At 38.9% G+C, this 144,179-nt stretch overlaps 1 protein-coding gene across 1 annotated transcript; it reads left to right on the top strand.

The window, feature by feature from the left end:
- The first annotated feature begins 44,848 nt into the window (after window positions 1-44,848).
- On the top strand, window positions 44,849-132,635 carry KLHDC8A (kelch domain containing 8A). Its single transcript, XM_053704672.1, has 6 exons — window positions 44,849-44,945; window positions 64,974-65,400; window positions 79,212-79,376; window positions 101,917-102,132; window positions 119,894-119,995; window positions 131,404-132,635. Exons 2-6 carry the CDS (start codon window positions 65,025-65,027, stop codon window positions 131,598-131,600), a joined length of 1,056 nt encoding a protein of 351 aa, XP_053560647.1. The 5' UTR covers window positions 44,849-44,945; window positions 64,974-65,024; the 3' UTR covers window positions 131,601-132,635.
- Window positions 132,636-144,179: the final 11,544 nt, after the last annotated feature.

Here is a 144,179-nt window from a genome sequence, read left to right as displayed (position 1 = left end):
ATATTAATCTCTTTTCTTGGAACGTTTTGTTTCTTCTTGCTATTTCTTCTGTTCGTAGAGTCTCAGAGCCTTCGGCTCTGAAGTGTGATCCGCCTTACCTTATTTTTCATGCGGATAAAGCAGTCCTTCATACCAGACTGGGATTTATTTCTAAGGTGGTATCGGACTGCAATATTAATCAAGAAATTGTTCCTTCATTATATCCTAATCCTTTCAGAAGGAAAGGATTAATCTAATGCATTTTTTGTTGTATTCTTTGGTAATCGGAAAGGGCCAGAAGGCCACTTCTTCTACTCTTCCTTTTGGCTGAGATGTGTTATTCGGTTGGCTTATGAGACAGCTGGACAATAGCCTCCTGAGAGACTAACAGTTCCTTCCACTAGGGCTTTCTCTTCTTCCTGGGCCTTTAAAATTGAGGCCTCTGTGGAACAGATCTGCAAGGCGGCCACTTGGTCCTCATTGCATAATCTTTGCAAAATCATTGTTTTTGTCTCAGCTGAGGATTTTTTGGGGAGGAAAGTTCTTTAAGCGGTGGTGCCTTCTGTTTAGGTACTCCTGTCTTGTTCTCCCTCCCTTCAATTCTGTGTCCTCTAGCTTGGGTATTGGTTCCCACTAGTAATTGAATGGATTCATGGACTCTCTGTGCCATTGGAAAGAAAACAGAATTTATGCTTTCCTGATAAATTATTTTCTTTCCTGGCATGGAGAGTCCACGACCCGCCCTTCATTTAATTTTAAGACGTCTTTTTGACTATTTTTCAAAGCTCAGGCACCTCTATGCCCTTGTTTCATCTCTTTCCATATTCCTTCGGCTGAATGACTGGGGGTTTATGGGAAGTGGCAGTGATACTTAACAGCTCTGTTGGGGTGTTCTTTGCCTCCACCTGGTGCCTCCACCTGGTGGCCAGGAGTTGAATTCCCACTAGTAATTGAATGGATTCATGGACTCTCCATGTCAGGAAAGAAAATAATTTATCAGGTAAGCATACATTTTGTGTTCTGCATCACTCTCTTCAGGTGCATATTTTGGGAGTGATTAATCATAAGTCTTTCACACAAGCCACAAACTGAAGCAACTACACGGTTGGTGCTGAAAATACTAGAAATAATTTGCATAATAAATTAATTAAAGATTTCTCTTGTTTTCAAGTATGTCCTTATTATATAAATAAGTGTGTGTGTGTATGTGTATATATATATGTATATATGTATATATATATATATATATATATATATGTGTGTGTATGTATATATGTGTGTGTATGTATGTGTGTATGTATATATGTGTGTATGTATGTATATATATAGATATACATACATACATACATACATACATACATACCAAAGATGTGAAAATGTCCATCTATCACAATAATGCCAAGAAACCCATTCCTTCAGGCTATACAAAATACGATCATTTTGGAAAATCTGAGGAAATATACTGTCTCCATGGTAAATAACACACTTAAAGGGATAGTCTAGTCAAAATTAAACTTTCATGATTCAGATAGGGCATGCAATTGTAAACAATTTTCCAATGTACTTTTTATCATTACATTTGCTTTGTTCCCTTGGTGGTATTTTCTTCTTAAAACTGGTAGAGTCCACAGCTGCATTCATTACTTTTGGAAAATACAGAACCAGGAGGAGGCAAAGACACCCCAGCCAATGGCTTAAATACCTCCCCCACTTTCCTCATCCCCCAGTCATTCTTTGCCTTTCGTCACAGGAGGTTGGCAGAGAAGTGTTATAAGATAAAGGATTAGTTTCTTATGGAGGGTAGTACTCTTCGAGATGGGACTGGAGTTTTAAGTAGACCTATCAGACTCTCAGTGAGAGCTTGGATGAAAGTTGGAATCAGGAGATGTAGGGAGAGGGAGAGATGCAGGGAGAGTCTTTCTGCAAAACCATCCCGACTCATATCAACAGCTCCATAAGCAATCAGTGTTGACGAGTTTTGCTGCCTGTTTTCTTCACTCAAGTCCGTGTCAGAGGCGACGCTACTATCTGTCACACTTGAAGGACCATGTTACTGTTCCACGGCATAGATTCCGGTAAGATCGTTTCATTTTCCTTTCACTGTGGGAGTATAATGTAATGATAGAACACAGGGTCTCAGTGGGACTCCTTTATCTTTATGGAATCAAGCGTTAATATCTCCTGAGGGGGGTTATTGAACAGTGGGGGACTTTAATCATATTTGTTATGTGATTCTGTCTGCTTATGTGTAGTGATGTTGGGGCTCATGGTTTTTACGGAACGTACAGGGTTTTTTGAGCTACGCAGTTTCTTGATGGGACTGGCGCTTTTTTCCTTGACCTGTGGGTTGCACCTCGTGACCGGGCGTGGTCATGTTTTCGTTCTCCATTTTCCTGTGTTCTTGACCGAGTGTCAGTAGAGAGGGTCTATTCTCTACTTATCTGGGTCATAGGAGGTGGTGAGTGCCCCAGCCATTGGGGGTGTGAGGTGCCAGTTGTTTTTGTACAAAATTTGTCCGGTCAAGTTATGAAAGATTCTGAATTTTCTGAGGATTTTTTCGGTATCAGATTTCCTGCTTAGATTGTATGGAGGCCCAGGTAATCCAGCCCAATCAATTATGTTCCGTATGCCATAATAGAGTGCTCTTTTCTTCCTCTAGGGAGAGATTAGAGACCGCTGAGCCATCTGCCTCTGAGAATTCTGTGTCCCGTGAGGTGCGTTCCCTGGAATTTTGGCAGTTGTGCCAAATGCCATTATCCCTTCTCCGGAAGGAGGTTTAGTTCCACCAGAGGTTGTGTCTTAGTTGCGCATGGCCATCTTCTTGGCGTTGGCACATTTACAGCTTCCTGAGGGCTTATCTGTGTCCTTTTAACCTGGGGGTGCCAGGTGAGCCGGGTTTTTCCTCTGGGGGAGCGGTTCCCTCTGAGGCTTCAGGGGTACTGCCGACAGGGTCGGGCCTTCAAATGCCCTGTTGGAGATGGATTTTGCCTTTAGATTCAGACTGATGCGCCTGCGTGTACTGCTGGAGGCTTTGGAGGATTTCAGTCTTTATTGTTTTAAAGAGACCATGTTTAAGCCTTAGAGCTTATTTGTCTGTTTAGTCTAGCCCTGCTAGGGGTTAGAACTTTCAGTTAGCCCTTGAACAGTTCGATTGTACCCTGGTCAGCAGGCTAGTCCTGATTGGGTACTAGTTCACTCTGTTCTTTTGAGGTTATATCAGACATTTTGTATACATGACAACAGGCTGGTCCTGTTTGGGTACTAGGTTTGATTACCTCTTGTTATGAGGTTGTTTTTCTTGTTTCTACAAGTTATAGGAGGCCCTTATATCCTAGATATCAGGCTGGTCCTACATTATTTCATCTTGGTGGGGCGTCTGATTGTTGGTCATATTCGATACTAAGTGTTTTGTCCCTGCATAGCTTACATGTTTCGCTGGGATTACGAATTCTGCTATGGCAGTATATTTATAGTTCCTGAGGTCCTTGGACAGGAGCTAGAGTCCTCCCTTCTGAGGGGAGAGGATCAGATAACTGCATGGAGATCTCAAGTACCTGGTCTAAGGGGCGATTCTTCCCCCCCTATTGGTACTCCTTGTGGATTGAATTGTACAATCTCTTTCGCCAGTGTTTCTCTTCTCTTTTTTGAGGATTGCTATGCTTTTCGCATTCCCTTGCCTTGGGTAGGACTTTCGGTCATCTGGTTGCGGGACTAAGTTCTTAGGGATCATTTTTTGTCCTTGCAGTATCCCCTTCTTGATCCTATATACTTGGGGACCTGGGGGATTGTTATGCAGTCTCTTTTGCCATCAACTGATAGGAATTTTAGGATGTTCATTTATTCATTAATTCCTTGAGCTGTAGGTTCCTGAGGGTTGATCCAGTTTGGATCTTTAGAGACTTTCATACTCTTTAAATCATGGAGTTCTGATCTCTTTTGGGTCCTTCCTTTGTCTTAGTACTTTGTGGGTATTATCTTAAAGGCCTTTTTTGGGCTGTGTGGACAGCCACTGGGATCATCACGAGAGATCAGAGTTCAAGACCCCATGCGGGTATGGCATGCATCAACTTTGGTGCAGATTTAATTTCCAGGTAACTTTGTGGTTGTTGCGCAAGGGTTTTGGTCTTGATCTGGCACCTGGTTTTGGTTTTAGTTTTTTTAACCTAGTCCTTGTCTTTGACTTGGCATTTTGGTTACTCTGTTTTCAAGATATTAATAGTCTTGGATCTGTACGGCGTTCAGTAGCAGGCTTGTTTTCCCGCTCCTGGGGAAATCTTCTTGTTCCTACTGGGGCAGTTCTTTTTTCTCTCTTTTTGTTATGTATCTGGCTTCTCCTTTAAGGTAACCATCTTGGTTATTTTAGACTCCACCTCTCTCATTTTTACCCTATTTAACATAACCATTTGCACTGATTCCTTGCTTGATTATTTGCTCATTGCCTAAGGGTAAGATTTACTCCTATCAAGCCAGTATGAAGAACATATCTTATACTCTGATATTTGACACTCATAGGATCTCTATTTTCAAGTTTATTTTCACTTACCTGAACTCTGCTCAAGTACATCATTCTCAGGTGTCTAGCTACTCCTCCTCCTCACACATCTAACCAGATTCTTTCTGCTACTCCTGGAACTCAATTCGGCATCAAACAACTGTCAGCTCTCCCTGGAATCACACGCAGACTATCTGCTTCAGGAACCGGTACCGGTAAGACTTAAGGTGTGTACACGAATACCTATATCTATATTCTTATTTTAAAAACCGTATATGTGAAGGATTTTCTTATTTTTATTCTATTTCCATTTTGCATGTAATTTTTTTGAGTTTGATTTAGCATTTTCAAAAGGTACCTTTTTTATTTTTTCTGCTCAGTTTTATATGCATACTATCTGCCTGTTTAAATATAATCTAGGAGTTAAACTTTACTGCCATTCCAACTGAACTCCAATTAAATATTATACTTAGACATTTTTAGTCAATTCTTTAGATTTGTTTCAAACTGTTACAAATTTAAAACAACATCAACGCTTTGTTTAGTACAACATTAATTCTCAATATTTCTGTTGTCCAACACTCAGTCACAAAACTTTAATATAGGGCAATAAGTTAGTCTGTCTAGCTGAATATTGCACTTTTAGAGAGATGGAGGAAGTTTTTCCTGGGAATTTCTTTACTGGAATATTCCTGGGTTTCTTCATTTTCCTTCTATTGGGAAGGATCTGATCTACTTCGCCTGTCCAGTTAACTCCTCTTGAGGTAGTTTTCCTCTTCTGACTCTAGGAGTTCAGTGGGTCGAGGTTTTCTCTTCGGGTTTCTGAAGGGTAATGAGGATAGGTATCCTGGATCCCGAGTTAGTCTCTCTGGGTGTCTGTGCCTCCTTAATGCTCCTTTTCTTAGAAACTCGTGGTTAGAGATTCATTATCTGATCTCTGGGCCTTGTCGATACTGGGATTTTATTTTTTAATCTCTCTAGTCCTTGGGTCATTAACAGTTGCTTCTGTGATAGGACTGTTCAATCGGAGTAGGGGTCAAGTATTGTGACTGCTCTGCTAAGGATCCTTACTGGGAGGCCTTGCAGTTTGTTGGGGAACCTTCCCTATGCGGATAGTTGGTTCTTCCTTATTGGTCTGGGTGTTGTCCTCCCCTTACCCCGTTTTTTAGTAAGGGGGTGGAGTTGGTCCACCCTGCTTTCGGAGTTTCTCTTGTTCCTTTCCAGGAATGTCCTGGTGCAAGTTTTCTAGCTACTCGGTTGGCTAGTTACTATGGTTTGACATTTAGTCTGACTGCCTGTCCGATGGAAGCCTGCAGCTTTCGTTTGTGGCATACACAGATATTAATATTCCGTTCCTGTTCTGCTCCCGGGTTTTTTTCTGACCTATGGGTGATCAGTTTCCTTGTGCTAGTTAGCTGTCTATGGTAAGGTAGTCTAATTCTACCTTTTTGTCCTTCTGGGACTTTGGTTTCGGTTAAGGATTTACATTGGTTCCTTTTGGATCCATGTGGAGGTGATGTGGATTTTTCCTTTCTTTGCTCTCCTCCATCGGTAGAGTATTTTCTACTGGATTTTGTCCTCTTGCAGCCTGGTAGCCACTCTTTTTTGAGTTATGCTAGGGGCTTCTCTCTCTGTTTTGTCCTTGAATCTTCGAGGATTGTTTCTGGAGGTTCTTTCGTACCTTTTTATCTGTTTCGTCCCTTCTTTCAGTTAGGGAGAATGTGGTGTGGTTTGTTGTTTCCCTTGCCATTGTTCATGGAGAGGTGTTTATTGTGTGCTTCTAGAGAGTGGGACTTTCGTCTCCTCAGAGGCTTTTGTGCTCAGTGTGGTCCAGGATTTAGAGTTATCTCTAACTGGGATCCTTATGGTTCAAATTGATGGGCAGTTACCTTGTCCTCTTTCCATATTTTTGTTCTTTCTGCTTCTATTGAAGTAGTTTTTTATCAGGAATCCGGGTTGTGTCGGGCTGTGGTGCCATCAGAATGGGCCGCCTTTTTGTTCCCGCCCGTTTGCATTCAGTGTCCTCTATAAACTTGGGTATTGATTTCCTAAAAGTAATGAATGCAGCTGTGGACTCTCCCCATTTTAAGAAGAAAAACGTAAATTATGCTTACCTGATCATTTTCTTTTCTTCCGGCACCTTTTTTCACCCTGATATTTCTCCTACTGTTTCTTGTACCCTTGGTAGAATGACTGGGGGATGAGGGAAGTGGGGGAGGTATTTAAGCCTTTGGCTGGGGTGTCTTTACCTCCTCCTGGTGGCCAGGTTCTGTATTTCCCAAAAGTAATGAATGCAGCTGTGGACTCTCCTAGTACAGAAGAAAAGAAAATTATCAGGTAAGCATAATTTAAGTTTCTTGAAAAGCTAGACCTAGGTAAACTGATTTTTAAACCGTTGAAAATCGCCTCCTAGCTCAGAGCATTTTGAACGTTTTTCACAGTTAGACAGGACTAGTTCATGTGTGTCATATAGATAACATTGTGCTCACTCCTGTGGAGTTATTTAGCAGTCTGCACTAGTTGGCAGTGTCAAAAGAACTGAAATAAGGGGACAGTCTGCAGAGGTTTAGATACAAGGTAATCACAGAGGTAATAAGTATATTAATATAACCGTGTTGGTTATGCAAAACTGGAGAATGGTAAATAAAGGGATTATTTCTCTTTTTAAACAATAACAATTCTGGTGTAGACTGTCCCTTTAAGATATAATATATGCTAAACAGAGCCTTTTACAAGAGTAGTACCCCAAATATCCACAAGATTTGATACCCTACTCTGGACCTAATATATCTTTGATATTCAAATGTATGTTCTATAGGGAATAAGACAGTCTAATCCTTCCATCCCAGTCTGCTTATTAATATCTTATCCTTATTATTTGTAACTCCTGCATAGTGATGCGTAATGTGTTGGTATGTTATTAAAACGATAATAGTAAAACACTGTTATGAAAAGATTCTTGGTGTTGAAACCTTTCATTATGAGATATATAATTTGATTACATTATGTATCTAATCATAATCAATTATGCATGCATTTACAGACTCATTAGTCTTTATATCAATCAATATAGTGCTTTTATACATTTGCCTATTTCTGCATACTGTGGTTCATTTTGTTATGCATGCTGACCCAGATATGATCTTCCTTTCAAAGTTCCTGAAATAGTTGAAGGTTATGTATATTCTTTCATTGGCTCAGTAACTCTTTGTGCTAAAACTGATTACATACAACATAAACACACCATATAACTCATTATAACATACAAATACTGCTAAAGCTGATTGGTTAATCTACCTAGCATCTTATCTGATGACATTTTCTGTCTATTCTATTCTGATAGCTAACAGATGAACCCGATTTTATTTTCTTCCCTTTAGCATATTATAGTTTATCTACTATCTAGTTTATCATACTCACTGCACCTTAAAGGGACATGAAACCCAAATTTTTTCTTTCATGATTCAGATAGAGAATACAATTTTAAACAACTTTCTAATTTACTTCTATTATCTAATTTGTTTCATTCTCTTGGTATCATTTGTTGAAGTAGCAGTAATGCACTAATGATTTCTAACTGAACTCATGGGTGAGCCAATCACAATCAATATATATATGCAGCTACCAATCAACAGCTAGAACCTAGATTCTCCGCTGCTCCTGAACCTTCCTAGATAAAGCTTTCCGCAAAGAATAACAAGAGAAGGAAGCAAATTAAATAATAGAAGTAAATGGTAAAGTTGTTTAAAATTATATTCTCTATCTGAATCATGAAAGAAACATTTTGGGTTTCATGTCCCTTTAATTTAAGTTTTTCATAATTTCTTTGTGTTCCATTTTAGTAGCAAACAAACTTTTGGGCTATATTTCCCTTTTGTGCTAAACACAAACTAGCTGCTGACTGTCCTGTGTTTTTCAGGGTAGTGCCACTTTGGGGACTCTTCCAAAAATCCCATGCAATAAACTAATTTCTCTATAAATACATTAGGTTTGCTTTGAGAAACTTAAGAATGCCTAACAATACTACTTGAATCCCCACCCCACAGAATGTTATAAGCTCAGAATTGTCCTTTTGGTAAATGAATAGCTCTGACCTATATAATGTCATTAAGTGCAGCAGTAGGAAAACTGTGTCCTAGAAAAAATAATGTGGTTGCAAAACATGCACTCAAATATGTACATTACTTTACATTAGTCTGTGATTCTCCTTTGTGTATCACAGCAGCTAAGTGTGTGTGGAAGTAATTCTTTGCAACTCTAACTCCCAGATTTGGATTATGGATATGTATTATTGTGAGGCCCTTAAATGTATGGGGATCTAAATGGTCACATTGTCTGCTTTATGTAAGCACCTAAGATCATTGGTTAATATATCTGGATCTGTCCACCTGCTAGATGTCAGTCAAATATGATTGCATATAAAAGTTTAATTGAAAATTGTGGTTTAATTATCTTGGCTTACCAAGTAGTACTCTCCAGCATAAGGTGAGCTGACAGTAACCCAAAGCATCATATAAATTGTTATATAATGTGTATATTTCCTTCCTGATATATGTTTTTGTTTTGTCCTCTTGTCATGTAAGAGGGTTACCCATAGGTTCTGCTGTGTCCTCTGGTTTCCTAAACTCATGCACTTTGGCTACCAAGCCCTTTTTTTTTTCTTTTTCAAATGCACTTTGGGTAAAGCATGTTTGTAATTTAGTTGATGTCATAAATTATATCTTATGCATTGTTCTATGTTTATTATGTATTCTTGTTGGAACTAATGTTTTGAATGTCACTTTCCATCAGGAGGAAGCTAATAATTATGGGAGGAATTTTGAGTTGCAGTTTTTGTTTTTTATACCACATCATATATTGCGCACTAGCGTACACTGTGCATAGGGTATGCCACCCATGCACACATCATTTTCTCTTGCCAGTGTTATTTATTTTAAATCTAGTGTGCTTTTTCATTTGTTTTTTTTTCAAAGTGGTGACAAGATTTATTTTTTTCACAGAGATAGCAGGCCGCATCTACCATGTCTTTTTTTTTTTTCCTCTTCTGATAAGGTTATTACTTTTGTTTTTCAGCTGCCAGTATTTTTGCAATTTCACTTATGTTCATATCCTGGGTTGTTTGCCAAAGCCCTGTACGATGAATGATACTGCTCTTTAGTACCTCACAGCACTTTCCACATATGTATATCTTTGTTGGGAAAGTTTATTTATAGCATATGTTGTCTGTCTTGCCTGATATCCTCAATGAGAACCAAAGTGCCTTAAGCATTAAACATACTGCTTCCGTATGTTTATTACACTCTGGAAAAACTTGTAGAGACAGATGTTTCTGCGGTTTGTATATAGCACTACTTTTTGAGATTAATGTGCATACGTCTGTTAACGTTTGTGTAGAGTCTGATACAGAAGATGAAGTGCTCCTTAATTATCTTATCTGTCTCATAAGCCTGACCCTGCAGCTGCAGTAAGAGACCATTTTATTTTGTCATATCCCTGCTTCTGCATAATATAAAAATGGTTTAGATTCCCTCATATTCATGAGCATGATATTTTTACAGCATCTGCTAATAATATGAATGACTCTCAAGATCACAAGATGCACTTTTAACAAAAAAAATTAAGATCAAAATCAAGAAAGCCATCCTATTTCAAGGTGCTATATCTCTCTCTCTCTCTCTCTCTCTCTCTCTCTCTCTCTATATATATATATATATATATATATATATATATATATATATATACACACGCACACACACACAGTATCTCACATTTTTGTAACTATTTTATTATATCTTTTCATGTGACAACACTGAAGAAATTACACTTTGCTACAATGTAAAGTAGTGAGTGTATAGCCTGTATAACAGTGTAAATTCACACACAGCCATTAATGTCTAAACCGTTGGCAACAAAAGTGAGTACACTCCTAAGTGGAAATGTTCAAATTGGGCCCAATTAGTCATTTTCCCTCACTCATTAGTGTTACAAGGTCTCAGGTGTGAATGGGGAGCAGGTGTGTTAAATTTGATGTTATCGCTCTCACTCTCTCTCATACTGGTCACTGGAAGTTCAACATGGCACCTCATGGCAAAGAACGCTAAGGATCTGAAAAAAACATAAAGATGGCCTAGGCTATAAGAAGATTGCCAAGACCCTGAAACTGAGCTGCAGCACAGTGGGCAAGACTATACAGGGGTTTCACACGACAGGTTCAACTTGGAACAGGCCTCGCCATAGTTGACCAAAGAAGTTGAGTGCACGTGCTCAGCGTCATATCCAGCGGTTGTCTTTGGGAAATAGATGTATGAGTGCTGCCAGCATTGCTGCAGAGGTTGAAGAGGTGGGGGGTCAGCCTGTCAGTGCTCAGACCATACGCCGCACACTGCATCAATTGGTCTGCATGGCTGTCGTCCCAGAAAGAAGCCTCTTCTAAAGATGATGCACAAGAAAACCTGCAAGCAGTTTGCTGAAGACAAGCAGATTAAGGACATGGATTACTGGAACCATGTCCTGTGGTCCGATGAGACCAAGATAAACCTATTTGGTTCAGATGGTGTCAAGCGTGTGTGGCGGCAACCATGTGAGGAGTACAAAGACAAGTGTGTCTTGCCTACAGTCAAGCATGGTAGTGGGAGTGTCATCGTCTGGGCCTGCATGAGTGCTGCCAGCACTGGGGAGCTACAGTTCATTGAGGGAACCGTGAATGCCAACATGTACTGTGACATACTGAAGCAGAGCATGATCCCCCTCCCTTCGGATACTGGGCCGCAGGGAAGTATTCCAACATAATGACCCCAAACACACCTCCAAGATGACCACTGCCTTGCTAAAGAAGCTGAGGCTAAAGGTGGTGATGGACTGGCCAAGCATGTCTCCAGACCTAAACCCTATTGAGCATCTGTGGGGCATCCTCAAACGGAAGGTGGGGGAGCACAAGGTCATTAGCAAAGTGTCATTTCTTCAGTGTTGTCACATGAAAATATCTAATAAAATATTTACAAAAATGTGAGGGATGTACTCACTTTTGTGAGATAATAAATATATATATATATATATATATATATATATATATATAGTGTATATATATATATATATATATAGTGTGTGTGTATATATATATATATATATATATATATATATATATAGTGTATGTGTATATATACAGTTGTGCTCATAAGTTTACATACCCTGGCAGAATTTATGATTTCTTGGCCATTTTTCAGAGAATATGAAAGATAACACAATAACTTTTCATTCACTCATGGTTAGTGTTTGGCTGAAGCCATTTATTATCAGTCAACTGTGTTTACTCTTTTTAAATCATAATGACAACAGAAACTACCCAAAGGACCCTGATCAAAAGTTTACATACCCCAGTTCTTAATACCATGTATTGCCCCCTTTAACATCAATGACAGCTTGAAGTCTTTTGTTGTATTTGTGGATGAGGCTCTTTATCTTCTCAGATGGTAAATCTGCCTATTCTTCCTGGCAAAAAACCTCCAGTTCCTGTAAATTTTTGGGCTGTCTTGCATGACTTGCACGTTTGAGATCTCCCCAGAGTGGCTCAATGATATTAAGGTCAGGAGACTGAGATGGCCACTCCAGAACCTTCACTTTATTCTGCTGTATGACAGGTCAACTTGGCCTTGTGTTTAGGATCATTATCATGTTGGAAAGTACGTCCCATGCACAGCTTCCGGGCTGATGAATGCAAATTTTCCTCCAGGATTTTTTGATAACATACTGCATTCATCTTGCCATCAATTCTGACCAAATTTCCTGTGCCTTTGTAGCTCACACATCCCCAAAACATCAGCGATCCACATCTGTGTTTCACAGTAGGAATGGTGTACCTTTCATCATAGGCCTTGTTCACTCCTCTCCAAATGTAGCGTTTGTGGTTGTGGCCAAAAAGCTTAATTTTGGTCTTATCACTCCAAATGACTTTGTGCCAGAAGGTTTGAGGCTTGTCTCTGTGCTGTTTGGCGTATTGTAAGCGGGATACTTTGTGGCATTTACGTAGTAATGGCTCTCTTCTGGTGACTCGACCATGCAGCCCATCTTTCTTCAAGTGCCTCCTTATTGTGCATGTTGAAACAGCCACACCACATGTTTTCAGAGAGTCCTGTATTTCACCTGAAGTTATTTGTGGGTTTTTACTTTACATCCCAAACAATTTTCCTGGCAATTGTGGCTGAAATTTTAGTTGGTCTACCTAACCGTGGTTTGGTTTCAACAGAACCCCTCATTTTTCACTTCTTGATTAGCGTTTGAACACTGCTGATTGGCATTCTCAATTCCTTGGATATCTTTTTATATTCCTTTCCTGTTTTATACAGTTAAACTATATTTTCCCGCAGATCCTTTGACAATTCTTTTGCTTTCCCCAGGCTCAGAATCCAGAAACGTCAGTGCAGCACTGGATGAAAGATTCAAGGGTCTGTCAGGAGTCCAGAAACTCATTCACCTTTTATACACACACACACTAATTACAAGCAAACAGATCACAGATGAGGATGGCTACCTTTAATAGCCATTCAAACCCCTTTGTGTCAACTTGTGTGCATGTTATCAGGCCAAAATCACCAGGTTATGTAAACTTTTGATCAGGGTCATTTGGGTAGTTTCTGTTGTCATTATGATTTAAAAAGAGTAAACACAGTTGATTGATAATAAATGGCTGCAGCCAAACACTAACTATGAGTAAAAGAAAAGTTTTTGTGTTATCATTCATATTCTCTGAAAAATGGACAAGAAATCATAAATTCTGCCAGGGTATGTAAACTTATGAGCACAACTGTGTGTGTGTGTATATGTTTATATGTGTATATATGTTTGTATGCATATCTGTGTGTGTATATATAATTTTACTAAAGGAGCACCGTTTCATACCCCTTTAAATATCCAATATAAAAAAATATTAATAAAAACAATAATTAAACAGAGCCGTATAGTACCAGATTAGAGAATAAGGAAACATTTCCAGTTCAGTTATGTTAGGCACCATGTTATATTGTTATCATTTTCTGAGGGAAATTAAATAGTAAGAGCTGTTGAATAAAATAATACTGAGCTAGCATAGAAAAGAGAGGCATGAGAAGAATATATCAGTTCCCTCCTGAGTTAAATAGTGATTCCATAAAGATTTTATGTATTAATTCTTTATATTACCCAATTTTAATGTATGATATCTAGGGTTGCACCAATACCATTTTTTTAAGACTGAGTACAAGTACCGATACTTTTTTTTAAATACTCGCCGATACCAATTACCGATACTTTTTTAAGTCATGTGACGGTGTCCCAAGCACAATACCGACTAATGAGTTAAGATAGCTTCTTTATAATTACGAAGAACTGTAACTCAAAAGACATTATGAAATAATAAAACAGTTTTATTTGCTTGTTGTCACAAAGTTGTAAAAACTCGTAGAAATTTCACAGAACATGTTTATAAATAAAAATATTACATTAAAATATATTCATAATAACAACAATAAATAAATGTAATATCACAACCAACCAAAAGTGCAATACAGTAAAAAAATATACCAGTGCACTGTTTAAACATGGGGAACACTATGGGCTAGCTTTACCAATGCTCTCATTGCATGTCCAACTCCATTAAAGTCTATTGAGTTGGAAATGTGAACAGAGCATTGGTAAAGCTTATATATCAAATGTAATCTAAATTTAGTCCTATTATTGTAAGATGTGTGTTCATAGGAATTAACTTAATTTTTCCTATGAACACTCTTCCTGCAATTATATAAGCTAAGGATGTTCCTCAGAGTACAGTATGTTTTAAGCATAATTGTGCAAGATACGAACTAGCAGTATAACAGGCAATCTAGCAATTATAATCATTTTTCAAAAGTTAGTGGCAAGTTCTTTTTAAGGAACAGAAGCATCTCTGTATGTTCAGCTATACGTCTGTTTCTACTATTAGTAATGTCGTTTGATGCTAAGCTGAACAGTCTTTCACTTTCAGCACTACTGCATGGGGCAAAAAGATAATTTTGGGCCATTTTAGCCAGAGCTGGAAATCTCAGTTTATTATCTGCCCAGTACTTCAGGGGTTTGTCTGAACGAGGTACAGTGATCTCTCTTACAATAATACAATACAACAGCAATGTGTATTGGCCGAACAGAAGTGAACCATTTTTAGTTGAGTCTCCACTACAGCTTAAAATTAAATGGGAACTTGCAGTTTGAAAAAACTCCACAAGATAGCGTATGGGTAGGAAATGGAGGTATCGGTATAAGTATTGGTGCATTTGCATGAGTACAAGTACTCGTGCAAATACTTGGTATCGGCACCGATATTAGTATCGGTATTGGTGCAACCCTAATGATGTCCTTCTGATATCAGTTAATCATAAACTCTATGGATTCATATCTCTAAAAGTGATGCACAAAAAATCTCATATTTATACAGCAATAAGCATTAGTAGGAAATGTGCAACTGATGTGTTACTTTACATTTAACCCCTTAAAGGGACATAAAACCCTTTCCAATTGCAACATCAAATATGCTGCATTCTCTTTGTATCCTTTGCTGAAAAAGCAGCAATGCATTACTGGTAGCTAGTTAAGCACATCAAGTGAGCCAATGACAAGAAGCATATACAGTTTGTGCAGCCACCAATTCAAACCCCTCAGTCTCAGGGATATGAAACCAAAAATTGTTCTGTCTTGTTTTAGACAGAACATACAATTTAAGAGAAAAAAAAACATTCCAGTTTACTTCTGTTATCAAATTTGCTTTGTTCTCATTGTATTCTTTGTTGAAGAGATATCTAGATAGGTAGTGTGCACATGTCGGGAACACTACATTTCAGGAAATAGTGCTGTTATCTACTGCTTTTACAAATGGATAACATTCTTGCTAAACTGCTGCCAGATAGTGCTACAAACATATGTATGTTTCTGGGTATATCTCCCTTCTTTTCAACAATGGATACTAAAGAGCAAAAAAACATTGATGAAATAAATACATTGGAAAGTTGTTTATAATGATATGCTTTATCTGAATCATGAAATAAAATTTTGGGATTATTTGCATTATAAAGTAACACTGTTCAACAACAAAAAAAACGTAATATGTTTCCTTAAAGGGAAACTAAACCCAATTTTTTTCTTTCATGATTCAGATAGAGCATGAGATTTTAAGCACCTTTCTAATTTACTCCTATTTTCAATTTTTCTTTGTTCTCATGCTATCTTGATTTGAAAAAGCAGTACTGTAAGCTTTAGATCCAGACCATTTTTTGTTCAGCACATGGGTAGCACTTGCTGATTTGTGGCTAAATGTAGCAAACCAATCAGCAGCTCTACCAAGGTGCTGAACTAAAAAATGGGCCGGCTCCTAACCTTTTATTACTGCTTTTTCAAATCAAGATAACATGAGAACAAAGAAAAATTGATAATAGGAGTAAATTAGAAAGTTGCTTAAAATTGCATGCTCTATCTGAATCATGAAAGAAAAAACGTGGGGTTAGTATCCCTTTAATAAAGATAGTCACACTTTACTAACTGTGGTTTAAGAAAAATGTGTATGACTTCGAAATGTTATTAGCCATGATAGCTTTGTTGCTGAAATGTCTTGGTGGAACTCTCACAGTGCTCATCATTCACTGCACTTGTCAGGGAACAAGTCCAGATGAGAGTCGAGAAAGTGGATTTTAAGTGGCATGTTGCAGCCTAATTGATGATACTTTTCTAGAAGGTTGTTCGCAAGCTCAACATAGTTTCCATGCACAACACCTTTAAAAGCTTCCTAAGTCGCTTTCTCGTTACCGTCGAGGACTCAACCAAAGTTTTCATCTGTAATAAGTTCACTTGTTTGTGGACCAACAAATATTCCTTTCTTAAAGGGATAGTAAAGTCCAAATTAAACTTTCATTATTCCAATAGGGCATGCCATTTTAAACAACTTTATAATTTACTTTGTTCTATTGGTATTCTTAGATGAAAGCTAAACCTAGGTAGGCTCATGTGCTAATTTCTAAGCCCTTGGAGGCCGCCTCTTATCTGAATGCATTTGACAGTTTTCACAGCTAGAGGGTGTTGGTTCATGTGTTTCATATAAATAACATTGTGCTCACGCATGTGGGGTTATTTAAGAGTCTGCACTAATTGCCAGAAATGCAAGTCTGTCAAAAGATCTGAGATAAGGAGGCAGTCTGCAGATGCTTAGATACAAGGTAATTACAGAGGTAAAAAGTATATTTCTATAACAGTGTTGGTTATGCAAAACTGGGGAATGTTAAATGAAGGGATTATCTATCTTTTTAAACAATAACAATTTTGGTGTTTACTATCCCTTTAACTTGAACCTCATTCAGCAGTGGACATTTTCCTCTCAGGTACTTGAAAGCTTCTTTATCCTTGTTCTTCCCTTTTACAAAGTACCTCATGAACACATTTACATAGCATCCTTGCACTTAATGTAAAACATAACCACAAAAGTGAAAACAATTAAAGGAAAACCACTCTAACCTTCACGTCATGCAAGCTATACACTGATAATAAACAAAACAAGGCCTACAGTGACTCATTCCTGCACTCAGGTTTACCAAGTTCCTTACTAGGCTGCTAGGAGCACCATGCCCTTTACTCTATACCCCTACCCTACATAATTATAAATAAAAAATACCTAGATACCATCAAGCCCAGAATCCTCTCTTTAAAATAAAGCCCCTATATAAGTTTTTATAGCCAGATGATCACTATGGTAATACTGATCACCTGGCATGAATCATGTCCATTAATTTGAATAAAGGCTTATGGGATCCGTCATCTAAGTATCATTATTGTAGTTGGATGTCTATGTGTATGGTGTGTGTATATATATATATATATATATATATATATATATATATATATATATATATCAGTCTTCTACTGTTGGACAATAGCAATTAGCCTAAAATTTTCTTTCCCCGCTGTGCATACACAGCCATTCACAGGCTTGTATACAGTCTGTTATAGGTCAGCAGCAATCATGTGACACTATAGGACAGGGAACAAATAAATTTTCAAATCGCTATAACGGATTCTCGGTTTACAATTGAGGATTGATTGCAGGCAATGTAGTATGTACAGCTGTATTAAAACAGAGTATATTCTGTGGTCCTTTAAGGAAACTCATTATTTGTAAAGCACTGCCAAATTCCATAGCGTTGGGTACATAAGTAGAGTTACAATGTGAGAAAAAAGGGTACGGTTGGGGTTTGTCACTGGGGCAGTATCCAAATTTGCACCATTTTTAAGGGTACATTATGGTACCATAACATTGAAGTCCAGTTTAGTCACCAAAGTTACATATTTGCTTTGAAAGGTAGAATCTGCAAGGGTACCAATATGTACCCATGTTAAAGGGTACAGTGGGTGTACCTTTGAGAGTAATGCCCCAGTGACAAGCTGTTGTACCCCTAAAGGTACAATTTTTGCACATTTTTTTGACAGTGAATACAATGATGATATTTTATGTTAAAAGAATACAGACATAAAACAAGATTAAACAAAGCACATTAATACAAGAGGGGAAGGGACCTGCTCCAAAGAGCTCCCAATCTAAAGGTTGATGGGTGGGAGAAATAAGATTGGGGTAGCTTGTCACGTGGACTTACACTATGATTAGCAACATTAGAATATTACATTTATATATATTAAATCAAATAGTTTGAAGCACATAACACGTTGCAAAAGAGAATGGGTGGGTGCAACACAGTACAGGGCACATACCCTTTGAAGACCCCTGCTCTATAGGGTTCAGATGCACATAACACAGAGCAGAGAGGAGCACACAGATGCAGCTTTTGAAGCCTGAAGCCCCTCACAAGCCGGCGCTAGCTCATTTTCTACTAGATTTTCCTGGGGGAGGATTTCATTTGAATTTAAATAAGGTCTTTTTTTTTTTCCTTCCTTCGGAATCATTCGAAAAGAAAAGAGAACATTCTTAATTACTGCACACATCATTCCATAAATTTTTTTTTTTTTAAACTTATTTTGTGTGGGTCTTAGTGAACTACAACTTTGTGACGTCTAATGTCTAAGTAAAGGTTTTAAAAGAATGCTCATTTAATGGATACAAAATTATGGGTGTTTCTATAGCTTTTGTAATTATAGTAAATTTATTAATTTAAAATATTTAAGTATTTGATGTCCGACAGCCTTATATGCTACATTTTCATTATCTCCAGCAGGTTAAGAGTTAATTGGAACAAAAACCTTTAGCAAAACAAATTACAAGTCTGTGTTCTCTGCACAGATGGCCATTAATGGTTTTATTTTAATTAAATGGGCAGAGTGTCTGGCAGGGCACAAAAGCTGGTGGTAATCCCCAAATGAAATTGCTGAAGATGGGAGGGAGAGTACCTCCAGATTAACCTATGAAATACCAGTGGTCTTTGGGAAGATTTCAAGTTATTTAGGAACTCTGAACCAAAGGTAGCCCAGAGATCACATGTTACAGCTTCACCTGTACTATTCCCTTGAGTATAAGAGCAGGCAAATATCTGTGCATGTTTTATTGGTTAAATATATTGTTCAGCAAAATGTAAAGACTTTTGAAAATATATTTATCTGTTACTGCTCTAAAATATAGTACAGTTGTGTAAGTTTTTGTTCTGCCCTAGGCACTGGGAAATCGGCTGTCCCGATGACCCCACCACCTCCAAAATTTAAAGGGACACTGTACCCAAATTTTTTCTTTCATGATTCAGATAGAGCATGCAATTTTAAACATCTTTCTAATTTACTCCTATTGTCAAATTTTCTTTATTCTCTTGGTATCTTTATTTGAAAAGCAAGAATTTAAGTTTAGATGCCAGCCCATTTTTGGTGAACAACCTGGGTTGTCCTTGCTGATTGGACTGCACCAATAAACAAGTGCTGTCCATGGTTCTGAACCACAAATTGGCTGGCTCCTTAGCTTAGATGTATTCTTTTTCAAATGAAGAAAGCAAGAGAACGAAGAAAAATTGATAATAGGAGTAAATTAGAAAGTTGCTTAAAATTGCTGGCTCTATATGAATCCCAAAATAAAAAATGTGGGTTCGGTGTCCCTTTAAGTTCTTGTTTGTCTCATATATTTCTCAGGTCATGCCTTAACTAGACAACCAGGAATCAATTATTTGTAATAACATTAAAGTGACACTGAACCCAATTTTTTTTTTTTTCGTGATTCAGATAGAGCATGCAATTTTAAGCAACTTTCCAATTTACTCCTATTATCACATTTTCTTCTTTCTCTTGGTATCTTTATTTGAAATGCAAGAATGTACGTTTAGATGCCGGCCCATTTTTGGTGCACAACCTGGGTTGTTCTTGCTGATTGGTGGATAAACGTATATGCATTTGTGATTGGCTGATGGCTGTCTCATGGTACGTGTATGCATTTGTGATAGGCTGATGGCTGTCACATGGTACAGGGGGAGTGGAAATAGATATAACTTTTAAAATTGTAAAAAAAAAATAATCTAATAATCAATTGAAGTTCAGACTAAGTGCTATTGCTATCTTGCTTTTTTTGATTATGCAAATCTATTGTGTTTACTGGTCCTTTAACCATCCTAGGAGAAAGACAACTCTGCAGCTGTGCTTTCACCGTTTGTAGACATTTGTTCTCTTTGTGTCTTTTGTTGGAAAGCATAACTACGTAGCCTCAGGAGCAGCAAATCACTACTGGGAGCTAGCTGGTGATTAGTGGCTATACACACATATATCTCTTGTCCATGGCTCACCAGATGTGTTCATCTAGGTCCAAGTAGTGCATTGCTGCTGCTCTGTAGCTGACTTTGTTGTGTTTAACCCCTGCAAACCGTGCATAAATAAAATGCTCTAACAAATTATAGCCTTTTTTTGCACTTTCATGTCTTAGATAATGTTGTTTTCCATAACAAATAGCTTGATTGGCAATGCGAGGGTTATAATTTAACCACCTGAAGACACAAACATTAACGCGGCGTGGGTTGTGTGACGGTAGGAGATGAACTGCGTGTGCAATGTGACCTACATTTCTCTTACCCTCTTAAATCTGCTTCCAGTCTGATAGAGATTTGAATACAGACATATTGGCATGCCCTTTTATCGATTCAGTGAACTTGTTTGTGCATCTACTGTTAAAAATATAGTAGCTTTGTTTATCATCCAAGAAGTAGCTGTATTGATCTTTATTTGCTGTAAGCAAGATATTTATATATTTGTTTGCAGCTACATTGAACTGTCAAAGCAATAACAAATTATACAACAGCAATTAATCAAAGCAATAAATCGTGTATATTTATGCCTATAAATAAGGTTCTAACAAACTTCTATTACTGGACAGACTATATATTAATAACTAGTCAATGAAGATTTAATATACACAGTAGAATTCCCTTTTTTTCAAGATTAAAATTGCAAATTCATTAAAACCTGTAAATGCAGGCAAATTAAATAGACACCATAAAGAAATATACACATTATCTACTATATGATTTATGCACATATATTCACTGTATGCTAGTAAACACATGGATAAGGTTGTCCACAAGACTATTTTTATCTAGGGTCAAGAAGATGAGGGTTATTTCTCTTGTGATCTAGCCTTTTATAAGTGTCAAAGAACTGCCCTTTCCCTTGGTAAAATGTGACAGATATCATGGATGAGATTATTGTTTGCCAGAAGAGCACAAATAAACAGCTTTTCTCTGCCTCTACCTATTCCTTAGATTATTGTAAATAGGCTTGCTATTTCCCTATATATGTCAAAAGATTTTCCAAGGTGCTTGAGTCCTCCTATGTTTTTCAGATAGTTTGTGTTTCCAATCCAGAATCTCCTTCTAATCTAGTTAATTTATATCTCAGGTCACAGATATTGCTGAACTAGGAGTTTCTAAACTGTTTCAAAATGGTACAGTAGATGAGGTACATCTTGTCTATTATGTAAATAAAACCTTCTTTCATACAGGTGGTGAGAGTCCACGATCCATTACTCATGGGAATTACCTTCCCTACTACTTGGAGGAGGCAAAGATTCCCAAAGAGCTCTATATAACCCCTCCCATCTCACACATACCTCAGTCTTTTCTTTGCCTCCACTGGAGGTGGTTAAAAAATGAAGATGTGCATGATTTTCTTCAGAGAGAGGGGTTTTTAGTGTATTTTGAGGCCCAATTTTCCCTCAGTGTGCAGTACTTGTCAGAGGAATGTATTTGGGGAATTTATAATTATTTTATTCACCTCATGGGAATTTCTTCATAAACTTTCCATAATCGGTTGCAAGACTTGTCTGTTGCCTCCCTTAATGGATCTACACTATACTCCTATTCCATAACCTCTACTGATATGTTTCAGTACTGGTTTGGCTGTCTGCTACTAAGATGGTGGATGCATGTCTACTGGTAAGTATTATTTTTTATTGTTATATAAGACACTCTATGACTATGTTATGGGCACTATGTGTTAGATATATATATATATAAATATATATATGTATGGCCCTGGAACTCAGAATCTTTCTTTGCTATTCCCCTTATAGTTAGCAGTTTATTTTTGGGGCACCTAGTTTTGTTTTTTCATGCATCAGGTTTTTACAGGTTTGGTGAGTATCTGTCGAGTTAGGGAACGCTCCATAATTTTCAATAAGGGGTATTTTTGCTGTCATTCGTCAGGTTAGCGCACGCTGGTCAGTTATTCTCACGTCGGGTTAGCATACACTCCATTGTTGTCTATTAGGGGTATTTTTTGCTGTTAGTCGTCGGGTTAGAGCATGCTAGTTGGTTATGCGCACGTCAGGTTTTTGACGCATGTTTTTTCCTTATAGAAGTCAACTGTTTTTCATGCCTGTGCCTCTAAGCTGCATGTTGAATTCTTCTGTCACTTTTTTTGACATTTTGGTTTTGCACACATTATTAATTAAGCTACATAGGAGGGGGTAGGTTTTCCCATTCCTTTTATGGGGTTATAGTGCTTTATGCATTATTTAATGCTATAATGGTGCCTTCTGATTCTATAGTACCTTCCTCTGCTCATTTATGTGAATCATGTTTAAATTTGTTGTTACAATCAGACTAATCTAATGCTGTTTCTGTGGGTAATAATGATCCTTCTGTTTCTTCATTACGGGAGAATGCTGAGGAACTTTCACCTAAATTGAGAAAGTTAATAACTGCAGCAATATCTGAAGCTATGGCTGCTCTCCCGCCTGCAAACAAGCGTTTAACGTCAGTACAGGTTTCTCATTCTGCCAGTACTATGTGCCCTGGGGCCAGACGGTGAAGTTTCTTCTGCTGACGACAACTCTTCATCTGATGCTGAGCCTGTTATTTCCTCTTGTTTGTTTAAATTTGAACGTATTCCTTCTCTTTTAAATGAGGTCTTGATTACTTTAGAGGTTAAAAATCCTAAAGCTTCTGATGACAAACCTTGTAATCATTTAAATTCAGTTTTTAAGACCGTTGTTAAACTTTCTGAAGTTTTTCCTATTCATGATGCTGTCTCTGACATGATTTCTAAGGAATGGTCTAAGCCTGGAAATTAAATTAACCCTTCTGCAAGGTTTAAGAAACTATATCCTTTACCAGCTCCTAATATTGAGTTATGGTAAACAGTTCATAAGGTTGCTGGGGCTATTTCCACTTTGGCTAACCGTAATACTATTCCTTTGGAAGATAGTACTTCTTTTAAAGATCCTCTAGACAGAAAGTTGGCCTTTTACAGAAGGGCTTTTTTTACAAGCAGGTTACATACTTAGGCCAGCCATTTCTATAGCTGATGTGACTGCTGCATAAACTTATTGGTTGTCCAGTCTTTCAGAACAGTGTTTTGAGGATCCTGTTTGTGACAATCTTTTACATTTTCTTAAGAATGCTAATTCCTTTATTTGTGATGCTGTTTTTTATATTATGAAAATGATCCACTGTCCAAAGCTTATGGATCTTTTATAATTAACATTTTTGCCAAGGATCAATCAGGATGCTTATATATTTGTTATACATGTGCAATTGGGCGATCTGACTTTATATATAACAGTTTTTAATTAGTTTAATTAGTTTATGCTGCATTTGATGAAAGATCTATATCAACTTTGGAATATCAGATCTTAATTAATTTACAATATATTCTAGTATTTTCCAGCGTTTATTGGTTGTCCAGGAATTGGAGGAAATTTAGCAACAGAAGCAGCACAGGTCTGTATTCTTTCATCTTATCAAGTTATGGGGACCAATAAATAGACCTCTTTGTAGCAACTTTCAACTATCTGTTATATTAAGTCTTACTACAGAACCTTTCTTGCAAGAATGATACCCAATGGTTGCTTACTATTTTGCCCTTTCTTGGTGATGCCTTAAACTCTTTTACAGATTTCTCTTTACAGTTTAGAATTGACTCTAACTTCTCCTCTGTAGGCATCTTAGCCTTGATTCCGGTTCTTAAATTGTTGCTTTGGTACGTATTACCCTTCCTTCATTTGGAAACAACCATAAAATGATCTTGCAAAACCAGTGCCTTTTGGTGGAGTGGTGGACTGGTCACCCAATGAATTTTTGGATAAAAATGCAATTTCCTTAGAGATGATTGGGATATGGGTATACACTCTGCTTATTTTTCTGCCTAGTCTTTGCAATTACATTGGTGCATAGAAAGATCTGCTAATGTGGTGCATCAAGTGCCTGTTCGAGGTACTTTGGTCACTGTCCTTTAATTTGTAGTATTTTAAGAGGCATTAGATTATATAACACTCATCTTTCATGCTGTGGGATTATCATCTTGACTTATTCCTAAAAGTATGATTCATTGATGCTTAAACGGCCATTAAATACGGTAGAATTACATAATCAATTAGTGAATAATAAAAAGACAATGCAAGAGCAATTACTCTGATTTTTAAATGAACAGCAGATTTTATTTTCTTACAGTTTCAAAATGTATTTTAATTTACCAATTCCTGTATCATGTGACAGCCATCAACCAATGACAAACTCAGACATGTACACTGTGAATTCTAGCACATTGCTCAGTAGTAGCTAGTGCCTCACAAAGTGTGCATATAAAGACTGAGCACAATTTGATAATAGGAGTAAACTGGAAAATCCCTTAAAACAGCAAGCTCTATCTGAATCCTGAACATTTTAATTTGATTTTCGTGACCCTCTAAGCAAAAATGACTTATTTTATTTAGTTTATTTTCAGTGTGTTTCGGATGTCAAGTCTTTGGGGTTGGATTTGTTGTGCTTTACTCCAGATTGAGCCAAACATTTTTTGTGACAAAGAGGGGTTTTAATGTTAGTTACTCAGTCTTCCCAACAAAACCATTACTCTGAGTGGTAGTGAGTGTTCAAATTGTAAAACACAAAGCCTTCTGTCTTGTAATAAAACTGAGATCATTCTGGTTTTAATTTTTAAAAAGAATATATATTTTTTTTATTTTGGTTGTGTTTGTTTTTATCGGGTTTTCTTTCTATTTTTCTAAAGATAGCAATTTGTGCAAAGATAGAGGAAGAGGGCCTTAGAAGAATTGTATTCATTGTGTACAAAATAAAAAAAGGGTATAGAAATTACTATGCACTAAAACATGCACCTTTCAAAAGATAAAAACGTATTAATGCAATTCCAAGGATATTCACAATTGCGAGAATAAAATATTAGAATAAAAAAAACCTATATCAAGTGAGTGGCATTCTGAGAGCAAGTCCTGTATACTTATGTACTAGTCCCACAAAGAAACAATTAGAGCCAAATTTCCCAGGCACTTAGTGCGTATAGCAAGCACCAAGACTCCTAGTATCAGAAAGCTTTACCTCTATTGACAAGCCAAACCCTTGCAGCCCTGGTTATGGTTTAGTGCATAGCCATTTCTATACACTCTTTTTTTTGTATACTTTTGTATACATATATTCTTATGAAAACTGTACTTTCATTGTATCAATAACTATTATTATTTCTGAAGTACGGAGTGCACTCCAAATCTTAAGTGTTGCTAACTAGTTGATCTTTCTGTCATTCTTTGCTGATGTTCTGGAGCAGGTAAACAAAGTTAAAGGGACATGAAAAACAAATTTTTTCTTTCACGATTCAGATAGAACATACAATTTCAAAAAACTTTCCAATGTATTTCTATAATCAAATTTGCTTCATTCTCATGTTATTCTTTGTTAAAGAGATATCTGGATCGATAGCGTGTACATGTCTGAAGCACTACATTACAGGAAATAGTGCTGCAATCTAGTGTTACTGCTAATGTATAACATTGTTGTAAACTGTTGCCATATAGCACTGCAGACACGTGCACACTCCTGAATTTACCTTTCTGCTTTTCAAAAAAGGATAACAAAAAAACTAATAAAATTTGATAATAGAAGTAAATTGGAAAGTTGTTATAAATTGTATAGTTTATCTAAATTGTGAAAAATGTTGGGTTTTATGTCTCTTTAAACTACAACTACAGTAGGATGGTTACTACTCTCAATGCTGTTGTTTTCCCTTCTCTACTTGCAGTTCTCTTTAAAGTTGTTCTCTTATTTTAAACCCATTACAGAAGCCAGTTGGCAAACTTTATACTGGGTGTGGCCATCTTGGTACACAAACATTGTGGCATCATGTGACAGAAGCAGTGCACTTTCACAGATCAGTGACGTTGGCGGCTTTTTAACTGCTGTACCTTACACTATGGATTAGCTCACACAGATGAAGAACGTCACTAACCAGCACTTTTGAAGGGTTAAAATAAGACTAGTTTTGAAGAGAGAAAATATAGCATGGTGATTAGAAACCATGCTTCTGTAGTTGTACCCTGCAGTTTAATGTCCCTTTTAAAGTGAATGTAAAGTCACCCGTATTTCTAATCGTCATATTAACAATCTTCCAAAATCAGGGTAACTTTAATTCATCTTTTTTTTAATTCTTATTTATAAAATCACATATTTACCTTTTATAAAATCACATATTTACTTTTTTAGATGTAATTTTGTTGCTCGATTCCTCCACCCGCCCTTTTTGTCCCACTTTGTAAGCTTGATTGACAACCGGGATTTCCAATAAACTTTCCCCCCCGGGGGGGTTCAACCACTTTTTTCTACGTCATGCGCTTCTCCTGCGCATTTGTTAGGGGATAATATCCATCCTAAGAAGCGATGCGCGTCTACGTGACATGCATGCTCTAAACAACTGATTTACTGCTTCCGGGAGAAAACGATAGATTGAGTGTTGCCGGCTTTTACGCGTGCGCATAATATGATCATATTTTTTTGAACGCATGTGCAGATTTATTGGATCGGATTCTAATCGTTGTAATATCCCCACGGGTGCGCGCTTTAGGTATACGTATAGAGCGGGTGGGACCGCTCTATACATCAGTGTTCAAATACAGGAAGTAGCAGGTAGGAGGAGTCTGGCTTCGAACGGATAGATTTGTGGTAAATAAATTATAACCAAAGTATTAATTTAAAAAATAAAAATAAAATAAATTAGCGGTTGAGCTTGGTACATGTTGATACATCATTACTCTAATTACATTTAGCTAAAGTTGACATTCACTTTAAGAAAAACATTTGCTTCCTGTCCTACTAAAATCTTGAGTCACTTAATCTAAAAACTCATAATTTCTGTTCCATAATTTGAATGGTATAAAAACCATAGAAGCCAGGTAGCATGAACATTTCAGAAGCAGTACATGACCGGAACAACTGCTGCCACCTAGTGTTCTTGCAAATGTATAACAGTTATAAAACTGTGCTATATATATATATATATATATATATATATATACACACACCTTCCTACCTGCTTTTCAACAAAGGGTACCAAGAAAATTAAGTAAATTTGATAATAGTTAATTGGAAATTGTTTTAAAACTTTACACTCTGTCTAAATCATGATAATATTTGAGTTCTATGTCCCTTTAAAATTTGTGAATATCTAGAAGGCTTATAGTAACTTCTGAATTCAAAGTAATAACTATCTGTGCAGGATTTTTAAAGGGCATAAAAGTGATATAATGTTGTTGTTTTTTTTTGGGGGGGGGGGGGGGTTTGACCAATAGTGTTAATCTCTTATACTCAAGGGAAAAACACTTTACAGTTTTACTTTCTTCTAAAAAAAAAATCCTTAAAAAAATTCTCACTTTCCATGCCTGTGGTGTCTTAATATGGCACGTCAATCAAACTGCCTGTGTTAAATTAGAGGCTGTGCACTGTGCATGACTTTCCATTGAGAGAGGAAAAACATAATTTATGTAAGAACTTACCTGATAAATTCATTTCTTTCATATTAGCAAGAGTCCATGAGCTAGTGACGTATGGGATATACATTCCTACCAGGAGGGGCAAAGTTTCCCAAACCTCAAAATGCCTATAAATATACCCCTCACCACACCCACAATTCAGTTTAACGAATAGCCAAGAAGTGGGGTGATAAAAAAGTGCGAAAGCATATAAAATAAGGAATTGGAATAATTGTGCTTTATACAAAAAAATCATAACCACCACAAAAAAGGGCGGGCCTCATGGACTCTTGCTAATATGAAAGAAATGAATTTATCAGGTAAGTTTTTACATAAATTATGTTTTCTTTCATGTAATTAGCAAGAGTCCATGAGCTAGTGACGTATGGGATAATGATTACCCAAGATGTGGATCTTTCCACACAAGAGTCACTAGAGAGGGAGGGATAAAATAAAGACAGCCAATTCCTGCTGAAAATAATCCACACCCAAAATAAAGTTTAATGAAAAACATAAGCAGAAGATTCAAACTGAAACCACTGCCTGAAGTACTTTTCTACCAAAAACTGCTTCAGAAGAAGAAAATACATCAAAATGGTAGAATTTAGTAAAAGTATGCAAAGAGGACCAAGTTGCTGCTTTGCAAATCTGATCAACCGAAGCTTCATTCCTTAAACGCCCAGGAAGTAGAAACTGACCTAGTAGAATGAGCTGTAATCCTTTGAGGCGGAGTTTTACCCGACTCAACATAGGCAAGATGAATTAAAGATTTCAACCAAGATGCCAAAGAAATGGCAGAAGCTTTCTGGCCTTTTCTAGAACCGGAAAAGATGACAAATAGACTAGAAGTCTTTCGGAAAGATTTAGTAGCTTCAACATAATATTTCAAAGCTCTAACAACATCCAAAGAATGCAACGATTTCTCCTTAGAATTCTTAGGATTAGGACATAATGAAGGAACCACAATTTCTCTACTAATGTTGTTGGAATTCACAACTTTAGGTAAAAATTCAAAAGAAGTTCGCAACACCGCCTTATCCTGATGAAAAATCAGAAAAGGAGACTCACAAGAAAGAGCAGATAATTCAGAAACTCTTCTGGCAGAAGAGATGGCCAAAAGGAACAAAACTTTCCAAGAAAGTAATTTAATGTCCAATGAATGCATAGGTTCAAATGGAGGAGCTTGAAGAGCCCCCAGAACCAAATTCAAACTCCAAGGAGGAGAAATTGACTTAATGACAGGTTTTATACGAACCAAAGCTTGTACAAAACAATGAATATCAGGAAGAATAGCAATCTTTCTGTGAAAAAGAACAGAAAGAGTAGAGATTTGTCCTTTCAAGGAACTCGCGGACAAACTCTTATCTAAACCATCCTGAAGAAACTGTAATATTCTCGGTATTCTAAAAGAATGCCAAGAAAAATGATGAGAAAGACACCAAGAAATATAAGTCTTCCAGACTCTATAATATATCTCTCTAGATACAGATTTACGAGCCTGTAACAAAGTATTAATCACAGAGTCAGAGAAACCTCTTTGACCAAGAATCAAGCGTTCAATCTCCATACCTTTAAATTTAAGGATTTGAGATCCTGATGGAAAAAACATAATTTATGCTTACCTGATAAATTCCTTTCTTCTGTTGTGTGATCAGTCCACGGGTCATCATTACTTCTGGGATATAACTCCTCCCCAACAGGAAATGCAAGAGGATTCACCCAGCAGAGCTGCATATAGCTCCTCCCCTCTACGTCACTCCCAGTCATTCGACCAAGAATCAACGAGAAAGGAGAAACCAAGGGTGAAGTGGTGACTGGAGTATAATTTAAAAGATATTTACCTGCCTTAAAAAACAGGGCGGGCCGTGGACTGATCACACAACAGAAGAAAGGAATTTATAAGGTAAGCATAAATTATGTTTTCTTCTGTTATGTGTGATCAGTCCACGGGTCATCATTACTTCTGGGATACCAATACCAAAGCAAAAGTACACGGATGACGGGAGGGATAGGCAGGCTCATTATACAGAAGGAACCACTGCCTGAAGAACCTTTCTCCCAAAAATAGCCTCCGAAGAAGCAAAAGTGTCAAATTTGTAAAATTTGGAAAAAGTATGAAGCGAAGACCAAGTTGCAGCCTTGCAAATCTGTTCAACAGAGGCCTCATTCTTAAAGGCCCAAGTGGAAGCCACAGCTCTAGTAGAATGAGCTGTAATTCTTTCAGGAGGCTGCTGTCCAGCAGTCTCATAGGCTAAACGAATTATGCTACGAAGCCAGAAGGAGAGAGAGGTAGCCGAAGCCTTATGACCTCTCCTCTGACCAGAGTACACGACAAACAGGGAAGACGTTTGTCGAAAATCCTTAGTTGCCTGCAAGTAGAACTTGAGGGCACGAACTACATCCAGATTGTGTAGAAGACGTTCCTTCTTTGAAGAAGGATTCGGGCACAGGGAAGGCACCACGATCTCTTGATTGATGTTCCTGTTAGTGACTACCTTAGGTAAGAACCCAGGTTTTGTACGCAGAACTACCTTATCTGAATGAAAAATCAAATAAGGAGAATCACAATGTAAAGCTGATAACTCAGAGACTCTCCGAGCCGAAGAAATAGCCATTAAAAATAACACTTTCCAAGATAACAACTTTATATCAATGGAATGAAGGGGTTCAAACGGAACTCCTTGTAGAACGTTAAGAACAAGGTTTAAACTCCATGGCGGAGCAACAGTTTTAAACACAGGCTTGATCCTAGCTAAAGCCTGACAAAAGGCCTGGACGTCTGGATTTTCTGACAGACGCCTGTGTAACAAGATGGACAGAGCTGAGATCTGTCCCTTTAATGAGCTAGCCGATAAACCCTTTTCTAAACCTTCTTGTAGAAAGGACAATATCCTAGGAATCCTAACCTTACTCCAGGAGTAACCTTTGGATTCGCACCAGTATAGGTATTTACGCCATATCTTATGGTAAATCCTTCTGGTAACAGGCTTCCTAGCCTGTATCAGGGTATCAATAACCGACTCAGAAAAACCACGTTTTGATAAAATCAAGCGTTCAATTTCCAAGCAGTCAGCTTCAGAGAAGTTAGATTTTGATGTTTGAATGGACCCTGTATCAGAAGGTCCTGTCTTAGAGGTAGAGACCAAGGCGGACAGGATGACATGTCCACTAGATCTGCATACCAAGTCCTGCGTGGCCATGCAGGCGCTATTAGAATCACTGATGCTCTCTCCTGTTTGATTTTGGCAATCAATCGAGGAAGCAGCGGGAAGGGTGGAAACACATAAGCCATCCCGAAGTTCCAAGGTGCTGTCAAAGCATCTATCAGAACCGCTCCCGGATCCCTGGATCTGGACCCGTAGCGAGGAAGTTTGGCGTTCTGGCGAGACGCCATGAGATCTATCTCTGGTTTGCCCCAACGTCGAAGTATTTGGGCAAAGACCTCCGGATGAAGTTCCCACTCCCCCGGATGAAAAGTCTGGCGACTCAAGAAATCCGCCTCCCAGTTCTCCACTCCCGGGATGTGGATTGCTGACAGGTGGCAAGAGTGAGACTCTGCCCAGCGAATTATCTTTGATACTTCCATCATTGCTAGGGAGCTTCTTGTCCCTCCTTGATGGTTGATGTAAGCTACAGTCGTGATGTTGTCCGACTGAAACCTGATGAACCCCCGAGTTTTTAACTGGGGCCAAGCCAGAAGGGCATTGAGAACTGCTCTCAATTCCAGAATGTTTATTGGCAGGAGACTTTCCTCCTGATTCCATTGTCCCTGAGCCTTCAGAGAATTCCAGACAGCGCCCCAACCTAGTAGGCTGGCGTCTGTTGTTACAATTGTCCAGTCCGGCCTGCTGAATGGCATCCCCCTGGACAGATGTGGCCGAGAAAGCCACCATAGAAGAGAGTTTCTGGTCTCTTGATCCAGATTCAGAGTAGGGGACAAGTCTGAGTAATCCCCATTCCACTGACTCAGCATGCACAATTGCAGCGGTCTGAGATGTAGACGTGCAAAGGGTACTATGTCCATTGCTGCTACCATTAAGCCGATCACCTCCATGCATTGAGCTACTGACGGGAGTTGAATGGAATGAAGGACACGGCATGCATTTAGAAGCTTTGTTAATCTGTCTTCTGTCAGATAAATCTTCATTTCTACAGAATCTATAAGAGTCCCCAAGAATGGAACTCTTGTGAGAGGAAAGAGAGAACTCTTCTTTTCGTTCACTTTCCATCCATGCGACCTTAGAAATGCCAGAACTAACTCTGTATGAGACTTGGCAGTTTGAAAGCTTGAAGCTTGTATCAGAATGTCGTCTAGGTACGGAGCTACCGAAATTCCTCGCGGTCTTAGTACCGCCAGAAGGGCACCCAGAACCTTTGTGAAGATTCTTGGAGCCGTAGCCAATCCGAATGGAAGAGCTACAAACTGGTAATGCCTGTCTAAGAAGGCAAACCTTAGATACCGGTAATGATCTTTGTGAATCGGTATGTGAAGGTAAGCATCCTTTAAATCCACTGTGGTCATGTACTGACCCTTTTGGATCATGGGTAAGATTGTCCGAATAGTTTCCATTTTGAACGATGGAACTCTTAGGAATTTGTTTAGGATCTTTAAATCCAAGATTGGCCTGAAAGTTCCCTCTTTTTTGGGAACCACAAACAGGTTTGAGTAAAACCCTTGTCCTTGTTCCGACCGCGGAACCGGATGGATCACTCCCATTAATAACAGATCTTGTACACAGCGTAGAAACGCTTCTTTCTTTATCTGGTTTGTTGACAACCTTGACAGATGAAATCTCCCTCTTGGGGGAGAGAATTTGAAGTCTAGAAGGTATCCCTGAGATATGATCTCTAGCGCCCAGGGATCCTGAACATCTCTTGCCCAAGCCTGGGCGAAGAGAGAGAGTCTGCCCCCCACTAGATCCGGTCCCGGATCGGGGGCCCTCGATTCATGCTGTCTTTGGGGCAGCAGCAGGTTTCCTGGCCTGCTTGCCCTTGTTCCAGGACTGGTTAGGTTTCCAGCCTTGTCTGTAACGAGCAACAGCTCCTTCCTGTTTTGGTGCAGTGGAAGTTGGTGCTGCTCCTGCTTTGAAATTCCGAAAGGGACGAAAATTAGACTGTCTAGCCTTAGCTTTGGCTTTGTCTTGAGGCAGGGCGTGGCCCTTACCTCCTGTAATGTCAGCGATAATTTCTTTCAAACCGGGCCCAAATAAAGTTTGCCCCTTGAAAGGTATATTAAGTAATTTGGACTTAGAAGTTACATCAGCTGACCAGGATTTTAGCCACAGCGCCCTACGTGCCTGAATGGCGAATCCTGAGTTCTTAGCCGTAAGTTTGGTTAAATGTACTACGGCCTCCGAAATGAATGAATTAGCTAGTTTAAGGACTCTAAGCCTGTCCGTAATGTCGTCCAGCGTAGCTGAACTAAGGTTCTCTTCCAGAGACTCAATCCAAAATGCTGCCGCAGCCGTAATCGGCGCGATGCATGCAAGGGGTTGCAATATAAAACCTTGTTGAACAAACATTTTCTTAAGGTAACCCTCTAATTTTTTATCCATTGGATCTGAAAAAGCACAGCTATCCTCCACCGGGATAGTGGTACGCTTAGCTAAAGTAGAAACTGCTCCCTCCACCTTAGGGACCGTTTGCCATAAGTCCCGTGTGGTGGCGTCTATTGGAAACATCTTTCTAAATATTGGAGGGGGTGAGAACGGCACACCGGGTCTATCCCACTCCTTAGTAACAATTTCAGTTAGTCTCTTAGGTATAGGAAAAACGTCAGTACTCGCCGGTACCGCAAAGTATTTATCCAACCTACACAATTTCTCTGGTATTGCAACAGTGTTACAATCATTAAGAGCCGCTAAAACCTCCCCTAGTAATACACGGAGGTTCTCCAATTTAAATTTAAAATTTGAAATATCTGAATCCAATCTGTTTGGATCAGAACCGTCACCCACAGAATGAAGCTCTCCGTCCTCATGCTCTGCAAGCTGTGACGCAGTATCAGACATGGCCCTAGTATTATCAGCGCACTCTGTTCTCACCCCAGAGTGATCACGCTTGCCTCTTAGTTCTGGTAATTTAGCCAAAACTTCAGTCATAACAGTAGCCATATCTTGTAATGTTATCTGTAATGGCCGCCCAGATGTACTAGGCGCCACAATATCACGCACCTCCCGGGCGGGAGATGCAGGTACTGACACGTGAGGCGAGTTAGTCGGCATAACTCTCCCCTCGCTGTTTGGTGAAATTTGTTCAATTTGTACAGATTGGCTTTTATTTAAAGTAGCATCAATACAGTTAGTGCATAAATTTCTATTGGGCTCCACCTTGGCATTGGAACAAATGACACAGGTATCTTCCTCTGAATCAGACATGTTTAACACACTAGCAATAAACTTGCAACTTGGTTACAATCTTATTTAACAAAAACGTACTGTGCCTCAAAGAAGCACTAAACGATTAAATGACAGTTGAAATAATGAACTGAAAAACAGTTATAGCATCAATCCTTGAAAACAACACAACTTTTAGCAAAGGTTTGTTCCCATTAGTAAAGTAACAATAATTAAAATTGAAAATAAAAATTACAGAGCAACGTTTTTAATCACAGTCAATATATAAGTCTCACAGCTCTGCTGAGAGAATCTACCTCCCTCCAAAGAAGTTTGAAGACCCCTGAGTTCTGTTAGAGATGAACCGGATCATGCAGGAAATACAAGAGTAACTGACTGGAAATTTTTGATGCGTAGCCAAGAGCGCCAAAAAAACGGCCCCTCCCCCTCACACACAGCAGTGAGAGAGAAACGAAACTGTCACAATTAAAACAAGCAACTGCCAAGTGGAAAAATAATGCCCAAACATTTATTCACTCAGTACCTCAGAAAATGCAAACGATTCTACATTCCAGCAAAAACGTTTAACATAATAAATACCTATTAAAAGGTTTAATGTACTTTTAACAGAGTAATTCCAGTGAAATACCATCCCCAGAATACTGAAGTGTAGAGTATACATACATGTCATTATAACGGTATGGCAGGATTTTCTCATCAATTCCATTCAGAAAATAAAAACTGCTACATACCTCAATGCAGATTCATCTGCCCGCTGTCCCCTGATCTGAAGCTTTTACCTCCCTCAGATGGCCGAGAAACAGCAATATGATCTTAACTACTCCGGTTAAAATCATAGTAAAAACTCTGGTAGATTCTTCTTCAAACTCTGCCAGAGAGGTAATAACACGCTCCGGTGCTATTGTAAAATAACAAACTTTTGATTGAAGTTATAAAAACTAAGTATAATCACCATAGTCCTCTCACACATCCTATCTAGTCGTTGGGTGCAAGAGAATGACTGGGAGTGACGTAGAGGGGAGGAGCTATATGCAGCTCTGCTGGGTGAATCCTCTTGCATTTCCTGTTGGGGAGGAGTTATATCCCAGAAGTAATGATGACCCGTGGACTGATCACACATAACAGAAGAAAAGGACCTTGAGACAGAAGGTCTGGTCTTAACGGAAGAGTCCACGGTTGGCAAGAGGCCATCCGGACAAGATCCGCATACCAAAACCTGTGAGGCCATGCCGGAGCTACCAGCAGAACAAACGAGCATTCCTTCAGAATCTTGGAGATTACTCTTGGAAGAAGAACTAGAGGCGGAAAGATATAGGCAGGATGATACTTCCAAGGAAGTGATAATGCATCCACTGCCTCCGCCTGAGGATCCCGGGATCTGGACAGATACCTGGGAAGTCTCTTGTTTAGATGAGACGCCATCAGATCTATTTCTGGAAGTTCCCACATTTGAACAATTTGAAGAAATACCTCTGGGTGAAGAGACCATTCGCCCGGATGCAACGTTTGGCGACTGAGATAATCCGCTTCCCAATTGTCTATACCTGGGATATGAACCGCAGAGATTAGACAGGAGCTGGATTCCGCCCAAACCAAAATTTGAGATACTTCTTTCATAGCCAGAGGACTGTGAGCCCCTCCTTGATTATTGATGTATGCCACAGTTGTGACATTGTCTGTCTGAAAACAAATGAACGATTCTCTCTTCAGAAGAGGCCAAAACTGAAGAGCTCTGAAAATTGCACGGAGTTCCAAAATATTGATCGGTAATCTCACCTCCTGAGATTCCCAAACTCCTTGTGCCGTCAGAGATCCCCACACAGCTCCCCAACCTGTGAGACTTGCATCTGTTGAAATTACAGTCCAGGTCGGAAGCACAAAAGAAGCCCCCTGAATTAAACGATCGTGATCTGTCCACCACGTTAGAGAGTGTCGAACAATCGGTTTTAAAGATATTAATTGAGATATCTTTGTGTAATCCTTGCACCATTGATTCAGCATACAGAGCTGAAGAGGCCGCATGTGAAAACGAGCAAAGGGGATCGCGTCCGATGCAGCAGTCATAAGACCTAGAATTTCCATGCATAAGGCTACCGAAGGGAATGATTGTGACTGAAGGTTTCGACAAGCTGCAATCAATTTTAGACGTCTCTTGTCTGTTAAAGACAGAGTCATGGACACTGAATCTATCTGGAAACCCAGAAAGGTTACCCTTGTCTGAGGAATCAAAGAACTTTTTGGTAAATTGATCCTCCAACCATGATCTTGAAGAAACAACACAAGTCGATTCGTATGAGATTCTGCTAAATGTAAAGACTGAGCAAGTACCAAGATATCGTCCAAATAAGGAAATACCACAATACCCTGTTTTCTGATTACAGACAGAAGGGCACCGAGAACCTTTGAAAAAATTCTTGGAGCTGTAGCTAGGCCAAACGGTAGAGCCACAAACTGGTAATGCTTATCCAGAAAAGAGAATCTCAGGAACTGATAGTGATCTGGATGAATCGGAATATGCAGATATGCATCCTGTAAATCTATTGTGGACATATAATTCCCTTGCTGAACAAAGGGCAAGATAGTCCTTACAGTTACCATCTTGAACGTTGGTATCCTTACATAATGATTCAATATTTTTAGATCCAGAACTGGTCTGAAGGAATTCTCCTTCTTTGGTACAATGAAGAGATTTGAATAAAACCCCATCCCCTGTTTCGGAACTGGAACTGGCATAATTACTCCAGCCAACTCTAGATCTGAAACACAATTCAGAAATGCTTGAGCTTTCACTGGATTTACTGGGACACGGGAAAGAAAAAATCTCTTTGCAGGAGGTCTCATCTTGAAACCAATTCTGTACCCTTCTGAAACAATGTTCTGAATCCAAAGATTGTGAACAGAATTGATCCAAATTTCTTTGAAAAAACGTAACCTGCCCCCTACCAGCTGAGCTGGAATGAGGGCCGCACCTTCATGTGGATTTAGAAGCAGGTTTTGCCTTTCTAGCAGGCTTGGATTTATTCCAGACTGGAGATGGTTTCCAAACTGAAACTGCTCCTGAGGACGAAGGATCAGGCTTTTGTTCTTTGTTGAAACGAAAAGAACGAAAACTATTATTAGCCCTGTTTTTACCTTTAGATTTTTTATCCTGTGGTAAAAAAGTTCCTTTCCCACCAGTAACAGTTGAGATAATAGAATCCAACTGAGAACCAAATAATTTGTTACCCTGGAAAGAAATGGAAAGTAGAGTTGATTTAGAAGCCATATCAGCATTCCAAGTCTTAAGCCATAAAGCTCTTCTAGCTAAAATAGCTAGAGACATAAACCTGACATCAACTCTAATAATATCAAAAATGGCATCACAAATAAAATTATTAGCATGCTGAAGAAGAATAATAATATCATGAGAATCATGATTTGCTACTTGTTGCGCTAAAGTTTCCAACCAAAAAGTTGAAGCTGCAGCAACATCAGCTAATGATATAGCAGGCCTAAGAAGATTACCTGAACACAGATAAGCTTTTCTTAGAAAGGATTCAATTTTCCTATCTAAAGGATCTTTAAACGAAGTACCATCTGACGTAGGAATGGTAGTACGTTTAGCAAGGGTAGAAATAGCCCCATCAACTTTAGGGATTTTGTCCCAAAATTCTAACCTGTCAGACGGTACAGGATATAATTGCTTAAAACGTTTAGGAGTAGTAAATGAATTACCCAATTTATCCCATTCTTTGGAAATTACTGCAGAAATAGCATTAGGAACAGGAAAAACTTCTGGAATAACCACAGGAGATTTAAATACCTTATCTAAACGTTTAGAATTAGTATCAAGAGGACCAGAATCCTCTATTTCTAAAGCAATTAATACTTCTTTAAGTAAAGAACGAATAAATTCCATTTTAAATAAATATGAGGATTTATCAGCATCAATCTCTGAAACAGAATCCTCTGAACCAGAAGAGTCATCAGAATCAGAATGATGATGTTCATTTAAAAATTAATCTGTAGGGAGAGAAGTTTTAAAAGATTTTTTACGTTTACTAGAAGGAGAAATAACAGACATAGCCTTCTTGATGGATTCAGAAACAAAATCTCTTATGTTATCAGGAACATTCTGCACCTTAGATGTTGAAGGAACTGCAACAGACAATGATACATTACTAAAGGAAATATTATCTGCATTAACAAGTTTGTCATGACAATTAATACAAACAACAGCCGGAGGAATAGCTACCAAAAGTTTACGGCAGATACACTTAGCTTTGGTAGATCCAGCACTAGACAGCGATTTTCCTGTAGTATCTTCTGACTCAGATGCAACGTGAGGCATCTTGCAATATGTAAGAGAAAAAACAACATATAAAGCAAAATAGATCAAATTCCTTATATGACAGTTTCAGGAATGGGAAAAAATGCCAAAGAACAAGCTTCTAGCAACCAGAAGCAATGAAAAATGAGACTTAAATAATGTGGAGACAAAAGCGACGCCCATATTTTTTGGCGCCAAAATGACGCCACATCCGGAACGCCGACATTTTTGGCGCAAAATAACGTCAAAAAATGACGCAACTTCCGGCGACACGTATGACGCCGGAAACGGAAAAGAATTTTTGCGCCAAAAAAATCCGCGCCAAGAATGACGCAATAAAATGAAGCATTTTCAGCCCCCGCGAGCCTAACAGCCCACAGGGAAAAAAGAGTCAAATTTTTGAAGGTAAGAAAAAATGAATAATTCAAATGCATAATCCCAAATATGAAACTGACTGTCTGCCTTGACTCAGAATGTTCAACTTTCCTTATTTTTCAAATAAATGTTTGAATACATATATTTAGAACTTTATAAACAAAGTGCCCAACCATAGCTTAGAGTGTCACAGAAAATAAGATTTACTTACCCCAGGACACTCATCTACATGTTTGTAGAAAGCCAAACCAGTACTGAAACGAGAATCAGTAGAGGTAATGGTATATATGAGAGTATATCGTCGATCTGAAAAGGGAGGTAAGAGATGAATCTCTACGACCGATAACAGAGAACCTATGAAATAGACCCCGTAGAAGGATATCACTGCATTCAAATAGGCAATACTCTCCTCACATCCCTCTGACATTCACTGCACGCTGAGAGGAAAACCGGGCTCCAACTTGCTGCGGAGCGCATATCAACGTAGAATCTAGCACAAACTTACTTCACCACCTCCATCGGAGGCAAAGTTTGTAAAACTGAATTGTGGGTGTGGTGAGGGGTGTATTTATAGGCATTTTGAGGTTTGGGAAACTTTGCCCCCTCCTGGTAGGAATGTATATCCCATACGTCACTAGCTCATGGACTCTTGCTAATTACATGAAAGAAACAGTCCTCTTAAATGCAGCTATATTGTGTGTATTTCTTGAAAAATACAAAATCACTTTTAGATCCCATTAAAGGTGAAAGTTATTTCTTCCTATATGTAGCCAAACATATAGTGAATAATCGCTCCTTCCATAGTGATTATATAATATTCAACAAAATTTATTAGTATTTTACCTCTGCTTGCTCCCATATCCGTATATATTTTTTTACTGCGGCCAAAACTGTTTGGTTGCTATAGAAAATTAATTTGCACAGGTTTTAGCAGTGTATCAACGGCCTGATCAAAAAGCAAATAAAAAAGGAAAGGCCATTGTGGGCGAACAGTGGACCAGTCCAACACGGAAATTCAAATGTAAAATTCTAATCTATTCTGGTGAATATAATCACTAAGGTTTTGATGATTAAAAACTTGCCTGTGTTTTTGCAACCACATTAGATTACCGGACTTTTTATTGAGCATTATATTATAATGACTGTCTATCTCACTATTCAGGGTACTGCATGGGAAGGAGAGACAAACAGTGAGATAAAATTTTGCCTTTCTAAAATTCTTTTGAGAGATCTGAGTGCTGACAAGACTTCTTAGATAATCTTGTAATCGTGCCAAAGAGGAGAGCTTTAAACATCGAGCACTAAGGATCACATGTCTTTTTATATATATATATATATATATATATATATATATATATATATATATATATATATATATATATATATATATATAATCTTTATTGTTTTTTACAGATGTACAGAAATAATTAAAGTAATGGACAATCCCCAGGGAAAAAAAAGAAGAGGAATTGATACATAAGAGATTATAAAAACCAACATCTCCAAAAATAACACGTTGAGTTCCTATATCACATTCTCAAAATTCAGATATATTTAAGCTTCGACAAAAATATCAAATGACCGGAGGTAAAAGTTGTACCACTGATTTATCAAACTTATACATAGATATCCATTATTTTAACATCTTAGATATAATAATAATGCTAAAGAAGAAATTGTTTCATTGTAATACATCTTTGTTATTGTTTTCCAATAGGCAATCTACGTTTTAACTGTTTATATAAAATACCATTCAGACAAAAACAAAAAAGAACAAAAGCAAAAAAAACAACAACAAGGGGAGGGAGAGTAAAAAGAAAAAAAAAATCAGTATCTTAAAATCTCAAAATAGATGCTGTCTCCAATACATAGGATAATCATCGGTTAATACCAGTTGAAGAAAAAAATGTGAAGTACGAAAATAGTCTATCTCCTGCCAGAGAGGAAAGCTTTAAGCATCAAGCACTAAGGATCACATGTCTATAGTAAAAATCATTTTCACCTTTACTGTCCTTCAAAAAAAAACAAAAAAACATTTAGGAGTAGGAAAAATAATGTTTGAAAATACTGATATTCAAAGTTAAAGGGACAGCCAACTCCAGATTTGTATTATTTAAAAAGATAGATACTCTCTATATTCCCCATTCCCCAGTTTTGCATAACCAACACATATTTATACACGTTTTACCATGTTTCTAAGCCTCTGTAGACTGCCCCCGTATCTTAGTTCTTTTAACAGACATGCATTTTAGCCAATCAGTACTGATTGTTAAATAACTCCATGGGAGTGAGCATTATGTTATCTATATGACACATGAACTAGCAGTGTCCAACTGTCAAAAAGCACTGAGATAAGAGGCAGTTCAACGGCTTAGAAATTAGCATATTAGCTTACCTAGGTTTAGCTTTCCACAAAGAATACCAAGAGAGCAAAGCAATTGGGATGATAAAAGTTAAAGGGACAGTCTACACCAGAATTTTTATTGTTTAAAAAGATAGATAATCCCTTTATTACCCATTCACTAGTTTTGCATAACCAACACTGTTATAGTAATATACTTTTTACCTCTGTAATTTCCTTGCATCTAAGCCTCTGCAAACTGCCCTTTATTTCAGTTCTTTTGACAGACATCCATTTAAGCCAATCAGAGCTGGCTCACTGGAACTCCACGTGCAAGAGTACAGTGTTATCTATATGACACACATGAACTAACACCCTCTAGTGGTGAAAAACTGTCAAAATGCCCTGAGAGAAGAGGCGGCCTTCAAGGGCTTAGAAATTAGCATATGAACCTCCTAGGTTTAGCTTTCAACTAAGAACATCAAGAGAACAAAGCAAAATTGGTGATAAAAGTAAATTGAAAAATGGTTTAAAATTACATTCTCTATCTGAATCATGAAAGTTTATTTTGGACTAGACTGTCCCTTTAATTATAAAGCGGTTTAAAATTGCATGCCCTATTGGAATCATTACTAGACTGTCCTTTTAACCCCTTAACGACCGAGGACGTGCAGGGTACGTCCTCAAAAAAAAAAGGCAGTTAATGCCTGAGAACGTACCCTGCACGTCCTCGGTTTGGAAAGCAGCTGGAAGCGATCCTGCTCGCTTCCAGCTGCTTTCCGGTTATTGCAGTGATGCCTCGATATGGAGGCATCCTGCAATAACTTTTTTAAGCCATCCGGTGCAGAGAGAGCCACTCTGTGGCCCTCTCTGCACCGGAGATCGGTGGCTCCCTGCGTTGGTGGGTGGGAGCCGGACCGGGAGGCGGGTGGCGGCCATCGATGGCCCTGGTTATCTGCAGGGGGGGCGGGATCGTGGGCGGGGATGAGCGGGGACGCGCACGGGAGGGCGGGGGCGAGCGCGTGCACGGGGAGGGAGCGGGTGGGAACCGCTACACTACAGAAAATGTGTTAAAAAAAATTTGTAAATGCCTTAATATTTTTTAAAAAAAAAAGATCAGCAAGGTGGTGGGGGTTTGTCTGTGTGGGGGGGGAAGCTACACTACAGAAAAAATCCAAATAAATATAAAAAAAAACACTTTTTTTTTGCAAACTGGGTACTGGCAGACAGCTGCCAGTACCCAAGATGGCCCCCAATGAGGCAGAGGGGATGGTCAGAGAGCGGTTTTGGGGGGGATCAGGGAGGTTGGGGGCTAAGGGGGGGATCCTACACCCTAGCATATGTAAATATGCTAAAAAATTTTTTAAAAAAAACCTTTTATTTTAGTACTGGCAGACTTTCTGCCAGTACTTAAGATGGCGGGGACAATTGTGGGGTGGGGGAGGGAAGGGAGCTGTTTGGGAGGGATCAGGGGGTGGGATGTGTCAGGTGGGAGGCTGATCTCTACACTAAAGCTAAAATTAACCCTGCAAGCTCCCTACAAACTCCCTAATTAACCCCTTCACTGCTAGCCATAATACACGTGTGAGGCGCAGCAGGATTTAGCGGCCTTCTAATTACCAGAAAGCAACGCCAAAGTCATATATGTCTGCTATTTCTGAACAAAGGGGATCCCAGACAAGTATTTCCAACCATTTGTGCCATAATTGCACAAGCTGTTTGTAAATTATTTCAGTGAGAAACCTAAAATTGTGAAAAATTTAACTTTTTTTTCAATTTGATCGCATTTGCGGGTGAAATGGTGGCATGAAATATACCAAAATGTGCCTAGATCAATACTTGGGGTTGTCTACTATACTACACTAAAGCTAAAATTAACCCTACAAGCTCCCTAAAAGCTCCCTAATTAACCCCTTAACTGCTGGGCATAATACACTTGTGGTGGCAGTGGCATTTAGCGGCCTTCTAATTACCAAAAAGCAACGCCAAAGCCATATATGTCTGCTATTTCTGAACAAAGGGGATCCCAGAGAAGAATTTACAACCATTTATGCCATAATTGCACAAGTTGTTTGTAAATAATTTCAGTGAGAAACCAAAAGTTTGTGAAAAAATTTGTGAAAAAGTGAACGATTTTTTGTATTTGATCGCATTTGGCGGTGAAATGGTGGTATGAAATATACCAAAATTGTCCTAGATCAATACTTTGGGATGTCTACTAAAAAAAAATATATACATGTCAAGGGATATTCAGGGATTCCTGAAAGATATTAGTGTTCTAATGTAACTAGCGCTAATTTTGGAAAAAAGTGGTTTGGAAATAGCAAAGTGCTACTTGTATTTATGGCCCTATAACTTGCAAAAAAAGCAAGGAACATGTAAACATTGGGTATTTCTAAACTCAGGACAAAATTTTGAAACTATTTAGCATGGGTGTTTTTTGGTGGTTGTAGATATGTAACAGATTTTGGGGGTCAAAGTTAGAAAAAGTGTGTTTTTTTCAATTTTTCCTCATATTTTATATTTTTTTTTATAGTAAATTATAAGATATGATGAAAATAATGGTATCTTTAGAAAGTCCATTTAGTGGCGAGAAAAACGGTATATAATATGTGTGGGTACAGTAAATGAGTAAGAAGAAAATTACAGCTAAACACAAACACCGCAAAAATGTAAAAATAGCCTTGGTCCCAAACGGACAGAAAATGGAAAAGTGCTGTGGTCATTAAGGGGTTAAAGGGACACTGTACCCAAATTTTTTCTTTTGTGATTCAGATAGAGCATGCAATTTTAAGCAACTTTCTAATGTACTCCTATTATCAAATTTTCTTCATTCTCTTGGTATGTTTATTTGAAAAGCAAGAATTTAAGTTTAGATGCCGGACCATTTTTGGTGAACAACCTGGATTGTCCTTGCTGATTGGACAGCACCAATAAACAAATGCTGTCCATGGTTGTGAACCACAAATTTGCTGGCTCCTTAGCTTAGATGGCTTCTTTTTCAAATAAAGATAGAAAAATTGATAACAGAAGTAAATTAGAAAGTTGCTTAAAATTGCATGCTCTATCCGAATCATGAAATAACTTTTTTTGTTTTAATGTCCCTTTAAGCTGTTAATGCTTTTTTTTTTCTTTTTCTTTCAGGCATTCATTATAGCTAAACAAGCATTCCCAATGAAAATCAATATTTTCGATTTCTTTGCTTTCATTTATCATACGTCTGTCGCAAAGACAAACATGTATTTTGTTCCACTTCCTTTTTCCAATTTATCTTTGCTCCTGTCAGTGTCTGATGTGTTATAGGAACACGTGGAAAGGCAGGAATTTCACCCAACGCCCTCTCTGACATCACACGTTATGTATGTGTGAATAAAGATATATATATATTGCATTGAAATATGGTTACTGTACAACATAATAAGCTTCAGAAGCTTCCCATAATCACACTTGTAAATCTCTCCCCTCCCTTTACAATCAATCAGCTTCACATCACCAGATGGGGCTTTTCAGGATTCAGTAAAACCTTTCATTACTTGTCAAAGTAGAAGACCAGAAGCTTTAATTTGTCTCCTGCTCAATACATCCCGTTATTTTACCTTTACAGATTTTCTTTTTCAGGCTTGGCTCTGTCACAGTTTTTTTCCTCTCTCTCTCTCTCTCTACAGCCCGTAGGGAATGAGACAAACACTTTACAATTCATGCATGTGAGGAAATAAGAGGTTAGGAATGATGAGGCTGGAGCATGCTGTGTGCAAGAGCAGGCATCTTCACTGTGAATATAGGACAGACACGTTGAGAAACAGACACTTCCTGCTATACGGTTCATTTGGATTTTCGCAGGCTAAAATTTGAGGGAGAGTGAAAAAAAAAATCTGGGATAGGTAAGTAAAGAAAATGCTTATTTTAGATGATTCAGTGCTAGAGGCCTGCAGCATATTTCTTTGCCAAGCTATGTAAATGATTCTTAGAAAAGAATACTCCATGAAAAGGCGTGGAGTAATTCATGATATTATATTGTAATAGATGATAGGAAATGTACACTTTACAGAGGACAAATGAATCCTTGGCTCACAATTCACAAAGCAAAATAGAAATTAATTTTTACTTAAGATGCAACCAGCCCAAACGTTTGTTTTTAAGAAAAAGAAAAAAAAGCCTCTTGAGGTAACACTAGGGTTTAATAAACTCTGTTACGCTTTGCTTAGCAGCACCTGATTAGATTGGTCCAAAATCATTTGGGAAATACAAATTAATACAATTATCAATTTTTCTTTATTCAAGAAATATTTTTTTTATTTTTTTATCAATTTAGTTAATTCATAAATGTGTAAGGGAAAAGTAGATACCAATGATTAATGCAATGCTTTCAAATAGCTTCAAAGTGATGAGGTACAAACATAAAATGGCAGATTCCTTGACCTGCAAAACTTGCAATCAATATCATATACTGAGATGCAGATAAGATAAGCTATAACAATGGTAAACTAAGGAGTTCTGGTTCAAAATTGTATCAGATGTTGTTTATGTTTTTATGTACATTGCTTTTCTAATCTGTTCTAAAATTACAATAATAGAAAAAGGACAGTTAGATGTTTTATTTGTCCTCTGTCTTTAGATTTCTGGAAGTCACTTGTCTTAAAGAGATGGAATATTACAATACTTTAACCTTTAGGTTAAAACTTAGACTGAGATACTCAGTGTACTTTAAACAATTGCATACAATGCACATACATCCTGTGCTTTTCAGATTGGAAGTCTCCTGGCAGTGAAAGGGTTCTCATCTGTGCCAGTGTGTTTGAGAAGTATTAGCAGACCTTTCTGTTCAGCTTCTCTGAGTTTCTGTTCTGCAGATAAGCTGCCCTGATTTTCTTCATGTGTGCACCTGTTGCCTGTATGTGCACTGCTGTTCACCTGAAAGACACTTGAAATGCATCTTCCTTCATGTCAGCCAAACATCAGATGAGTTAGCAGTGACAATAGTCCTTTGATCTTTTTCTAAAGATGACATTTATAAGCATCTCACTGGCATATCTTACCTGAATAGCTTGCAATCAAATCTGGTGGATTGAAGCACATTTAAAATGTTTCAAAATGTAAAAAAAAAAAAGAAAAAAATCATAATGAGCCACTTCCATTGCTTGGTGACTTTAAATTGGCACTTTATTTTTTAAGGCTGGTTAAACTGCAGTGTTCTAGCTTTATGTTTAGAATGTATTTTGGAAGATTAAAGGAACCTAAAAAAAAAACTTTTGTGGCCAGAATTCAGAGATATTTTTGTAAAAAAATGTGTCGGTGATCTCATTATGGGAGTACAACATTGTTAAATGGTCTGTAAAATTAAACTTTCATAATTCGAATAGAGCATGCAATTTTAAACAACTTTCTAATTTACTTCTGTTATCAAATTTGCTTTGTTCTCTAGGTATCTTTTATTGAAGAATAAAACTAGGTAGGCTCATAAGAGCTCAGGAGTGTGCACATGTCATTAGTACTCTATGGCAGCAGTGTTTAGCAATATTGTATAACAAAGCTACAAATATTGTTGCAAAACACTGTTGCCATAGAGTACTAAGACACATGCACACTCCTGAGCTCTTATGAGCCTACCTAGTTTTACTCTTCAATAAAATATACCAAGAGAACAAAGCAAATTTGATAACAGAAGTAAATTAGAAAGTTGTTTAAAATTGAATGCTCTATCTGAATCATGAAAGTTTAATCTTAACTTTACTGTCCCTTAAACAAAGTATATGTGTGACCATGGTTAGCTTAGGAACTAGGGATGCTAATTCAAATTAACATTTACCTTAATGTTGGTGTTGGCGGGACATGGGAGTCATCATTTTCCTTGCTGTTTGGTCTTGGGATTTCCCACAATTCACCTCATCATACACTTAAAGGGACACTAAACCCAAAAATTTTCTTTCATGATTCAGGTAGAGAATACAGTTTTAAACAACATTCCAAATTACTTCAATTATCTAATTTGCTTCATTTTTTAGATATCCTTTGTTGAAGAAATAGCAATGCACATGGGTGAGCCAATCACACAAGGCATCTATGTGCAGTCACCAATCAGCATCTATCTAGATATGATTTTTAGCAAAGAATATCAAGAGAATTAAGCAAATTAGATAAAAGAAGTAAATAAGAAAGTTGTTTAAAATTGCATATTCTTTCTAAATCATGAAAGAAAAAATTTGGGTTTCATGTTCCTTTAAGTACAGCATAGGGCATGTAAAGTTAGACAACCTAGCAGATGTATAGCTACTGACACCTTTTTAGAATTGGGGTTTAACTTCCCCTTTAAAACTTGCACTGCTTTGCTGCTTTCTACTTGATGCCACATTATCATTACAAGCTGAGGGCAAACAAACACAAAACGTGATATTGTGATCTACTTTTCTGCAATTTGTCTTAAAGTGAAAGTAAATTTGTCCATACCCCAAGATATTTATATTTTGTACAACAGGCATACATTACAGTCGCTAACCTCATATTTTTACAACTTGTCTCGAAAATAAGAATTTAGCGCACCGTTTCATCCTTTTCTCCGCCCCCTGCTGTCTTCCTGGTTTCTTACTGTTAGACATAATAGCAGTCCCACCCGCTCAATACGTCATTAGCTGTGCTCGTTCTCGATATCCCATTTTTTTGCACATGCGCAATGATACGAGCTACGCTACGATACTAAACATTGTATCACTGGATTCATTAATTAATATCATAGCGGAGATTGTCTGAGCAGTTTCCACGCAGTGAATTCCCCTACGATTCTAACGAGCCATCTATAATCAGCAAGAAAAAAATACATTTATTTTAGATGTTTTGCCAAATATTGCTACGGACACCTTGCCTATCCCTGAGTATTATATTTGTGTTAAAAAATTTAGTTAAAACTGCATAAAATTGTATTTTTATTAAAATATATATTATACTTTTTAAACATTTGGAGTATGATTGATATACTATAAAGTATGATGTTATATAAATTGGTAACATTGTAGAAAATCTAATTCCAGGAGAATAATGACATTTTATATGATCTATGTTTCAAATAAATGTAACTATAAATGTATCAAATTATTTCTATGTTTAAACATTACATTTTATTTCTAATATTAATCCTCCCTTTTAAAACTTTGTATTAGAAAATGATATATAGTTTTTAAAACAGAATAGTGAATGTTAGACCCATAGAATGAAACGCATACAAAAGTACATATTCATCCCTAATGTTTACAAATAATAAGCCCCGTAAAATTACAGATACAATAGAAGAAAAGACCCTCATTTACAATGTAACAAAAATTATATCCTAATTAATGCATTTTATTTTGAAATGTTTTATAAATTTTGATTACTGTTTTAAAATAAATAATAAATATCATCTTGTTTAGAGGTATCTAATTCGCTACTTTGGCGATTTGTTGGCATACTAACTGATTACGATTAAAGCTGTATTGTCACTTCGCCCGATCGTTTTTTGCTAATGAATGGATTTCCTTCAGTGGTTTAAATGCGCATGCGGCTATTGTGAACGTGCATCCGATAATAGATTAAAATTCTAGGTTAGCCGCATGCGCATAGGAACGTGGGCAAGAAAATAACACTTTGAGACGCCCATGGGGGACCAATTAGATGTATAGAATGCTTGTCCGTCACGAATACCAAAAAAAAAAAATTAGAATGCGGGCGGAGAGTCTGCTAACCAGACGGACGGCTTTCATGATCAAAAATATGTCTATTATTCAATTTGCCAAAATTTCATGAATGAAAGTGATATTGATTTTAGAGGATTTAGGTAAACATAGATTGCGGGATACTCAACTTTACTTTCACTTTAAGCTTGAGGGGCAATTTTAGAATAGACAGACAGACAGATAGATAGATAGATAGATAGATGGATAGATAGATCTTGCATTATTCTTGACTTCAATTACTTTGAAGCTTAGCAGTAAACATGTTTAAAGAGACTAGACAAACACCTAAACTTTTATTAGATAACGTATTGCTCTATTAATCAGTATTCATCCCCCCTTTTATTCACTGTATTACCCATCATTCTGTCGTACAGAATCCTAACTGCTCAATTTGCTCTAATGAGTATTTTAGTGTTGCTTTTTCACAGTCACTCTGAGTCAAGACAGATGTTAAAGATTAATGTTAATACAAGTCTGTTCTCTTCCGGCTCCCACATACCCAATCATAAGATTGCATTATCCTAAAAATACAATAAGGCAAATTCTCTGTTGGTTCTAGCTATTGTTGTGATAACAGTGCATTTTTAACAAAAAGTAGATTATTTTGTTTTTCATAAACTAGCCATGATAATATCCTCCCAAACTTGGTTAAAACTAGCAGTGAATATACTCTGGTCTATGTCTCTTATTTGCCAAGCTATATATTGTTTTGCAATGTCACTATTTATGTTTAGCATACTCATTTCTCTACTCCAAAAACAATTTTCTGTGATCAGAAAAGGGCATTGCTGTCTATACTGAAGCTTCTTTATAGGGTCATTGTACCATTCTCTATAATGAATCTGAATCAGTTGTGAGCTTAAAATGACAGGAAATCCCCACATTTGATTTCATTATTTGGATAGAACATGCCATTTTAAACAACTTTCCAATTTACTTCCATTATCAAATTTGCTTTGTTCTCTTGTTATCCTTTGCTGAAGGAACAGCATTGCACTACTGGCAGAAAGATGAACACATCTAGTTAGCCAATCACAAGAGACAAATGTGTGCAGGCACCAATGAGCAGCAGCTCCCACTAGTGTAGGATATGTGCGTATTCTTTTTAAACAATGAATACCAAGAGAACAAAGCATATTTGAAATTAGAAGTGAATTTAAAAGTGTCTTAAAATTGCAAGCTCTATCGGAATCATGCAAGTTTAATTTTGACTTTCCTATCCCTTTAAGTTTATAGGAAACATTCTCGTGGTACCCCTTAAAGCATTAAACCAGGGGTCGACAAATCTGTTTAGAATTTAGAAACCAGTAAGAATATTTAGGAGCCAGACATACTTTTAGAAATTGGTATTTGTATTTAGATGGCGAATAACCCAAAAAGTTAAAGGGATACTAAACTCAAATGTTTTCTTTTAGGATTCAGATAGAGCATGCAATTTTAAGCAACTTTCTAATTTACTCCACTTATCAATTTTTCTTCATTCTCTTGCTATCTTTATTTAAAAAGCAGGAATGTAAAGTTTAGGAGCCGGACCATTTTTGGTTAAGAACCTGGGTTACGCTTGTTTGTTGGTGGCTGAATGTAGCCACCAATAAGCAAGTACTATCCAGGGTGCTGAACCTAAAATGGGTCGGCTCCTAAGCTTTACATTCCTGCTTTTAAAATAATGATAGCAAAAGAACGAAGAAAATTTGATAATAGGAGTAAATTAGAAAGTTGCTTAAAATTACATGCTCTATCTGAATCCTTAAACACAAAATTTGGGTTTAGTATCAATGTAAGAGCAAAGTTTAAAATGTTAGGAGCCAGTGGTTTCCTGGCTCCTGTGTTTGTCGAGCCCTGCCTTAAACCATAACAATTTAAAAAAGAGGAGGTTATGTTTTGGTATGAACCTCCATCTATCTACTATCAGGGCTCAAAAAAGTGATATTGAGCAGTGTGGGGGCAAGTTATTCACTTCTGTTTATCACATCTGTTTTGCTGAACTATATTGGTTCACAAAATGTCTGTTTCATTGTACCTCTACGTGTGGTCAAAATATATTGCCTGAATGCTTGTGCATTGCTTTCATGATGCCATAAAAGAGCCCTAACCAACATAAATGAAAACATTTATTGGATAAACATAAATATATATGTTGTGGGGATATCCCTAACCCTTTTCATATTTTTAAGGTACTTATATAGGGATTGAAAAATATAGGAAGTTACCAGTCAAGATAATATTTACTAGTCAGGACTGAAAAGTTACTAGTCCGCCCCTTGCTAAGAAAGGGCCTAAAGTATGTCTTGTCCGCTGCAATTTCTTGCTAGCCATGAACTAGTGTGATTTCTAACCTTGTGATGGGTTATTGTCATCTGCTTTTCTTTTTATGTAATGCTATTTAGTAGATCTGGGCCTTATTGTTTTGCCAGAGAATCCATGTGCAGATGTGATTTACATCATCATTGGAATCATGTGACAGTCACATTGCATTTTCCCCAGGGGTTCAAGCAGCAGTGGATTGACCTGATTTCATTCTCTTTCAATCTGTATCCCCCTTTCAAGCACCTTACTTAACCCTTTCACTGCCTGAGATGTGCCCTTGTAGAACGCATAACACAGATTAGTAATGAACCGTGTTACTAATACAGTGTTGTGTAACACAGCCAGTAAGGTAGAGGCAAACCTGACGGCCAAACAACTGTATCCTGATTTTATTGCATATACGTTGTTACTCTTCAACTACTAATTATTTTTTTTTGATGGCCTAGTCCCTGTTTATTCAGCCTTGCTGTGCTGCATGGTGTGTTTATGTAGGAGGCAGTTGCTAAGAAACCGTTATACGCTGGGCTGAGTGCTAAGGACCTAGTAGAGAGGAGCAAACCATATGCAGCTGTGATAAACCCTTCCGAACAATTTTATAAAGGAAAGTTATTTTAATATTTGAAATCAATATCATTTTAAAGGGACACTAAACCCAAATGTTAATGATTCAGATAGAGCAGGCAATTTTAAGCAACTTTCTAATTTACTCCTATTATCAAATTTTCTTCGTTCTCTTGCTATCTTTATTTGAAAAGCAAGAATGTAAGCTTAGGAGCCAGCCCATTTTAAGTTCAGCACCTGGGTTGCGCTTGCTGATTGGTGGCTAAATGTACCCACCAATCAGCAAGCGCTATCCAGGGTGCTGACCAAAAATGGGCCAGCTCCTTAGCTTAGATTCCTGCTTTTTTAAATAAAGATAGCAAGAAAACGAAGAAAATATGATAATAAAAGTAAATTAGAAAGTTTCTTAAAATGACATGCTGTATCTGAATCATTAAAGACAAACATTGGGTTTAGATTCCCTTTAAATTTCCAATGGCAGTGAATGGGGTTAATGCTTTGTATTATACATTGCAGTGGTACAATATTTTGTTCTTTTGGAACATATTCCTTGGCATTTTTGTTTGTTTTGTTAGTAAGATGTTATATTTTTTTAAATTATATAATTTTTTTTTGGGGGGGGGGGGGTGATGTTCCCAAATGGTAAAATAATTGCATGTAAGGGCTGTGTCAAAAAATTGGATTACAGGGGTTCTTTAGTTATGGTGAATGTTTTTGTAAATTATCCATATTTCACTAGACTAATGGCTAGATTTATCAAAGCTGAGGCGTACAGGGGCACGTATACGCGCCCCTGTACGCCTCAGCTCGCCTGTGGTGGGGCGAAATTACCTGCAGGTAATCACCATTGCCCACGAGTGCAATTTTGCGCTTGCGTGCAATCCCGCCCCCTGCCCACGCACAGCCAATCACACGCGGGCAGGAGCTGTCAATCTCCTCGGTCGGACTTGACTGCGGAGATTGAATTTCGCCACCTTAGAGGTGGCGAAGAGGTTAAGGAAGCTGCGGTGACCGCTGCTTGATAAATTACGGCGAGCAAGTTCTTGTGAGAACTTGCAGCCGTAGGGCTTTGGAAAATCGAGCCCTAAGTATATTTAAAAAAAGAAAATGGTATAGTTCACTTAAAGGGGCACATTACGCCATTAATTTGTTTCTCAGCTTAAAAGATTTCACTTTTTATTGCTCTGAAAACCAAACTGATTATCAACAAAATTTTAGTTAACCCTGTGCATATAAATTTAACGAAATATATTATTTAAAGAAATCAAACCCAAAATGTTTCTTTCATGAGTCAGATAGAGCAATACATTTTAAACAGCTTTCTAATTTATTTCTATTATCAAATTTTCTTCGTTCTCCTGGTATATTTTGCAGAAAAGCAGGGATGTAAGCTTAGTGTCTCTGGAGCACTATATGACGGCAGTTTTGCAAGAATGTTATCCATTTGCTAGATGGTAGCACTATTTCCTGTCATGTAGTGCTCCAGCCACATACCCAGGTATCTATTCAACAAAGAATACCATGAGAACAAAGCAAATTTGATAATATAAGTAAATTGGAAGCTTTTTTTTTTATTGTATGCTCTGTCTGAATCACAAACATATTTGTTTGGGTTTTATATCCATTTAATTATCTCAGTTCTAACTTTTATCGCCTTTTAAAAAAAATGCTGACAAATTTCTTCACCAGGCCTAATTGATATTATTACTATTATTTATTATTTTAATGCGGTACTGCTCATCCACAATATGTCTAGAGGTTACCCCAGGGGCAGAACTACTATTGGTGTAGCAGGTGCAGTGGCACTAGGGCCCAAAGTAGCCAGTCTATATATGGATGTGTGCATTAGTACAATCCTAATGCAACTTTTATTAGTACAGGTTGCAGATCTATTTATTCTCAAAATCATTATACAGAGCAGCATGAATATTATTACTAATGCTTACTTCTGAGTTAGCTTGGGGGGCCCCAAAAAAGTGTTTGCACGGGGGCCCTCTTTTGAGTAGTTCGGATACTGGGTTAACCCTTTGTGATATATACAGTAAGATAGTGTTTGAGAAATATTGTTGTATATAGACCATCTAGTGTTAACTTCTGAGTTTAATTAATCCACCGGATATCCCTATGTATTTGTTAGAAGTACTTTAATTTTATTTATTATTTATCCTCTTTTTTTTTTTCTTTTTTTACTTTATTAAAGGGACTTCTAAGCTTATCTAGGCATGCATTTCAACAAAGGATACCAAGAGAATTCAGCAAATTGGAAAATAAAACTAAATTGGAAATTTGTTTAAAACTGCATTCTCTATCTGAATCATGAAAGTTTAATTTTGACTTTACTGTCCCTTTAAATTGAACATTTATACTTGAAAAGATTATTTATTCTCTGCTTTTTTTTTTTTTTAACTTTATTAAAATGAACATATTAAGATATTAGGGTTTTCACCTGATTTTTTTTTTTTGCAGCCAAACGTAGCTTCATAATGGAATGCCACTTGGGTGAAGGTTTCAGCTCTATACTGAGATCTTGCCACCAATGGCATCCCGATTTGAGAAAGTTGTACTGCGACATATCTGTAGGGCTGTAGCTAGGTCTGCCAGCTTCAAAATATATTTTATAGTATATAAGTATTAACTAATTTGCATATCTGATTACATCACAAAAAGAGCGGTATTAATAGTATATTTACATTGTTATTTTTACATGTTGCACAGGAGAATATAATCTAACTAATGAAAAACAGGATTTATTTTAACTGGTTACATTGTTTTAAAATGGAAATAAATAGCAGATATTTGTTTTGCTACTTATTAAGATTAGCTGCCCAGCCTTCATGAACAACACCGAAGGAATTATAAAATATCAATTTGTTGCTAATCTCTATGGTTTTTTGATGACCTTCATTTTATAGGATAAATATGGATATCCACATTATGATCTGGAGAATACAACCCTGTTGCACAAGTGACATTTTTATGACTGCATGCATCGTGGCCATTGCTGAGATGTTGCTGTTCAAGCAACATTCCTGACATATAAAGCTATATAGATCATATATACTTCTTCATTCAAAATATTTTACATTTTATAACTAATTGATATAATAAGAAGTACCCCAGGCATTTAAACATAAATTAAGAGGGTCAAATAAATGTGAAAAGTAGGCAAATGTGATCCAGATTTAAAAAAAAAAAAAAAAAAATCTAAACATATGCCATACTGCCATCTAGTGTTGTTTGTGAGCATTGTTATTCTCAGTGAAGCAAAAAAGAGTTCATACTCTACTACAGTATATGCCTGTGAATTAATTTTAATTTATACTGTAAAAGGATTATTATGTCACATTACTGAACAGTATTAACTTTCATTTCATTAAAGAACATCTAAATCTATAGCTGTCTGGGTTATTTAGCCCCCAACATAAGGTATTCATTTTCGTCTGTGAGTAGAATATATTGCACTTAGTAGTTCTGGTTGTTTTGTGTGTCCTACACTATCTTGGGCTCTTCTTTTCAGAGGATTTCTGGAGTCCGACCTGAACACCAGACGATTATCCCTGGAAGAAGCTGGATCCACTGCACAAATACAGGATACTGTACAAACATGCCTGTATATTAAATTGTATATATGGCCATAATCATTATTCAGTACAACACGTCTTAGTTCAGTCTATATATACTTGGCATAATTATCCAGTATAGTGTGTTCATTTTTAGAGTATAAATATTTGGCAGCATTATGAAGCACAATGTTCACTACAGGATTGGCATCAATCATCATTATACTGGACTGCCTGTTCTGTTTTTTTAGTGCAGCATATATGTTATCAGTGTATAGTAACTCTGTGCTATCTCTACAGTGCAGCATATATGTTATCAGTGTATAGTAACTCTGTGCTATCTCTACAGTGCAGCATATATGTTATCAGTGTATAGGTACTCTGTGCTCTCTCTACAGTGCAGCATATATGTTATCTGTTTATTGGTACTATGCATTAATTATACATTACAGAAGGATATACAGTATGTTATCAGTGTATAGGTACTCTGCATTATCTATACAGTACAGCACATATGTTATCAGTGTATAGGTACTCTGCATTATCTATACAGTACAGCACATATGTTATCAGTGTACTGTATAGGTAAGCTTCATTAAGTATACAGTGCAGCATTTATGTTATCAGTGTATAGGTACTCTGCGTTATCTATACAGTGCAGCATATAAGTCTTCAGTGTTTAAGTATGCTGCATTAATTATACAGTGCAGCATACATGTTATCATTGTATAGATACTCTGCATCATCTATACAGTGGAGCATACAGGGAGTGCAAAATTATTAGGCAAATGAGTATTTTGACCACATCATCCTCTTTATGCATGTTGTCTTACTCCAAGCTGTATAGGCTCGAAAGCCTACTACTAATTAAGCATATTAGGTGATGTGCATCTCTGTAATGAGAAGGGGTGTGGTCTAATGACATCAACACCCTATATCAGGTGTGCATAATTATTAGGCAACTTCCTTTCCTTTGGCAAAATGGGTCAAAAGAAGGACTTGACAGGCTCAGAAAAGTCAAAAATAGTGAGATATCTTGCAGAGGGATGCAGCACTCTTAAAATTGCAAAGCTTCTGAAGCGTGATCATCGAACAATCAAGCGTTTCATTCAAAATAGTCAACAGGGTCGCAAGAAGCGTGTGGAAAAACCAAGGCGCAAAATAACTGTCCATGAACTGAGAAAAGTCAAGCGTGCAGCTGCCAAGATGCCACTTGCCACCAGTTTGGCCATATTTCAGAGCTGCAACATCACTGGAGTGCCCAAAAGCACAAGGTGTGCAATACTCAGAGACATGGCCAAGGTAAGAAAGGCTGAAAGACGACCTCCACTGAACAAGACACACAAGCTGAAACGTCAAGACTGGGCCAAGAAATATCTCAAGACTGATTTTTCTAAGGTTTTATGGACTGATGAAATGAGAGTGAGTCTTGATGGGCCAGATGGATGGGCCCGTGGCTGGATTGGTAAAGGGCAGAGAGCTCCAGTCCGACTCAGACGCCAGCAAGGTGGAGGTGGAGTACTGGTTTGGGCTGGTATCATCAAAGATGAGCTTGTGGGGCCTTTTCGAGTTGAGGATGGAGTCAAGCTCAACTCCCAGTCCTACTGCCAGTTTCTGGAAGACACCTTCTTCAAGCAGTGGTACAGGAAGAAGTCTGCATCCTTCAAGAAAAACATGATTTTCATGCAGGACAATGCTCCATCACACGCATCCAAGTACTCCACAGCGTGGCTGGCAAGAAAGGGTATAAAAGAAGAAAATCTAATGACATGGCCTCCTTGTTCGCCTGATCTGAACCCCATTGAGAACCTGTGGTCCATCATCAAATGTGAGATTTACAAGGAGGGAAAACAGTACACCTCTCTGAACAGTGTCTGGGAGGCTGTGGTTGCTGCTGCACGCAATGTTGATGGTGAACAGATCAAAACACTGACAGAATCCATGAATGGCAGGCTTTTGAGTGTCCTTGCAAAGAAAGGTGGCTATATTGGTCACTGATTTGTTTTTGTTTTGTTTTTGAATGTCAGAAATGTATATTTGTGAATGTTGAGATGTTATATTGGTTTCACTGGTAAAAATAAATAATTGAAATGGGTATATATTTGTTTTTTGTTAAGTTGCCTAATAATTATGCACAGTAATAGTCACCTGCACACACAGATATCCCCCTAAAATTGCTAAAACTAAAAACAAACTAAAAACTACTTCCAAAAATATTCAGCTTTGATATTAATGAGTTTTTTGGGTTCATTGAGAACATGGTTGTTGTTCAATAATAAAATTAATCCTCAAAAATACAACTTGCCTAATAATTCTGCACTCCCTGTATATGTTATTAGTGTATTGTTACTCAGGATTAATTATATAGTAAAGCACATATGTTATCAGTGTATAGATACTCTTCATTATCTATATAGTGCAGCATATATGTTATCAGTGTATTGGTACTCTGCATTAATTATACAGTGCAGCATATATGTTATCAGTGTATTGGTACTCAGGATTAATTATATAGTAAAGCATATATGTTATCAGTGTATAGATACTCTGCATTATATATATAGTGCGGCATATATATGATCAGTGTATTGGTACTCTGCATTAATTATACAGTGCAGCACATATGTTATATGTGTATAGATACTCTGCATTAACTTAGTGCAAGTATCTGTTTTTATTGTCACTTTTCATTCATATACTTCTTGTATTTATATTTTATTTTTATTAAAGCCCTTGTTTTATATATCACAGTGGTCTATAGGTTTTCATATAGTTCCTGTATTTATAATTTATTTTTATTAATGCACTTGTTTTATATATAAAAGAGGTCTATTAGCTTTATTGTGTCCACAAATGTCTGAATTTAGCATTGTCCTCTTTTCCTTATTTTAAGGAATTGATTATAGATAAAATAGTTATCTATAGCTACCTAACACATCATTAGAACATTCTGCTAAGAAGCAGTAATAGCCAGATATATGGGTATATAATTTCTTCAGGGAAGAGGCAGCAAATGTCTCTTTGTCTATGTAGCCAAAAATCCTAACACTGGCTGGTATCCGCCAATAAGTATCTAAGCTTTACTTTTGTTCTTAGCTATTCCTAACCCTATTTTAAAGAAAATAGAAAAATAAATCAATATTATTTTGCTGCTGCTGGCTTGTAACAGTAGCACTAACTACCACTTTAACTTAGTTTAATTTGATGTCCCTCTGCTGACATCTCTCTTAGGACATATTTGTGTTAATAAATTCCAAATGACCACAATTTTACACTTGATTGACCACTTGACCCAGAAAATAAGCTATAACTATGTGAACATTGTAGCTACCCATATTGATCTCTTGTTGCATGAAGATATTAGAGTGATATGTGATTTCAGACTTAAAACAGATAATGTACTGAACATTTTTCTCTGCTTTAATGTGTTCTCAATTATTTATTTTCTTCTTATATGGGAAGAGTCCACAGCTGCATTCATTACTTTTTGGAATTCAGAACCTGGCCACCAGGAGGAGGCAAAGACACCCCAGTCAAAGGCTTAAATACCTCCCCCACTTCCCTCATCCCCCAGTCATTCTTTGCCTTTCGTCACAGGAGGTTGGCCGAGAAGTGTCAGAAGATTTCGGAGTAGTCTCTTATGGAGGGTAGTACTCTTTGAGATGGGACTGGAGTTTTAAGTAGTCTTGTCAGCCTCTCAGTGAGAGCTTGGATAAAAGTTAGAGTCCGGAGATGCAGGGAGAGTCTTTGTGCGAAACCATTCCGACTCATATTAACAGCTTCATAAGCAATCAACATTGACAAGTTTCGCTGCCTGCTTTCTTCACTGAAGTCCATGTCATAAGCAATGCTACTATCTGTCATACTTGAAGGGCCGTGTTACTGTTCCACGGCGTAGATTCTGGTAAGATTGTTTCATTTTTTTTATACATTTATGATAATGCAAGAAGACAGGGTCACAGTGGGACTCCTTTTATCTGTATAGAATTAAGGGTTAATATCTCCTGAGGGGGATTATTGAACAGTGGGGAATAATCTTATATGTTTATTTCATTTTATGCTGCTTTTATGTGTGAGATCTTATGGGCTCATAGGCTGTTATGGAATATACAGGTTTCACTTTCACTTTGAGAGACATGCAGCTTACAAGCTTGGCGCGCTTTCTTATAGCAGGGACGGTCCTGCATTGTGCACCATGTGATTCTTTCCTGACCGGGTGTCTATCAGAGAGGAGCCCTAAATCTCTGTACTGTCTGGGCCATGGGAGGTGGTGGGTGCCCCAGCTATTGGGATATAAAGGTGCAGTTTTTTTTTTTTTAATAAAATAAAATGTTTTATTTCTGTAGTTCTCCGGTTATTGCACTAGTGATGGAGGATTCTGTTACTTAGAGGGCACTCCCTCTATTCCTAAAGAGTAATTCCTGTTTATATAGGGAGGAGGCCTTAGTTCCGCCCCCTCAATTGTGTTCCAAATGCCTTGATAATGTGATAAGATCAAACATGTTTGATACCACTGAGCCATCCACCTCCGAGGAGTTGTCGTCCAGTGAGGTGCGTACCCTACATTCTTATCTCTCTACACATGCAGTTTCCCGTAGCATTGCTGATCCTCCATCTGGAGAGGAACATTTTTGTCACCAGACGTTACTGTGCAGTTCAGACGGCGGTGTCAGCAGCCTTTAATGCTTTACCTCGCCCTGCTAATCGCAAGCAAAAGGTTACATATTGCACTCCTTCCCAGAGTACATCAGATAATTTATGGATTTAACTCATAGGGTTATCCGAGTCTTCACAGTATGAACATTCTGGGTCGGATTCTGCTGTCTCTAAGCCTCCGGCTGCTGAGGAACCAGACTTTAGTGTTAGGAAATTGCGCTTTCTTCTAAAGGAAGTTTTTGGCAAATTCAGAGGTTCCAGGGGCCAAATTGCCTGATGAACCTTTGATTCCTAAATTGGATAGAGTTTGAGGACAAGGTGGTACCTTATCCTTCCCTGCTCCTGTTAGATAGCGAACATTATTGAGAATGAATGGGACCGGATTAGATTCCTTTTTCCCCTCTTCTCCCTTTAACAAAAGGTTCCCGGTCCTGGAATCTCAATGGAGTTGTGAAGTTCCATCCCAAAAAGGTATAGCGCTATCTTCACCCTTGCTAAACGTACTACTATCCTGCTTGAGGATAGCTCTTCACTTAAAGAGCCCATGGATAAAAGATGGAAACGCTGTTAAGAAAGATGTTTCAACATACAGATTTTTGTTTCAGGCGGCGGCTGTTGCCACAGTTGCTGGAGCAGCTACGTACAGGTGTAACTCTTTACGGGATTTAATCGAGGGGGGGGGTCCCTTCGAAGTTATTCAGGAAATAATTAAGGCCTTGAGGGTTGTTAATTCTTTTATCCGTAATGTTAATAAGCAGATTATTCACCTGAATGCTATGGCTTCAGCTTTTTCTGTTCAGGCCCATCGGGCTCTGGCTGAAGTCATAGTCTGCGGATATGATTTTTAAGTCTAGGCTTCTTTCCCTCCCCTTTAAGGGAATGATTTTGTTTGGTCCAGGCATGGACTCAATTATTTCCACGGTCTCAGGGGGCAAGGGTGCCCTCCTACCGCAAGAATATGAACTAGTCTAAGGGACAATTTTCGTTCCTTTTGTTCTGATAAAGCCCATGTCAGTAGTCCTCCGCTAAGCCAGAGCAAAACAAGAGCTCTTGGAAGCCAGCTCAGTCCTGCAATAAATCCTAGCAGAGTCAGAAGCCCTCCAAGTGTAAGTCGGCATGTATGGGCAGTCCCCGGTCCTCTTCCGGATCGTGTGGGGGGCAGTCTGTCACTCTTTTAAGTCGATTGGTTCAAGGATGTGCAGGATCCATGGGTCCTGGAGATCATAGCTCAGGGTTACAAGACAGGTTTCTAGTCTCAGCCACCCAAGGGCAGATTCCTCCTCTCTCTCCTGTCTTCCTGACCAGAGAGGAGGGAAGCCTTTCTGGAGTGTGTACGGGATCTGTCCTCTTAGGGGTTATGGTCCCGGTGCCTATCGCAGTGAGAGGTTTGTGATACTATTCAAACCTTTTTGTGGTCCCAAAGGAGGAGGAAACGTCCGTCTGATTCAGGACCTAAAGTGATTAAACAAGTTTTTATATGTCCCTTCGTTCAAGATGGAGACAATAAGGGCCATTCTTCCCCTTGTTCGAGAAGAGCAGTTCATGACCACAATAGATCTGAAGGATGATACCTTCACATACCAATCCTCAAGGACCACTTCCAGTTCCTAAGTTTTGAGTTTCTGGTCCAGCACTTTCAATTTATTGCACTTCCATTTGGTCTAGCTTCAACGCCAAGAAATTTTTCGAAGAGTGAACCATTCGGAATCTTTCCTCTGTCTTCTTCAATCCCATGGATGGAAGATAAATCTAGAAAGAGTTCTCTTGTATCAAGTACCAGGGTAGAATCTCAGGTACTATAATAGACTCCATAGACATGACAATATTTCTAACAGTCAGAGACATTGCAAGCTAGCTTCAACATGTCTTGTCCTCCAGACCTCCTTGATGCCCTCTGTGGCTCGGTGTATGCAGGTGATTTGTCTCAGGGTGTCCAGCATGGACATAATTTCCTTTGCCATGTTTCACCTTAGTCTGTTGCAACTGCGCATGCTGAAGCAGTGGAACGGCGATTATTTGGATCTGTCTCAACAGATTTCTCTGGACAACCGATAGAGAGAATTGCTCTCTTGGTGTTTTTGTCTGGATCACTTATCCCAAGGGACGTTCGTCTCATGTCCATCCTGGGTGATTGTGACTACGGTTGCAAGTCTGTCAGGATGGGGAGCTGTTTAGGGTGCCAGGAAGGCACAGGACCTATGTACCGATCGCATTTTGGATCTTCTGGCAATATACAATGCTCTGAAGGCTTGACCTCTGCTGGGTTTGTCCCAGTTTATCAGATCCAATCAGACAATATATCCTTGGTGGCTTACATCAACCATTAGGGGGGAACGAGAAGCTCCCTAGCTATGAGGGAAGTATCTCGGATTCTGGAGTGGGGGGAGACCCACATTTGTTTGCTGTCAGCGATCCACATTCCGGGTGTGGACAACTGGGAAGCGGATTTCCTCAGCAGACAATCCTTTCATCCGGAGTAATGGTCTTCCATCCCGAGTGTTTGCAGAGATTTGCAAGAGGTGGATCTTATGACGTCTCAATACCTAGCTACCCAGATATGGGTCGAAGTACAGGGATCCTCAGGTGGAGCTAATAGATGCATTAGCTGTGCCTTGCATGTTCTATCTAATTTATCTTTTCCGTCCGTTACCACTTCTTCCAAGTGTAGTGGTTCGAATCAATCAGGCGTCAAAGGATATGGTTCATGCACTAGTGGGGATGTCATTATCTCCTCTGTGGAAGTTACCTTGTTGCAGGGATCTGCTGACCAAGGTCTCTTTGTTCATCTATGTCTATATTCTCTGAGGCTGACTGCGTGGAGATTGAACGCTTAGTCCTAGCCAAGAGAGAGTTTTCTGGGAGTGTTATTTTTACTCTAATTCAAGATCGTAGCTAGTTGCTTGTCACATCTATCATAAGGTGTGGAGGATCTCTTATTCTGTTCTCCAGGATTAACTGGAGAAGGGCTTTTCTGCAGGTCCCCTGAGAAGACAGATTTCGGCCCTGTGTGTGTTACTGCTCAAGAGGTTCGCTGAGCTTCCTGATGTGCAGTCTTTTGTTAAGTTTCTGCTAGGATCAGATGAATAAATAATTTTTTGCCAGAAACTCTGCTAGGATCAGACCTGTGTTTAGATCTATTGCTCCTCTTTGGAGTTTAAATCTTGTTATTTAAGTTTTGCACGGGCTCCGTTGGAGCCTATGCATGAAGTAGACATTAAATTGTCTTGGAAGGTTCATTTTTTTACGGGCTATTGCTTCTACGCGCAGAGTATCTGCGATTGCTGCCTTGCAATGCGTCCCTCCTTATCTGGCTTTCCATGCTGATAAGGCTGTTCTGCGAACCAAGTTAGGTTTTCTTCCTAAAGTTTTGTTAAATTCGCAACATCAATCAAGAGATTGTGGTTCCTTTCTTATGTCCTATTCCTTCTTCATCAAAGGAACATTTTCAATGTAATTCTGAATGTTGTTTGTGCCTTGAAGTCCTATCTTCAGGCCACAAAGGAATTTAGACAAACTTCTTTCTCTGTTTGTTCTTTTTCCAGGAAGCATGGGGGTCAGAGGGCCTCTTCGACTTCCTTATCTTTTTGTTTGAGGAGTGTCCTCCGTCTAGCATTGAGACAGTGGGACATAAGCCTCCTCTGAGGATTACGGCTCATTCTACAGGAGCAGTGTTTTCCTCTTGGGCTTCAAGACTGAGGCCTCTGTGGATCAGATTTGTAAGGCGGCTACATGGTCCTCCTTACATACTTTTTCCAGACTTTACAAGTTTGATGTTTTTTGCTACTGCTGAAGCAGCCTTCGGGAAAAAGGTTTTGCAGGCTGTGGTGCCCTCAGATTAGGGTCCGCCTCTCTTTTTTCCCCTCCCGTTTTGCATTCAGTGTCCTCTATAGCTTGGGTATTGTTTTCCCAAAAGTAATGAATGCAGCTGTGGACTCTTCCCGTTTCAGAAGAAAAACTTAAATTATGCTTACCGCGTTGTTCATAAGAGGCGGACATATTTTTTTGTTTCTTCTGGCACCTTTTTCATTTTGATATTTCTCCTATTGTTCCTTGTTCCCTTGGCAGAATGATTCCAATGACTGGGGGATGAGGGAAGTGGGGGAGGTATTTAAGCCTTTGGCTGGGGTGTCTTTGCCTCTTCCTGGTAGTCAGGCTCTAAATCCCCCAAAGTAATTAATGCAGCTGTGGACTCTTCCCGTCAGAAGAAAAGAAAATGATCAGGTAAGCATAATTTTAGTTTGTATCTGCTAGAATAATAAAATGTTACATTGTTTACAAACGGCTGCTTTACCTTTATTTTGCCTGTCCCCACACATACTAAAAATTTCTAGAACTGGTTATAGAAAATCTAGAAGGTTTGGATGGAATTGTGCACCCACTGTGTGTGTGTGTGTGTGTGGGGGGGGGGGGTGACAGAGAGATACTAAATTTTTTATTTTCCAGTATTCTCTCTCTGTATTGGTGATTGAGTAAACAATAAGAAAAAAAGGTAAGAAGACTTTATGTGAATAATTAGACAGATAAGCTAATTAGGTGTGCTCTCAATACAAGGTCAGCAGGTTTCATTGGGTTGTGTTTTCATTCAGCAGTAACATCTATTTCATATACAAAAATATACCCAAAGGAGGAATTTCCCATACGTTTTAAACTCTGCAGCTGGTATAACGAGTCATTGGAAACACATTAAAGGGATATGAAACCCAAAAATGTTCTTTAGTGATTCAGACAGAGCACTCCATTTTTAAAAAGTTTCCATTTTACTTCTATTATTAAATTTGCTTTGTTCCTATGATATTCCTTGTCGAAGAGATACCTAGGTAGGTGTTTGGAGCACTACATGCCTGAAAAGAGTGCTCTTGCAAATGGATGACATTCTTGTAAAACTGCATCCATATAGAGCTCAAGACACGTGAACGCTCATGAGCTTTTTTTCAACAGAAGATACCAAGGCAACAGAGAAAATCTGATAATAGAAGTCAATTAGAAAGTTTTTTTAAAATTAAATGTTCTGAATCATTTTGGGTTTCATGCAACCTTGTACTGAGGGAGATCAAGAGACATGATGAATACATACGAATTGACCACTATCTTACAATTGTTTTTCTTGTTGTTTGTTTGCAAGATGCACACTCACCCAAGCCCAGATGAGCTTCTTCTGCCCCGGTGAGCCAGTATGGAGGTTCCGTGTGCTAAAGACTTCCATTGGCAGGCATTGGCACCTCTCCCCAGCCCCCGTGTCTATTGCTCCTTGGCAGAAACTGGTGGGCAAATCTATGCCATTGGGGGCTGTGATGATTCTGGAAACCCAATGGACTCGTTTGAGGTGTACTCCCCAGAAACCAACCAGTGGCGCAGCTTGGCATCAATACCCTCAGCCAGAGCAGGTGTGGCAGTGGTAGCACTGGGAAAGAGGATCCTAGTTGTTGGTGGTGTAGGGGAGAACCAGATGCCACTGAAGGTGGTGGACGTGTACAACATTGATGAGGGGAAGTGGAAGAAGAAGAGCTCCCTGCGTGAGCCAGCAATGGGGATGTCAATAACAGCAAGAGGTAATTATTGCTGAGAGGAAACTGTTTATTGCCAAACAGGTCTATATGCAAAATAGCATAAAATGTAACATATGTGGTATATGAGTATTTATCACCTACAGTGAGGAACACATTTAAACAGACAAAACTGTCTTTCTTTGTAATGACAGAGAGAGTCCACAAATTCATTAATTACTGTTGAGAAATACAACACCTGGCTACCAGGAGGAGGCAAAGACACACCAGCCAAAGCATTAAGTATCCCTCCCACTTCCCGTATTCCCCCAGTAATTCTTTGACCTTGTCTACTAAAGGAGGTAGGCAGAGAACGTTCTCTGAAGACATTGGATTTTAAGTTCCTTAATGGATTGTTTCCTGCAAGGACTGGGGATGATAGTGGCCATGTAATTCTCCTAGTAAGAGTGTTGGTGAAGGTTAGCTACTGGATGTCACAGGGAAACTTCCCTAGCCTGCTTCCAGTTTAACACTGCTGACTCCCCTCCTGGCAACCAGTGTAAGCTTACACTGCTTTCCTTTGTGTCTCAGGTCCCTGTCAGATGTAGATAAAGATGTCAGATCTGGAGGTGTAGTGTCTGCTCCACAGCAGAGACCCTGGTGGGTAAGTCCTTTTTTATTGACACCTCTTTGCCTTCATATAGTGGTCTGGGAACTTTGATATATCCTCTAAATAGGATATCCTTTTGCAGAGCAGTTTGAGGGGTTTTCCCTTATAGCAGGGTTTATGTGAGAACGACGTTTTAAGAGACATGGGGACATGTAGCAGAGGGCTCTTGGCCTTTATTTTCTCTTATGACGTGGAGTGAATTTTTAAAAAAATAGAGCAGTGGATTTTAGAATTTAATTTGGGCATATTTTAGGATCTTGCTTCACACACTTTCTCGGCGCTGTGGAAGGCGGGCTTCTCTAGTGTTGCACCACGTGACCGGGCTCGTCCTAATGCTCCGTTTTTCATCCCGATTGCGGGCGGATGCTCTGTCTGTGCCGACCTCTCAGTAGAGTTAAAGTGTTCAGTGCAGGAGGCAGTAAGTGCCCCAGTCATAGCAGGTCTTTATAGAGGTGCCGTTTTTTTTATGTTTTTTGTCTCATTCATTTGATTCTTTGACGTATTGTCTCATTCTCTGTTGGGGGCCTAGTAGCTAAGTCATTATGGAGGATGATTTAAGCCTTGTGCTAGGTGAGGCTAATCATAATATTTTTCAACCTGATAAGTGTTTAGTGAAGAGGCCAAAGTTTGCCCTCCGGCTCAACTTTGCTCAGCTTTCCTGGGTTTTGTTTTACAGTCTAGATCTAGAGGATCCAAAACTTCTACTGCTCCCTCTAAGAGCATTAACCCTTAAGAGCCCTCCACCTCTCAGGACTCTGTTGTCCAGGATATGCCACATCTTTTTCCTCAGTCTCCATTCCCAAATGTTGCACATGCAGTGCGGCTCGGCTCAGTCTTCTACTGGGTTTATTTGTTTACCAGTAGACTTTGCAGCACAGCTTCAGTCTGCTTTTTCTGCTGTGCTGAGTGCCTTCCCTGTTTCAGACAAATGGAAGAGAAGGGTAAAACATGTTTCCTTTGACAGGGAACCAGTATTCCTTTGGCGACTGCTTTGGCCAGTCTCTCTCATCATTCTGAAGATGAGCATTCCTCAGAAGCTTCTGAGAGTGAACTGTCATCCTCTGACTCCGCTGAGGAAAAGGTAGCAGAGACGGAGGAGATAAATTTCAGATTTAAGCTTGAACATCTTCGCTTCTTACTTAAGGAGGTTTTTATCGATTTTGGATGTCCCTGAGCCTAAATCATCTGAGAAACCTAAAATTCCTAAGCTGGATATGGTCTATCAAACCAGGCCTAAAGCTACTGAGGTTTTTCAGGTCTCTCAAAATGGCCAATTCCTTAATTTGTGATGCTATCATGCAGATCATCCGCCTTAACGCAAAGTCTTCTGGTTAAAATCATGGTCTGCTGATATGGTATCTAAATCCAGACTTCTTTCCTTAGCGTTTAAGGGAAAGACGTTATTTGGTCCAGGCCTGGATTCTATCATTTTCACGGTGACTGGATTTCTTTCTCAGGACAAGAAATCTAAATCTAAGGGTCGCCAGTCTGGAAATTTTCATCCCTTTCGTCCAAACAAAGGACAGAGAGCCCTGGCCTCCTCCAAGTCGGACCAATCTAAGAGTTCATGGAAACCTAATCAACCTTGGAACCAGAGCAAGCAGTCCCAGAAACCCTCTGCTGACAACAAGTCTGCATGAAGGGGTGGCCCCCGATCTGGGAATGGATCGTATAGGGGCAGACTATTTTTTTGTTCGGGACACTTGATTTTTGGGATGTTCAGGACGCTTGGGTCTTGGACGAAAGCCTATAGGATAGGCTTTCGATCTTGCCCTCCAAGAGGCAGATTTATTTTGTCAAGACTTTCATCAAAGCTGGAGAAAAGGACGGCCTTTTTGAATTGCGTAGGGGAACTTGTTTCCCTGGGAGTGATTGTCCCAGTACCCCCTCAGAGTGGGATATGGGGTTTTATTCAAACCTGTTTGTTGTTCCAAAAAAGAGGGAACGCTTTGCCCCATTTTAGACTTAAAGTATCTAAACAAATTTCTGAAGGTTCCCTCCTTCAAGATGGAAACCATCAGATCCATCCTTACGTTGGTCCAGTAAGGTCAATTCATGATGACTATAGACCTGAAGGACGCATATCTGCATGTTCCGATTCACAAGGATCATTTCCAGTTCCTGCGATTTGCCTTTCTGGACAATCACTACCAGTTTGTTGCTCTTCCTTTTGGTCTAGCTACTGCTCCAGTGATCTCTATGAAGGTGTTGGGAGCTCTTCATGCGGTAGCCAGAGCATGTGGAATCGTCACTGCACCTTACCTGGACAACATTTTGGTTCAGGCTCCATCTTTTCATTTAGCAAGATCTCACATGGACACACTTCGGTTGGAAGATAAATCTGGGGAAAAGCTCGCTGGTCCTCAATACCAGGGTGTGCTTTCTGGAAACGATCATCGATTTGGTTTCCATGCAGATCTTCCTAAGGGATCCACGTCGAATCAAGCTCCTGTCTTCCTGACGTTCGTTACAGTCCACTGGGAGGCCTTCAGTGGCTCAATGTATGGAAGTGATATGATTCATGGTAGCTGCAATGGATATTATTCTTTTTACACACTTCCTTCTGAGACCTCTACAAGTATGTATGCTCAGGCAGTGGAACGGCAATCACTCCGTCCGGCCTCAGTTGATCATCTTAGACCAGGCAACGAGAGATTCTCTCTCCTGGCGGCTTTTTCAGGACCACCTGTCTCAAGGCACATGCTTCTTGAGACCATCTTGGGAGATTGTGACTATGGATGCCAGTCTACTAGGTTGGGGGGCGGTCTGGGGTTCCCTGAAGACTCAGGGAACCTGGTCTCTGAAGGAGTCTTTCCTTCCTATCAATATTCTGGAACTGAGGGCCATCTTCAATGCCTTGATGGAGTGGCCTCAGCTTTGTTCTGTCTGTTTTATCAGATTCCAGTAGGACAACATTACATCAGTCGCCTATATCAACCATCAGGCGGGAACAAGGAGTTTTCTAGCTTTGAGAGAGGTGGCTCGTATCCTACAGTGGGTGGAATCTCACAATTGTCACATCTCGGCCATTTATATCCCAGGGGTAGACAATTGGGAGGAGGACTTCCTAAGCAGACAGACCTTTGATCCCGGCTCTAAATCAGTAGGTCTTCTCAGAGATTAGTCTCAGGTGGGGAGTTCCGGAGATAGATTTCATGGCCTCTCGTCTCAATGCCAAACTATCCAGATACGGGTCGAGATTGAGGGACCCTTAAGTGGTCTTGGTGGACGCATTAGTGGTTCTGTGGAACTTCAATTTTTTTTTATTAATTTTTTTATTATTGAGGTATATCGAAATATAACAAAATACAACTCACATTTGGCAAATGACACAAGCAGCTTTTTGCAAGTACTCAGACTATTACATCATAATCTGTGTCCACATTATACATCTTTAAAAAAAACACAAAATCTATATTGGCAAGATCCTTGTGGGGCTCAATCCATAGTGGTACTCTTTTAGTAAATTTTTAGTAAAACCTCAAAGCATTTTTCTTTTTATATATGTTGCAGGATAATAACATGCAAACAAACAAGAGTTCAAACTAACATACTCCTCCTATACAGTACCATGAAATGACCTTTAAGAATAAGTATGAGTATGAATGTACCCTTATGATCAGTATTATAGGGGGAAGGGTAGTATTTAAAAGTAAAAGAAGAAGTATATAATAATTTCTATATGGAGGTAACAGGTGCTATAAAAAAATATAATAGAATACATTTTCTGATTAGTACATTTTATCTTATATATTCGCTAAGGGACATGAACTATGAAAGTTTAGTAGACTAGAATGAGAGTACCAGTGTTGTCCCTTTGTTTTGTTTGTTGTCAGCCCTTAAGTCATTACTCTATGCACCTGTCAAAAGTCTTGTACCACCTAGATTAATTACTATAAGTATATGCTTCTTAAAATTGAATCACATAGTTGGAGTTTAGGGAAAAGTTTCTTGGAATCTGTTTTTTTGTTTATCCAGTAAACAGATGTGTGGGGGGCGGATCCAATGACAGAAAAAAAGGAGACAACTGGGAATCTTTGGGAGACAGCGATAATTTAACTAATTAAGCTACTAAGTTGCGAATGGATGCCATCCAAGTTAGTAAATATAGGGTATAAATTGGAAATATTTACCACAGTTTACTAAATAAACTATGGGGGGAGGGGAACACCACTATCAAAAATGCAGAGGGTTCACTACTAATTAAACATATTTTGAGAACTTTTGAAAGAGGCGTAATTTTTTCATTTATACTGTGGGGTTATCAATTATACAAAAATAGGATATACGTATCCGCATCTTTTCTGGGGAAAATATAAATGAATATGAACCTGTAGCATATTAGAAGTAGGAATAACAGCTATATTAACATGTACATAAAAGACTCAGTTAACCAAAAGGCTAAATACCTAGGTTAACCTATATCATTAGGTAGCAACAACTCATCGTGAAGTCTTATATAGCAACCAAAGTACTTAAATCTCTAGTATCAGGGAGGAAATATAAACCGAGATTACGAGTTTTGCGTTAGCCTTAAAAAGCAGCGTTGAGAGGTCCCAATGTTGCTTTTTACCTAACGCTGGTATTACGAGTCAGGCAGGAAAGGGTCTACCGCTCACTTTTCTTCCGCGACTCGAGGCTACCTCAAATCCCCTTACGTCAATTGCATATCCTATCTTTTTAATGGGATTTGCCTAACGCTGGTATTACAAGTCTTGGAAGAAGTGAGCGGTAGACCCTCTCCTGTCAAGACTTCTACCGCATTTAAAAGTCAGTAGTTAAGAGTTTTATGGGCTAACGCCATAACATAAAACTCTTAACTAAAGTGATAAAAGTCCACTAACACCCATAAACTACCTATTAACCCCTAAACCGAGCCCCCCCCCCCACATCAGAAACACTTAACTAAAATGTTTAACCCCTAATCTGCCGACCGGACATCGCCGCCACTTTAATAAATGTATTAACTCCTAAACCTCCTCACTCCCGCCTCACAAACACTAGTTAAATTTTATTAACCCCTAATCTGCCTGCCCTAACATCGCCGACACCTACTTACATTTATTAACCCCTAATCTGCCACCCCCAACGTCGCCGCCACTATATTAAAAGGTATTAACCCCTAAACCTAAGTCTAAACCTAACCCTAACCCCCCCTAACTTAAATATAATTTAAATTAAACAAAATAAATTTAACATAATTAAATAAATTAATGCTATTTAAAACTAAATACTTACCGATAAAATAAACCCTAAGCTAGCTACAATATAACTAATAGTTGCATTGTAGCCAGCTTAGGATTTATTTCACAGGCAACTTTGTATTTATTTTAACTTGGTACAATAGTTATTAAATAGTTATTAACTATTTAATAGCTACCTAGCTAAAATAAGTACAAAATTACCTGTAAAATAAATCCTAACCTAAGTTACAATTACACCTAACACTACACTATCATTATATAAATTACCTAAACTACCTACAGTTAATTACAATTAAATTCAATAAACTAAATTACGAATAAAAACCCCCCCACTAAATTACAGAAGAAAAAAAAAATTACAAGAAGTTTAAACTAATTACACCTAATCTAAGCCCCCTAATAAAATAAAAAAGCCCCCCAAAATAATAAAATGCCCTACCCTATACTAAATTACAAATAGCCCTTAAAAGGGCCTTTTGCTGGGCATTGCCCCAAAGTAATCAGCTCTTTTACCTGTAAAAAAAATTACAATACCCCCCCAACATTACAACCCACCACCCACACACCCCTACTCTAAAACCCATGCAATCCCCCCTTAAAAAAAACTAACACTACCCAATTGAAGATCACCCTACCTTGAGCCGTCTTCACCCAGCCGGGCACAAGTGGTCATCCGATCCGGGCAGAAGTCTTCATCCGATGGGGCAGAAGAGGACATCCAGACCGGCAGAAGTCTTCATCCTATCCGGGCAGAAGAGGACATCCGGACCTGCAGAAGGCTTCATCCAAGAGGCATCTTCTATCTTCTTCCATCTAACGAGGAGCGACTCCATCTTGAAGACATCTGGCACGGAGCATCCTTCCAGCACGACTACTTGACGAATGACGGTTCCTTTAAATTACGTCATCCAAGATAGCGTCCCTCGAATTCCGATTGGCTGATGGATTCTATCAGCCAATCGGAATTAAGGTAGGAAAAATCCGATTGGTTGATTTAATCAGCCAATCAGATTGAAGTTCAAGGTAGGGTGCTCTTCAATAGGGTAGTGTTAGGTTTTTTTTAAGGGGGGATTGGGTGGGTTTTAGAGTAGGGGTGTGGGTGGTGGGTTGTAATGTTGGGGGGTATTGTAATTTTTATTTACAGGTAAAAGAGCTGATTACTTTGGGGCAATGCCCCGCAAAAGACCCTTTTAAGGGCTATTTGTAATTTAGTATAGGGTAGGACATTTTATTATTTTGGGGGGGGGGTTATTTTATTAGGGGGCTTAGATTAGGTGTAATTAGTTTAAACTTCTTGTAAAAAAAAAATTTCCGTAATTTAGTTTATTGAATTTAATTGTAGGTAGTTTAGGTAATTAGTTTAATGATAGTGTAGTGTTAGGTGTAATTGTAACTTAGGTTAGGATTTATTTTACAGGTAATTTTGTACTTATTTTAGCTAGGTAGTTATTAAATAGTTAATAACTATTTAATAACTATTGTACCTAGTTAAAATAAATACAAAGTTGCCTGTAAAATAAAAATAAATCCTAAGCTAGCTACAATGTAACTATTTTTTTTTTTTAACGTTTTATTTATTGATTGAAATGAGGAACAGGTTTCACAAGTAAATCTATCAAGTAATACATTGAAAAGCGTACATACTTCATGATTAGTATTATATACAGCTGCTTATAGCAAAAAGACAGTACAGAATGCTTATACCGAGTTCAACAACCTTATCCAATAATACTTCTTGGAGTGGAAGTTGTAAATAAAATTAAGAAGCCTATGCCTCAAAACATTTTCTCCTTTTTAAACATACAATAACCCAGAACAAGTATAATATACAAAAATAAAACTGGGAAAAAGAAAAGAAAAGCAAGAGAAGGGAGAAAGAGGAAAGAAGGAGAAAGAAAGAAAGAAAAAAAAAAAAAGAAAAAAAGGGGGAAGGGAATTAAATTAAATTTCCCCTCCCCCCCCTCCCCGAGAGGCCGGAACCATCAAAGATTAAGTAATTGCACCACTACTAATTTCCCCTCTCAATACAGCATTCTGAATCCATTCAGAGTGCTTAAAGGGAGCAATGAGACTTCTTTGAACTTCCAGTGTATTGGAGAGAATATATTCTCCCCATTTCCTGAAAAAGTTAGCAATTTCTTTTTCGGAAGATATCTGCGTCTCATATTGTTCATATATTAATTTGGAGTCTAACATGTTCAGAAGGGAGGTGAACATAGGGCTTCTATTAGATTTCCAGGAGGAGAAAATAATGTTTCTAGCAGATAAGATTACAAAATTAATAAATTTTATGTTTCCCTCCCTTTCATCATATTGCCTTAAAAAGATAATTTCCTCCATCTTCAGAGAGATTTTAAGCTTTAGAATTTTTGAGAGCCAAAATGAGACTTTTGCCCAAAACTGTTTGACTTTGGGACATGCCCAGATACAGTGGATCAAGTATCAACTATTAGTTATATTGTAGTTATATGGCAGCGACGTTCGGGGCGGCAGATTAGGGGTTTATAAGTATAATGTAGGTGGCGGCGACGTTGGGGGCGGCAGATTAGGGGTTTATAAGTATAATGTAGGTGGCGGCGATGTTGGGGGCAGTAGATTAGGGGTTCATCGGAATAATGTAGGTGGCGGCGGTGTCCGGAGCGGCAGATTAGGGGTTAATAATATAATGTAGGTGTCGGCGATGTCGGGGGCGGCAGATTAGGGTTTAATAAGTGTAAGATTAGGGGTGTTTAGACTCAGGGTTCATGTTAGGGTGTTAGGTGCAGACATAAAATGTATTTCTCCATAGGAAACAATGGGGCTGCGTTAGAAGCTGGACGCTGCTTTTTTGCAGGTGTTAGGTTTTTTTCCAGCCAGCTCAGCCCCATTGTTTCCTATGGGGAAATCGTGCACGAGCACGTTCAGCCAGCTTACCGCTACCGTAAGCAACGCTGGTATTGAGGTGAGATGTGGAGCTAAATTTTGCTCTACGCTCACCTTTTTGCGACTAACGCCGGGTTTACAAAAACCTGTAATACCAACGTTGGCTTAAGGTAGCGTTAGAAAAAAAAGCCTCGTTAGCAACGCACCCCTGTTAACGCCAAACTCGTAATCTCGGTGATAGTATTCTTTACTAAAGTTACTCTAGAAATTTACAATAAGCTATTTCAGAACTCTATTTCCTTCTCTAATAAATGTACCATCAACAAAATAGAGACCCACTTTGTTTATAAATCTGAAATTATGGTTTTACTCCCACCTAGTGGATAGATCCAGTATATATGTATGATCGCAAAATAAAATTAAATGGATAACTGAGGAAGAATATATTGGAGATTTACCATCTGCCCGGGTACATCATTTCTAGAATTTCAGACTAAAAAATATGAATACGTGTATATGCCAAATTCTAATAAGGTTCGATATATTTCTAGATTAAAATCATAGGCTTGAACTTGGATGTTTATATGGATCCAATTACAAGTATGGAAAACAAGTATATAAGATGATATATATGGGCTTCAAATTGTATCTTACCTGAATTTAACAGGGATGATTAGTTCCCTTTGTAATATATATATATATATATATATATATATATATATATATATATATATATATATATATATAGCTCAAATTTGAATATATGAAAACATTGCATGCATACATTGTAATTGAAGCTTACAAATGATATGAAAAATAATATTCTTAACTGTGGGCATATGAACCATAGTAATGCAAAATTCACAACCATTTTAAACTATAGATGGAAGTGAGCTTTAAACTAGGCAGTGGGTCTTGATTTTAACAGAAGCAAAATGTCTAACTGTGGTAGACAAGGTAAGTGTCTTATATATTTTCCAGAGTCTAAGATTTCAGACATTGCTGTCGCCATTGAGAGTTCCAGATTTAAAGACGTATTTGACAACATGAAAATAATTAAGCATGTTACCGCATTGTAATGAAGGATGTAGTGACTTTCCAGTAGTATAAAGCATCTCCGACCCCACTCCTGTACTTGGCAACAGATCTCGTGAGTCTAGTTTTCCGACTTCTTGAGAGTGTCTGTCTGTTAGAGGGGCTGAAGTGTCGGTACTCACTGTTTCGGATAAAGACTTGGTGATCTCCTCCGTAGAGACTATCTAAGCGGGCCATTGCCAATATGAGGTTAGGCAGCTAGGGCCCATTACTACCCTAGGCTCCAATTCCCAGTCAAATCGCATAGGCCGCACTGCAAAAAATGTCTCTCAATGGCTATTAATGTGTGCCAAAGAACATAGGTTTGGAAAGTGTTTAAAGGATAAGCTCCCACATATCCTCAGTACTATTGTTTTGAACTTCCTGAAAATTGGTGAATAAACTCTTAAAGGAACACTGAGCCCAATTTTTTTCATTCGTGATTCAGATAGAGCATGCAATTTTAAGCAACTTTCTAAATTACTCCTATTATTAAATTTTCTTCATTCTCTTGGTATTTTTATTTGAAAATCAAGAATGTAAGTTTAGATGCCGGCCCATTTTTGGTGAATAATCTAGGTTGTTCTTGCTGATTGGTGGATAAATTCACCCACCAATAAACAAGTGATGTCCAGTGTTCTGAACCAAAAAGTGGCTAGCTCCTTAGATGCCTTCTTTTTTAAATAAAGATAGCAAGAGAACGGAGAAAATTTGATAATAGTAATAAATTAAATTGTTGCTTAAAATTGCATGCTCTTTTTTTTTTGGGTTCAGTGTCCGTTTAAAATATAAACTAGAATGAGGAGCTCTTCTAAAACATGTTCTGCCGCTTTGGCATCAGGCTTCGCCCCCCCTGTGAAACTTCAATTTTATTTATCTGTTTCCTCCGATTGTGCTCCTTTCTTGGGTAATCGCCCATATCAAGCAGGAGCGGGCCTCAGTGATCCTAATTGCTCCAGTGTGGCCTCGCAGGACTTGGTTTGCGGACCTCATCAAGATGTCATCCTCTCCTCCTTGGAGGTTGCTTTAGCGAACGGACCTTTGGCAGGGTCCGTTTCTTTACCAAACTCTCAATTCTCTGAGGCTGACTGTGTGGAGATTGAATGTCTAATTCTCTCCAATAGAGGTTTTTCTGATAGGGTAATTGATACTTTGATCCAGGCTCATAAGATGATTACTAGGTGTGGCACACTTATCTTTCTTGTTGTGAGGACTGAGGGTTTCCTTGGCACAAGGTGAGGATTCTTCGGATTCTTCTGTTTCTCAAAGAGGGTTTAGAGAGAGGTTTTATCGACCAGTTCTCTTAAAGGGCAGATTTCTGCTCTCTTTTACTTTATAAGAAGTTGGCTAATCTCTCCGATGTTCAGTCCTTTGTTCAGGTCCTTGTTAGGATTAGGCCTGTGTTTAAAAATGTTGCTCCCTCTTAGGAGCAGAGTTTCTGAATTATCTGCTTTACAGTGTGATCCTCCTTATCTTATTTCCCATGCGGATAAGGCGGTTTTACGTACGAAGTTAGGTTTGTTACCTAAGGTGGTCTCTTCTCGCAATATCAATCAGGAGATTGTGGTACCTTCCTTTTGTCTGAATCCTTCCTCTCCAAAGGAAAGTTTGTTACACATGCATCATCCACATGGCATAAGGCGGGACAACAGCATCCTGCGAGGATTATGGCTCATTCTACTCGAGCAGTATCCTCTTGGGCCTTTAAGAACGAGGCTTCTGTGGAACAGATCTGTAAGGCGACTACGTGTCTTCTTTACACACTTTTTCAAATTTTTACAAATTTGATTTTTTTGCCTCTGCGGAGGCTTCCTTTGGGAGAAAAGTGCTGCAGCGGTGGTGCCTTCTGTTTAGGTCTACCTGCCTTGTTTTTCCATCCCTGTTCATTCTATGTCCTCTTCGGATTGGGTATTGGTTTCCCAACAGTATTTGTGCACTCTCCCTGCTATTAGAAAGAAAACAAAATGTATGCTTACCTGATAAATTACTTTCTTTCTTGGCAGGGAGAGTCCATGAACCTGCCCGGTTAATTTTTATTCTTGGTGGCAGTTGTCTCCTTTTCATTCTGGCACCTCTATACCCCTAGTGTTTCTCTTACATTTCCTTTCCCTCGGCTGAATTACTGGGGGACTAGGGGAAGTGGGAGGGATACTTAATGCTTTGGCGTCTTTGCCTCCTCCTGGTGGCCAGGTGTTGTATTTCCCAACAGTAATGAATACATTTGTGGACTCTCACTGTCAAGAAAGAAAATAATTTTTTCTTGTTTTTACAGGAATTCAATACACCCCTTGAAAAGCCTCTTATTTATCTTATCTTCATTGCTTCAGCCAGTTATGGACAGATATAAATGAGCTTTTGTGCATATCAAGTATTCACTGTGTAGAGTGCTACAATCACTTCATCCTCCCTGGGGGCAGTTGAAATTGTTGGAAAAACAGGCAAAATGAGTTCTGAGAGTTTGTTTTACTATGCATATTTAATTTGACACTCTAATCAGAATTAAATTTTCATGATTCAGATAGGGCATGTGATTTTAAACAACTTTCCAATTTACTTTTATCATCAATTTGTCTTTGTTCTCTTGGTATTCTTTGTTGAAAGCTAAACGTAGGTAGGCTCATATGCTAGTTTCTAAGACCTTAAAGGCCACCTTTTATTTCAGTGCATTTTGACAGTTTTTCACAGCTAGACAGCTATAGTTCATGTCTGTCAAAATAACTGAGATGGAGGGCAGTCTGCAGGTGCTTAGATACAAGGTAATCACAGAGGTAAAAGGTATATTAATATAACTGTTGGTTATGCAAAACTGGGGAATGGGTAATTAAAGTAAAATTCTGGAGTAGACTGTCCCTTTAAACGTTGTGGGCTAGATTATAAGTAGAGCGTTAACTTCAATAGAAGTTACATTTTTGCGTGCTTCGGGTAGCGCACGTATTACATGTTGAAAGTAAAAACTTTGCACTTATAATATCGCCATCATGCTAACGCATTCTTCCTATAGACTTCAATGGGGCCACAAAGTCAATGTAAAACCTAGTACCTATACTTGCGCGCTAACATTTATGCATAACCGCCACAACTTCCATCACAATAAATACCCTACTCTATTAACTCCTAAAATAGCCACAACCCCCATCACAATAAACCCCCGCTACACTACTTAACCCCTAAACCGTTGCAACCACCATCAGAATAAATCCACTACTCTACTAACCTCTAAACCCCCATAGCAATAAACTCCTACTCTATTAACACCTAAACCGCCACAAACCCCATTGCAATAAACCCCCGCTACACTACTTAACCTATAAACCACTGCAACCTCCATCACAATACACTACTTAACCCCTTAACTACCACAACCCCCATTGCAATAAAACCCCTACTCTTAACCCCAAAACTGCTGCAACTCCCATCAAAATAAACCCCGCTAAACTACTTAACACCCATTGGAATAAACCCCCCTATAGTAATTACCATAAAAAATAAAGACCCCCTAAAAAAACGTATCCTAAAACCAAAGTAACCACCCCCCAAAAAAAAGGCCTATCCTAAAACAAACAAAAAAAACCCTATCCTAAAACTAACCCTCCCCCTAAAAAAAACTTAAGGCTAGAACCCCAATATTTCAATCACCATCTTGAATCCTACTCCTTAGGGGGGCAGCAGCAGGTCCACAGCGGCAGGGGATCCATGGGGGCAATGGTCCTCTTTTCCGGCAGTCCTCTGGGGCATCTTCTTCTTTTCTTCCACCTGATTCTTCTTCATGCTGTCCCTACAGCACACTCAAGTTTGAATGCAGGTGCCCCCCTTTTATAGGAGTGCAACTTCCGGACTTCGGATATTGCGACCATGTTGACTTCTTCTCCCCATAGACTTTAAAAGAGCGTGCTGTTGAATTTAACTAACACGTATCACATATATATATATATATATATATATATATATATATATATATATATATATATATATATAAAAATATTGTTTATTAAAAACCGATATCTATACCTAAGATGTTCTTATGTCAAATTATATGTTCTTATAAGTTATTGCTTTTATGCTCTCAGACTGCAGGGTGTACACAGCAGGAGGGATGGGCTCAGATTTGAGACCACATTCGTTTATGCAGCAGTATGATATGCTGAAGGACATCTGGGTTCACTTTGCCCCAATGCCAACCCCCCGTTATGGTGCCACCTCCTTTCTGCGAGGAAGCAAGATCTACGTACTGGGTAAGCAATAGGATGTACACAGCTATCATTCCCTGTCTCTAGTACATGTCAGAACTGTCTCTCACACTCTACTATACAGCATAGCTACCTTTCAAATTTGATATTTAACTCTCTGTGTAAAACCATCTGTTTATCTATCTAAGATCAGCTTTAATACAATTAAGAAAAAATTATATAATGAATTTATCCCAATAAAAAAAAACATAAATCTGAATCATGTGTCTCACAAAAAGGTTCTTTGAATTATTAGTGAATCTAGCCAATGGCTACCTTTATACATCTCTAGTGAAAGCATAGCTATATTTCACCAAGCTGAATTTATTAAAACTTTCTGTGGCTATGAGCCAAAACTATCGAATCTGAAAATTTAGCAAGGTTTCTCACAGGATTAAAAAATGGTGATTTAGCATTGAAAGCTCTTTCCTTCTTAATACAGGGAAAGTCCACAGCTGCATTCATTACTTGTGGGAATACAGAACCTGGCCACCAGGAGGAGGCAAAGACACCCCAGCCAAAGGCTTAAATACCTCCCCCACATCCCTCATCCCCCAGTCATTCTTTGCCTTTCGTCACAGGTGGTTGGCAGAGAAGTGTCAGAAAATTACGGAGTAGTTCCTTAGAAAGGGTATCTGCCCTTCGAGATAGGACTGGAGTTTTAAGTAGTCTTGTCAGCCTCTCAGTGAGAGCATTGATGAAAGTTAGAGTCTGGAGATGCAGGGAGAGTCTTTCTGCGAAACCATCCAGACTTATATTAACAGCTCCTTAAGCAATCGGTGTTGACAAGTTTCGCTGCCTGCTTTTTTCACTCAAGTCCATGTCAGAAGCGCTGTACGATCTGTCAAACTTGAAGAACTGTGTTGCTGTTCCACGGCATAGATTCCGGTAAGATCGTTTCATTTTTTACACACGTTAATAAAAGAAGACAGGATCACAGTGGGACTCCTTTATCTTTATGGAATCAAGGGTTAATCAAGGGTCCTGAGGGAGATTAAATGAACAGGGGGTCTTTTAATCATGTTATGTGATTTTGCCTGCTTATGTGTAAGAGACGTTTTTTTGGGGGGCTCATAGACGGATACGGAACGTAAAGGTTATTTTCATTTTGAGAGCTGCGCAGTTTTAATAAGCTGGCGTGCTTTTCCTTAGCACGGGTGGTCCTGCATGGTGCACCTTGTGACCGGGAGTGGTCACGTTTTGTTTTCCATTTCCGATTCCTGACCGAGGATCTGCGGAGAGGAACCAGTTTTCTCTACCTGTCTGGGTCATAGGAGGTGGTGAGTGCCCCAGCCATTGGGGGTATAAGGTGCCAGTTGTTTTTTGTATAATTGACTTTAGTCGAGTTATGGAGGATACAGAATTTGATACCTGTGTATATTTGTAATGTCCCTTTAACTGGGCTCCACCCCTTTAGCCTTTATAACTTCACTTCCCCTTGTACACATTGCTTGATTATTTTGTGTACTCTGAGTTCCTCTCTGGCTACTCAGTCACTTTGTCTCAAGTCCTTTTTTTTGTTACAATTGATATTCCTTTGATTCCTATACTGGAACCTTTGTGGCTATTTGTACCCTTAGCCCTCTTCACTTCATTGTGCTTTTCAACTACACCTTGCTCCGCTGTCTACGGACTATTCTTGGTATGAGGATCCGGATCTACCTTACTGGCATATCCCTCCGCTCATTTCCACGCTGAGGATCACACGCTGCATACTGCTCACGCAGCTCTCACCTGCACGCTCTGCTGCTCTGTTTGCTATTTCATCTCCGGAACGACCGCATCTACTTGGATACCACCTACCTGGGTTTTGTCACGCAAGTACTTTAGCTCATGTTTGGAGTATACTTGTCTCTCTCAGTGTGTTTCATATTTATCTGCTAATCCACTAACTGCATTAAGCTGCTTCCTTCAACTGTGTCTGCTTGCCTGCCTGTGTCTCACTTAACTTTCTTGTACTCCACCCTGAGACTATACTTAACATTTAACTGCAGCTTGCAAGCATTAACCTGTTACTCTTCAGTGTTGAATATACTTGGAAGAACTCTGCTCTCTGACATAACTTTACTTATAATCAGTTTCTACCATTTATATATATATTCAAACAGTTATATATATATATATATATATATATATATATATATATATATATATATATATATATATATATTCCATTGCTGGTTCTTTTCTGTATTAACTGCTGTTGATTTGATTACCAATTGTTCAGGTTCATAAAGTTTGGTGTTCAGTCATTCAGCTACACTTAATCTGTTTGCCAGTTTTAAGTAATTATAAACAGATTATTACAATATTGTAAGAAGGCCCCGGTAGACCAACCCTCTCAATTATGTTCCCTATGGCGTAATAGGGTGTTCTCATCAACCAATGTTGAGATGTTAGAGACCACTGAGCCGTCTGCCTCTGAGGATTCCTCGCCCCGTGAGGTGTGTTCCCTAGAATCTTCTGTTCCTACACATGCAGTTTCCCCGAATACCGCTGCTCCTTCGCCTGAAGGAGACTTTTTTTTCCTCCAGACGTTACTGCCCGATTCCGCATGGCCATCTCTATGGCTTTAGCGGCTTTGCCTCTTCCTGTTACATGCAAGCGAAGGGTTAATCTGTGCACTCCTGCCCAAGGACCGTCATGTAAATTGACGATTGTATTTGATCAGTCAACTGGGGATGCAGTTCCCTTCAGAGGGGGATCCTCCAGGGTTGGAGTCTCAGGATTTGATTCCTCTGACTGAGGTGGATTTAGCATTTAGATTTAGAATGGCATGCCTGCGTTTACTTCTGAGAGAGGTTTTGGCGATGTTAGAGGTTCCCAGTACTGATCCGTTAGTTGAATCTCAGTCCTCTGAATCAGATAGCGGTCTTGACTAGATGAGTGGAGAGGGATGGAGATCCTATTCCTTATCGTCTATATAATTTAAAAAAAAAAATTGAATCCCAGTTCCGAGCTCTATAGGGGTTTGTGTCGTATTACAGGCTGGTCTGTTTGTTTTTATGTTACATACTCCTTTGGCTATCACTTTTTGTGCGCTTGCCTATTTTCTTTTCAACTCTGTGTCGGATTTTTTTTGGTTTTAGAGCTCTGGGTTGTTGTAGAAACTCTTTTTAAGAAGACGTTTCATCACATGGGATTTTTGGTACTAGCGACTTTGATGGTCGCGATTGTGGAGACTTCCGGTGGAAGCATTTAGATCTTTGTTTGAGGTGATGATTCTCTCGATAATTTTTAAACAAAATTTAAGCTCAGAGCTTTTATTTCTTTATTTTGATTATTCTCAGTTTTTCTAGCACTGATGGAACTTTAGAATTTTCCATTTTGCTCTTGAGCTTCTGGCAGATATGTCGTATCCTATATGACAGGCAGGACCTGTTTTTTTTTTGTTTTTTTTTATATATATTTTTTAGGTTTTAAGAAAGATAATACAAGCAAGTGATTACATAAAGCATCACGCCAAACATAGAATTGACAGTTAGATAGTCACCATATAACATCGTCCATTAACACACATATTGCTTGAAAATGAAAATACAAATTGAGCATTGAACCTCAGTTTTCTGATAGAACATGACCTCCTAAAGTATAATAATATATGATATGGAATTAAATTGTTTCCCCCAAAGAACTAAAGAGGCCTCTCTTGGACCTCCTGGACTGCATTATAGACATGATGGGGGACTTTAAGGAGGAGAAAAAAATAATAAATAGGCCACTCTTGGACCTAAGGATTGAAATAATATGATATCTTATCAACCATATGGATTATGAGTTAAACCTACAGAGAGGAGATCCCTATATCACAAAATCAGAAATTTAAGCTAGATGTATTATGGTAAGCTTCCAGACCGGCAGATTTTAAGTAGTGGTCTAAATTTAAATTTATTGCAATTCACAGAAACAGACATCTAGGCCTAGGAAAGCTGTAGGACTGTTTGGTTTGGCTATAAACTGAGCAAGGGGACTAAAGGCGATTAGAGCATATGTTGTTAATACATTGTAGAGGCCCAGGACCACTGCTATATGTCTCCAAATATTGTAAAAGGAGGCTAGGGTAGGCAATATGGCGTATATACGGTAGAAGATAGAGTATATATGTAGGTAGTCAAATATCAAATCAATATTGAAATGGGTTCCATGCTATTACTACATAGGGGGGTCTTGAAGAAAGTAGACTCACTAGGAGAGACTATATATTGTAAGTTGTGGTGTCAGGGCTTACTAAGTTATAAGGAATTTGTGGACTGTTTTCCAACTTACTTGGACTTCTACAGCAGCACTATTGCACTGTAAGTATTTCTAGTTCTAAGGCTGGCATGGAAGAACTATTCCTAGCTGAACCTGCTGGCTCTATGTTTTTAAATAAAAAGCATTGCTAATACAAAGAGGCTCTAAACCAAACATAGGGTGGCAGTTATTCCCAAACCATTTAAGTTGTACATATATAACCCACTAGTCCTAATGTCTCTAAAATAGGCATAAGTACATATAAGTCTGAAATGGAAGAGACCTAAACATTGGTTACCACCATCCTGAGCAATAAATATAAAACAGACATGATAAAATGTAGTATAGGAGTTAGTATAAAATACATACTAGACGTTTGCAAAGAAAAATATGTACCAGAATGAAAGTGCACCTCTAAGTGAGGACTAAATATATGATGTACTGCAAGTGAGAATAAGACAGATAATAATAAAACCTCTAAATAATGTCTATAGGCAATCCAAAGGATCAGACCCCATACCTCATATATAGTGATCCATACATACTGCAGGATATAATAGGAAGGCAGTGAAATGGTTCACTAGTTTGTCCAAACAAATACGTTATAATTGGAGCCCTAGGCATGGATAACAGCTGACTACATGCTGCTATGTATTAAAAAGAGGGGGTTTACCTGGCTAACATATATAGTATAATATAAACATGGTAGTAGATTAATAGAACTGACTGCCTTAAGCTGAAATGGATAATGACAGCATGAAATCGGTACTTATTGAAGGTGGGTCTGGCACATAATAGCAGTTAGAATAATACAAGCAACGTGTGGTAACATAAGACTTAATGAATAATACTAGAATGCTAGGTACAAAGCATGGGAGTCCACAAAAACTTATATAGACCAGCCATAGTGTACAGTGCTCTGTAAGGTTATCCGATGCCGAAACGTCCCAGCTGCTACATTAAACATTTTAAAAGAATTGCGTTCCAAAAAGTTTTATGAGCCATGGAAGTTTAGTTCAGTTTGCGACTCTATAGATAACACTTCTTTGCCAAGGGGGCTTCCGCTGCATTCTGCATTTGTGGGGAATACTTATTTATACTTAACCTCTAAAGATAGCAAACATTCCTAGCATACAGAACCCATATCATGACCTGGGGCTTTCTATTGTGATCGCTCACGTAGCGGCTGAAAAACCCAGTCCTGACGATCATGCCATGCCCCCAGGATCAAAAATCTGGCACAAATTGCCATCAGGCTTGTTAAAAGCTGAAGCTCCGTAACTCAAGTCCTTACTGTTCAGAGCGGGCTTGTAGTGAACCAGAAGGGACGTCTCAGCCAACTCGAGTACCTTTCCCGCTGTGTTCACCGCTCGATGCGCGGACTTCATCCCGGTTTGGCTCATCTCGCATGAAGTAACCATTAAGTCCCTGTGTTGCCATTGCTCCGGGGTTAGCTCACAACTGTCTCCGAATTTCAGTGTGGGGCGGGTCACCCCTGGGCTGGGAAACAAGGTATCTGCAACAAATCTGGTCCCACACCTCCATTTCGTTGCGGTCAGCAGTCTTACCGGAGAAGATATCTTTAATGCTCTCACACCTGGTAAGTTTTCTGCAAGGTTGTCCACAGTGGAGAAGTTGTGTACTGGGCCATTCAAGTGTAGATCCCGATCTGTCTCAGCTGGAGTCTGCTCCATAGGCAAGGGACCTGGTGGACCTGAGACAAAAACCTGGGCACTCTTGTCTTTGTCAGATTTCTCAGGTAGGCCTCTTGGGATTATTCGTCGAGATCCAATTTGCTTTGTGAGTGCACTTAAGCTACCCCATTCAGCCGACCAGGTTTGTAATATCTTCTCGTGATTGTTGATCAGCAGGGTGGTCACGGACTCAAGTAGTGACTTAGCTCCCGACGCCATCTTTAGTAGGTGCATATGCAGTAAAAAAGTCCCTCAATCCTCCTTTTTAGACTTAGACCAAGTGTGGTGATGCATAAACATAGATAATATGAATTAGAAATTATGTTGTCTCCGTCTTCTTTTGTTTTTTTCCTTTCTTTTTTCCAGTGTCTGTGCATTGCTTACCCGGCCTGTAGTATTACCGGGGGGGGCGGGGGGTGTTGAGAACCTCTCTGTAAAGAGTTTGCCCTAGGCCTCAATGCTCCAGATCGGTTTGCTGAGGTGGAGTAATCAATAAAAACATATCTTTCAAATCAGCTTGATCTGCAAAATCTGTATACTAGGATGGTAGAAGTAAACGATCATTCAATTCACTGATAACAGGCAAATTATCAGCGATCCACACAGAGCTGCCAATATTGCAAACATTCAAGGTGCTGCCCAGAGACACGCCCCAGGGAGGACCTGCTTTGGGTACTAGTTAAGTCTGCTCTTTCCTTCTGCACAAGAGGAGTTCATTCTAGCTATTCCGGTCCAGACTGAGCAGGTCCATCTATCCTAGATGACAGACAGGACCTGTTTTAGGTACTATCTTGGATGGGAGCTTGATGCTGGATCCTATTGAGTTCCAGGCTTCCCTCTGAGGTATCGTGGTCAGGGATCTTTAGAAAGATCTAATGGATCCTTACCGGTGCTGGGATGGTCTAGTTAACCGTTTTACTTTCGGCCATGTCACTCTTTTTTTTGAGGATGGCTCAATCCTATCAGGAGCAGGCGTCAGTGAGTCTGATTGCTCAGTTTATGCCTGCGAGTTTGTATCGCGATTTAGGGGCTTCACCGACATGGGAGTTTCCTTGTTGATAGGGAGCTGTCGGGTCATGGCCCTTTTGCATCATGGGATCTTTTCCTCGGAAACTGATTGCGAGAGATTGCTTGGTCTTAGCCGAGATAGGATGTTTTTCTGAAAGGTTTCGGTCCTTTCCTTCAGTATATTGCTGGTCCCTCATCATCTATCTTAGGTGTGGAGGGCCCCTTCTTGTCGGGAGGAACTAGTTCGTCCTGACTCCTCTAGTTGATTCAGGGGTTCTTCTTTGCTCTCCTCCAGGATGTCCTGGAGAAGGGTCTTCCTAGTTAGTTTCTTGTTCGAAGGGACGGCCAACTGTATTAGCCTACTGGTTAGCTTTGTTATCTAGCAAGCGGAAGGTTGCCAGTTGTATCTGGCCGTAGTTCCATGCCCCTTGTATGTGGGCTCACAAGCAGTGTTTATTTTCCCTGTTTGTTCTCCTGTCCCAGAGGTTCATTGAACTTTCAGGTTTTCAGTTCTTTTGGTTAGGGCGATAACTGCGGTCAGGCAGATGAGTTTAATCTATTGCTCCTTGGAGTTTAAATTTTTAGGGGGTGGCAGCGGGTTACTTTTGTACCTGTACAGGAGGGTCTTTGAATTTTTCTTCAATTACTTATTCCGTTTGTAGATAGTTTTCTATGCGCCTTAAAGGGACATAATGCTCATATGCTAAATCACTTGAAACTGATGCAGTATAACTGTAAAAAGCTGACAGGAAAATATCACCTGAGCTTCTCTATGTAAAAACGGAAGATATTTTACCTCACAATCTCCTCAGCTCACCAGAGTAAGTTCTGTGTAAAAAGTTATACTCAGCTGCTCCCAGCTGCAGGTAAACAAATTTAAAAAAATGAAGAAATGAACAGCAGCCAATCAGCATCAGCAGTGCTGAGGTCATGAGCTCTTACTGTGATCTCATGAGATTTCACTTAACTCTCATGAGATTTCATAGTAAGCTTCCTTTACCTGATTGGTGAAATAATATGAGAGTGCACGATGCTAGTCCCTTCAGATGTCCCAGGACAAACACACTAAAATGCTGCTTAGAAATCCTTTACAATGGGAGGTGGCTACTGAGGAACTTTTGAGGTAAAATATCTTTCTTTTTTACATAGAGATGTTCAGGGGATATTTTCTAGTCAGCTTTTTACAGCTATGCTGCATCACTTTCAAGTGTTTAAACATTTGGGTATTATGGCCCTTTAATCTTGCAATACATACTCTTTATTGAAGTTTCCATTCTAATAAGGCTATTTCATAGTTGCCAACATTTGAAAAAAATTTCCAGGGACACTTTGCAGCTATCAATTACCTGCAGGAAACATTTTACCACACCCCCTGCCCTAAAGTTCCGCCCACTTTACCAAACCCACATAATTAGCATAATTTAGCTCCGCCTATTTATTATGGTGCAGATGATTTTATTTATTTATATATATATATATATATATATATATATATATATATATATATATATATATATATATATATATGTACAGAATGGAATTAATAAAAGAAATGGGAGCAAAAAGGAAGATGCCTCACACGCCCATCCCCTCCCATTACCATATATACAAAAATGTAATATTATAGAGAGGTTCCCTCTGCCTTCATCAGATAGCCCCTCACCTGTACCTTATATACAGATATATAAAATATTATAGAGAGGTGCCCTCTGCCTCACTCACAGAGCCCCTCCCCAGTAACTTATTAATCAGTATATATTTAATATTATAGAGAGGTCCCCTCTGCCTTAAACACAAATCCCTCTCACCACAAAACACAGTAACACACAATGACACACGCACACACACAATAACACTTTGTGTTAAGACTTATTGGCACAAAAAGAAACACAAACACACAATGACACACACAGTAACACTTGGTGCAACACACAGTGACTTGCACAATAACACTTGGTACAACACACCGTTACACACAGTGACATACACAATAACACAGTGACATACACAATAACACTTGTTACAACACACAGTAACACAAAGTGACATAAACAATAATACTTGGTGCAACACACAGTGACATACACACACAAAACACTCAGTGCAACACACAGTAAGACATGGGCACACAAAGTAACACAAACACACATTGACATACACACACAGAACACACAGTGACATACACACACAAAACACACAGTGACATACACACACAAAACACACAGTGCAACACAGTGACATACACTCAGTGCAACACACAATGACATACACACACAATAACACTCAGTGCAACACACAGTAAGACTTATAGACACACAAAGTAACACAAACACAATGACACTCACAAAGTAAAAATTACATAGAGTACTATGATGTTTGACAGTCACCACACACAATAACAAACAGTGGCACATGCACAAAATAACACAAACACTCATTAACACACAATGTAAACACACTAAGTGTGACACACACTTTTTGGCACACAAAGTTACACAATGAGACAACAACAACAGCACAGGTCTATATACAGCTGTACAAACCTTAAGTCATGTGTTCTTGCTGCTCGGCCATGTTTCTTATGGGCTACACTCACTGATTCATATAGAAAACAAAGCACTGAGCAGACACACTTCCTGTTACTAATAAAACATCCCTTCAGTAGCATGATGGGAACTGTATTCATTTGAGGAAAGACTGTTATACATCAAATGCTTTAAAAACTACAAATCTCATAATGCACTGGAAAGTAGAGTTTTTTGCTAGAAATAATAGTTCCTATTTACGGAGTTGTCTGAAGGTGTTGTGGACTTGGTGACAGTTTGCTGCAAATTTCTTTATCTTATATTCAGGCATATCAATTCTATAAAGAACCAACATGCACTGACTATATGTATCACTGATGGCAACAAGCTAATGGGGTAATCATGCAGTCCACCTTTAACGACTAATATTTGTATGATTTCACTTCACTGAGTGACAAGTCAGAGTCACAGCTATCTGCATTTTTTTTTTTTTTTTTTAAATAATCATTGGTGATTCACGGTCACCTCTTCAAAACATAGGCCTAGATTTGGAGTTCGGCGGTAAAAGGGCTGTTAACGCTCCGCGGGCTTTTTTCTGGCCGCACCATAAATTTAACTCTGGTATCGAGAGTTTAATCAAATGCTGCGTTAGGCTCCAAAAAAGGAGCGTAGAGCATTTTTACCGCAAATGCAACTCTCGATACCAGAGTTGCTTACGGACGCGGCCGGCCTCAAAAACGTGCTTGTGCACGATTCTCCCATAGGAAACAATGGGGCTGTTTGAGCTGAAAAAAAACCTAACACCTGCAAAAAAGCAGCGTTCAGCTCCTAACGCAGCCCCATTGTTTCCTATGGGGAAACACTTCCTACGTCTGCACCTAACACTCTAACATGTACCCCGAGTCTAAACACCCCTAACCTTACACTTATTAACCCCTAATCTGCCGCCCCCGCTATCGCTGACCCCTGCATATTTTTTTTAACCCCTAATCTGCCGCTCCGTAAACCGCCGCAACCTACGTTATCCCTATGTACCCCTAATCTGCTGCCCTAACATCGCCGACCCCTATATTATATTTATTAACCCCTAATCTGCCCCCCTCAACGTCGCCGACACCTGCCTACACTTATTAACCCCTAATCTGCCGAGCGGACCTGAGCGCTACTATAATAAAGTTATTAACCCCTAATCCGCCTCACTAACCCTATCATAAATAGTATTAACCCTTAATCTGCCCTCCCTAACATCGCCGACACCTACCTTCAATTATTAACCCCTAATCTTCCGATCGGAGCTCACCGCTATTCTAATAAATGGATTAACCCCTAAAGCTAAGTCTAACCCTAACACTAACACCCCCCTAACTTAAATATAATTTACATCTAACGAAATTAATTAACTCTTATTAAATAAATGATTCCTATTTAAAGCTAAAAACTTACCTGTAAAATAAATCCTAATATAGCTACAATATAAATTATAATTATATTATAGCTATTTTAGGATTAATATTTATTTTACAGGCAACTTTGTAATTATTTTAACCAGGTACAATAGCTATTAAATAGTTAAGAACTATTTAATAGTTACCTAGTTAAAATAATAACAAATTTACCTGTAAAATAAATCCTAACCTAAGATATAATTAAACCTAACACTACCCTATCAATAAAATAATTAAATAAACTACCTACAATTACCTACAATTAACCTAACACTACACTATCAATAAATTAATTAAACACAATTCCTACAAATAAATACAATTAAATAAACTAGCTAAAGTACAAAAAATAAAAAAGAACTAAGTTACAGAAAATAAAAAAATATTTACAAACATAAGAAAAATATTACAACAATTTTAAACTAATTACACCTACTCTAAGCCCCCTAATAAAATAACAAAGCCCCCCAAAATAAAAAATTCCCTACCCTATTCTAAATTAAAAAAGTTACAAGCTCTTTTACCTTACCAGCCCTGAACAGGGCCCTTTGCGGGGCATGCCCCAAGAAGTTCAGCTCTTTTGCCTGTAAAAAAAAACATACAATACCCCCCCCCCCACATTACAACCCACCACCCACATACCCCTAATCTAACCCAAACCCCCCTTAAATAAACCTAACACTAATCCCCTGAAGATCTTCCTACCTTGTCTTCACCATCCAGGTATCACCGATCCGTCCTGGCTCCAAGATCTTCATCCAACCCAAGCGGGGGTTGGCGATCCATAATCCGGTGCTGAAGAGGTCCAGAAGAGGCTCCAAAGTCTTCCTCCTATCCGGCAAGAAGAGGACATCCGGACCGGCAAACATCTTCTCCAAGCGGCATCTTCGATCTTCTTCCATCCGGAGCGAAGCGGCAGGATCCTGAAGACCTCCAGCGCGGAACATCCATCCGGACCGACGACTGAACGACGAATGACTGTTCCTTTAAGGGACGTCATCCAAGATGGCGTCCCTCGAATTCCGATTGGCTGATAGGATTCTATCAGCCAATCGGAATTAAGGTAGGAATTTTCTGATTGGCTGATGGAATCAGCCAATCAGAATCAAGTTCAATCCGATTGGCTGATCCAATCAGCCAATCAGATTGAGCTCGCATTCTATTGGCTGTTCCGATCAGCCAATAGAATGCGAGCTCAATCTGATTGGCTGATTGGATCGGCCAATCGGATTGAACTAGATTCTGATTGGCTGATTCCATCAGCCAATCAGAAAATTCCTACCTTAATTCCGATTGGCTGATAGAATCCTATCAGCCAATCGGAATTCGAGGGACGCCATCTTGGATGACGTCCCTTAAAGGAACAGTCATTCGTCGTTCAGTCGTCGGTCCGGATGGATGTTCCGCGCTGGAGGTCTTCAGGATCCTGCCGCTTCGCTCCGGATGGAAGAAGATCGAAGATGCCGCTTGGAGAAGATGTTTGCCGGTCCGGATGTCCTCTTCTTGCCGGATAGGAGGAAGACTTTGGAGCCTCTTCTGGACCTCTTCAGCACCGGATTATGGATCGCCAACCCCCGCTTGGGTTGGATGAAGATCTTGGAGCCAGGACGGATCGGTGATACCTGGATGGTGAAGACAAGGTAGGAAGATCTTCAGGGGATTAGTGTTAGGTTTATTTAAGGGGGGTTTGGGTTAGATTAGGGGTATGTGGGTGGTGGGTTGTAATGTTGGGGGGGGGGTATTGTATGTTTTTTACAGGCAAAAGAGCTGAACTTCTTGGGGCATGCCCCGCAAAGGGCCCTGTTCAGGGCTGGTAAGGTAAAAGAGCTTGTAACTTTTTTAATTTAGAATAGGGTAGGGAATTTTTTATTTTGGGGGGCTTTGTTATTTTATTAGGGGGCTTAGAGTAGGTGTAATTAGTTTAAAATTGTTGTAATATTTTTCTTATGTTTGTAAATATTTTTTTATTTTCTGTAACTTAGTTCTTTTTTATTTTTTGTACTTTAGCTAGTTTATTTAATTGTGTTTAATTAATTTATTGATAGTGTAGTGTTAGGTTAATTGTAGGTAATTGTAGGTAGTTTATTTAATTATTTTATTGATAGGGTAGTGTTAGGTTTAATTATATCTTAGGTTAGGATTTATTTTACAGGTAAATTTGTTATTATTTTAACTAGGTAACTATTAAATAGTTATTAACTATTTAATAGCTATTGTACCTGGTTAAAATAATTACAAAGTTGCCTGTAAAATAAATATTAATCCTAAAATAGCTATAATATAATTATAATTTATATTGTAGCTATATTAGGATTTATTTTACAGGTAAGTATTTAGCTTTAAATAGGAATCATTTATTTAATAAGAGTTAATTTATTTCGTTAGATGTAAATTATATTTAACTTAGGGGGGTGTTAGTGTTAGGGTTAGACTTAGCTTTAGGGGTTAATCCATTTATTAGAATAGCGGTGAGCTCCGATCGGAAGATTAGGGGTTAATAATTGAAGGTAGGTGTCGGCGATGTTAGGGAGGGCAGATTAGGGGTTAATACTATTTATGATAGGGTTAGTGAGGCGGATTAGGGGTTAATAACTTTATTATAGTAGCGCTCAGGTCCGCTCGGCAGATTAGGAGTTAATAAGTGTAGGCAGGTGTCGGCGACGTTGTGGGGGGCAGATTAGGGGTTAATAAATATAATATAGGGGTCGGCGGTGTTAGGGGTAGCAGATTAGGGGTACATAGGGATAACGTAGGTGGCGGCGCTTTGCGGTCGGAAGATTAGGGGTTAATTATTTTAAGTAGCTGGCGGCGATGTTGTGGGGGGCAGGTTAGGGGTTAATAAATATAATACAGGGGTCGGCGGGGTTAGGGGCAGCAGATTAGGGGTACATAAGTATAACGTAGGTGGCGGTCGGCAGATTAGGGGTTAAAAATTTTAATCGAGTGTCGGCGATGTGGGGGGAGCTCGGTTTAGGGGTACATAGGTAGTTTATGGGTGTTAGTGTACTTTAGGGTACAGTAGTTAAGAGCTTTATGAACCGGCGTTAGCCAGAAAGCTCTTAACTCCTGCTATTTTCAGGCGGCTGGAATCTTGTCGTTAGAGCTCTAACGCTCACTTCAGAAACGACTCTAAATACCAGCGTTAGAAAGATCCCATTGAAAAGATAGGCTACGCAAATGGCGTAGGGGGATCTGCGGTATGGAAAAGTCGCGGCTGAAAAGTGAGCGTTAGACCCTTTAATCACTGACTCCAAATACCAGCGGGCGGCCAAAACCAGCGTTAGGAGCCTCTAACGCTGGTTTTGACGGCTACCGCCGAACTCCAAATCTAGGCCATAGTGAGCAGAGCAGCACATATTTTATTGCAGGACTCCGGAGCCTGCCAGTTTAGTTAGGGCTGAGTGACTCACCTCTGTCTGCTGGTCCACACGTCTGATGTGACTGATGATCGGCTCTAAGTTCTGAGAAACTTTAACTCCTGCTGCCGCGTGTCTGTGAGAAAGCTGGTGCACTGCAGTGGTGAGCGGCAAAGCAGGGTGGTCACATGATGGTGACGTCGAGGAGGTGCTGACTTTGCTGCCTGGCACGCAATAGTCGAGATAGATGATAAATTTAAGAAGGAGGAGACTCAGGAGTGGCACACATGAGCGCGCTAGCTAGCAAAGCTGCAGCCTGCTACTAACTTGCCGGGACAGTCCGGGACATTTAAATGGCCGTGACAGGGTCCCAAATTCCGGGACTGTCCCGGCAAAAACGGGACAGTTGGCAAGTATGCTATTTACAATTTTGGTTTGTTTATTTTTCTCTAATATGCTAACTGTGTTGTCTTTTTCCCTTTCTAATGGGAAGAATTCCTCCCTTTTTCTGGGAATCATGCTTTGATGTTCTTTTCAGACTACATTAGAAAAGACAGTTTTTCTCTGTTGTATTTTCGTATTTGGGAAGTTCAATTTTTTTGGAGGCTTAGTTGACTTCCTTATTATTTGTGGAGGAGTGTTTTTCACTTGACCTTGGAGTCAGTGGGATGCTAGCCTCCTCAGAGGTTTATGCCTCAGTTTGGAAGCAGTGACGTCTTTGGGGTCTCTGGCATGAGATCTCTATGGTTCTGATTGTTGGGTGGCTGCTTGGTCCTCCTAGCATTATGGTTCCTTTTTCTTGCTTCTGTTGAAGCAGCCTTCGGGAAAATGGGTTTGTTGCAGGCTGTGGTGCCCTCAGATTGGGTCGCCTCTTCTTTTTTACCCTCCCATTAGCATTCAGTGTCCTCTGTAGCTTGGGTATAATTTCCCACAAGTAATGAATTCAGCTGTGGACTCTCCCTGTATTAAGAAGGAAAACATTTATTATGCTTACCAGATAATTTCCTTTCCTTCTGTACAGGGAGAGTCCACAGCTCCCACCTGTGTTCTGCATTAGGGCGGCCCTAAATTTAATTTGTTTTCTTCTGGCACCTTTTTCACCCTGATATTTCTCCTATTGTTCCTTGTTCCCTTGGCAGAATGACTGGGGGATGAGGGACGTAGGAGAGGTATTTAAGCCTTTGGCTGGGGTGTCTTTGCCGCCTCCTGGTGGCCAGGTTCTGTATTTCCACAAGTAATGAATCCAGCTGTGGACTCTCCCTGTACAGAAGGAAAGGAAATTATCTGGTAAGCATAATTTATGTTTTCTCTCGCTAAGGGGCTTTTTTGTATTATTATTATTAAATACAGTGGTGCCATGTAGGCCAAAAATACAGGTGGGGCCCATTTTACTGTACCACCAATACTATGAGCCTTTTTATGCTGCCACCAATGCTATTGGTCTATACACACTGTGTGTGTATATGGCAAAAATCTTTTGTTAATGGTAGAGTTTAACATCAAGAATTGTTTTTTATTTTTGCAAATTTTCTAGGATTGTTTTGTAAAACATGTATATGTGCCTTTGCATGTGTGATGTTCATGTGTAGTAGATGTGTGATGGAGTATTATGTGATGTGTGTAGCGTTCTGTGTGTGCAAATGTCTTGGTTTTCAGACTCCTCTCATGACCCACCAACATGGTGCATATGATCAATATATACACTTACACACACCATACAACACACACACACACACATACAACATATATACACTTACACACACATACAATACACAACATACACACACATATACACACACACAAACATGTACACACACACACAAACATGCACACGTACACACACATTCTATAAGGAAAACTATTGTATGTTCTCACTGACCTCCAGGCTACAGCTCCAGGCAGAACTACATCTCCCACAAACCTCTGCTACCAAATTGCTTTGCAAATGTCTTTACTTTTTTTTGTCTGTTTGCTTCACTTGAATATGCATAAAATATATTAAAATAAGAAAAATAAAGATTGGTGCAGCTGTTTTTGCTGTGGGCTCATCTAATCAATTTAACTGCTATGAGATATGGAAAAGTCCAAAAATAATCAATTTGCTTCAAATATTTTAACACTGAGGATACACAAAAAACTGCCAAGCTGTGTGACCCAAAGTATATGTGAATTGGTTTCTATTTAAGTCATGGAGAGTGTGTACATATGGGTTATTCAATTATATATTTTGTGTGTGTTTATACAGCATTCAAGACCTGATGATATTACAGAGCATTTGTATTGCAGGAAGTGGCCTTATGCATAAGATATAGCACCAGCTGTATTCTAGTAATGATATTATAGGCATTTTCCTAATGGAAGTAATGGAGTCAGAACTAGAGTCAAATACAAGTTAGACTACAATAAAGTCATTATCTTTTGATCTGCATTTACCTCGTAGGTGGAAGTGTCCAGGTGTTAGGGTGCTGCTATAATAAATCAGACAGCCCCTGTTTGTGAAATGGTGCCATTACTGGGAAGCAGCCTGTATTAAGCTAAAGTCTCACATATTTATAGCATTCAGTAAGGACTCCCAGTGCAAGGTGTGTGAGCTACTAACTTGTAAACACTATGGACTAGATTACAAGTGGAGCGCATTAACCCCGCAAGGCTTCGGCTTTTTGCGCATGTAGGTTGAAAGTAAAAAGTTGAAAGTAAAATGTTTTTGATTGCTTGCTAACCCGATGGGCGCTAAAAAGCAGAACTTTGATTATCGCGCACAAATTAAGGTATTCCCCCATAAACTAACACCCAACAAGTCACGCAAACCCGATCGCATTTTCTCAAGTGTGCTAACCCATCATAAAATATGTATATTTCATATTGCAATGTTCTTAAAATAAAAGAATATGTTCTATTTATTCATAAATACATATATATATATATATATATATAATATATGATATTTTTCGGGTATATATATATATATATATATATATATATAAAAGAATATCTATTTATAAATACATAGAACATATTCCCCTATGTGAAGAACAGTGGAATGTGAGATACTTAGAGTAAATACATAGTTAAACACTTTATTAAATATGAGTATTGAATAAACATGATTTTACATGTTTTTATCTACTTGACTGCATAGGGCTCCAATGCACACACACATATATATATATATATATATATATATGTATGTGTGTATATATATATATATATATAAGTCCAGAAAAGAGCACTCTCACCTAATCCACAGCTACCAGGGTGCCAGCAGGTTAATATACAAGATATATGAAGGCACTCACTGGTCTTTTCAAAATATTTAATGAAATAAGCGTGATGTTTCGGGGACACACTCTCCTTCCTCAGTCTGAGTGTCCCCCCGAAACGTCACGCTTATTTCATTAAATATTTTGAAATGACCAGTGAGTGCCTTCATATATCTTGTGTGTGTGTATATATATATATACAGTGGATATAAAAAGTCTACACACCCCTGTTAAAATGTCAGGTTTCTGTGATGTAAAAAAATGAGACAAAGATAAATAATTTCAGAACTTTTTCCACCTTTAATGTGACCTATAAACTGTACAACTCAATTGAAAAACAAACTGAAATCTTTTTGGTAAAGGGAAATAAAAATAAAAAACTAAAATAATATGGTTGCATAAGTGTGAACACCCTTTTATAACTGGGGATGTAGCTGTGTTCAGAATTAAGCAATCACATTCAAAATCATGTTACATAGGAGTCATTACACACCTGTCATCATTTAACGTGCCTCTGATTAACCCCAAATAAAGTTCAGCTGTTCTAGTAGGTCTTTCCTGACATTTTTTTAGTCGCATCCTACAGCAAAATCCATGGTCCGCAGAGAGCTTCCAAAGCATCAGAGGGATCTCATTGTTAAAAGGTATCAGTCAGGAGAAGGGTACAAAAGAATTTCCAAGGCATTAGATATACCATGGAACACAGTCATCATCAAGTGAAGAAAATATGGTGCAACAGTGACATTACCAAAAACTGGATGTCCCTCCAAAATTGATGAAAAGACGAGAAGAAAACTGGTCTGGGAGGCTGCCAAGAGGCCTACAGCAACATTAAAGGAGCTACAGGAATATCTGGAAAATACTGGCTGTGTGGTACATGTAACAACAATTGCCTGTATTCTTCATATGTCTGGGCTATGGGGTAGAGTGGCAAGACGGAAGCCTTTTCTTACAACAAAAAAACCATCCAAGCCCGGCTAAATTTTGCAAAAACACATCTGAAGTGTCCCAAAAGCATGTTGCAAAAGGTGTTCTGGTCTGATGAAACCAAAGTTGAACTTTTTGGCCATAATTCCAAAAGATATGTTTGGCGCAAAAACAACACTGCATATCACCAAAAGAACACCATACCCACAGTGAAGCATTTTGGTGGCAGCATCATGCTTTGGGGCTGTTTTTCTTCAGCTGGAACTGGGGCCTTAGTCAAGGTAGAGGGAATAATGAACAGTTCCAAATACCAGACAATATTGGCACAAAACCTTCAGGCTTCTGCTAGAAAGCTGAACATGAAGAGGAACTTCATATTTCAGCGTGACAACGACCCAAAGCATACATCCAAATCAACAAAGGAATGGCTTCACCAGAAGAAGATTAAAGTTTTGGGATGGCCCAGCCAGAGCCCAGACCTGAATCCAATTCAAAATCTGTGGGGTGATCTGAAGAGGGCTGTGCACAGGAGATGCCCTCGCATTCTGACAGATTTAGAGTGTTTTTGCAAAGAAGAGTGGGCAAATCTTGCCAAGTCAAGATGTGCCATGCTGAAAAACTCATACCCAAAAAGACTGAGTGCTGTAATAAAATCAAAAGGTGCTTCAATAAAGTATTAGTTTATGGGTGTTCACACTTATGCAACCATATTATTTTATTTTTTTATTTTAATTTCCCTTTACCTAAAAGATTTCAGTTTGTTTTTCAATTGAGTTGTACAGTTTATAGGTCACATTAAAGGTGGAAAAAGTTCTGAAATGATTTATCTTTGCCTATTTTTTTTACATCACAGAAACCTGACATTTTAACAGAGGTGTGTAGACTTTTTATATCCACTGTGTATATATATATATATATATATATATATATATATATATATATATATATATAGTCAAGTAGGAGCTGGCCCAGCACTCCAACCTCTGTAGCGTAGTGATGACCTGGGTGCAATCCTCATAGATCAAGTATTAAGAGTCGTAGAGAAGGAGGGCACGCACAGGATTTGAAATTTGAATAATAAATAATGTTTATTTTCTAAAGATCAAAAATTATACGTGAAAGGACATAGTCAACGTTTCAGCTCTTTCAATGAGCCTTCTTCAAGACAAGCTTTTATCTAAATAGAAAACAGAAAAGTCTAAATTTATACAGTGTAAAATATGTGAAAACATACAACAAGCACACCCAACACCACATATATGTCATCGCTCTCAAGGTAGAAATGGGATGTGTAAGTTCCACAAAGTCTCGGGCTACTGGCTGGTCCAATTGTCCATCTTTGAGTGCTGCTCTTATGGCACTTTTAAACTTTATTAGTACTAGGATAATGAAACTTTTGGCCCTTCGGCAGGGTGCTGCATGTCACACAGCTGCCACACTTGTAGCAGCCATTCTTGGTTTTTGCAAGCCATGGTCGCTCCTGTTGCCATGGATTGGCCTTCATGAGAAGGGTCTTTAAACTACACCCACTCCTGTGGACCACCCTGGGTGGTGGTGTATGGGTGAATGGTAGAGTGCGATCACTACTGATTAAATGCCAATTTCTCCGGAGAATGTTTCCAATCTTTTGTGTCAGCGGGGTATAGTCAGTGATGAAGGTAATGATCACCTTGCTATCCCTTGGTTTCCTCTGTACCATGACTTCGCTCAAGATCTCATCAACCATTGCAGGGCTGTATCATCTTTCAAGAAATCATTTCAGTGAGTTGATTCAACTTCAGAGAAGGATCTGAATTATTGCAGATGACCCTTAGGAGTTGGGATTTGAGAATGCCTCTCTTTAATGGGGTGGGGTGGAAGCTACTATATTGCAACAAGGTGTTACGGTCTGTAGGTTTGGAGAAAAGGGTGGTTTTAAGCTGGCACCCTCCTCCAGAGACACATCAATACATAGATTGAGGAAGTGGATGCTTTGTTCGTTCCATTCACTTTTCAGAGAAATCGACTCTTCTGAGTTATTCAGGTATTGGATCCAATCACTGAGTTCCTGTTGTGACCCTCCCCAAATCACGAACAGGTCATCAATGTACCTACGATAAAGTAGCACATGGGGGTTCCTGGATGTGAAAATGTATCTGCCTCAAACCATGCCATGAAAAGGTTGGCGTATGAGTGCGCTAGACTTGATCCTATGGCTGTGCCTATGAGTTTTACGTCGTATTCAAGAGGAGAGCTTGTCTGACAGCCTCTACACCTGAATCATGTGGTATGATTGTGTAGAGGCTGTTGACATCTAAGGTCACCAAAATGCAACTTATGACCTGGCTGGGTATCGTTACAATGTGCTCGTTTGATACAAAGTTTTTCTTCCCGTAGTGGGGGAGTGGCTCTTAGTTGTGCACATTACTAGGCAGGTGCCTTACATTGCAGGTGTGTTGGAATAGACACTAGTTGGGGATTATGTTGGTGCTTTGTACAGTTATACAAACTGTGACCTGCGCTACAGTATGGATTCAGAGAAATAGGGGTGTGTAGGAAATTTTTTCCTTAATAGACGGTATGTCCACTGATAAATCCTTAGCGGGTGATGTGGTCTATATGAGCCCCTGTTTAGGGTATTATAAGGTTGTATAAAGTGAATCATAGTTAATTTTTCTTTGCTATGATACTCTCCATGCTGCCACTCATCTCATAATAGATGATACAAAATGATATGTCCCACCTCTTTTGTGGTTTGGTTCTGTGTTGGATTCTCATAGAGATAGTTATTGGTTTAGTATAATATCTATTTACAGTTCGCAGGTTCTGAGCATATTAGGTAACTTGGACATGGGAAAGTTCCCATCATTCCCAGTTCACGCTTATGGGTTATGTATGGCTCTCCTGGATTGTATTAGTGAGGTCCAGAGTATTCCATTGTTGAGGTTTCTGCCATTCGTAGGTTCTTATGTCTGGGCATGAGTACCGGTTTATCTGATCATTTTTTTATGTGGTGTTGGGTGTGCTTGTATGTTTTCACATATTTTGCACTGTATAAATTTAGATTTTTCTGTTTTCTATTTAGATAAAAACTTGTCTTGAAGAAGACTCATTGAAAGAGCCGAAACGTCGACTATGTCTTTTCACGTATAATTTTTGAATAATAAATAATGTTTATTTTCTAAACTTCAAATCCTGTGAGTGCCCTCCTTCTCTAATATATATATATATATATATATATATATATATATATATATATATATATATATATATATATATATATAAATTTAGACATGTATATGTATGTATCTCTGTTAAATCCATTTGCATGCCTTTTTTTTTTTTTTTTTAACACCTGAAACCTCATATCTTTGAACCTCATATCTTTGAGCACTTTTTAAGCAGTATTTTTATTACTAGACAGTTTTAATATGAGTGTAACTCTACTTTTAAATGCATTTTTGATGTTTTTTGTGCAACTTTTTTGACTTGCGTAACAGTTAACCAGAGCTCTGAAGTCAAGCTATCCCAACACGCGTTAAATTCAATTGTGCTCAAGCGATCAAGTTTACTTTCAACTCATAATAGCAGGCTACTTCCAACTTGCGCAAAGAGCTGTGATATACCCAATGTTGCTCACGTGCAACATTTAGCGCACCACTCGAAATCTAGCTCAATGTGATTTATTGAAGCTAGGCTGATGCTACTCCATATTTAGCAAATCTGTCTCTTCCTAAACTACATTCAGTAATCGGTCTATAATCTCTCCAGTTTTTTCATATCATTATAAGTCGCCTTATCTCCTCATTATTTTATTTAATAGGCTATTTAGACTAACATACAATGTAGCAAGACTCCTCTCCTCTAGACTCCTCTCCTCTAGTACAGACCCATATATAGATTTGCTAAGAACCCCTTCAGTTTCTCAATTCCCTATGTTATTCTATGTATTTTATTAACAAAACATAAAAGGGTGTAATATTCTTTTGTCAAAGGCTGCATAGAGTAATATACACTAGAGATTACTCCGGATGGAGAGGTGTTTAGTGAATTTTATCCAGCACCTCTTTAGTATATTAAAAAGAAACCTCTCAATAATTATTTCCCATCTCTCCTCAGGTGGTAGACAGTCCAAATATGCAGTGAACGCATTTGAAGTCTTTGACATTGAGACTCGTTCCTGGACCAAGTTTCCAAGTGTGCCTAACAAAAGGGCATACTCTAGATATGTGATGAGTGAGGGATCCATCTACAACCTGGGAGGACTACGGCAAGGGGGCACCTACCGACGACCAAAATTTACCAAAACAGTTGATATATTTGACATGGAGCATGGTATGTAGAGCCAACACAAGAAGTGTTAAATTAGTCAGTAAAGCCGTTATGTGAGGGATAAAATTGGTTGAATTTAAAGCTGTATAAAGGAACATTAAAGTCATTTCTTTCCTAAGATATGGTGAGTCTACGGAAACATCAATTACTAGTGGGAATATTACTCCTGTCCAGCAGGAGGAGGCAAAGAGCACCACAGCAAAGCTGCTATATATGTCACTTCCCTTACCCATAACCCCCAGTCATTCTCTTTGCCTGCGGTGCAAGGAGGAGGTGAAGTTTTGGTGTCTGATCTACAATCAAGATTTTTTTATTTTAAAGCAGAGTAGGTTTGCTCTGATCTTTCTAAAGGGTCTAGCCTTAGCCCATGTCAGTCTCTTCAGTAGGGCAATGGTGGCTTTTAAGTAATTGGGAACTTGTGGGGTACAATCCTCACTGTGTTTTCCCAAAACATTTTGCTGCCCTATTTAGATAGCCTGAGTAGGTTTACTCAGTCTTTCTGTATTTCCACAGGTCCATGTGAGGGATGGCATCCTCTCAAACCAGATGAGCGGTCCTGCTGCCGGACAGATAAATATTGAGGTAAGTGCCAGTTTTTTGTTTTTTTCTATGTAGCAGGGAAAAATTTGGCACTTATTCAGCTGAAACGCTGCAGGGACGTTTTTTATTATTCCTATCAGGGTGCAGGTTTTTATGGCAGTTTTTGCAGGCACTGTTAGTGTGAGGAGTTATTGATTTTATTGATGGCTCAGTGAGGATCCGTTTTTTTAGAAACAGATTATGTGCCTTTTTTTTGGGGGGGGGGGGGTAATTATTTGTTTTTAAGCCTGTTTTTCAAGAAAGTTGTTTTTTTTTTGTTGTTTTTTTTAAAAAGGCTTTTTTGTCAGCTGTAGGACCGCCCCTTTTAGGGAGGTTCTGATTCTGTGATGTCAGAGGTTTTTTGGCACTTTTTTCACTTCCTGTAAGAGTGAGGTGTGCATATGGCTCTGCTGTTTAGAAGGCTTCTTGCTGTTTTTGCTTCTCTGGAAATCCGGATTGTAAACGGGATGTTTTTTTTCCTCAGTTTGCTATGGGTTGCAGGACAGGTAGGGCACCTTAGTAATTCTGCTGAGGGTTAGAGTGTTGCCTTTGGTATGTTTTCTTGATTTGGTATACTTAAAGGGAACATTTTTTTTTTTTTTATTTGCTTCTTTTTGTATTATAGATCAGGAGGCTGTGCAGAATGTTACTTGTAGCTTATGTTTTGATGCCCAGATGGAACCCCCAGTACCTTTTTGTTCTTCATGTATTGAAAGAACTTTAGCTTATAAAAATAGACTTTTTGACCCTGAGCCACCATTAGCTAAGGCGGATGCTGTTTAGGAGCCTCCTGTTTCAGATGTGCCGCAGCTTTCTCCTCAAGCGTCCCATTCCTATTCATCTGCACATGCAGTGACCTGCGTTTCCTCTCATGCTCCGTCTGGAGTTATTTTGTAAGATATTGCTGCCAAGGTATCTTCTGCGGTATCTGAGGCGCTGTCTGCTTTTTCCCATGTTGCAGGGAAAACACAAAAAGACATTTAAAGAAACAGTAAGTAAGGTTTCTTATCCTGAAGTGGCTAATCAAAGTATTTCCTCTCAGAAGTCTGAGGATGAAGATTTTTCGGGTGCATCTGAGGGTGAAATTTCGGATTCAGGCAGTATAATTCCTTCTACTGATGCTGAAGTTGTGTGGAAGGCTTTCTTAACTAATAATTGGTTTAACATTTATTTTTTCTGTACCTCTAATTTCGCAAATGCTATTAAATGTACAGATTGGTTTGAACTATATGTCTCCAAGGATGTTGCTGTTAAAGGGACAGTCTACACCAGAATTTGTATTGTTTTAAAAGATAGATAATCCCTTTATTACCCATTCCCCAGTTTTGCATAACCAACACAGTTATATTAATATACTTTTAACCTCTGTGATTATCTTGTATCTAAGCCTCTGCAAACTGCCCCTTTATTTCAGTTCTTTTGACAGACTTGCAGTTTAGCCAATCAGTGCCTGCTCATAGATAACTTCACGTGCACGAGCACAGTGTTATCTATATGAAATACATGACACCCTCTAGTGGTGAAAAACTGTTAAAATGCATTCTGAAAAGAGGTGTCCTTCAAGGTCTAAGAAATTAGCATATGAACCTCCTAGGTTAAGCTTTCAACCAAGAATACCAAGAGAGCAAAGCAAAATTGGTGATAAAAGTAAATTGTAAAATTGTTTAAAATTACATGCTCTATCTGAATCATGACAGTTTATTTTGGTCTAGACTGTCCCTTTAAGGCACTGCCACAGCTTTCTCCTTTTTAAGTCCCAAGCCTGTATGGCGTCACATGCAGTACCCTGTGGTTCCTCTCAATCTCCTGGAGGAGTGTATTTGCTTACAGAAGTTGCAATCTCAGGTATCTTCTGCGGTATCTGTGGCTTGGTCTGTTTTCCTTTACTTCAGGGAAAAGGCAAGAGGGTATTTTAAGTGTCAGATAAGAGGGTTTCTGCTCCACATGCTGCTACACAGGTTTGTCTTCTTCCAAGTTAGTGAGGAGGATTCGCCGGTAGTTTCTGAGGCTGAAATCTCAGATCTGGAGAGTATAATTCCTTCATCTGTTACTGAAGTGGTATCCTTCAGTTGTTTGCTTCAAAGCCTCTTATATTGTCAGGAGGTCTTGGCTGACTGGATGACACCGATCGCTATTGTTGTCTTTCCTTCTGAGTTTTGTGAACTTTATCAGTTCTATATTTTTCTTTCCTCTCTGGAAGGGTTCTAGACGTGCTGCGAGATGTTCACAGGATTGTTATAGAGAATCTGGGGATATTTCTCCCTGTCTCATGTCCTTTTTAGGATTTCCTGTCGCTATCTCTCTTGAAATGCACAGTGTCTTTAGTAGAAGGGAACTTTCTACGTTTAATCAGAGAACTTAGATTTCTGCAGAGATAATCTAGTTTTCTTTCTGACATAGGTAAGAAGCTGGAGGTTAAAATTGTTAATTTAGAGCAATGGCTTGTCTTTTTAGACTTGCTGTACTAGCCACCGGGCATTGTGGCTGAAATCTGTGGTCAGCTGAGAAGCCTACCTGTGGTTTAGTGGTACAGCCTAAGCGTTATAGTTCTGCAGTTGCAGATTCAATTATTTCTGTTTTCTCCAAATACACGCTTCTAGTGTCTCTTTTTAAGGATGAGACTTTGTTTGGGTCATGCCTTTTTGAGTCCAATCTAAGTTTTCCTCCCAGGGGCAGATTTCTCTTTCTAGAGTATCTGCAATCCAAGTAGGATGAGAGGCATTCCTTGAACTGGATTCAGGGTCTTCATCTCTGGTAGTGACAGTTCCAGTCCCAGTTTGGGAATGGGATATAGGTATTAACCTCATATTTCAGATTCTGTCCTTCAAAGTAGTATCCTTTCTCCTTTGGTTCTAGTGGACCTGTTCATAACGAACTTAGACCTGAGAGATTTATTATTTCCTTAATCAGAATCTTCTCTAGTTTTCTTAGTTTGTGCCATCCAAGTCAGACCTTTAGGTTTTGCGATATTGCAAGTGTGTTTAAACATTTATTTTTTCTGTACCTCTGATTTCGCAAATGCTATTAAATGTACAGATTGGTTTGAACTATATGTCTCCAAGGATGTTGCTGTTAAGGCACTGCCACAGCTTTCTCCTTTTTAAGTCCCAAGCCTGTATGGCGTCACATGCAGTGCCCTGTGGTTCCTCTCAATCTCCTGGAGGAGTGTATTTGCTTACAGAAGTTGCAAGCTCAGATCTGTAGAGTATAATTCCTTCATCTGTTACTGAAGTGGTATCCTTCAGTTGTTTGCTTCAAAGCCTCTTATATTGTCAGGAGGTCTTGGCTGACTGGATGACACCGATCCCTATCGTTGTCTTTCCTTCTGAGTTTTGTGAACTTTATCAGTTCTATATTTTTCTTTCCTCTCTGGAAGGGTTCTAGACGTGCTGCGAGATGTTCACAGGATTGTTATACAGAATCTGGGGATATTTCTCCCTGTCTCACATTCCTTTTTAGGATTTCCTGTCGCTATCTCTCTTGAAATGCACAGTGTCTTTAGTAGAAGGGAACTTTCTATTTTTAATCAGAGAACTTAGATTTCTGCAGAGATAATCTAATTTTCTTTCTGACATAGGTAAGAAGCTGGAGGTTAAAATTGTTAATTTAGAGCAATGTCTTGTCTTTTTAGACTTGCTGTACTAGCCACCGGGCATTGTGGCTTAAATCTGTGGTCAGCTGAGAAGCCTACCTGTGGTTTAGTGGTACAGCCTAGGCGTTATAGTTCTGCAGTTGCAGATTCAATTATTTCTGTTTTTTCCAAATACACGCTTCTAGTGTCTCTTTTTAAGGATGAGACTTTGTTTGGGTCATGCCTTTTTGAGTCCAATCTAAGTTTTCCTCCCAGGGGCAGATTTCTCTTTCTAGAGTATCTGCAATCCAAGTAGGATGAGAGGCATTCCTTGAACTGGATTCAGGGTCTTCATCTCTGGGAGTGACAGTTCCAGTCCCAGTTTGGGAATGGGATATAGGTATTAACCTCATATTTCAGATTTTGTCCTTCAAAGTAGTATCCTTTCTCCTTTGGTTCTAGTGGACCTGTTCATAACGAACTTAGACCTGAGAGATTTATTATTTCCTTAATCAGAATATTCTCTAGTTTTCTTAGTTTGCGCCATCCCAGTCAGACCTTTAGGTTTTGTGATATTGGACAATATATATGTGATTTCTGGACAATATATAGTTCAGGTATCATCAAGCTAACTCTCTTTTAAGAGATCTTATCCAATCTTCTTTTCCGGGGATGGGAAATTAATCTGGAGAAGAGTTTCCTTGTTCTATCCACAAGGGTAATTTATTTGGAACTACCGCCTCAATACCCTGAATGCACCAAATTTTGTTTGATCTCTGAAGTTATGCAGGGTCAGGTCTGGTCAGTACCTGGATGGGAGACCGACCTGCAAACACCATGTGCGGTATGCTTGGACCTTATTTGATTATTTATCTAGGAGATGTCTTTCAGAGGTCAGAAAATCAAGGATTTATTCCTTTTCCCCACTCTGCAGTCTTCTGTCCAGCCAATAGTAAGCTCTAGTGGCCGGTGGATAGCTTAGCCATCTTGCAACCAGGAGGTTGGGAGTTTGGATTTAGCTGCAGTTGATATTTCTTCACTTTTCTGTGACCCTGTGTATGGAGGGAATTGGTCTGATGGTATTCCATGGACATCATTCCTTTTTCTATTTTCTATGACATGGAGAACTTTTGGATCTATCTTAAAGGATAGATTTAGATCAGATGACAAGAGACTTTCTTTCGTAGTATTTTTTCAGGAGTATCCATCTCCGGGAGTGTGCTTCTGGAGATATTCCTGGGTGATGTGACCACGGATGCCAACCTGCTGGGCTGGTAAGCTGTCTGGGTCTTGTTTAAGGATTATGGACTCGGAAGTGTCTGCTCTCCTCTTTAAACATCTTGGAGTTGAGAGCAATTCGCAATGCACTGATGACTTGAGATCAGTCATCCCTAGCTTGGTCCAGTCGGACAATATCGCCTCAAGGGTTTATATCAACCATTAGGGAGGAACTAGGGGTTCTTTAGCCATGTAGGAGGTGACTTGGATTGTTCAGTGGGAGGAAGCTCACATTTGCTGTAGGTCATCCACTTTCCAGGGGTGGACAATTGGGAGTCGGACTTCTAAACAGACTGATAATTCATCCCGGGGAGTGAGCATTTCTATCCGGAAGTGTTCTCTAGGTAGACCCTATCATGGGGGGTTTCAGGAGTTGGCTTCTGTGGGCGTTTCAACAGAACGCCAAGTTTCGAAGGTACGGTTTATGGTCATGTGATCCGCAAACCGTCCTGATAGATGTTCTGACGTTTTTCTTGGTTTTCAGTCTTGCATACCTTTTTCCTCTGTTTGTTCTCTTTCCACGAGTCATTACTCGTATTTTCAGGTGAGAGCAGCAGTGATTTTATTAGCCCCTGCGTGGGCTCGCAGGATCTGGTATGCAGACCTAGTGGATATGTTGTCTCTCCACCTTGGAGACTACCTCTGAGGAAGGACTTCTGATTCTTGGTCTTTTCCGTCATCTAAATCTCTGAAGCTGACTGCTTGAAGATTGAACGCTTAGTTTTTTCTAAGCGGGGGGTTTCTCCAACATAGGTGTGTCCGGTCCACGGCGTCATCCTTACTTGTGGGATATTCTCTTCCCCAACAGGAAATGGCAAAGAGCCCAGCAAAGCTGGTCACATGATCCCTCCTAGGCTCCGCCTTCCCCAGTCATTCTCTTTGCCGTTGCACAGGCAACATCTCCACGGAGATGGTTAAGAGTTTTTTGGTGTTAAATGTAGTTTTTATTCTTCAATCAAGAGTTTGTTATTTTAAAATAGTGCTGGTATGTACTATTTACTCTGAAACAGAAAAAAGGATGAAGATTTCTGTTTGTAAGAGGAAGATGATTTTAGCAACCGTTACTAAAATCGATGGCTGTTTCCACACAGGACTGTTGAGATGAAGTAACTTCAGTTGGGGGAAACAGTGTGCAGACTTTGCTGCTTGAAGTATGACACATTTCTAACAAGACTTGGTAATGCTGGAAGCTGTCATTTTCCCTATGGGATCCGGTAAGCCATTTTTATTAATAAGAATAAAGGGCTTCACAAGGGCTTTAAAGACTGGTAGACATTTTCTGGGCTAAAACGATTAATTTATAAGCATTTTTAATAGTTTATAGCTTTGAGGAGTTATTTTATTCTTGGGAATTATGTTAAAAAAACGGCAGGCACTGTATTGGACACCTTTTTCACTGGGGGCCTTCTCTAATCATAGGCAGAGCCTCATTTTCGCGCCACTAATGCGCAGTTGTTTTTGGGAAGCAAGGCATGCAGATGCATGTGTGAGGAGCTCAGATACACAGAAAAAGCTTACTGAAGGCGTCATTTGGTATCGTATTCCCCTCTGGGCTTGGTTGGGTCTCAGCAAAGCAGATACCAGGGACTGTATAGGGGTTAACTATAAAAACGGCTCCGGTTCCGTTATTTTAAGAGTTAAAGCTTTCAAATTTGGTGTGCAATACTTTTAAGGCTTTAAGACACTGTGGTGAAATTTTGGTGAATTTTGAACAATTCCTTAATACTTTTTCACATATTCAGTAATAAAGTGTGTTCAGTTTAAAATTTAAAGTGACAGTAACGGTTTTTGTACTTTGTTATCAAGTTTATGCCTGTTTAACATGTCTGAACTATCAGATAGACTATGTTCTGTATGTGAGGAAGCCAAGGTTCCTTCTCATTTACATAGATGTGATGTTTGTGACAAACAATTTAGAGAAAATGATGCCCAAGATGATTCCTCAAGTGAGGGGAGTAAGCATGGTACTGCATCATCCCCTCCTTCGTCTACGCCAGTCTTGCCCACACAGGAGGCCCCTAGTACATCTAGTGCGCCAATACTCCTTACTATGCAACAATTAACGGCTGTAATGGATAATTCTATCAAAAACATTTTAGCCAAAATGCCCATTTATCAGCGAAAGCGCGACTGCTCTGTTTTAGAAAATACTGAAGAGCATGAGGACGCTGATGATAATGGTTCTGACATGCCCCTACACCAGTCTGAAGGGGCCAGGGAGGTTTTGTCTGAGGGAGAAATTTCAGATTCAGGGAAAAGTTCTCAACAAGCTGAACCTGATGTTATTACATTCAAATTTAAATTGGAACATCTCCGCGCTCTGCTTAAGGAGGTGTTGTCTACTCTGGATGATTGTGACAATTTGGTCATTCCAGAGAAATTATGTAAGATGGACAAGTTCCTAGAGGTCCCGGTGCCCCCCGAAGCTTTTCCTATACCCAAGCGGGTGGCGGATATTGTAAACAAAGAATGGGAAAGGCCCGGCATACCTTTTGTCCCTCCCCCTATATTTAAGAAATTGTTTCCTATGGTCGACCCCAGAAAGGACTTATGGCAGACAGTCCCCAAGGTCGAGGGGGCGGTTTCTACTCTAAACAAACGCACTACTATCCCTATAGAAGATAGTTGTGCTTTCAAAGATCCTATGGATAAAAAATTAGAGGGTTTGCTTAAAAAGATGTTTGTTCAGCAAGGTTACCTTCTACAACCAATTTCATGCATTGTTCCTGTCACTACAGCAGCGTGTTTCTGGTTCGATGAACTAGAAAAGTCGCTCGATAAAGAATCTTCTTATGAGGAGATTATGGACAGAGTTCACGCTCTTAAATTGGCTAACTCTTTTACTTTAGACGCCACTTTGCAATTAGCTAGATTAGCGGCGAAAAATTCAGGGTTTGCTATTGTGGCGCGCAGAGCGCTTTGGTTAAAGTCTTGGTCAGCGGATGCGTCCTCCAAGAACAAATTGCTTAACATACCTTTCAAGGGGAAAACGCTGTTTGGCCCTGACTTGAAAGAGATTATTTCAGATATCACTGGGGGAAAGGGCCACGCCCTTCCTCAGGATAGGTCTTTTAAGGCTAAAAATAAACCAAATTTTCGTCCCTTTCGCAGAAACGGACCAGCCTCAAGTTCTACATCCTCTAAGCAAGAGGGTAATACTTCTCAAACCAAGCCAGCCTGGAGGCCAATGCAAGGCTGGAACAAAGGTAAGCAGGCCAAGAAACCTGCCACTGCTACCAAGACAGCATGAGATGTTGGCCCCCGATCCGGGACTGGATCTGGTGGGGGGCAGACTTTCTCTCTTCGCTCAGGCTTGGGCAAGAGATGTTCTGGATCCTTGGGCGCTAGAAATAGTCTCCCAAGGTTATCTTCTGGAATTCAAGGAGCTACCCCCAAGGGGAAGGTTCCACAGGTCTCAATTGTCTTCAGACCACATAAAAAGACAGGCATTCTTACATTGTGTAGAAGACCTGTTAAAAATGGGAGTGATTCATCCTGTTCCATTAGGAGAACAAGGGATGGGATTCTACTCCAATCTGTTCATAGTTCCCAAAAAAGAGGGAACATTCAGACCAATCTTAGATCTCAAGATCCTAAACAAATTTCTCAGGGTTCCATCGTTCAAAATGGAAACCATTCGGACAATTCTTCCTACCATCCAGGAAGGTCAATTCATGACCACGGTGGATTTAAAGGATGCGTATCTACATATTCCTATCCACAAGGAACATCATCGGTTCCTAAGGTTCGCCTTTCTGGACAAGCATTACCAGTTTGTGGCACTTCCATTCGGATTAGCCACTGCTCCAAGAATTTTCACAAAGGTACTTGGGTCCCTTCTAGCGGTGCTAAGAACAAGGGGCATTGCAGTAGTACCTTACTTGGACGACATACTGATTCAAGCGTCATCTCTGCCACAAGCAAAGGCTCATACGGACATTGTCCTGGCCTTTCTCAGATCTCACGGGTGGAAAGTGAACGTAGAAAAAAGTTCTCTATCCCCGTCAACAAGAGTTCCCTTCTTGGGAACAATAATAGACTCCTTAGAAATGAGGATTTTTCTGACAGAGGCCAGAAAATCAAAACTTCTAAGCCTTGTTTGTTGTTTATTCTGGTAAAAGGAGAGGTCAAAAAGCAACTTCTACCTCTCTCTCTTTTTGGCTTAAAAGCATCATCCGATTGGCTTATGAGACTGCCGGACGGCAGCCTCCTGAAAGAATCACAGCTCACTCCACTAGGGCCGTGGCTTCTACATGGGCCTTCAAGAACGAGGCTTCTGTTGATCAGATATGTAAGGCAGCGACTTGGTCTTCACTGCACACTTTTACCAAATTTTACAAATTTGATACTTTTGCTTCTTCTGAGGCTATTTTTGAGAGAAAAGTTTTGCAAGCCGCGGTGCCTTCCATCTAGGTGACCTGATTTGCTCCCTCCCATCATCCGTGTCCTAAAGCTTTGGTATTGGTTCCCACAAGTAAGGATGACGCCGTGGACCGGACACACCTATGTTGGAGAAAACAGAATTTATGCTTACCTGATAAATTACTTTCTCCAACGGTGTGTCCGGTCCACGGCCCGCCCTGGTTTTTTAATCAGGTCTGAGGAATTATTTTCTCTAACTACAGTCACCACGGTATCATATGATTTCTCCTATGCATATTCCTCCTTTACGTCGGTCGAATGACTGGGGAAGGCGGAGCCTAGGAGGGATCATGTGACCAGCTTTGCTGGGCTCTTTGCCATTTCCTGTTGGGGAAGAGAATATCCCACAAGTAAGGATGACGCCGTGGACCGGACACACCGTTGGAGAAAGTAATTTATCAGGTAAGCATAAATTCTGTTTTTCTGAATTTTTTATCCTTTCTCCACGGTGGTCTGGAGAAGGGTTTGTCAGTCAGTACCCTAAAGGGTCAGTTTTCTGCTTTGTCTTTTTTGCTACATAAGCATCTGGTGGACGTGCCAGATGTGCAATCTTTTTGTCAGGCACTGGTCTACATCAGGCCTGTGTTTAAGTCGGTTGCTCCCCCTTAGGGTTTTACCATTGTTCTTAAAGTTTTGCAGTAGGCTCTGTTTGAGCCTTTACTTTCCATAGATATTAAGTCTTATCTTGGAAGGTTTTGTTTCTCATTGCTATATTTTCTGCTTAGAGAGTCTCGGAGCTCTCAGTTTTGCAGTGTGATTCGCCTTATCTTATCTTTCATGCAGTTAAGGCGGTTATTCGTACTAGTTAGGTTTTCTTCCTAAGTGGTTTCGGATAGATATATTAATCAGAAAATTGTTGTTCCTTCTCTGTGTCCTTATCTTTCTTCTCATAAGGAACGTTTGTTGCACAACTTTGATGTTGTGCGTGCTTTTATTTTCTATCTACAGGCGACTAAGGATTGTCGCCAGTTTGCTGTTTGTTTCTCTGGGAAACATAAAGGTCAGAAAGCTTCAGCTACTTCTCTTTCTCTTTGGTTGAGTAGTATAATGCGTTTGGTTTATGAGACTGCTGGACAGCAGCCTCCTGAGAGAATTTCAGCTCATTTCACTAGGGCTGCCCCTTCTTCTTGGGCATTCAAGAAGGAAGTTTATGTAGAACAGATTTGCAAGGCTGCAACTTGGATACTTTTTCCAAATTTGATATTTTTGTCTTGGCTGAGGCTTCTTTTGGGAGAAAGGTTATTTGTGCAGTGGTGCCTTCTGTTTAGGTTACCTGTCTTGTCCCTCCCTAATCATCTGTGTCCTCTAGCTTGGTTATTGGTTCCCACTAGTAATTGATGTTTCCGTGAACTCACCATATCTTAGGAAAGAAAACATAATTTATGCTTACCTGATAAATTTATTTATTTCCGGATATGGTTAGTCCACGGCCCACCCTTTATTTTAAGACCGTTATTTTTAACTAAAACCTCAGGCACCTCTACACCTTTGTGTTATCTTCTTTTTCCATTTTCCCTTCGGCTGCATGACTGGAGGTTATGGGTAAGGGAAGTGACATATATAGCAGCTTTGCTGTGGTGCTCTTTGCCTCCTCCTGCTGGCCAGGAGTGATATTCCCACTAGTAATTGATGTTTCCGTGGACTCACCATATCCGGAAAAGAAAAAAATGTATCAGGGAAGCATAAATTATGTTTTTTATATATGCAAAGTAGATACAATAGATTAAAGGGATATGGAGGTCAAAATTCAATTTTCAAGTTTCACAAAGAGCATACAATTTAAAAAAATAATAATAAGTAAATTATTTACTTCTGTTATCAAAGTTACTTGGTTCTCTTGGTATCTTTTGTTGAACCATAGCCCCTTCAATGAAACCATACTAAGAGGCATGCACATATTTTGAGAGCTATAGGACGTGTTTGGCAGTGTTATACAAGCAGCCTGTAGATGGAGCTTTAGAGTGCAGGTAGCTTTTATTGTTAATTAAGTTAGTGCTGTATAGCAAGAAATGCTTTGTTGCCCTCTTCACTAAGGTTAAAGTGCCCCTTCTGATAAGGATCCTAGAGCCCCGCACATTACATCCAGGAACGGATTCTGCAGTCTTCTTCCCTATTGTCTGCTGCAGTGGGAATTGCTCATGATATCCCCATGCAAAGGATCCTAGAGCCCCGCACATTACATCCAGGAACGGATTCTGCAGTCTTCTTCCCTATTGTCTGCTGCAGTGGGAATTGCTCATGATATCCCCATGCAAAGAAGTCCCTGCAGCTGTTATTTAAATTGTGGAGGCCTTTAAAACTCAAGAGACCCCTTGTTTGAAGGAGTTCAAATGAGAGAGTCTCATGACGCTGTAAGATGCAGGTGACAGCCATAGAAATGCAGTAACCTGCAACTGCACTTACCTTAAAGGGGGAGGGGGCTCTAACAGAATCCCTTTCTCCTCACTATACTAGAGAGACAACTGACTCCTCATTTGAAATGGTTTAAGATTATGATCATTATTATAGAGTACGTATTTCTCCCTCTGATTTATCTAGGGAGGTATGTGACCCCCTCATGTGAAGGAATCCTCTTTTAAATGAGTCACACTCCCCAATCATTTTATCGTGATCATCTTGGTAATAGTGACCTACTGCCCCAATTAAGCACCAGTGCAGTGTCTGATGGGAGAGGTATATGCCCTAAGTTGCCCCAACGATACAAAGACAATCTTGAGTCTCCTTATTTGAGAGCAGCAATCTTCATCTTTCAAGTGAGTGTCCCTGTGGATCTATTTTTAACAAAGGATGTCAAGGCCCTTTGGACACTAATCATAAAATATCTTTAAATAAAATAAATGTTCTGACAGCATTTATTACGCCGGGGTTAGGTTCCAGAAGGAATGGTTGTAAATCGAAACCGTTGTAAATTGAAACCCAGTTTATAATGTAAGTCAATGGGAAGTGAGGGAGATAGGTTCCAGGCCCCTCTCAAAATTGTCATAAGTAACACCTAATACATTATTTTTAAAGCTTTGAAATGAAGACTTTAAATGCTAAAAAGCATTATAAACCTAATAAAATAATCACACAACACAGAATATATAATTAAACTAAGTTAAATGAACAAAACCATTTGCTAAACAGCATTATAAAACTAATAAAATAATCACACAACACAGACTTCACTTGCATTTTTCTGCAAACAGTTCTTTCAATGCATTCCAATCTGGACTGATTTATAGACATGTTCCTTTGAAATCTGCTAGATAGCTCAGGTCTGGTTAAACTGATTAATTTCAGCTTGCTTGGCTTTGTTGCAACACAAGCGGACAGCTCCACCTACTGGCTATTTTAATAAATCCACTGCTTCTTAATGCTTTTCAATAGCAGTCACATGACTGGAAAAAAAGGTTGTTATTCTGAAACGGTGTAAATTGAACCGTTGTAAAACGAGGGCCACCTGTACAAATTTTTAAGGTCCAACATGTATTGGTTAAAAAAGTGTATATCTGTAAGAATAAGCCCCAGTCCCAAAAATATGGTCTCCAAAAACTGATGTGAGAGGTAACCCAAATGGAGGTCCAAAAAAATAATAATTGATATACAAAATTAGTATGTATCCCAATGTGTTAAGTAATATCATATGAAAAAAAATAGTAAACATATATTCAGTGTTGAATGATCCAATTTCTCCAAGAGAAGTATCCCTGTGAAAAAAAGAAACATACAATTGTGTAGAGTGTTTAAATATTAGTGTATTCCACAATAGAAAACCAGGCTTACAAGAAAGCCTATGGTATCAACGGCAGTGGGGTAATTCAAGCCACATATGTCTTTCACAAATGTTGACGTGTTACGGCCCAAAGGTGTAGGGCCTTTTTCAAGACTATATATAATTTTCTGTCACCTGTACAATACACCACTCGTTCTCCAAGCAGACATACTGTTTAAAATGCTGGTGCATGGAGCATATATGGATATGTTGCACATGCACATACACAGAAAAAGCTCCCACTGAAAACAGTGATGGCTTTAACTTGAAACATTTTGGCTGGAATGTCTCCTTAAGATGCGTATACCTGGACCAAAAAAGCAATAGTAACATAACCTATATTTAAGTTTTAATTGCGCTTTTGCTGTATTATGTTACATTTTGTTCTTTTCTCATTGTAATCTGGCTAATAACTTTAGCAGCATCCGTACAAAATGGACTGGGTGTAGTTTCATAACCCTTTGTCTTGTAAATCAATCGGCACTGATGAGCTCAGTCTGCCAGGCTTGATTAGACAGGCATTAGGGATCACTTTGTCTTTATTATACATTATGACATTCTTTGTTGAGAAACAAGAAGGGAAGCCTCATCAAATAGAACAAAAATATCAAACAAGATTCTCGATTTCAATCTAAGAGTCTGCTGAGAAAATCTCAGCTCACGTGTTTTGGTCTTCTTTCTTTAATGGCGTTCCAACTCATCTGAAACTGAACTATTTGCATCAAATATGAATGAGCAATGTTTAAAAAAATGTAAGCAATTTGCGAACAACAGTTTTAACATTCTTTTTAAAATACTCTCCATTGATGAAATAAAACAAACTGACTACAATATCCTGTCGCCTTTGGTCGGAACTGAAGGCCAAAAGCAAAGGGATAAAATGAAATTGTATACTTTATTAGAGCTTCTGCTCAATAATAACAAAAAAAAACTGACATCTGCATATGAAATACATTTGAAATACATTTGATTTCAAGGATATTAATATAAAGTGATGCTGGAAGATAACCATAGTATACCTTGAGGAATAGTTTTGCTAATATTTGTTAGCTATACGTTTAGCAAACAAAGTTGCAGGTTAACAGGTTTCTGGATAAGTTGCCAGTGAACATGTTTCTGGTTGATTGGCGAATAAACAGGGTTTTGGGTGAGTGGGTTAGTAAAGAGGCTTTTGGATGAGTGGGCAGTGAACAGGCATATCTCAGTTAGTTTACTAGTAAACACCCGTCTGGATGAGTGGTCAGTGAAAAGGCTTAAAGGCTTTTCGATGAGTGATCAGTGAACAAGCTTCTGGATCAGTGGTCAGTGAACAGGTATCTCGGTAAGCAGCAAGTGATTAGGCTTCTGGATTAGTGCTCAGTGAACAGGCTTCTGGATGAGTGTCCAGTGAAGAGGTTTCTTTATGAGTGGCCAGAGAACAGGTATCTGGAATAGTGGCCCTCGAGTGATCTATCGCGTCAGAGTCCTCCATAGCTTGCAGCTTTATTACAGACTAGTTATAAAATATAAACAATGGCACCTTTATAACCTCCAATGGTCGGGGCACTCACCACCTCCTAGGACCCGGACCACAGAAACCGTTACGTCTCCCGCACCGCCAGTCAAGCAAGTAGATTAGGCCACACCCGGTCAGAAGGAATGCTTCACAGGACCGCCCCTGCACTAGGGAGAAAACGCGCCAAAACAGCCACGCAAATACTCCCGGAAGGAAACTAAAGTTCACACATTGCCAGAGCCTCATCTCACACATATCGCAGCAATGACACAATAAACAATATTATGTATAACCCCCCCCCCCCCTGTTCAATAATCCCCTTACTAGGGATGTTAACCCTTGATTCTATAAAGATAAAAGGCATCACACTGTGACCCTGTCTTCTGCATTCTCATTATGTGTATAAAAACTAAACAATCTTACCAGAATCTTCGCCGTGGAACAGGAACACAGCCTCTCAAGTGTGACAGTGTTGTAGCATCCCTCCTAACATGGACTTGAGTGTAGGAAGCAGGCAGTGAAACTCGTCAATGCTGATTGCTTATAGAGCTGTTAAAATGAGTCCGGATGGTTTCGTAGAAAGACTCTCCCTGCATCTCCGGACTCTAACTTTCACCCAAGCTCTCACTGAGAGGCTGACAGGACTACTTAAAACTCCAGTCCTGTTCCGAAGGGTACTACCATCCATAAGAGACTACTCCGAATCTTCTGGCACTTCTCTACTAACCTCCTGTGGCGAAAGGCAAAGAATGACTGGGGGATAAGGGAAGTGAGGGATGTATTTAAGCCTTTGGCTGGGGTGTCTTTGCCTCCTCCTGGTGGCCAGGTTCTTATTTCCCACAAGTAATGAATGAAGCCGTGGACTCTCCTCCCCTTTAGATGGAAATATATATCTATATGTGAAGTGTTTATATAATCCAAAAATGTAATAAATGGTTTAAAACAAAACAATAAATTGCACAATCGATATGATGACACTGATAGATAAACAGTATATATAGGGACGTCTCCCAATGATAAGCAAGTATAGCAATATGATTAAAAATATAATTGAACAATTAAATATTCATCATGAGTGCAGGTAAAAACAAACATGGCTATATGGCAATCAATGTAATAAGCCTCGATCGTCTAAGTAGTGACAGGAATCTTAAAAGCAATATTGGCGGCTCTGACCACGTCCAGAGGGATATCAGAGTAAGTTCCTTGGAATACCTAAAGTGAATGATGCCTATGGGAGTTCCAGTTCAGATATCCCCTTTGCGGATCTGACCACGTCCAGAGGGATAGAGCAAAACAGTGGGGCTAAGAGGTTACCTTGAATATTCCTGATGATCTGGTTGCTTTGTGAACCTCTATACCCCTATATCATCTGTGGGCACATCCAATCTGCGTTTGCAGCATGGGTAAGAGACTCCGGTCCCGGATGTGAAGTCACCTGACTCCTCTCTGTGCTTTAGAGGTCACATTTTAGCCAAAAAACACTAATGTCAAATGATGCAATGTGTGATCCAAATAGCTTAAATAGGATCTCCAACACCTCCCTCTGTCCAATCTCTTGGGCTCCTCAGGGAGAGTATATTCCAGTTTTTTCCATCCGGAATGGAAAGCTTTAATAAAAAGCCAAGTAGTTGAACTGGAAATAACAGTAAGTCCTGGTCAAAGTGTTTCGCCCAATAGGCTTTATCAAGACATGCTTCTGGATGAGTGGCTAAACAGGCTTCTGAATGAGTGGCCAGAGAAAAGGATTCTGAATGAATAGTAGTAAAAAAAAAAAGGCTTCTGGATTAGTTGTCAAATAGCAAGGTTCTGAGTGAGTGGCTATTGAACAGGCATCTGGGTAAATGGCCAGCTAATAGGATGCTAGATTAGTGACCAGTGAACAGGCTTCTGGATAAGTGGCCACTGAAAAGATTTGGGATGAATTGTCAGCAAACAGGCTTCTCGATTAATACCAAGTGCACAAGCTTCTGAATGAGTGGTCAGTGAATGGGCTTGTGAATGAGTAGTAGACATAGTTGAAGATGAGTGGCTTGTAGGGACCAGGAAACATAGGCTTACTGCTGAGAGGACAGGGGGCCCAGGCAATATGTTGACAGGCCAGGATACACAGTGTTGTTGAAGATAAGACCGTAAACACTGAACTAGAAAAATCATGAATTCATGTTTAGATGATATTTTATTTATGATCATATTTTACAGTTTAAAAGCATGATTTAAGCACTGCATTAATATTTTAATAAAACCGGGAAATAATGTGCTTGTTGAAACCTTAACTTATCACAAATCACACAAAATGAGGAATCTCAATGCAAAGTATTTGGGTTACATTGGTTCAAATTCATAAGAAACTATTATAAAATATGTTTTTTTGATGGACTGGAATGGCTTTGAATTCAAAAACATGTGAAAACCTATTTAATAGCTCTTCTAATGGCAGTATATTTATTGTACAGGGAAGAAAATCCATCAAATATTCCTACTATAGATATGGAAGGAGTTCATCTAGTCGTGGAATTTAATTAATCATATAACAGACCAAAGCACATTCTAAGCTCAAAGTGTTTTTTTGTGTGGAATCAGTATACTGTAGCAAATAGATGCAGTAACAGAGATGTATTCTTGTTGTATATGGCAATATGTTGTATTTCTTTTTTTATTGCAGGGGGCTGGATGAAGACTGAGCGTTCCTGTTTTCTACGGAAGAGAAGAGCTGACTTTGTTGCAGGCTTAATAAATGGGAGAGTGGTGGTAGCAGGAGGTCTTGGTAAGAACCACTTTTCTTGGTAAATAAATATGGGAACTGGTGAAGCTGTAGAATTTGGTGAGGCCAATAAAGTTGGAGAAACACCACTTAGTGAATTTAGCAGACTGTATTTTGTTATGCAAATAAGAGAGATATTCCTTATATGGAATGTTTACCTTGTTTGCTTAACCCCATCATGCTAGCTCAATCCCTGCATGACAACATTATTAATATAATCATCTTGATGATAATTTTTAGGACATGATTTTATGGTCTTATAAGGCATAAGATTTTTTTTAAAAATTTTTATTAATAAAATTTGCATAATTTGCAGCAAGCTGGGTACTGGCAGACAGCTGCCAGTACCTAAGATGGTGGCAAATAGGTAGAGGGGGAGGGTTAGAGAGCTGTTTGTGGTGGGGGGGGGGGGGTCAGGGAGGTTGGGGGGTAAGGGGGGATCCAACACTGCAGAAAATATATTTAAAAACAAAACAAACAAAAATGTTTATTTTCATACTGGCAGACTTTCTGCCAGTACTTAAGATGGGGTGACCTTTGTGTGGTGGGGAAGGGAAGAGAGCTGTTTGAGAGGGATCAGGGAGGGATCAGGGGTTGGGATGTGTCAGGTGGGAGGCTAATCTCTACACTAAAATTAACCCTACAAGCTACCTAATTAACACCTTCACTGCTGGACATAATACAAGTGTGGTGTGCAGCTGCTATTAGCGGCCTTCTAATTACCAAAAAGCAATGCCAAAGCGGTATATGTCCCAGATGGCTTGTAAATCCCAGAGAAGCATTTACATAATAATCAGCAACACTGATCAGTGTTATGTGGCTAACTTTGACACACTGCTTCCATACTTAGACCGCATATGAGATTATAGTGTTGCGGTGTTGATAATTAACTTAATCTGGGTGCAGCCCTTCACATACTGGAACTATGCACAGCTAAATTCCCATTAGCAGGAATACTGGTTTATTTAATGGCTGCTTTCCTGTGTACTCACTCACCACAGTGATAACCACTTTTATTTATTAGTACCTCTATAGGAGTTAGAATCAGTGTTGCTATTCATAAATCCCCCCCCCATCCTTCCTAAACCTTACATAAATCCCAATGCATAACTATACTCAGGGCCGCCATCAGGGGGTGACAGGGGTGACTCCTGTCCGGGGCCCAATGGGCCAGGGGGGCCATGAGGCCAGAACAACTATTATTAAAAATATATATTTCTCTTGTTAAGTGTATCCAGTCCACGGATCATCCATTACTTATGGGATATTCTCCTTCCCAACAGGAAGTTGCAAGAGGATCACCCACAGCAGAGCTGCTATATAGCTCCTCCCCTAACTGTCATACCCAGTCATTCTCTTGCAAGCCTCAACCAAGATGGAGGTCGTAAGAGGAGTGTGGTGTTTTATGTTTCAATCAAAAGTTTGTTATTTTTAAATGGTGCCGGAGTGTACTGTTTATCTCAGGCAGTATTTAGAAGAAGAATCTGCCTGCGTTTTCTATGATCTTAGCAAAAGTAACTGAGATCCATGGCTGTTCTCACATATTCTGAGGAGTGAGGTAACTTCAGAGAGGGAATGGCGTGCAGGTTTTCCTGTAATAAGGTATGTGCAGTTAATATTTTTCTAGGGATGGAATTTGCTAGAAAATGCTGCTGATACCGAACTAATGTAAGTAAAGCCTTAAATGCAGTGAGAGCTACTGGTATCAGGCTTATTAATAGAGATGCATACTCTTATAAAAATGTAATATAAAACGTTTGCTGGCATGTTTAATCGTTTTTATATGTATTTGTTGATAAAACTTATTGGGGCTTAGTTTTTTTCCACATGGCTGGCTTGAATTTTGCCTAGAAACAGTTTCCTTAGGCTTTCCACTGTTGTAATATGAGTGGGAGGGGCCTATTTTGCCGTTTTTTTGCACAGCAAAAATTACAGACACAGACATCCAGCTTCTTCCTGCATGATCCAGGACACCTCTGGAGGGCTCAAAAGGCTTCAAAGTCGTTTTTGAGGGAGGTAAAAAGCCACAGTAGAGATGTGGCAGTTGTTGTGACTGTTTAAAAAAAAAAAAAAAAAGTTTTTGTCTTTTATTATTCTGTTTTGGGTATTAAGGGGTTAATCATCCATTTGCAAGTGGGTGCAATGCTCTGCTATCTTGTTACATACACTGTAAAAATTTCGTTAGTGTAACTGCCTTTTTTCACTGTTATTTCAAATTTTGACAAAATTTGTGTTTCTTAAAGGTGCAGTAACGTTTTTTATATTGCTTGTAAACTTGTTTAAAGTGTTTTCCAAGCTTGCTAGTCTCATTACTAGTCTGTTTAAACATGTCTGACACAGAGGAAACTACTTGTTCATTATGTTTGAAAGCCATGGTGGAGCCCCATAGGAGAATGTGTACTAAATGTATTGATTTCACCTTAAACAGTAAAGATCAGTCTTTAACTATAAAAGAAATATCACCAGAAGATTCTGACGAGGGGGAAGTTATGCCGACTAACTCTCCCCACGTGTCAGACCCTTCGCCTCCCGCTCAGGGGATGCATGCTAATATGGCGCCAATTACATCAGGGACGCCCATAGCGATTACCTTGCAGGACATGGCTGCAATCATGAATAATACCCTGTCAGAGGTATTATCCAGGTTGCCTGAATTAAGAGGCAAGCGCGATTGCTCTGGGGTTAGGAGAAATACAGAGCACGCAGATGCTGTAAGGGCCATGTCTGATACTGCGTCACAATATGCAGATCATGAGGACGGAGAGCTTCAGTCTGTGGGTGACATCTCTGATTCGGGGAAACCTGATTCAGAGATTTCTAATTTTAAATTTAAGCTTGAGAACCTCCGTATGTTGCTTGGGGAGGTATTAGCTGCTCTGAATGACTGTAACACAGTTGCAGTACCAGAGAAATTGTGTAGGCTGGATAAATACTATGCGGTACCGGTGTGTACTGATGTTTTTCCTATACCTAAAAGGCTTACAGAAATCATTAGCAAGGAGTGGGATAGACCGGGTGTGCCTTTTTCCCCACCTCCTATATTTAGAAAAATGTTTCCAATAGACGCCACTACACGGGACTTATGGCAGACGGTCCCTAAGGTGGAGGGAGCAGTTTCTACTTTAGCAAAGCGTACTACTATCCCGGTTGAGGACAGTTGTGCTTTTTCAGATCCAATGGATAAAAAATTGGAGGGTTACCTTAAGAAAATGTTTATTCAACAAGGTTTTATTTTACAGCCCCTTGCATGCATTGCGCCTGTCACGGCCGCGGCGGCATTCTGGTTTGAGGCCCTGGAAGAGGCCATCCATACAGCTCCATTGACTGAAATTATTGACAAGCTTAGAACACTTAAGCTAGCTAACTCATTTGTTTCTGATGCCATTGTTCATTTGACTAAACTAACAGCTAAGAATTCCGGATTCGCCATCCAAGCGCGTAGGGCGCTATGGCTTAAATCCTGGTCAGCTGACGTGACTTCGAAGTCTAAATTACTCAACATTCCTTTCAAGGAGCAGACCTTATTCGGGCCTGGTTTGAAGGAAATTATTGCTGACATTACTGGAGGTAAGGGTCACACCCTTCCTCAGGACAGGGCCAAAGCAAAGGCCAAACAGTCTAATTTTCGTGCCTTTCGAAATTTCAAGGCAGGTGCAGCATCAACTTCCTCCGCTTCAAAACAAGAGGGAACTTTTGCTCAATCTAAGCAGGCCTGGAAACCTAACCAGTCCTGGAACAAAGGCAAGCAGGCCAGAAAGCCTGCTGCTGCCTCTCAGACAGCATGAAAGAACGGCCCCCTATCCGGCGACGGATCTAGTAGGGGGCAGACTTTCTCTCTTCGCCCAGGCGTGGGCAAGAGATGTTCAGGATCCCTGGGCGTTGCAGATCATATCTCAGGGATATCTTCTGGACTTCAAAGCTTCCCCTCCACAAGGGAGATTTCATCTTTCAAGGCTATCTGCAAATCAGATAAAGAAAGAGGCATTCCTACGCTGTGTGCAAGACCTCCTAGTTATGGGAGTGATCCATCCAGTTCCGCGGACGGAACAAGGACAGGGTTTTTATTCAAATCTGTTTGTGGTTCCCAAAAAAGAGGGAACCTTCAGACCAATTTTGGATCTAAAGATCTTAAACAAATTCCTCAGAGTTCCATCTTTCAAAATGGAAACTATTCGGACCATCTTACCCATGATCCAAGAAGGTCAGTACATGACCACAGTGGACTTAAAGGATGCCTACCTTCACATACCGATTCACAAAGATCATCATCGGTTTCTAAGGTTTGCCTTTCTAGACAGGCATTACCAATTTGTAGCTCTTCCCTTCGGGTTGACTACAGCCCCGAGATTCTTTACAAAGGTTCTGGGCTCACTTCTGGCGGTTCTAAGACCGCGAGGCATAGCAGTGGCTCCGTATCTAGACGACATCCTGATACAGGCGTCAAGCTTTCAAGTTGCCAAGTCTCATACAGAGATAGTTCTGGCATTTCTGAGGTCGCACGGGTGGAAAGTGAACGAGGAAAAGAGTTCTCTATCCCCACTCACAAGAGTCTCCTTCTTAGGGACTCTTATAGATTCTGTAGAAATGAAAACTTACCTGACGGAGTCCAGGTTATCAAAACTTCTAAATGCTTGCTGTGTTCTTCACTCCATTCCGCGCCCTTCGGTAGCTCAGTGTATGGAGGTAATCGGCTTAATGGTAGCGGCAATGGACATAGTGCCATTTGCGCGCCTTCATCTCACACCGCTGCAATTATGCATGCTGAGTCAGTGGAATGGGGATTACACAGATTTGTCCCCTCTGCTAAATCTGGATCAAGAGACCAGAGATTCTCTTCTCTGGTGGTTGTCTCGGGTACACCTGTCCAAGGGTATGACCTTTCGCAGGCCAGATTGGACAATTGTAACAACAGATGCCAGCCTTCTAGGTTGGGGTGCAGTCTGGAACTCCCTGAAGGCACAGGGATCGTGGACTCAGGAGGAGAAACTCCTTCCAATAAATATTCTGGAGTTAAGAGCGATATTCAATGCTCTTCTGGCTTGGCCTCAGTTAGCAACACTGAGGTTCATCAGATATCAGTCGGACAACATCACGACTGTGGCTTACATCAACCATCAAGGGGGAACCAGGAGTTCCCTAGCGATGTTAGAAGTCTCAAAAATAATTCGCTGGGCAGAGTACCACTCTTGCCACCTGTCAGCAATCCATATCCCAGGCGTGGAGAACTGGGAGGCGGATTTTCTAAGTCGTCAGACTTTCCATCCGGGGGAGTGGGAACTCCATCCGGAGGTGTTTGCTCAGTTGATTCATCGTTGGGGCAAACCAGAGTTGGATCTCATGGCGTCTCGCCAGAATGCCAAGCTTCCTTGTTACGGATCCAGGTCCAGGGACCCAGAAGCGACGCTGATAGATGCTCTAGCAGCGCCTTGGTTCTTCAACCTGGCTTATGTGTTTCCACCGTTTCCTCTGCTCCCTAGACTGATTGCCAAAATCAAACAGGAGAGAGCATCGGTGATTCTGATAGCACCTGCGTGGCCACGCAGGACTTGGTATGCAGACCTAGTGGACATGTCATCCTTTCCACCATGGACTCTGCCTCTAAGACAGGACCTTCTGATACAAGGTCCTTTCAATCATCCAAATCTAATTTCTCTGAGACTGACTGCATGGAGTTTGAACGCTTGATTCTATCAAAGCGTGGCTTCTCCGAGTCAGTCATTGATACTTTAATACAGGCACGAAAGCCTGTTACCAGGAAAATCTACCACAAGATATGGAGTAAATATTTTTATTGGTGTGAATCCAAGAATTACTCATGGAGTAAGGTTAGGATTCTATTGTCTTTTCTCCAAGAGGGCTTGGACAAAGGATTATCAGCTAGTTCCTTAAAGGGACAGATTTCTGCTCTGTCTATTCTTTTGCACAAGCGTCTGGCAGAGGTTCCAGACGTCCAGGCATTTTGCCAGGCTTTGGTTAGAATTAAGCCTGTGTTTAAACCTGTTGCTCCCCCGTGGAGCTTAAACTTGGTTCTTAAAGTTCTTCAAGGAGTTCCGTTTGAACCCCTTCATTCCATTGATATTAAACTTTTATCTTGGAAAGTTCTGTTTTTGATGGCTATTTCCTCGGCTCGGAGAGTCTCTGAGCTATCTGCCTTACAATGTGATTCTCCTTATCTGATTTTTCATGCAGATAAGGTAGTCCTGCGTACCAAACCTGGGTTTTTACCTAAGGTGGTTTCTAACAAGAATATCAATCAAGAGATTGTTGTTCCATCATTGTGTCCTAATCCTTCTTCAAAGAAGGAATGTCTTTTACATAATCTGGACGTAGTCCGTGCCTTGAAGTTTTACTTACAAGCTACTAAAGATTTTCGTCAAACATCTACCCTATTTGTCGTTTACTCTGGACAGAGGAGAGGTCAAAAAGCTTCGGCAACCTCTCTTTCCTTTTGGCTTCGTAGCATAATACGCCTAGCCTATGAGACTGCTGGACAGCAGCCCCCTGAAAGGATTACAGCTCATTCTACTAGAGCTGTGGCTTCCACCTGGGCCTTTAAAAATGAGGCCTCTGTTGAACAGATTTGCAAGGCCGCGACTTGGTCTTCGCTTCACACTTTTTCCAAATTTTACAAATTTGATACTTTTGCTTCTTCTGAGGCTGTTTTTGGGAGAAAGGTTCTTCAGGCAGTGGTTCCTTCCGCTTAATCCTGCCTTGTCCCTCCCATCATCCGTGTACTTTAGCTTTGGTATTGGTATCCCATAAGTAATGGATGATCCGTGGACTGGATACACTTAACAAGAGAAAACATAATTTATGCTTACCTGATAAATTTATTTCTCTTGTAGTGTATCCAGTCCACGGCCCGCCCTGTCCTTTTAAGGCAGGTCTAAATTTTAATTAAACTACAGTCACCACTGCACCCTATGGTTTCTCCTTTCTCTGTTTGTTTTCAGTCGAATGACTGGATATGACAGTTAGGGGAGGAGCTATATAGCAGCTCTGCTGTGGGTGATCCTCTTGCAACTTCCTGTTGGGAAGGAGAATATCCCATAAGTAATGGATGATCCGTGGACTGGATACACTAGAAGAGAAATAAATTTATCAGGTAAGCATAAATTATGTTTTTTTATTTTTTTATTTTATTTTGGCAGCCACCAGAGGGTACTACTGCAGAGTGCTATTGAGGGTGGGAAATGTTATTACAAGGAGTAAAGCATTAGCATTTGAGAGGATTTATGAGTGTGCACTAAACCACTATGCACATTGTGAGACAGACTTGGCACTTAAGTTTGTACAGTGTGTGCCTGAGTCACATGGCAGATGGCTTACTTAGTAAATGTTTTTTATTTCTTTGTGCAATTTCAGATTGTAACTTCAGTGTGGTAGTTGTTTTTATGGACCCCTGGCCCCACCATACAACTCTTTTTTTGTTTTGTTAGCAATATGCAGCAGTGTATGTTTCCTTCTCAATACACAAATGGTAGGTGCCCTTTTGGCAGATATGAGTTGTTGTTTTTTATTAAAATATATATATATATATATATATATATATATATATATATATATATATATATATATTAATTACATTCCAGTTTACTGCCCCTTTATGTAAGGAGGCATTTTATCTAAGATTTTTTACATCTGCATAAAATGTTATACTCTCAGACTAAGATTGCTCAGTGTTTGAAATGAGACAGGTTAACAAACAAGCCTAAATCCTGCATTTAACCAGATCTAATGGTATGAGAATGAGTACCACAGCTTATGGTTCCACCAAGACCAGATAGAGTACAGCATTTTCAAAATCCATAAGTACAGTTGACAGATGGGAACATTTGTACACCATATTTGAAGTGGTGCTCTTGGTTGGGGAAAATGGGGAAAAACAAACAAACATATGTCAACCTTTGAAAAGTACTTTTCTTCATCTAGCCATCTACCCAGATCATTAATGTACAATTTTGAATTCACAGAATTATTTTTGTTTGCACATTTACAAATATGATTCTTTAAAAAGTGATTTTTTTTTATCACGCATGTCACACACTGTTGATTAAGGGGATGCAATGTGTAGAAATTTTACCTCCTGTGAGTGTTTCTGTGGGTGTCTGTGTTTGTCTTTGTGCTTTTGTTTGTGTCTCTATGAGTGTGTATGTATTTTATTTATGTGGGTCTCTCTGTGAGGGTGGGTGTGTATGTGTGTGCATTTTCAGTGGATGTCTGTGAGAGTGTGTCCGTATGTCTTTGTGCTTTTTCTAAGGGTGTCTCTGTGAGAGTGTATGTATGTCTGTGCATTTTCTGTGGGTGTCTCTGTGAGGGTGTATGTATGCCTGTGCATTTTTCTGTGGGTATCTCTGTGAGGGTGTGTGTATGTCTATGCATTTTCTGTGGGTGTCTCTGTGAGAGTGTGTGTATGTCTTTGTGTGTTTTCTGTGGATGTCTCAGTGAGGGTGTGTGTGTATGTTTTTGTGTGTTTTATGTGGTTGTTTCTCTGTGTGTGTATGTCTTTGTGTGTTTTCTGTGGGTGTCTCTGTGTGTGTGTGTGTGTATATGTCTTTGTGTGTTTTCTGAGGCTGTCTCTGTCGGTGTTTCCTTGGGTGTATGTGCAAGTTTGTGTGTGTGTGTCCATTGTCTGTTCCTTTTTAGGACATTTTGACCCTACTACTGATTATTCACATCTTTCTACAGACTTTGAGACTAATGAGACCTTTCCGGAAGTCACTAATCCACCATTTAACCTTTAAATTATTGTTTAGGCAGTTCGGGGCCCTTCCTTTCAGCCACTGCATGCTGTTGTCATCATTTAGTTGGCATCTTCCTTGAAAAAAAGATCAGAACTCCATATTTTGTTTTGTAAATCTCCTTTTTTGATAAAACTGTAGTTTACCTCATTACTTGTCAGGTCAATGAAAAAAGTGCTGAGTGTCTGTTTGGGTGTCTGTGTCTGAGTGTGTTTGTGTGTCTCTGCGTGTCTGCTAGAGTGTCTATATGAGAATCCTTATGTGTGAGTGTGTGTTTGAGTGTATGAGTGTGTCTGTGAGTTTCTGTGTTACTACCTTTACAACATTTACAAGTTTGACTACACTTAAGAATAAAGTGCATATACGTTTTAGTCACTTGGTCAAAAATTGCACATGTCAAAGGGGGGCCCTGATCAATGGTTAAGTCAGGGGCCCCAAAATTTCTAGTGGCGGCCCTGTCTATACTCATGAATCATCTTGTACCTGCATTGCTTGATTCCAGGATTAGTTAAGGGGATCTATTTGTGAACAGAGAAACTTGTAATACTCATTGGTATAATATTCGCTGTTTCATATTGTTATACCATGTATTCACTGTACTTGATATATCGAACCTTAATAAAGCTTTGAAAAAGTTTTTAAAAAAAAAAATGCTAAAAATATTCTGGTCTTTTGGGGAAGTTTTAGTCTGAAATTCCCGGTCGGTTAAGGGGTAAACATTGGGTATTTCTAAACTCAGAACAAAATTTAGAAAACTATTTAGCATGGGTGTTGTTTGGTATTATTTTGTTTTTACTTTATATTATTGAATGGATATGAAACCCAAAATTTTGCTTTCATGATTCAGATAGATCATAAGATTTTAAAAAAACTTTCTAGTTTACTTCTGTTATAATTTTTCTTCATTCTCTTGGTATCTTTTGTTCAAAAGCAGGGATGTAGGCTTAGGAGCTGCCCCCTTTCTGAATTAGTATATGTCAGCAGTTTTAAAAGAATGTTATTCAAGAGCACTAGATGGTAGCACTATTATTTCCTGCCTTGTAGTGCTCCAGATGCCTACCTAAGTATCTCTTCAACACAGAGTATCTTGGGAGTAAAGCAAGTTTGATAATAGAAGAAAATTGGAAAAAAATAAATAAAATGTTATGTTCTGTCTGAATCACAAAAGACAATTCTTGGGTTTCATCTCCCTTTATTTTTATTGAGAAATTAGGAGTCAATCCTTAGAAGAGTCCATGCAACACTTTACACAGTGCATTCATGACACAAACTAGTTTATTTAATAAAATCTGAGGTAGAACCCCTATTGAGCATATCTAAGTAAATCAATAGGAAAGCTAACCATTTTTAAAATGAATACAACACCCCCCAAAAAAACAAGCAGAAAATAAATCCACAAACAGTAAGGACCAGATTACGAGTGGAGCTAAAAAATGCGCTTTCGCAAGCGCAATATTTGCACTCCACTCGTTAATATCAGTGGCCCTCAATGTGAACGGGACCTCGCGTTCGCATTGCTAGGAAGCTATGCGCTCAATAGAGATCACTTTCATAGGCTCCAATGGAAGCAATGCACAAGCGTTTCTGGTGAAATGCTTATGCAATGATTAATGCATACAGTGTATCAGTGTTTTTCAACCAGTGTGCCGTGGCACACTAGTGTGCCGTGAGAGATCCTCAGGTGTGCCACGGCAGACTGACAACAGTGTGACATATTTTTTAAACTTTGCTTGTTTTTTACTCCCTGTGCAGGGGTAGTTTGTAGGAGGCATGGCATAACAGCACAACACATACAGTATGTGTGTGTTTGTGTGTATGTGTATATATATATGCTGTTTTAGGCTACAATGTGTGATTTTTTTAAAATTTTGGGATGGTGGTGTGCCACAGGATTTTTTTATGTAAAAAAGTGTGCCACAGCAAAAAAAAGGTTAAAAATCACTGCAGTGTATGATGTCTGCATATAGTGATCTCCATTGGACATGATTTGCTATCTAGACCAAATACTCTACTCCATAGGTACCACAGTTTCACACACACACACACACACACACACACACACACACACACACATATATATATATATATATATATACATACACACACACACCTAAATATATTATATATATATATATATATATATATATAGAGAGAGAGAGAGAGTGAGAAATATTTGAGATATAAAACAAGTAACTCTGCTAAAGGGACAGTAAGGATTCCAATTTACTCCTGTTACCAAATTTGCTTTGTTCTCTTGGTATACTTTGTTGAAGAGTAAACCTAGATGATTTGCAACAATGTTTGTAGCAATGTTATAAATAAATGCAAGCACTGTTTCCATAGAGTGCTAAAGACATCCTGAACCTACCTCGGTTTACTCTTCAACAAAGAATTTCAAGAGAAAAATAAGCAAATTTTAGAAATGGAAGAAAATTTGAAACTTTTTTTTTTTAAATTGCATGCTCTATCTGAATCATGAAAATTTATTTTAATTTTGACGTTACTATCCCTTTAAAGCATTTTTCTACAGTGGATGCCAAAACGTGTTTCCGATTAAATGTACATTATTACATCATCCTATAAATATAATTTAAATATACAAATTGTATGCCCATGATCAAATTGTATACATACCTGCACCAGATTAAAATTTCTTTTCATATCTGCCAGGTAACCAGCCCTCTGTCCTGGACACTGCAGAAATGTTCCACCCTGTGAAGAACCGCTGGGAAAGCATCAGTTCCATGCCCACGCCACGCTGTGCTTGTGCCACTATTGTCCTGAAAAACAGACTTTATGCTATTGGAGGAGTAAACCAGGGGCCTAGCTCTGCTGTGGAGATGCTGAGCTTAGCCGACGAGACATAACTAATTGCTATGGGGTATATCTGTGGTATGTATGGGCAGTGTGTGTATACTGGGCATAACAGCTGTGTCTGTATACAGGATATCAAAGCAGTATTTATACAGGGCATTAGAGCAGAATGCATTTGGGTATCAGATATGTGTGTATATACAATCATGATATCAAAGCTGTGAGTATATAGGGAACCTTAACAGTGTGAATGTGTGTACAGTGTATCAGATCAATTTGTGCAGCAGTGTATGTATACTAGGGCTGCTCAAACTACAACCGTGGCCAAAATCTCGCTCTAGGTGGGTTTTTGTGCAACCCGTGGCACCACTGAGCACAAAATGTCATTTGTTATAGAAAAGAGCAGTTCCACACTTTAGGTAAGTAAGCACGTGTATTTGTAACAAATATTGTACATTTCAGCCATTTACACAGTTGTGTTAAATGAAGAAACAAATTCCTATATAACATTTAACTAAAGTTCGTTTTATTTTTTAATGCATTATCTTTAATGTGTGAATGATACTCAGCTAATTCTGACATTAGTGACTGGCCACACACATAGAAAAAAGTATGGACACTCTTGATGTATACAGAGGCACCAGATAAGTGTATATCTTCAAAATTCATATTGTGTACTGGGGACCAAATTATAGTGTATGTGCGTACATGCGTGCATGTGTGTGTCTGGTTACAGATCATTGGAGAGGTGTGTCTGTAAATAATATGTCATCAGGATAGGGTTGCACTGTATGTTTTATATGTATATTTTTGTATGTATACTGACTATAAGAAAAGCATATCAGCAATATATCTGTGTATAAGACATGAAAGGAGTGAGTTTGTTTGTATGTTTTCTCACAAACAATAACATATGCTTGGAATGGAATTGGACTGAATCAAAAGTAATGTACATCAATGTGCACTAAGTTAGTATTTAGGAAGGGTTAAATATTAGATCTTACAGTGATAAATTACAAATGAGACGATTCCTGCCAGTATGCCTGATCCCTATTTTTAATTTGAAATAAAAATATGTGAGTTATGAATGCAGCACATTTAAATTTGCCTGCAACAGAGTAAAGACCCCCCCCCCCCCCAGTGTATACAAAGTGGTGTGTTTATACAGGAGTGTGTTTGTGTTTATTGTAATCTCACTTTGTAAACCTATAATTAGAGCTCAATAAAATATATTAACCCTCTGTGTGTCAGACAATAAAGTGATACTACATTCAGCAATCTAAAACATGCAAATTGTGCTTACTTTCAACTAGTAACAAAGGCTAAGTGAAATAAATATGTAAAAGGATGACTGTATTTTACTTCCTGACAAGGAATATACATGTTCAGAGCTGATGTGTATTGAATCAGGAAGAAGCAGAACAAAAGAATACATCTTCTCAACACACTTGATAATTTACTTTGAAATGTAATTAAAGTTGATTAAAAATGCCTGGGATGCCACCTAGTGTCCAAAAGAGGATAAAGCAGGAAGCTCTAAGGTAAACATTAGCATAAACTGTCACCCTCCAGGCACGTTTTGAATATTTTGAGATAAAATTGATTTAACTGTGATTTACTTACTTATGTTATTGTCAATACTAGAGAAAAATACTGATGACACTTTTAAAGAGACAGTAAACACATTTTAATTACAAGACATTCATGTTGTGTTGCTATAAAATAACATATCAGCCAAGTCTTAACATTTGTAAAACAAATTAACATCTTTTTTACTGCAAGTATTTTTCAATGGCCAAACTCCACCTTATTTGGAGAAGCCAATCTGGGCTTTATTCCACAGACAGACACCAAGACTAGCCATTGTCATAAAGTTAGTATAAAATCCATTGTTTTATCATAAAGCCAAATTCGGGAGAGATATTTAGAAAAAGTGAGTTAGCCTTGAGAAGTCAGCAGGGTGAATTTCAACTTCTGAGAATTAGAAATAGCTCAATTTTCAGAGCTAAATTACATGAAAAGGTGGGAAAATAAATAATGAAAATATATTGCAAAGTTGTTTCATTACGTACCAAATTATATAGAACAATGTGTTTACTGTCCCTTTTAATTAAGCTGTAATAAAGTAATATGGCTTTATAAATGAGTCCTCCTGTGCAGACCTATTGATACAGGGACAGGTCCACAATAACAGTGCTAACTCTTAAAATAATGTATATTTGCAAGCATGTATATTTTTTAAATTCTTATATATGTATTTGAAATTTGCTTTTGTGCATTTCAGATTTGATTTTTAATTTCCCTTTAACTAAAGGACTATCACATACAATATATTAGCACACTCAGCAAATGCATAATAAAAAAGACAATGCAATAACACATTCAATTTTAAACAAACAGTAGATTTTTTATTCTGACAAATTTCAATGTTTCCTTTCATTCTCGTCTCCTGTATCACATGACAGCCATCAGCCAATCACAGACTCATATATATATATATATATATATATATATACAGGGAGTGCAGAATTATTAGGCAAGTTGTATTTTTGAGGATTAATTTTATTATTGAACAACAACCATGTTCTCAATGAACCCAAAAAACTCATTAATATCAAAGCTGAATATTTTTGGAAGTAGTTTTTAGTTTGTTTTTAGTTATAGCTATTTTAGGGGGATATCTGTGTGTGCAGGTGACTATTACTGTGCATAATTATTAGGCAACTTAACAAAAAACAAATATATACCCATTTCAATTATTTATTTTTACCAGTGAAACCAATATAACATCTCAACATTCACAAATATACATTTCTGACATTCAAAAACAAAACAAAAACAAATCAGTGACCAATATAGCCACCTTTCTTTGCAAGGACACTCAAAAGCCTGCCATCCATGGATTCTGTCAGTGTTTTGATCTGTTCACCATCAACATTGCGTGCAGCAGCAACCGCAGCCTCCCAGACACTGTTCAGAGAGGTGTACTGTTTTCCCTCCTTGTAAATCTCACATTTGATGATGGACCACAGGTTCTCAATGGGGTTCAGATCAGGTGAACAAGGAGGCCATGTCATTAGATTTTCTTCTTTTATACCCTTTCTTGCCAGCCACGCTGTGGAGTACTTGGACACGTGTGATGGAGCATTGTCCTGCATGAAAATCATGTTTTTTTTGAAGGATGCAGACTTCTCCCTGTACCACTGCTTGAAGAAGGTGTTTTCCAGAAACTGGCAGTAGGACTGGGAGTTGAGCTTGACTCCATCCTCAACCCGAAAAGGCCCCACAAGCTCATCTTTGATGATACCAGCCCAAACCAGTACTCCACCTCCACCTTGCTGGCGTCTGAGTCGGACTGGAGCTCTCTGCCCTTTACCAATCCAGCCACGGGCCCATCCATCTGGCCCATCAAGACTCACTCTCATTTCATCAGTCCATAAAACCTTAGAAAAATCAGTCTTGAGATATTTCTTAGCCCAGTCTTGACGTTTCAGCTTGTGTGTCTTGTTCAGTGGTGGTCGTCTTTCAGCTTTTCTTACCTTGGCCATGTCTCTGAGTATTGCACACTTTGTGCTTTTGGGCACTCCAGTGATGTTGCAGCTCTGAAATATGGCCAAACTGGTGGCAAGTGGCATCTTGGCAGCTGCACGCTTGACTTTCTCAGTTCATGGGCAGTTATTTTGTGCCTTGGTTTTTCCACACGCTTCTTGCGACCCTGTTGACTATTTTGAATGAAACACTTGATTGTTCGATGATCACGCTTCAGAAGCTTTGCAATTTTAAGAGTGCTGCATCCCTCTGCAAGATATCTCACTATTTTTGACTTTTCTGAGCCTGTCAAGTCCTTCTTTTGACCCATTTTGCCAAAGGAAAGGAAGTTGCCTAATAATTATGCACACCTGATATAGGGTGTTGATGTCATTAGACCACACCCCTTCTCATTACAGAGATGCACATCACCTAATATGCTTAATTGGTAGTAGGCTTTCGAGCCTATACAGCTTGGAGTAAGACAACATGCATAAAGAGGATGATGTGGTCAAAATACTCATTTGCCTAATAATTCTGCACACAGTGTATATATTTATATTTATATATATATTAATTATTTTTGACCTCTCACTCATGCTTAGTATGAGATTGTGCCTCATAAAGTGTGCACATAAAAAGAAACATGCACACTACTCCAAGAGAGAGCAGCTGCTATTTTATTATTGTTTATTTGCTTTTGTCAGACTCCAACTAAACAAACATCTTACAACTGTGTGAAATGTGGTGTATCATTATTAGGTTTAATATATATATATATATATATATATATATATATATATATATATATATATATATATATATATATATATATATATATATATATATATTTCTTTCATGTAATTAGCAAGAGTCCATGAGCTAGTGACGTATGGGATATACATTCCTACCAGGAGGGGCAAAGTTTCCCAAACCTTAAAATGCCTATAAATACACCCCTCACCACACCCACAATTCAGTTTTACAAACTTTGCCTCCGATGGAGGTGGTGAAGTAAGTTTGTGCTAGATTCTACGTTGATATGCGCTCCGCAGCAAGTTGGAGCCCGGTTTTCCTCTCAGCGTGCAGTGAATGTCAGAGGGATGTGAGGAGAGTATTGCCTATTTGAATGCAGTGATCTCCTTCTAAGGGGTCTATTTCATAGGTTCTCTGTTTTCGGTCGTAGAGATTCATCTCTTACCTCCCTTTTCAGATCGACGATATACTCTTATATATACCATTACCTCTGCTGATTCTCGTTTCAGTACTGGTTTGGCTATCTGCTATATGTAGATGAGTGTCCTGGGGTAAGTAAGTCTTATTTTCTGTGACACTCCTAGCTATGGTTGGGCACTTTTGTTTATAAAGTTCTAAATATATGTATTCAAACATTTATTTGCCTTGACTCAGAATGTTCAACTTTCCTTATTTTCAGACAGTCAGTTTCATATTTGGGATAATGCATTTTAATTTAACATATTTTACCTTAAAATTTGACTTTTTCCCTGTGGGCTGTTAGGCTCGCGGGGGCTGAAAATGCTTCATTTTATTGCGTCATTCTTGGCGCGGACTTTTTTGGCGCAAAAATTCTATTTCCGTTTCCGGCGTCATACGTGTCGCCGGAAGTTGCGTCATTCTTTGACGTTATTTTGCGCCAAAAGTGTCGGCGTTCCGGATGTGGCGTCATTTTTGGCGCCAAAAGCATTTAGGCGCCAAATAATGTGGGCGTCTTTTTTGGCGCTAAAAAATTTGGGCGTCATTTTTGTCTCCACATTATTTAAGTCTCATTATTTATTGCTTCTGGTTGCTAGAAGCTTGTTCACTGGCATTTTTTTCCCATTCCTGAAACTGTCATTTAAGGAATTTGATCAATTTTGCTTTATATGTTGTTTTTTTCTTTTACATATTGCAAGATGTTCCACGTTGCAACTGAGTCAGAAGTTACTACAGGAAAATCACTGCACAGTGCTGGAGCTACCAAGCTAAGTCTGCTATAAACTTTTGGTATCTGTTTCTCCAGCTGTTATTTGTATTGCATGTCATGTCAAACTTATTAATGCAGATAAAATTTCCTTTAGTACTGTTACATTACCTGTTGCTGTTCCGTCAACATCTAATTTTCAGAGTGTTCCTGATAACATAAGAGATTTTATTTATTTTAAATCCATTAAGAAGGCTATGTCTGTTATTTCTCCTTCTAGTATACTTAAAAGTCTTTTAAAACTTCTCTTTTTTTCAGATGAATTTTTAAATGAACATCATCATTCTGATACTGATAATGGTTCTTCTGGTTCAGAGGTTTCTGTCTCAGAGGTTGATGCTGATAAATCTTTGTATTTGTTCAAGATGGAATTTATTCGTTCTTTACTTAAAGAAGTGTTATTTGCATTAGAAATAGAGGATTCTGGTCCTCTTGATACTAAATGTAAACGTTTAAATAAGGTTTTTAAATCTCCTGTAGTTATTCCAGAAGTGTTTTATCTCCCTGATGCTATTTCTGAAGTAATTTCCAGGGAATGGAATAATTTGGGTAATTTATTTACTCCTTCTAGACGTTTAAGCAAATTATATCCTGTGCCATCTGACAGATTAGAGTTTTTTGGGACAAAAATCCCTAAGGTTATGGGGCTGTCTCTACTCCTGCTAATGTACTACTATTCCTATGGCAGATAGTACTTCATTTAAGGATCCTTTAGATAGGAAAATTGAATCCTTTCTAAGAAAAGCTTACTTATGTTCAGGTAATCTTCTTAGACCTGCTATATTTTTAGCGGATGTTGCTGCAGCTTCAACTTTTTGGTTAGAAGCTTTAGCGCAACAAGTAACAGATCATAATTTTATAGCATTATTATTATTCTATAACATGCTAATAATTTTATTGGTGATACCATCTTTTGATATCATTAGAGTTGATGTCAGGTATATGTCTCTAGCTATTTTAGCTAGAAAAGCTTTATGGATTAAACTTGGAATGCTGACATGTCTTCTAAGTCAACTTTGCTTTCCCTTTCTTTCCAGGGTAAATATTCATTTCGTTCCTTTCCTCACAACAAGGAACAAAAGCCTGATCCTTCATCCTCAGGAGCGGTATTAGTTTGGAAACTATTTCCAGTTTGGAATATATCCGAGCCTTATAGAAACCTATAGCCAGCTCCTAAGTACCTATGAAGGTGCGGTCCTTATTCCAGCTCAGCTGGTATGGGGCAGATTACGTTTTCTTCAAAGAAATTTGGATCAATTCCGTTCTTAATCTCTGGTTTCAGAAACATTGTTTCAGAAAGGTACAGAATTGGCTTCAAGTTAAGGCCTCCTGCTAAGAGATTCTTTTCTTTCCCGTGTCCCAGTTAACACAGCAAGGCTCAGCATTTCTGAAATGTGTTTCAGATCTAGAGTTGGCTGGAGTATTTATGCCAGTTCCAGTTCTGGAACAGGGGCTGGGGTTTTATTTTATCTCTTCATTGTACCAAAGAAGGTCAATTCCTTCAGACCAGTTCTGGATCTATCATTATTGAATCGTTATGTTAGGATACCAACATTCAAGATGGTTTCTGTAGGACTATCCTGCCTTTTGTTTAGCAAGGGCATTATATGTCTACAATAGATTTACAGGATGTGTATCTGCATATTCCGATTCATCCAGATCACTTTTAGTGTCTGAGATTCTCTTTTTAGACAAGCATTACCAGTTTTGTGGCTCTACCGTTTGGCCTAGCCTCAGTTCCAAGAATTTTTTTCAAAGGTTCTCGGTGCCCTTCTTTCTGTAATCAGAGAATAGGGTTTTGATATTTCCTTATTTGGACAATATCTTGGTACTTGTTCAGTCTTCTCATTTTCGTAGAATCTCATACGAATCGACTTGTGTTGTTTCTTCAAGTTCATGGTTGGAGGATCAATTTACCAATCAGTTCATTGATTCCTCAGACAAGGGTAACCTTTTTAGGTTTCTAGATAAATTCAGTGTCTATGACTCTGTCCTTGTCAGACAAGAGAAGTTTAACATTGATATCAGCTTGTCAAAACCTTCAGTCACAATCATTCCCTTTGGTAGCCTTATGCATGGAAATGTTGGGTCTTAGGACTGCCGCATCAGATGCGATCTCCTTTGCTCGTTTTCACATGCGACCTCTTCAGCTCTGTATGCTGAACCAATGGTGCAGGGATTACTCAAAGATATCTCATTTAATATCTTTAAACCGATTTTACGACACTCTCTGACATGGTGGACAGATCACCATCGTTTAGTTCAGGGGGCTTCTTTGTTCTTCCGACCTGGACTATAATCTCAACAGATGCTAGTTTTACAGGTTGGGGAGCTGTGTGGGGGTATCTGACGGCACAAGGGGTTTGGGAATCTCAGGAGGTGAGATTTCCGATCAATATTTTGGAACTCCGTGCAATTTTCAGAGCTCTTCAGTCTTGGCCTCTTCCGAAGAGAGAGTTGTTCATTTGTTTTCAGTTAAGACAATGTCACAACTGTGGCATACATCAATCATCAAGGACTCACAGTCCTCTGGCTATGAAAGAAGTATCTCGAATTTTGGTTTGGGCGGAATCCAGCTCCTGTCTAATCTCTGCGGTTTATATCTCAGGTATGGACAATTGGAAAGCGGATTATCTCAGTCGCCAAACGTTGCATCCGGGCGAATGGTCTCTTCACCCAGAGGTATTTCTTCAGATTGTTCAAATGGGGGAACTTCCAGAAATAGATCTGATGGCTTCTCATCTAAACAAGAAACTTCCCAGGTATCTGTCCAGATCCCGGGATCCTCAGGCGGAGGCAGTGGATGCATTTTCACTTCCTTGGAAGTATCATCCTGCCTATATCTTTCCGCCTCTAGTTCTTCTTCCAAGAGTAATCTCCAAGATTCTGAAGGAATGCTCGTTTGTTCTGCTGGTAGCTCCGGCATGGCCTCACAGGTTTTGGTATGCGGATCTTGTCCGGATGGCCTCTTGCCAACCGTGGACTCTTCCGTTAAGACCAGACCTTTTGTCTCAAGGTCCTTTTTTCCATCAGGATCTGAAATCCTTAAATTTAAAGGTATGGAGATTGAACGCTTGATTCTTGGTCAAAGAGGTTTCTCTGACTCTGTGATTATTACTATGTTACAGGCTCGTAAATCTGTATCCAGAGAGATATATTATAGAGTCTGGAAGACTTATATTTCTTGGTGTCTTTCTCATCATTTTTCTTGGCATTCTTTTAGAATACCGAGAATATTACAATTTCTTCAGGATGGTTTAGATAAGGGTTTGTCCGCAAGTTCCTTGAAAGGTCAAATCTCTGCTCTTTCTGTTCTTTTTCACAGAAAGATTGCTATTCTTCCTGATATTCATTGTTTTGTACAAGCTTTGGTTCGTATAAAGCCTGTCATTAAGTCAATTTCTCCTCCTTGGAGTTTGAATTTGGTTCTGGGGGCTCTTCAAGCTCCTCCATTTGAACCTATGCATTCATTGGATATTAAATTACTTTCTTGGAAAGTTTTGTTCCTTTTGGCCATCTCTTCTGCCAGAAGAGTTTCTGAATTATCTGCTCTTTCTTGTGAGTCTCCTTTTCTGATTTTTCATCAGGATAAGGCGGTGTTGCGAACTTCTTTTGAATTTTTACCTAAGTTGTGAATTCCAACAACATTAGTAGAGACATTGTGGTTCTTTCATTATGTCCTAATCCTAAGAATTCTAAGGAGAAATCGTTGCATTCTTTGGATGTTATTAGAGCTTTGAAATATTATGTTGAAGCTACTAAGTCTTTCCGAAAGACTTCTGGTTTATTTGTTATCTTTTCCGGTTTTAGAAAGGCCAGAAAACTTCTGCCATTTCTTTGGCATCTTGGTTGAAATCTTTATTTCAACTTGCCTATATTGAGTTGGGTAAGACTCCGCCTCATAGGATTACAGCTCATTCTACTAGGTCAGTTTCTACTTCCTGGGCGTTTAGGAATGAAGCTTCGGTTGATCAGATTTGCAAAGTGGCAACTTGGTTCTCTTTGCATACTTTTACCAAATTCTACCATTTTGTTGTATTTTCTTCTTCTGAAGCAGTTTTTGGTAGAAAAGTTCTTCAGGCAGCGGTTTCAGTTTGAATCTTCTGCTTATGTTTTTCATTAAACTTTATTTTGGGTGTGGATTATTTTCAGCAGGAATTGGCTGTCTTTATTTTATCCCTCCCTCTCTAGTGACTCTTGTGTGGAAAGATCCACATCTTGGGTAGTCATTATCCCATACGTCACTAGCTCATGGACTCTTGCTAATTACATGAAAGAAAACATAATTTATGTAAGAACTTACCTGATAAATTCATTTCTTTCATATTAGCAAGAGTCCATGAGGCCCGCCCTTTTTTGTGGTGGTTATGATTTTTTTGTATAAAGCACAATTATTCCAATTCCTTATTTTATATGCTTTCGCACTTTTTTCTTATCACCCCACTTCTTGGCTATTCGTTAAACTGAATTGTGGGTGTGGTGAGGGGTGTATTTATAGGCATTTTAAGGTTTGGGAAACTTTGCCCCTCCTGGTAGGAATGTATATCCCATACGTCACTAGCTCATGGACTCTTGCTAATATGAAAGAAATGAATTTATCAGGTAAGTTCTTACATAAATTATGTTATATATATATATATATATATATATATATATATATATATATATATATATATATATATATATATATAACTATGTTGGTTGTGCAAAGCTGGGGAATTGGTAATAAAAGGTGTTATCTATCTTTTTTAAACTGTAACAGTTTTGGTGTAGACTGTCCCTTTAATTCCCTGAGACAATAGCTCTATTAGTTATTTATTAGTTTTTGGAGGTTTTCGTTTGTTTTTTTAACCTTTTATTTTCATTTTATACAAGACAGAAAAGAGAGTACAGTTTACAATAAAAAAAGACCAGCAACATGATTCCACATAGATCTTACAAGGGTACACGACTCTAGTCTTAAGCAGAATTACCAATCAACAAAAGGCATTGTCTATATATCCTATATATAATCTATATATCTTATATATAACCTTCCGTTTATCCTGCACCAGTATAGGCCAAACAAACAGCTCTATCTACAGTCTTATAGAATAACCAGCACATGGAAACCACCAAACCAAATAAAAAAAATTAAAAAAAAATAATAATAATTAAATTAAGTTTCAGCTAAAATAAAGTTTCAACTTAGTCTCAAAAATCATCCTAATTCATGATCCAACACTGGAATAATTTGGTTTATTTTAAGATGGAAATCATACCCCATGTAAGAGATAAAATCCACACAGGTTCTGCTATAATCTTTGATCCAATTTAGTTTATAGTATTTGGTATCAGGATAGCCTGTTTAGCCAAGTGATTTTTGACTGCACCAATCGAAGGAGTGTTTTTACTTATCCACTCATTAAAAATAAGTGCTCTGGTTATAATAATTACCTATTGGATAAATTTGTGCTTTGGACCCCAGTCTACTGCTTTATTTATGAATAAGGAGTTTTCTATTGTTCTGTTATTTCTCCCCAGAATGGACAATGCTAAGTATTCAATTTTACCCCAAAGCTGATTTTTGGACAGAAATATATCATATAGAGGATGTTAGGGTCCTCCTCCCTGCATTTTTGCAGACATTTTTCATTTGGATTTTCCATTTTATTGCTCTCTTAGGGGTATTTTGGATTTTAAGATTGACACTAAATTGATTATCTAGCTTGCCCCATTTGAGATTATATTCCCCGATTGACGATTCCTCTGTGGGTGCTTGTAGGACCCTATAAATATATGATAATAAGCCTTTTTTTAACTTAGGACCATCAACTATAAGATGCTTTAAACATATATTTGGTTCAGACTTTAATGTCTGAAGTAAATAATTTTTTGCTTGCATAAAATAAAATGTATCTTTTATTGGAAGTTTGTGTATTCTTTGAAAAAAATTGTAATTATATGGTTTATTAGATAAAGGATCCAACAAGTTAAACAATTAGTGAAGATATCAATTTGGGCTATCCAATCTAACGGGAGTCTCGGCAAAGTAGTAAGGTTATACAATTTTATATTGAGTAATGCCAATTCCCTTTAACCAGTGGAAGATACAATTTGTCCAGTCTGATCCTTGGTTTCTTTCCATGCCAAAGAAAATACCTCAGAGCTTTTGTAAATGTTATAAAATCTTGTGATTTAATTGCCAAAGGCAGCATCCTAAGCGGGTAGAGAATTCTCGGTAAAAAAAAAAAAAAACATTTTAAAAGCTGCCACCCTACCCGAAAGGGAGAGTAGTAAATTAATCCAAAATTCAAGTCTCCTTGCATTATTTTGAATAGATGAGGAAATATTTAGGCTATACCATTTAGATGGATCTGCTGACAGATAAATTCCCAGATACTTTAAAATTTTAGTTTCCATAAAGGGGTATGATTGTTCTATTGTAGGTTTTTTTAGCCATAGTATCTTAGATTTGAAGTAGTTTATTTTATATCCTGAGACGCTACCATAAGATTCCAATATATTAATAATCTCACTAACTTGAATTTCCAGTGATGATATACCCATCAGTAGATCGTCTGCAAAGAGCGAGATCTTAAAATTCTCCTTGAATAGTTTAATTTCCAAAATAAATTCTCTTAATCTGATAGCTAATGGTTCCAGAATTAAATCAAAAATAAGGGGTGACATAGGGCAACCTTGCCTAGTCCCTCTTTCTAAGAAAAAAGCAGATGACATATAATTGTTGAGCATAATTGTAGCACTAGAGCTAGAGTAAATATTAGAAATTAACTTTAAAAAAATTCCCCTTCAGACAAAATCTCATTAGGGTCTCAAACATAAAACTCCACTCTGTTGAAGGCCTTCTCTGCGTCCAAAGACAAGTTTTGATTTTCATGGGAATCGATTTAGTTTATGATATAAGATTATTTAATTTATTTATTTTCAGCCAAATATGGTTTATCATAGTATGGGTTTATTTCTTTTCAATTAAGTAATGGTTAAAATTTTATCCTGGAATATGGGAGGTATTAACTCCCCGATTAAGCGAAAGGCCATCCTAAATTATCTTAATAAGAAAAAAATGGATATCATAGACCTCCAGGAAACTAAATAAATAGGGGAGGTCATCAGTTCTTCC

The sequence above is a fragment of the Bombina bombina genome, chromosome 3, assembly GCF_027579735.1.
Source record: "Bombina bombina isolate aBomBom1 chromosome 3, aBomBom1.pri, whole genome shotgun sequence".
Taxonomy (NCBI): domain Eukaryota; kingdom Metazoa; phylum Chordata; class Amphibia; order Anura; family Bombinatoridae; genus Bombina; species Bombina bombina.
Note: the sequence above shows the minus strand (reverse complement) of the source record. Positions and strands in the feature narration are given on the sequence as shown.

What these genes read in the sequence shown, in the direction of transcription:
- KLHDC8A (XM_053704672.1), top strand. Translation starts at nt 65,025, where the DNA reads ATGGAGGTTCCGTGTGCTAAAGACTTCCATTGGCAGGCATTGGCACCT. An exon ending in GATGTCAATAACAGCAAGAG is followed by an intron (nt 65,401 to 79,211) that starts GTAATTATTGCT and finishes TTATGCTCTCAG; the next exon opens with ACTGCAGGGTGTACACAGCA. An exon ending in AAGCAAGATCTACGTACTGG is followed by an intron (nt 79,377 to 101,916) that starts GTAAGCAATAGG and finishes ATCTCTCCTCAG; the next exon opens with GTGGTAGACAGTCCAAATAT.